Source organism: Odocoileus virginianus, chromosome 32 (genome assembly GCF_023699985.2).
Source record: "Odocoileus virginianus isolate 20LAN1187 ecotype Illinois chromosome 32, Ovbor_1.2, whole genome shotgun sequence".
Taxonomy (NCBI): domain Eukaryota; kingdom Metazoa; phylum Chordata; class Mammalia; order Artiodactyla; family Cervidae; genus Odocoileus; species Odocoileus virginianus.
The window spans coordinates 40,610,910-40,732,884 of record NC_069705.1 but is presented as its reverse complement, the minus strand read 5'-3'; the positions used below and the strand labels follow the sequence as shown (position 1 = coordinate 40,732,884).

The 121,975-nt window shown below is 49.6% G+C and overlaps 1 protein-coding gene and 1 pseudogene across 4 annotated transcripts; both read left to right on the top strand.

The window, feature by feature from the left end:
* Window positions 1-26,375: 26,375 nt before the first annotated feature.
* LOC110145703 (glutamine synthetase pseudogene) lies at window positions 26,376-27,979 on the top strand (annotated as a pseudogene).
* Window positions 27,980-57,967: 29,988 nt separating this feature from the next.
* On the top strand, window positions 57,968-118,532 carry ARHGEF10 (Rho guanine nucleotide exchange factor 10). Of its 4 annotated transcripts, XR_011485196.1 has the most exons (30): window positions 57,968-58,057; window positions 69,184-69,333; window positions 72,997-73,248; window positions 73,814-74,080; window positions 75,512-75,575; window positions 77,027-77,103; window positions 78,836-78,892; window positions 81,095-81,258; window positions 83,502-83,618; window positions 86,124-86,238; window positions 87,271-87,377; window positions 89,789-89,866; window positions 90,085-90,264; window positions 90,934-91,050; window positions 91,871-91,963; window positions 92,673-92,843; window positions 94,577-94,722; window positions 94,942-95,120; window positions 99,379-99,494; window positions 99,854-99,981; window positions 100,142-100,242; window positions 100,395-100,516; window positions 101,146-101,232; window positions 101,869-102,071; window positions 102,616-102,773; window positions 105,740-105,882; window positions 111,184-111,358; window positions 114,452-114,574; window positions 114,985-115,270; window positions 116,895-116,977. XR_011485196.1 is itself a non-coding variant. In XM_020906123.2 (29 exons), exons 2-29 carry the CDS (start codon window positions 69,297-69,299, stop codon window positions 117,404-117,406), a joined length of 4,086 nt encoding a protein of 1,361 aa, XP_020761782.2. In that variant the 5' UTR covers window positions 57,968-58,057; window positions 69,184-69,296; the 3' UTR covers window positions 117,407-118,532. The 4 variants fall into 4 exon arrangements, 3 of the variants coding, with proteins under 3 accessions (XP_020761782.2, XP_020761781.2, XP_020761783.2); XM_020906123.2 differs by lacking the exon at window positions 114,985-115,270 and having other exon boundaries at window positions 91,874-91,963; window positions 116,895-118,532; XM_020906122.2 differs by lacking the exon at window positions 114,985-115,270 and having other exon boundaries at window positions 116,895-118,532.
* Window positions 118,533-121,975: the final 3,443 nt, after the last annotated feature.

The window sequence follows — 121,975 nt, the reverse complement described above, 5'->3', positions numbered from 1 at the left end:
AGTACAGCCACTATGGAGAAAAGTGTGGAGACTGCTTAAAAAACAGGAAACAGAAAGAAATAGAACTGCCATACCACCCAGCAATCCCACTGCTGGGCGTACACAATGAGGAAACCACAATTGAAAGAGACATGTGTACCCCTTTATTTATTGAGCCCATCTTTGCATGAAATGTTCCCTTGGTATCTCTGATTTTCTTGAGGAGATCTCTAGTCTTTCCCATTCTATTGTTTTCCTCTATTTCTTGGCATTGATCACTGAGGAAGGCTTTCTTATCTCTCCCTGCTATTCTTTGGAACTCTGCATTCAAATGGGAATATCTTTCCTTTTCTCCTTTGCTTTTTGCTTCTCTTCTTTTCACAGCTCTTTGTAAGGCCTCCTCAGACAGCCGTTTTGCTTTTTTTGCATTTCTTTTTCTTGGGGATGGTCTTGATCCCTGTCTCCTGTACAGTGTCACAAACCTCTGTCCATAGTTCTTCAGGCACTCTATCAGATTTAATCCCTTGAATCTATTTGTCACTTCCACTGTATAATCGTAAGGGATTTGATTTAAATCATACCTGAATGGTCGAGTGGTTTTCCCTACTTTCTTCAATTTAAGTCTGAATTTGGCAATAAGGAGTTCATTATATGAGCCACAGTCAGCTCCTGGTCTTGTTTTTACTACTGTATAGAGCTTCTCCATCTTTGGCTGCAAAGAAAATAATCTGATATCAGTATTGACCATCTGGTGATGTCCACGTGTAGAGTCTTCTCTTGTGTTGTTGGAAGAGGGTGTTTGTTATGACCAGTGTAGTCTCTTGGTAAAACTCTATTAGCCTTTGTCCTGTTTCATTCTGTACTCCAAGGCCAAATTTGTTACCTGGAGTAACAGTACTCCAGGTGTTTCTTGACTTCCTACTTTTGCATTCTAGTCCCCTATAATGAAAAGGGCATCTTGTTGGGGTGTTAGTTCTAGAAGGTCTTGTAGGTCTTCATAGAACCGTTCAACTTCAGCTTCTTCAGCATTGCTGGTCGGGGCATAGACTTGGATTACCATGATACTGAATGGTTTGCCTTGGAAACAAACAGAGATCATTCTGTCATTTTTGAGTGTATCCAAGTACTGCATTTTGGAGTCTTCTGTTGACTATGATGGCTACTCCATTTCTTCCATAAGAAACGCTGGGCTGGATGAAGCACACACTGGAATCAAGAATGCCAAGAAAAATATTAATAATCTCAGATGTGGAGATGACACCACCCTTATGGCAGAAAGCAAAGAAGAACTAAAGAGCCTCTTGAGGAAAGTGAAAGAGGAGAGTGAAAAAGTTGGTTTAAAGCTCAATATTCAGAAAACTAAGACCATGGCATCTGGTCCCATCACTTCATGGCAAATAGATGGGGAAACAGTGACAGACTTTATTTTGGGGGGGCTCCAAAATCACTGCAGATGGTGACTGCAGCCATGAAATTAAAAGACGCTTACCCCTTGGAAGGAAAGTTATGACCAACCTAGACAGTACATTAAAAAGCAGAGACATTACTTTGCCAACAAAGGTCCATCTAGTCAAGGTTATGGCTTTTCCATTAGTCATGTATGGATGTGAGAGATGGACTATAAAGAAAGTTGAGCGCCAAAGAATTGATGCTTTAGAATAGTGGTGTTGGGGAGAAGACTCTTGAGAGTTTTTTTGGACAGCAACGAGATCAAACCAGTAAATCCTAATGGAAATAAGTCCTGAATATCCATTGGAAGGACTGATGCTGAAGCTGAAACTCCAATACTTTGCCCACCTGATGTGAAGAACTGACTAATTTGAAAAGACGCTGGTGCTGGGAAAGATTGAAGGCAGGAGAAGGGGATGATAGAGGATGAGATGGTTGGATGGCATCACTGACTCAATGGACATGAGTTTCAGTAAACTCCAGGAGGTGGTGATGGACAGGGAGGCCTGGTGTTTTATAGTCCATGGGGTTGCAAAGAGTCAGACACGACTGAGCGACTGAACTGAACTGAACTTTGTACCCCAATGTTCATTGCAGCACTGTTTACAATAGCTAGGATGTGGAAGCAACCTAGATGTTCACTGGCAGATGAATGGATAAGAAAGCTGTGGTACATATACAGAATGGAATATTACTCAGCTATAAAAAAGAAAGCATTTGAGTCAGTTCTAATGAGGTGAATGAAACTGGAGCCTATTATACAGAGTGAAGTCAGAAAGAAAAACACCAATACAGTATATTAACATATATATATGGAGTTTAGAAAGATGGTAACAACAACCCTATATGTGAGACAGCAAAAGAGACACAGACATAAAGAACAGACTTTTGGATTCTGTGAGAGAGGGTGAGGGTGGTATGATTTGAGAGAAGAGCATTGAAACATATATCTTACCATATGTGAAATAATGACAAGTATTATGCAAGTTTCATGCATGAAGCAGAGCAATCAAAGCCAGTGCACTGGGACAACCCAGAGGGATGGGATGGGGAAGGAGGTGCGAGGGGGGTTCAGGACAGGAGGGGACACATGTACACCTGTGGCTGATTCATGTCAATGTATGGCAAAAACCACCATAATACTGTAAAGTAATTAGCCTTCAATTAAAATAAATTAATTTTAAAAACTCTGGAGAAATGAACATTACTTCGGTTTGACATTTTTTCAAACTTATTTGAAAATAAATGTTTTTTAAAGTGATAATTTGCCTTTTTACTTGTAGATAAAGGAGTGAGAGAAGTTAATGAAACAGTTACTAAACTCCAGGCTTGTATACCAGAACAGTTACAGATTTAAATCAAATAAGATGATCAGTTCTCTACTATACTCTGTGCAGCCAAATAAATTTCTGATTCATTTAGTCCATGAGCAAATTAATGTTTCAGTTATTTAAAACACCAACCTCGCACAGGTTCCTGTTCCCCTCATAACTGTGGTTTGTTAATGGCATATCAATACTTTACTTAAAAGGAAAACCTCTGCCATTGTCCCACACTGTTTTACGAAAAGGTACCTTGGGCACTTCGTAGGCAGAAGTGGACATCAGAATGTGGTATAACAGAGAGCTTTATAAAGAGGGTTGTGTGCCTCCTCCACACGAGGATGCTATAGTAAACAACGCATCATGACAGCATCAGCTGTGCATTCCAGCAGTTCAGATGTGGGGTACATCCTTCCCTAAGTATCTCCATCATCAGACATCCTCTGTCTTAGATACATTGATTCTCACTTTCTGTTGTGTGTGATACCTTGCTTAATCCATGCAGCAGCAAACTGGAAAGGTGCAGGTTTATTTCCTAATGAAGATGTTTGGTACTCCAAATCACCTGGCCTGTTGTATGTTATAAATTTAGAGAATATTTAAACAATATAGTGTGTCCCCAAATTATAATGTAAGTCAAACTTAAAAACAGAACAGAAAACACTTAGATAAGTTGCATTTTCTGGTGTTTTCTTTATTCAGGTTTTTACACTGGTTTCTTAGATACAAACTCTGTTCCAGGATCAACTGTGGAGAGAGTATGTGAAAAGCTATAAGTTCAGTCACAGTTGCTGGGTTTTGCATTTAATTCTTAGATGAGGCAAAAAGTTCCAACATGATTAAAGGAATTCATGCATTGTATACCATGAAGTATGAGACCTACCTTAAATTTTTTTTTCTGGACTATTCTATGTAAATGTTATTTACAAATCAAACACAGAAATCAGTGCTCTATCCAGGCAATATTTTCTTCGATTGAAGGAAACACAGTGGTGTGTGCTGTTTGCTAATTTCTTCAAGGTCAGTGACAAGTCTGCAAGCTTTTTAAATTTATTTTTAATTGAAGGATAATTGCTTTACAATATTGCATTGGTTTCTACCAAACATCAGTATGAGTCAGCTGTAGCGCTGCAGACTCTACCTCAGTAGTGTACCCTATCCTCTCTGAAGGGAAGCGCGGAAGAAACGGGCCTCTTTGTATAGGCACACAGTCTAGCACCTCCACTGTGGTGGTTACATTACACTGCAAACCACCAGCAACAGGTCAGAGGACAAGGACCCAAAAGGATCCCCCATGTCCCCAGTGGTCGCAGCTGAATATGGTCGAGCTGCCCCGCCAACCTGCTGCTTCTCCTGCTGACCAGCCCGGCTGGCCCACCTGACCTGCCAACGAGAGGACCTCGGCATTCACAGCTTCCACTGGGTGTGTCCCTTCTGACTAGGGAAAGAGATATGGATACTGTTTAAAAGGCTATTTATTTTAGAAAAGGAAGACAGGGCATCTCGGGCTTGCTGATGAAAAGTAGGCCTTGGTGATGCTGCTGACGACGGGCCTGCTCAGTGTCCTGAGCAATCAGCAGCTGTGTCAGAGGCCTGTGTCAAGTCTCCGCTTCAAACTTGAGTTTTAAAATTATTACTTTTAGGAAGCTGGGTCCATCAAAGCCCTATCAAGTGCTGACACTGTTCTCTTGTCGGGAGACGTCTTACTGGGTCAGCCTGTCTGGGAGTCAGGCAGACGTCCAGTGGAGCTGAAAAGAAAAGAGAACCAGGGACCCCGTGCTCCGTCCTCCTCATAGTGTGGCCATAAGTGCGTTTGCTGAAACACACTCTTTATACCTGGGAAGTCCAAAAGTGCCTTCTGACCAGCCCCACTCACGGTGGATCTCGTCCAACTAAACATTTTACACATATCATGAGACAGAGCAGAGAGAAATTTAGTGGATTCACTGTTGTGAATTTACATCAGTAAATTCCCCATAAAATGTTACAGCAATATTGTAAAAATAGCAGAATTTTATACTTATTAGCAGAAATGTGAAAAGTTTGGGTTTTTTGGTATCCAGTGAAGAGAATAGCTCAATAATCTTTGTAAGAATTCCTGGCCCAGATGAATTGTAATATTTTAAGAAGACAATTTGCCTTTTGTTTTTGGACATCATTTAGTCTAGCTTTCTTATCAATTCTGGACTATTTCTTATCAAAGTGGTTAGATCAAGATCAAGCTCTTCTTATCAAGAAGAGCTAGATGAGAGATTGTCTTTACTTACAAAAGAAAGATCTTGGGAAATAAAGCATCTTTGTTTCCATAAGCTGGGTCTGTATAGTCAGAGCGGTGCTGTGAAATGCAGGCTTTCTGAGGGCAGAAGAGCCCTGGCAGATGTCAGTTCCTCTGAGCCTCCTAAGTCTTCCCACAGCAAGTGGACTCGGATGGTCAGTGACACAGCAGTAGGGATTTCCGGGTCAGCCTGACTGATGAGACCTTACCTAGTGTCCACAGTCCCAGTTCACTGCACACGCTGGCCCTGGTCGATCTGGTAACACAGGTGTGCTGGCGTCCAGCCCAGTGACAGATGACTGTCTGCACATCACAGTAAGCTGCCTGCTCCCGGCCTGGCTCACCTGACCCTTACGAACCTGCTGTAAGGAGACACGGAGACAGGTCTTTGTCATCACCATCGTCACTGTCATGCCGTCTTAATGAGCAATGCTATGCCTTCTGTGTATTTAAACATCTAAGTGTAATTGTTCTGTGGGTGCTACCATTTGTGTGTTTTTCCCCCCACAGTTCCTTCAGATGTGTTTTTCATCCATTCGGTGAGGAAGGGATATTATGAATATTTAGGGAAAAGACAACCTGCTACCCTGTTGACTGGTTCAACGCAACTAGCAGCAAAGAGACTGTGACCCTCACTGAAGCCTCCCAGGGGGAGCTGAAGTTGACAGTAGGTACCCAAGGGTGTCCTTCACCAGACCCCCTGCTAGTCTTCTGGCTGAGGGGGCAACAACACGGGCCAAGGGCTGGCTGATGTCCCCAGGGCTTTGCACCTGCTGCCTCTCACTAGGTCATCTCAGTGACCGAGGCAGGATGGTTCTATCTCCTCACTTTAAAGGTTACAAAACCAGTAGAGAAAAACAAATTAATTTGCTGCAGATTACATACAGATTTCACTACAGATGGTGATTGCAGCCATGAAATTAAAAGATGCTTACCCCTTGGAAGGAAAGTTATGACCAACCTAGACAGCATATTGAAAAGCAGAGACATTACTTTGTCAACAAAGGTCTGTCTAGTCAAGGCTATGGTTTCTCCAGTAGTCATGTATGGATGTGAAAGTTGGACTATAAAGAAAGCGGAGTGCAGAAGAATTGATGCTTTTGAACTGTGGTGTTGGAGAAGACTCCTGAGGGTCCCTTGGAGTGCAAGGAGATCCAACCAGTCCATCCTAAAGGAGATCAGTCCTGGGTGTTCATTGGAAGGACTGATGTTGAAGCTGAAACTCCAATACTTTGGCCACCTGATGCGAAGACCTGACTCACTGGAAAAGACCCTGATGCTGGGAAAGATTGAGGGTAGGAGGGGAAGGGTACAACAGAGGATAAGACGGTTGGATGGCATCACCAACTTGATGGACATGGGTTTGGGTGGACTCCAGGAGTTGGTGATGGACAGGGAGGCCTGGCGTGCTGCGGTCATGGGGTTGCAAAGAGTCAGACACGACTGAACAACTGAACTGAACTGACACACAGATTGTGTTACATCAGATATGTAAGCCTTATGTCCAGATGCTCACATCTCCAAAATTCAGTTTTGATATTCTCTTGCTGTCATTCTTTAAAACATGTTTGCTCCTGGAGAGCTTTTATTCATGTGTCTCAGTTTTAAAAAAGCATTTTTTTTTAAAAGCGCCTTTTCTCCCAGCATTCATCAGAGAGGCCTTGTGAGGACCTAAGGGGAAGACATCCCTCAGTGAGACCTCGGCCACACTGGCACCCTGACCTTGGACTTCTAGGCTCCAGAACTGTAATCTTGTTCAGTTTGTCCATGAGATGACTGAAGGGAAAACTATTTGATCCATAGAGGAAATACATTTGATCTCTGGAAAGAACCGACAGGTTAGCCACACACGTAGTGTGATCACAGGAAGAGTGATCTGTGAACACCGCAGAGCTGAAGCCCTGAAGCACTGACTCCGAGACCCTAGACAACCAGAGAACTCACTCTCAGGGAGCATCAAATATGAGAACTCACACAGAGGAAACCACTCAAATACAAGGCCCGGCATCACCCAACCACCAGCAGCACCCTGTGCAGGATTCCTCATCTAAACAACAAGCAAAACAAAAATACAATCCCAATCATCAGCAGACAGGATTACCACCTCACTCAGCCTTGCCCATCAGAGGAAAAACAAACAAATAAAAAAAACTCAGGACAAATCTCACTCTATACGAAGCTTACACAAACCACTGGACCAAACTTAGGAGGGCAGAAACCAAAAGGAAGAAAGAATTCAATTGTGAAGCCTGGGAAAAGGAGATCTCAAACACAATAAGTTTAGGGAAAAAATAATTAAAAAGAAGAGAAATACTACACAAATGAAGGAACAAACTAGAAACACAGAAGTCCAAACAAATGAAGAGGAAATAGGCAAACGACCTGAAAAAAGAATTCAGAATAATGATAGTAAAGGTGATCAAAAACCTTGAAAACAGAATGGAGAAAAAGCAAAAATCAATTAACAAAGACCTAGAAGAATTAAAGAATAAACATACAGAGACAAACAGCACAATTACTGAAATTAAAAATACTCTTAAGGAATTAACAGCAGATTATCTGAAGCAGAACAAATCAGTGAGCTGGAAGATAAAATGGTGGAAATAACTTCTGAAGAGCAGAACAAGTAAAAAGAATGAAAAGAACTGAGGATCGTCTCAGACACCTCTGAGACAATATCAAATGCACCAACATTTGAATTACAGGGATCCCAGAAGAAGAAGAGAAAAAGAAGGTGTATGAGGAAGAGATTATGGTTGAAAATTTCCCCAACATGGAAAAGGAAATAGTCAATCAAGCCCATGAGGTGCAAAGAGTCCCACACAGGATAAACTCCAGGAGAAACACATCAAGACACATACTAATCAAACTAACAAAATTAAACACAAAGAAAGAATATTAAAAACAACAAGGGAAAAGCAACAAGTAACATACAAGGGAAACCCCATACGTTTAGCAGCTAACCTTTCAGCAGAAACTCCGCAGGTCAGAAGAGAATGGCAGGATATATTTAAAGTACTGAAAGGGAAAAATCTACAACCAAGATTTCTGTACCTGGCAAGAATCTCATTCAAAACTGATGGAGATATCAAATGCTTTTCAGACAAGGAAAAGTTAAGAGAATTCAGTACCACCAAACCAGCTTTACAACAAATGTTAAAGAGACTTACATAGTCAAGAAATACAAGAGAAGGAAAAGATCTACAAAATCAAACCCCAAACAATTAAGAAAATGGCAACAGGAACATATGTATCAATAGTTACCTTAAATGTAAATGGATTAAATGCTCCACCCAAAAGACATAGAGTGGCTGAACAGTTATAAAAACAAGACCCATTTATATGCTGTCTAAAAGAAATCCACTTCAGACCTAAAGACACATATAGAAAGACACATATGAAAGTGAGAGGATGGACAAATATATTCCATGCAAATGGGAAGCAAAAGAAAGCTGGAACAGCAACCCTCATATCAGACAAAACAGACCTTAAAATAAAGATTACAAGAGATAAGGAAGGACACTACATAATGATCAAGGGATCATCCAAGAGGAAGACAAAACAATTGTAAATATCTATGCACCCAACATAGGAGCACCTCAGTACATAAGACAACACTAACAGACATAAAAGGAAAAATTGACAGTAACACAATAATAGTAGGAGACTTTAACACCCTATTCACACCAATGGACAGATCATCAAAACAGAAAATTAATAAGGAAACACAAGTATTACATGATACATTAGATGAGATGAATCTCATTGATATCTTCAGGACATTCCATCCAAATGCCCCCGAAGAACACACCTTCTTCTCAAGTGCACATGGAATATTCTTCAAGATAGACCACATTGTGGGTTACAAATCAAACCTCAATAAATTTAAGAAAATTGAACCATATCAAGCTTCTTTTCTGACCACAATGCTATGAGATTAGATATCAATTACAAAAAAAAAAAAAAAACCTGTAAAAAAACACAAACACATGGAGATTAAACAATACATTTCTAAATAACCAACAGGTTACTGAAGAAATCAAAAGGTAAATAAAAAAAATTCTAGAAACAAATGACAATGAAAACACGACAATTCAAAACCTATGGAATGCAGCAAAAGCATTTCTAAGAGGGAAGTTTATAGCAATACAATCCTTCCCCAAGAAACAAGAAAAATATCGAATAGACAACCTAATTCACACCTACAACAACTGGAAAAAGAAGAACAGAAAACCCCCAAAATTAGCAGAAGGAAAGAGATCATAAAGGTCAGAGCAGAAATAAATGAAAAAGAAATGAAAGGAACAATAGTAAAGATTAATAAAACTAAAACTTCATTCTTTGAGAATATAAACAAAATTGACAAACCTTTAGCCAGACTCATCAAGAAAAAAAGAGAGAAGACTCAAATCAACAAAATTAGAAATGATAAAGTAGAGGTTACAACAGATGATGCAGAAATACAAAGGATTACAAGAGACTATTAAGAACAACTATATGGCAATAAGATAGATAACCTGGAAGAAATGGACAGATTCTTAGAACAGTTCAATCTTCCAAGACTGAGCCAGGAAGAAACAAAAATTATGAACAAAATAATTACATGAACTGAAATTGAAGCTGTGATCAAAAATCTCTCAAAAAACAAAAGCCCAAGACCTGATGGCTTTACAGGAGAATTCTATCAAACATTTAGAGAAGAGCTAATGCCTATCCTTCTAAAACTCTTTCAAAATATTGACTAGGAAGGAACACTTCCAAGCTCATTCTATGAGGCCCCCATCACCCTGATACCAAAACCAGGTTTCTCCTGAATAGTATCAGCTACTTTCTACTTTACTTACAGAACGCTCCTAACGTATTAATTGTACACAGAGGAGTACCACTATGTACAATCTGACACCAAGCATCCTTTCAGAGGAACAGGAGTGTAGTATTTGGTGATGGTTGTCACTGATGTACTCATTTCATAAATCCTTTATCAATATCCTGAGGGATTCCGAAGGAAATATATGCCAACCTGTAATAATCACACTTGAAAAACAAAAAACTTGACCAAAAGGGATAATTAATCATAAAATACTCTAAACCCACCTTTCCAAATTAAGAACTTTTACACAGAAGAGCTTTAAATTACAATGTCAGCCATGGCTGAGATGGAGCTTGCAATGGGGTCACATTATTTTGAGATAATGAAAATTGGCTGGCACTAACGATAGTAAAGTTTTCTCTTACTCTGAGCCAAACCTTGTGGTTATCTGCTCTCCTTTCTCAGAGGCACAGGCTCTAGTAATTCTGTCTAAGGACACCCCAGCGAGCCCTGCACTATACTCTGTGGATGTCGGAGTTTACTGATCCAGTGAGCCTGACTGGAACCATCACTTTGCTGTTGAGAATTTTCTTTGCACTGACCCATTTCTTTTTAGTCTAACAAAAGAACAGCTTGCTTTAACAACTAATTTTTCTTCTCATGTGATGATGAGCTTATTGTCAGGAAAAACAATTTGCCTCACAAAATAATTTGAATCACAAGCAAGTCTCCCATTTAACTAATGAGAAAAGTCTATGTGTAAGTAATGTTTCAACAACCATTCATTTCAAAGTTATGGCTACACTGTTTTTATGGATAAAAATAAACAACCTCTTAACTGTCTCCAGTCAGTAGATAAACTGAAAAAAAAAAGGTGATTATCTTTTCAGTTCAGTTCAGTTGCTCAGTCGTGTCTGACTCTTTGCAACCCCATGAATTGCAGTACAAGGCCTCCCTGTCCATCACCAACTCCCGGAGCTTACTCAGACTCATGTCCATTGAGTCAGTGATGCCATCCAACCATCTCATCCTCTGTTGTCCCCTTCCCCTCCCACCTTCAATCTTTCCCAGCATCAGGGTCTTTTCAAATGAGTCAGCTCTTCACATCAGGTGGCCAAATTATTCGAGTTTCAGCTTCAACATCAGTTCTTTCAATGAACACCCAGGACTGATCTCCTTTAGGATGGACTGGTTGGATCTCCTTGCAGTCCAAGGGACTCTCAAGAGTCTTCTCCAACACCGCAGTTCAAAAGCATCAATTCTTTGGCACTCAGCTTTCTTTATAGTCCAACTCTCACATCCATACATGACTACTGGAGAAACCATAGCCTTGACTAGACAGACCTTTGTTGACAAAGTAATATCTCTGCTTTTCAATATGCTGTCTAGGTTGGTCATAACTTTCCTTCCAAGGGGTAAGCGTCTTTTAACTTCATGGCTGCAGTCACCATCTGCAGTGATTTTGGAGCCCAGAAAAATAAAGTCAGCCACTGTTTCCACTGTTTCCCCATTTATCTGCCATGAAGTGATGGGACCAGATGCCATGATCTTAGTTTTTTCTGAATGTTGAGATTTAAGCCAACTTTTTCACTCTCCTCTTTCACTTTCATCAAGAGGCTCTTCAGTTCTTCTTCACTTTCTGCCACAAGGGAGGTGTCATCTGCATATTTGAGGTTATTGATATTTCTCCCGGCAATCTTGATTCCAGCCTGTGCTTCTTCCAGCCCACCGTTTCTCATGATGTATTCTGCATATAACTTAAATAAGCAGGGTGACAATGTACAGCCTTGATGCACTCCTTTCCCTATTTGGAACCAGTCTGTTGTTCCATGTCCAGTTCTAACTGTTGCTTCCTGACCTGCATACAGGTTTCTCAAGAGGCAGGTCAGGTGGTCTGGTATTCCCATCTCTTTCAGAATTTTCCACAGTTTATTGTGATCCACACAGCCAAAGGCTTTGGCATTATCAATAAAGCAGAAATATATATTTTTCTGGAACTCTCTTGCTTTTCAATGATCCAGCAGATGTTGGCAATTTGATCTCTGGTTCCTCTGCCTTTTCTAAAACAAGCTTGAACATCTGGAAGTTCACAGTTCACGTACTGCTGAAGCCTGGCTTGGAGAATTTTGAGCATTACTTTACTAGCACGTGAGATGAATGCAACTGTGCGGTAATTTGAGCGTTCTTTGGCATTGTCTTTCTTTGGAACTGGAATGAAAACTGACCTTTTCCAGTCCTGTGGCCACTGCTGAGTTTTCCAAATTTGCTGGTATATTGAGTGCAGCACTTTTTTTTTTGAGTGCAGCACTTTAATAGCATCATCTTTTAGGATTTGAAATAGCTCAATTGGAATTCCATCACCTCCACTAGCTTTGTTCACAGTGATGCTTCCTAAGGCCCACTTGACTTCATATTCCAGGATGTCTGGTTCTAGGTGAGTGATCACTGCATCATGGTTACCTGGGTCATGAAGATCTTTTTTGTATAGTTCTTCTGTGTATTCTTGCCACCTCTTCTTAATATCTTCTGCTTCTGTTAGATCCATACCAGTTCTGTCCTTTACTGAGCCCATCTTTGCATGAAATGTTCCTTTGGTATCTCTAATTTTCTTGAAGAGATCTCTATTCTTTCCCATTCTACTGTTTTCCTCTATTTCTTTGCATTGATTGCAGAGGAAGGCTTTCTTATCTCTCCTTGCAAATATTTGGAACTCTGCATTCAAATGGGTGTATCTTTCCTTTTCTCCTTTGCTTTTTGATTATCTTTAAATGAATACAAACCAAGTTAGTTTGAAAGGTAACTCAATGCAACACTTGCTTAAGAAACAAAAATAAATTGGTTTTTCCATTAAAATCAAAGCTCCCTGGACTTCCCTGGTGGTCCAATGGCTAAGACTCTGTGCTCCAATGAGGGCCCAGGTTTCATCCCTGGTCAGGGAACTAGAGCCCACATGACACACTAAGACCCAGCACAGCCAAACAAATATATAAAAATAAACAAACACTAAGAAAATTGAAGCTGCAACCCCAGCTCCCTGCCCCGCCCACAATCAGAATGGGAGAAAGTGCAAGCCATGTGTCTACTCAGGGATTGTATCCAGAATACGTAAACCCTCATGGCTAAACAGTACACGTTTAGCAGAGAAATAACCTAACTAAAATACTAGCAATTAATTTGAATACACATTTTCTCCAAAGACATAAAAATGACCAACAAGCAAACGAAAAGATGCTCAACATCATTAATCATGAGGGAAACAAATCAAAACCACTTCACATCCACTAGGGTGGCTCAGACCATTATGACAGGAAACAAGTGGAGGCAGAGATATGCAGGAACTGGGATGCTTGCACTGTGTTGATGGGAAGTACCAATGGTAAGGCTGCTGCAGAAAGCAGCCTGGCAGTCATTCATCGGGTAGTTGAAACATGGGGCTACCACAAGGTTCAGCAGTTCCACTCCAACACATATAGGCAAAAGGACTAAAAAACTATGTTCACACATAAATCTGTATGTGAATGTTTATATCAGTGCAGCGTTACTCCCAATTATCCAAATGTCCATTAACTAGTAGGAGAAGGCAATGGCAACCCGCTCCAGTACGCTTGCTTGGAAAATCCCATGGATGGAGGAGCCTGGTGGGCTGCCGTCTATGGGGTCTCACAGAGTTGGACACGGCTGAAGTGACTTAGCAGCAGCAGCAGCCATCAACTAGTGAAAAGATCAACAAAGTGTCATGCGCCCATACAATGGAATATTATCTTGCAAACATTATGCTAAATACAAGAAGTCATTCACATTCACACATATTGAATGACTGTATTTACAGACAATATCCAGAGCAGCCAAATCTATACAGACAGAGAGTAGAGCAGTGGTTGCCTAAAGCTGGAGCCTGGTGTAAGGAGGAGGAGGAGGGACTGTTGAGGGGCCCTGTTCAATTTTAGGGGCAACAGCAGTGTTCTCACATAGGCTGTGGCGATCACTGCAGCATCAAACCCCCATTTTTAATAGAAAAAAGAAAAACCCCTGAAGTATATGTATGCATTAAAAAGGTGAATTCTATAGTATGTGCATTTCTTTCAGTAGTGCTCCAGCCTATAACGTGAAAAGACACTCACCTTCTTCATTCTTAAGAAGCACAACTGAGAAAATAGCTGCACACTGCGTCTAATGTCCTAGGGCAGCAGCAGTGGTAATAATGGGGGGCAGCGAGAGGCAAGGACAGAGGTGGGGGGCGTGGGCAGGGGGAGATGGGACACAGTGTGCAGGTCTCTCCTGAGATGGGTTGGGAGGAAATCGGGACGCCACTTTGGAGAGAGACTAGGTAAGACTGAGCAACGCTACAAGGTACACGTTCTGTTAGGCAGTGCTTCCACTTCTTAGAATCTATCCTGTGTATTCAGCCTCCTGCTGATGCATCTCTGTAGAAAGAGGATTTCATGGTGGCATCACAGAGAACTACTAGAAATGGCCCAAATGTTTTTCAACAGCAGATTGGCTAAATAAATTCTGGTTTAGCCAATTAATAGAATACTGCACACCTGATAACAATTAGATTCACAAGTGCAGATGGAAGAAATTCACAAATATATGGTTAAGTTTAAAAAGGCAAATATAAATAATGTAAATAGTATCCCTGTATTTTAGGAAAGTAAGAACAGAAACAGTCACGTATATTAATAATACACTGCGGACTTTCCCGGTGGCCCAGCAGCTAAGACACCGCACACCCAATGCTGGGGGCCCTGGTTCCATTCCTCATCAGGGAACTAGATCCCGCATGCCACAACTAAGACCCGGTGCAGCCAAATAAATACACACACACACACACACACACACACACACTATAATAGTACCTTATGTGAAGGATGCACAAACAAAAGCAAAACCGAGACCTTGTTAATCATAAAGAGGAACACTAGTGCAAAGGGCAAGGCGTGACTCTTTATGTCCATCATCTTCATATTTATTTCTGTATCTGCTTATGCCTTTTAAGTTAGTATCATGTGCATGTATTACCCCTCAAATTATTAAAACATGGGCAAATAGCTGAAATTAATTAGGAGCTCCAGACAGCATAATAATTTCAGTCAAGTCAGGAGTTTAATTAACAAAGACCTTTCATGTTGCCCTGTGTCATGATGTGAGGTCTCCTGTGGCGGGTCCATTATCCAGGATTTTAAATATGGCCAAAAATACATAGTGTTGCTCGCAGATAACAGAAAGTAGCTTTGGTTAATTTAAGCAGACTAGAAACTTATCAGAATAAGCAAAGAGATGGACAGAATTATAAACACCTGGAGAATGAGACACAGTAACTTAATGGAAGCCAACGGATGTCAAACCACTACAAAGACAGCACCGTTTTTTCATTTCTCAAATATATACTGAGCAACTGTTGTATTCCAGGTTCTACTGTAGGAACTGGGGGTTTAAGAGGAAAGATGGCCAGACAACTACTCGGGCATCATGCAACCAATTTTCTAGTAAATGTGGGTCCTGGGGAAACTGTGCGGCTAAGGTTCTAAGCAGCTGACATGTCCTGACATTTCATTCTCACAACAAATCTCTGAAGCTGGGCCCTTGGAGCAGCACTGGCTTCTCCCTGCTGGACAGGGTGGCTGGGGTCACTGCTGCACCCGGCCTCCAGACTGGACAGGCCTGCCCCGCTGCGGCTGGAACCACCACCACCCCAGGAAGCTCCTGATGCCGAGCCCAGGGCTCCGGCTGCACCGCAGCCCCGGGGCCCCGCGTCACTCATGCTGACCCCGCGCCCAGCGAGGGAGCACTCTGTTGGCTCTGCTCACAAGCCCATCACCTGGGCGCTGAGATTCAGGAGAACAAGTATCTGGCATCCCCCGTGCATGGCAGCTGGTGAATGCACCAGAAAATGAAAAATTAAATCTGAATCATACATGCTGATACAGGAGGATCGCAAAAAGGTATGGTTGATTTACAAGGTGCCAACATCCAGGATAAAATACGTTTACATAAGAACTGGAGGTGGTAGGGAGTAGCATAATCCTGCATCTACTGAAGGTGTGTGTGTGTGTTCAGTCGCTCAGTCAAGTCCAACTCTTTGCACCCCCGTGGACTGTAACCCACCAGGCTCCTCTGTCCATGGGATTCTCCAGGCAAGAATACTGCAGTGGGTTGCCATGCCCTCCTCCAGGAGATCTTTCTGACCCAGGAGTTGAAATTGCATCTCCTGCACTGGCTGGTGGACTCTTTACTACTGAGCCACCTGGAACATCCTGGAGAACAGGATGGAGGGTCCTTAAAAAACTAAAAATAGAGCTACCATATGATCCTGCACTCCCACTCCTGGGCATATATCCACAGAAAACTATAATTTGAAAAAATACATGAATCCCCCCAAGGTTCACTGCAGCACAAATTACAACAGCCAAATCACAGAAGCAACCTAAGTGTCCACTGACAGTTGAATGAGGAGGATGTAATACATATGTATGTATACACACACACATGAGTATTACCCAGTCACTAAAAATAATGCTGCTGCTGCTGCCAAGTCACATCAGTCGTGTCCGACTCTGTGCGACTCCATAGACGGCAGCCCACCAGGCTCCCCCGTCTCTGGGACTCTTCAGGCAAGAACACTGGAGTGGGTTGACATTTCCTTCTCCAATGCATGAAAGGAAAAGTGAAAATGAAGTCGCTCAGTCGTGTCCGACTCTTAGCAACCCCATGGACTGCAGCCCACCAGGCTCCTCCATCCATGGGATTTTCCAGGCAAGAGTACTGGAGTGGGGTGCCATTGCTTTCTCCAGAAAAATAATGAAATAAAGCCATTTGCAAAAACATGGATAAACCCAGAGATTATCATACTAAGTGAAGTGAGACAGAGAAAGATATAAATATATATCTTTATATAAAGATATAAATATCTTATAATATTGCTTATATGTGGAATCAACAAAATGATAGAAATGGAATTTTTACAAAACAGAAATAGCAGCACAGACATAGAAAACAAACTTATGGTTAGGAAGGTGGGGAGAAAGGGGATAAATTAGGAATTTGAGATTAAATATATATACAACTATCTATAAACAGATAATAAACAAGAACATACTGTATAGCATAGGGAACTATACTCAATATCTTGTAATGAGGGATAATGAAAAAGAATCTAAAAGCGAATATATATATGGCGAAGTGATTCAGTTATACATTCATATACATATACACGTGCTGCTGCTAAGTCACTTAAGTCGTATCCGACCGTGTGTGACCCCACAGATGGCAGCCCACGAGGCTCCGCTGTCCCTGGGATTCTCCAGGCAAGAACACTGGAGTGGGTTGCCGTTTCCTTCTCCCAACATATATACATGTTGTTTACTAATTTTTAAATGTCATACAAGTGCTTGAGAGGTCTTGACTACCAAGGCAAAGCAGCATTGCACACATAACATAAAAGCATATATACTGTGTAGTCTACAGACCAAGCCATGTTTTGGGGCATTCTGTTATGTGAAAACTCAACTCTCCAGACAAACCTGATGAGCTAGACAGTTTTCTCCAATCTTCAGATGAGTAAACGTACAGGCAGAAATATTAGAGTCCTGCCTGCTGTCATAACTAGAGAAGCTGAACTAAGATTTCAACCTTGACCTCCAGTTTTGTGTGTATTCTCTTAACCATCCATGAAAGTCAAAGTGAAAGTGGCTCAGTCGTGTCTGACTCTTTGAGACTCCATGGACTTAACAGTCCATAGAATTCTCTAGACCAGAATACTGGAATGGGTAGCCTTTCCCTTCTCTAGGGGATCTTCCCAACCCATGGATCGAACCCAGGTCTCCAGCATTGCAGGAGGATTCTTTCCCAGATGAGCCACAAGGGAAGCCCAAGAATATTGGAGTGGGTAGCCTATCCCTTCTCAGCAGATCTTCCCAACCTAGGAACTGAACTTGGGTCTCCTGTATTGCAGGTGAATTCTTTACCAACTGCTCTATCATCAACCATCCATATTATCTCTCTATTCACATGTTTTACATCTTATTGTGCTATTTGGGCCAAATAAAATATCTATTTTCTTGAATTAATGTATTTCTCCAGTACAGAAAATTTCACATAGCATTAAATACATCTGCCCCAGATTTATCCCTTGATCTGGCTTTGAGAAAAGGGAATGGTATGTTTCTATCTTTGAATAACCTTAATTAGCATATCTCCTTGCACATGATATTATTTGTCTGTCTATTATCTATTATTTAGCCAGCTGTCTTGGCTGAGTGAAACAGAACATGTTTCTAGGAGTCAATTACCTAAACACAGGTTAAAAGAGCTTTTGAAAAGGAATGAATTATTTTTGATCCAAAGTGAAAGCTTTTTTGAGTAACTGAAATAACAGAATTATCAGAAATAATTAGCAATCATTGATTTTTTTGTGACACTCATCTTTCTAAGTACTTTATAGTCATATTCTGAAGTAACAGTAAAAATTAGTCCAAATAATGCTCAACAAGACACATTCTACCAAGTCTTAATGGTCAATTAGGTTTGTTTTCAATTAATCAATAACCTTCATACATTGTCCCACAGAGAGCTAAAAAAGTCATTCAAAGGATGAAATGCAACAATATTTAATCTCGTTCTCACTCAGTTTCAAATTCCCCTTTGGTAACTGAGCAAGATCTGAGGATAGTGGTTTCAGACTGTTTGAATACAGATAGAGGATGTCAGTTATAATTTTGCTCATCTTCCAAAGGATCAACCTCAAGGTTAGTGGAATCACACTGAAAAATGAAATAAAACTCCTAGACACATTTTATTTTTTTAAAAAAGACTTCTTAAAATTCAATTATATATGTTCTCAATGAAGAAATTTAACTCAATTATGATGACTCATCAAAAGAGTGTAAAATGAATCATCCCAAGACTCTAAATTCATTATGGAATTATTCTGAAATCTGCTAACTTTTAAAATAATGTTGGAAAACCCATCACTGTTAAGTTAGCATTAATTTTTTAGAAAATTAGTAAGCCAATACTTTTGCAAAGTAACTGTCTCATTTTAAATTTTAATAATCCATTAATAAAAATGCAGAAATATTATGATTTCCTTTCCCTTCTAATTGTGGAGTAGACAGGTAGTCATATTCATGGCTAGGGGCATGCAATCATATCTTGCACACTGAATTTTCCTAATTTTTCTCCATGTTCCACAACAGTATTATTTTCCTACCTGTAGTAACCCATTCCTTTACCTAATGATTATTCTTGTTACCAACTTACTGTGTGCTTTACTTACATATATAAATATCTGCTACAAAGGTTAAACTATCTCTGAGTCACTGTGTTCTACTGATGACTTTTCTCGCCTTCTGACCTGCACATGTATTTTGATTCTGATTGGAAATATTTTTCCCACCTCTTGACAAAGCTGAAGCCCTAACCACTATTCAGGATTTAATTAAGAGAATATTTTTCTCAAAAGAAAGCATATCTGAGACTTAACATGGCTTTATATGTGATTCTTTATATGTGACTCTTTATCCTTTAACAGATTCACTTCCATTCAGTTCAGTCGCCCAGTCATGTCTGACTCTTTGCGACCCCATAGACTGCAGCACACCAGGCCTCCCTGTCCATCACCAACACCCAGAGCTTACTCAAACTCATGTCCATTGAGTCAGTGATGCCATCCAACCATCTCATCCTCTGTCGTCCCCTTCTCCTCCTGCCCTCAATCTTTCCCAGCATCAGGGAAATAAGTCCAAATAAGTCAGTTCTTCGCATCAGGTGGCCAAAGTATTGGATCTTCAATTTAAGCATCAGTCCTTCCGATGAATATTCAGGGTTAATTTACTTTAGGATGGACTGGTTTGATCTCCCTGCAGTCCAAGGGACTCTCAAGAGTCTTCTCCAACAATACAGTTTAAAAGCATCAATTCTTCGGCACTCAGCCTTCTTTATAGTCCAACTCTTATATCCATACATGACTATTGGAAAAACCATAGCTTTGACTAGACAGACCTTTGTTGGCAAAGTAATGTCTCTGCTTTTTAATATGATATCTAGATTGGTCATAACTTTTCTTCCAAGGAGCAAGCGTCTTTTAATTTCATGGCTGCAGTCATCATCTGCAGTAATTTTGGAGCCCCTCAAAATAACGTCTCTCACTGTTTCAATTGTTTCCCCATCTATTTGCCACAAAGTGATGGGACCAGATGCCATGATCTTAGCTTTCTGAATGTTGAGATTTAAGCCAACTTTTTCACTCTCCTGTTTCACTTTCATCAAGAGGCTCTTTAGTTCTTCTTCACTTTCTGCCATAAGGGTGGTGGCATCTGCACATCTGAGGTTATTGATATTTCTTCTGGCAATCTTGATTCCAGCTTGTGCTTCCTCCAACCCAGAGTCTCTCATGACATACTCTGCATGTCAGTTAAATAAGCAGGGTGATAATATACAGCCTTGATTTGGAACCAGTCTGTTGTTCCATGTCCAGTTCTAACTGTTGCTTCTTGACCTGCATACAGATTTCTCAGGAGGCAGGTCAGGTGGTCTGGTATTCTCATCTCTTGAAGTTTTTCTGGACCTCTGTTTGTTTGATGATTCAATGGATGTTTGCAATTTGATCTCTTGTCCCTCTACCTTTCTAAATTCAGCTTGAACATCTAGAAGTTCACAGTTCACGTACTGTTGAATCCTGACTTGGAGAATTTTGAGCATTACTTTGCTAGCATGTGAGGGTAGTTTGAGCATTCTTTGGCATTGCTTTTCTTTGGAACTGGAATGAAAACTGACCTTTTCCAGTCCTGTGGCCACTGCTGAGTTTTCCAAATTTGCTGGCATATTGAGTGCAGCACTTTCACAGCATCATCTTTAAGGGTTTGAAATAGCTCAAATGGAATTCCATCATCTCCACTAGCTTTGTTCACAGTGATGCTTCCTAAGGCCCACTTGACTTCACATTCCAGGATGTCTGGTTCTAGGTGAGTGATCACAGCATCATGCTTATCTGGGTCATGAAGATCTTTTTTGTATAGTTCTTCTGTGTATTCTTGCCACCTCTTCTTAATATCTTCTGCTTCTGTTAGGTCTCTATCATTTCTATCCTTTATTGTGTCCATCTTTGCATGACATGTTCCCTTGGTATCTCTAATTTTCTTGAAGATATCTCTAGTCTTTCCCATTCTATTGTTTTCCTCTATTTCTTTGCATTGATCACTGAGGAAGGCTTTCTTATCTCTCCTTGAAAATATTTGGAACTCTCCATTCAAGTGGGTATATCCTGCCTTTTCAATTCTTGCCTTTTACTACTCTTCTTTTCACAGCTATTTGTAAGGCCTCCTCAGACAGTCATTTTACCTTTTGCATTTCTTTTTCTTGGGATTATCTTGAGCACTGCCTCCTGTATAGTGTCATGAACTTCCATCCATTGTTCTTTAGGCACTCTGTCTATCAGATCTAATCCCTTGAACCTATTTGTCACTTCCACTGTATGATCATAAGGAATTTGATTTAGGTCATACCTGAATCGTCTAGTGGTTTCTTATCAATCAGACTGCAACGTTTTTATACACAGAATCTGATTATTTCTGTATTTTGAATTCCCTGTGCCCTCATCTCCCTCTAAGTTAAAAGGTGACTGAGCAGATGGCCTAACTACCAGCAGTTCACAGGTCCCCGGCACAGAGTAGGGCTTTAATAATATCTAATAAATAAATATTGTATTTGTGACACTTCTACATTACTTCTTTCATCACTTAAGGCCCCTCTGTGACCTGAACCTCCTGCTCTGTTTAAAACAAGTAACCTCAGTTAATCTGTAGGTTGAATTCTTTCATTTTGCTCCAATTTAAAATAAAAGGTCAGAGTCTTTGAAAACATTCAGTAGTAGAGAGTACCTAATATTTCTAACATTAAAAGAGTGACAACAATGATCTACTTTTTAAAAATTTATTGAAGTATAGCTGACTTACAATGTGTTGATTTGTATTGAATTGCACTGATTTCTTCTGAACAGCAGTGACTCAGTTACATAAATATATATTCTTTTTCATATTCTTTTCCATTATGATTTATTACAGGACACTGAATATTGTTCCCTGTGCCATACAGTAGGACCTTACTATTTATCCACCCTGTATATAATAACTTGCATCTGCTAATCCCAAACTCCCAATCCTTCCCTCCCCCACCCCATAAACAATGATATACCTTTGACAGAGAATTGTTATAATGGGGAAAAGTTGTTCTCCCTTAAGATTTTTAGAACTTACAGTTCATACCAATTATATTTCCATTTTCTTTCTAAATGTCTTAATGGAATAAACACAGAAATGATCAATAACTATGAAACAATAAGCCTGTATACATAACTTGGGGAATTTATTATAGGTGAATTATAAAAATAAAAATGTTTTGGTATTATTGCATTTGAAGCTCTCGTAGGGACTATTGGGCAAAATGCTTGTTTCTTTAAACTTTTTATTTAGAAGAGAGTTTTTTCATCACTCATTATCAGAGAAATGCAAATCAAAACCTCAGTGAGGTACCATTACACACCAGTCAGAATGGCTGCTATCCAAAAGTCTACAAGCAATAAATGCTGGAGATGGTGTGGAGAAAAGGGAACCCTCTTACACTGTTGGTGGGAATGCAAACTAGTATAGCTACTATGGAGAACAGTGTGGAGATAGAACTACCATATGACCCAGCAATCCCACTCCTAGGCATACACACCGAGGAAACCAGAACTGAAAGAGACACGTGTACCCCAGTGTTCATCACAGCACTGTTTATAATAGCCAGGATATGAAAGCAACCTAGATGCCCATCAGCAGATGAATGGATAAGAAAGCTATGGTACATGTACACTATGGAATATTACTCAGCCATTAAAAAGAATACATTTGAATCAATTCTAATGAGATGGATGAAACTGGAGCCCATTATACAGAGTGAAGTAAGCCAGAAAGAAAAACACCAATACAGTATACTAACACATATATATGGAATTTAGAAAGATGGTAATGATAACCCTATATGCAAGACAGAAAAAGAGACACAGATGTATAGAACAGACTTTTGGACTCTATGGGAGAAGGTGAAGGTGGGATGATCTGAGAGAATAGCATTGAAACGTGTATATTATCAAGGGTGAAACAGATCGCCAGTCCAGGTTGGATGCATGAGACAAGTGCTCAGGGCTGGTACAATGTGATGACCCAGAAGGATGGGATGGGGAGGGAGGTGGGAGGGGGGTTCAGGATGGGGAACACATGTACACCCATGGCTGATTCATGTCAATGTATGCAAAAACCACTTCAATATTGTAATTAGCCTCCAACTAATAAAAATAAATGGAAGAGAAAAAAAAAGCTTTCCCTGCACCTACTGAGACAATAATTTGACTTTGTTAAACTGTGGTGTATCACAATGATAGATAGATATTGAGATACATCTCCCTTGATCATGATGTGTGGTCCTTTTAATGAATTTCTGGATTTCGTTGCTTATTCATTGAGGGTTCTACATCTGTGTTTATTCATGTTACTGGCCTGCTACTTTCTTGTTTCTGTGGTTTATTTGTCTGGTTTTGGCCATAGAGTCAGAGAAGGCAATGGCACCCCACTCCAGTACTCTTGCCTGGAAAATCCCATGGACAGAGGAGCCTGGTGGGCCGCCGTCTATGGGGTTGCACAGAGTCGGACACGACTGAAGCGACTTAGCAGCAGCAGCAGGCCATAGGGTGATGCTGGCCTCAGAATAAATTCGGAAGCATTCCTTCCTCTGTAGATTTTGTGGAATGGTTTTGGATGGGTTGCTATTAACTCTTTTCCAAATGTCCAGAAGAATTTACCTGTGAAGCCATCTGGACCTGGATTTCTGTTTGTTGAGAGTTTTAAATTACTGGTTAAATTTCAGTACTGGTAATTGGTCTGTTGGTGTTTTCTATTTCTTCCTGGTTTAGTCTTGGGAGATTGTACATTTCAGAGAATTTGTCCATTTCTAATAGCTTGTCTATTTTATTGATGTATAGTTACTTTAGTTACTTTTAGTAACTATAAGTTTTCATGTAACTTAGTAACTTACTTAGTACATGTAACTTACTTTAATTCAGTAACTATAAGTCTCTCATGATCCTTTGTATTCATGTGGTGCCAGTTATAGCTTCTTTTTCATTTCTTTTTTTTAAATTATTGATTAGGGTCCTCTCCCTTTCTTTCATGATTGAGTCTTTTTAAAGGTTTATCAGTTTTGTTTCCCTCTTCCCAAAACCAGCTGTTTTGTTTCCTTGATCTTATCTGTTATTCAATTTTTTCTTCACTTATGTCCTCTGATATTGAAGATTTCTTTTCTTCTCAATTTGGGTTTCCTTTGTTCTTTTCCTATTCCTTTGGGCATAAGGTTAGATTGTTACAGGTTTTTCTTGTTTCTCGAGGCAGACTTGTATCACTAAAACTTCCCTCTTAGAACTTTGCTTCCTCCCATAGATTTTTGGATCATTTCATTTTCATTTGTCTCCAGGTATTTTTATTAATTTTGTTACTTCTTTAATTTCTTCTGTGACCCATTGGCTGCTTAGTAGCATGTTGTTTATCTTCCAAGGTTTTGTGCTTTTTGCAGTTTTCCTGGTGACTTCTAGTCTCAACAGTGTTGTGGTCAGAAGAGATCATTGATATTATTCCCATTTTCTTACTTATCAAGGCATGTATTTGGGCCTTGCATGTCATGTGTCCTAGAGAATGTTCCATGTATGCTTGAAAAGAGTGGGTATTCTGCTTTTGGATGGAATTATATATATATATATATAGAGAGAGAGAGAGAGAGAGAGAGAGAGGGAGAGATGTTTAGTCATATCCAACTCTTTGCAACTCCAAGGACTGCAGCATGCAGGGCTTGCCTGTTCGTCACCTTCTCCTGCAGTTCGCTCACACTCATGTCCACTGAGTCTGTGATGTCATCCAGCCATCTCATCCTCTATCGTCTCCTTCTCCTCCTTCAATCTTTCCCAGCATCAGAGTCTTTTCCAATGAGTCGGCTTTTTGCATCAGGTGGCCAAAGCTTCAGTTTCAGCATCAGTCCTTCCAATGAATATTCAGGGATGATTTCCTTTAGGATTGACTGGTTTGATCTCCTTGTTGTCCAAGGGACTCTCAAAAGTCTTCTCCAGCACCACAGTTTTGGGTTTTAGCATTCTGAAAACACCAGGGAGATCAAGACACTATTTCAACATTTGGCTCCATAGCTTACATTTTTCACATGATGATTTCAAATATTTAGAGATCAATTTCTAAGTTTAGAGATGACACGAATGGCTTTTTTGTTGGGTTGGGTTGAGGTGGGTTTTTATATCCACTTCTTTGCTTGATTTAAGTGTTTAACTACATATAGAAAGTTATCTCTTTGCCTTAAGAGATTCTACCACCACATAACTAGTAAATTAGGCAGAATTCAACCGAATTTTTAAAGATTTTCTATTTTGCAATTTTCACATTCAGTTGGAAACCAAAATTGATTCCAACTTATGAAGTAGCACACAGAAGGTATGATTTTCACTGTAGGGTATTTCTCTGTGATTCCATAGCCCTGTGGTCCATGGAAGGGCTGTTTTTCCTAGCTTCTCTGAAGAACAATTGAGGAGGAGATGGCAGATGGGGAGCTGTGGGCAGTGGACCAGATGGTCAGCTTAGGACTGTGAGAGGACAGTTTATGTTTGATTTGACCCTCATAACAGAAGACTGTGGGCACATTTACAGGAGTGATTGCGCCCTCCTGGCTGTTGGGTCACAGCCTGGCTTCCATCATCCATGGGGGTCTCTGTGGGACTCGGTGGCCCCCAGTAGCTGTCCGACTCCCCATCCTGTTGGGGGGAACAGAACGACAGGAACTGCTTACAGGCAGAAACCTGCTTGAGGAAACGACCTGCTGTTTAAAGTGTTTCAGACTGCCTTCTAGCCCTGACAAGTGTTGTCCCAAACCAGTCAGGAGTGAAACCCCTGTTGCCATCCTTAAGAGTAAAACCCAGTGCATCTGAAGGTCCTCAGTTGCTATACAAAACAAGGTAAGCTTTCTAGTTCTGAACTTTCATAATTACCTTGTTTAAATGCAGTTTCGGCTTATTGCTATTTTGTTACATCCATGAATCTTACCTTTAGGATAAAATCACGTTTGAAAGGCCATGGTACAGATACAAACAGTGACTGTGTTTATTTCCTGACCTTGCAGAAGGGGGTGATCAGAGTGGAGATAGCTCAGGTCACAGCACAAGCACCCATTTCCAGATGTGTTTCCTTCTTGTCTTTCCACCATCACAGGTTCACCCTCCTGGACTCCATCACTGGTTTTCAAGCTCTACAATAAACTGTGGCTCAAATGATAAAGAATCTACCTGCAATGCAGAAGACTCAAGTTTCAACCCCTGAGTCGGGAAGATCCCTTGGAGGAGGGCATGGCAACTCACTCCAGTATTCTTTGGAGAATTCTAGAGATGAGGAGCCTGGTGGGCTACAGCCCATGGAACTGCAAAGAGTTAGACATGACTGAGAGACTTAACACACACACACACACGCACTCCTAGCAAGTGTTAAGCCTGCCACTTTAATTTTTGTAGTGACAATATGTATTAAGGTTGAAAATGCAGAGTGACACCAGGCTTGAGGAGGGTCAGTGGTGAGCCCGTGGCTGGTCTTTTCACTTCACCTGTCTCCTGTACTGAAGCCCTCGCAGGGGAGGGGTGTAGCAACACAGGTACCTAGGACGCTGAGATGACCAGAGCTGCTATAAACCGCCAAAGACACACAGCTGTTAAAATCACAACTGGAGAGAGCCGAGAATGGGAGAAGAGCCGGCTGTCTAAGCAGCGCCTCCCCGTCCTCCTTGCCTCTCTTCTCCTCACCTCGCTCTCGCCGCCTGCTCGCCCTGCCGCTTTGCTCGGCGCCCAGAACACCTTCCACCATGGCCACCTCGGCGAGCTCCCACTTGAACAAAGGCATCAAGCAGGTGTACATGGCCCTACCTCAGGGGGAGAAAGTCCAAGCTATGTACATCTGGATCGACGGTACTGGAGAAGGACTGCGCTGCAAGACCCGAACCTTGGATTCTGAACCCAAGTGTGTAGAAGAGTTGCCCAAGTGGAATTTTGATGGCTCTAGCACTTTTCAGTCTGAAGGGTCCAACAGTGACATGTATCTTGTCCCTGCTGCCATGTTTCGGGACCCTTTCCGCAAGGACCCCAACAAGCTGGTGTTCTGTGAAGTCTTCAAGTACAACCGAAAGCCTGCAGGCACACCTGTAAACGGATAATGGACATGGTGAGCAACCAGCGCCCCTGGTTTGGAATGGAGCAGGAATATACCCTCATGGGCACTGATGGGCACCCCTTTGGTTGGCCTTCCAACAGCTTTCCTGGGCCCCAAGGTCCCTACTACTGTGGTGTGGGAGCAAACAAGGCCTACGGCAGGGATATTGTGGAGGCTCACTACCAGGCCTGCTTGTACGCCAGCATCAAGATCAGGGGCATGAATGCCGTCATGCCTGCACAGTGGGAGTTCCAGATAGGACCCTGTGAAGGAATTGACATGGGTGATCATCTCTGGGTGGCCCATGATCATCTTGCATCGTGTGTGTGAAGGCTTTGGTGTGACTGCCACCTTTGATCCTAAGCCCATTCCTGGGAACTGGAATGGTGCCAGCTGCCACACCAACTTTAGCACCAAGGCCATGCGAGAGGACAATGGTCTGAAGTACATTGAGGAGGCCACTGAGAAACTAAGCAAGTGGCACCAGTACCACATCCGAGCCTACGATCCCAAGGGAGGCCTGGACAATGCCCAGCGCCTAACTGGATTCCACGAAACCTCCATCATCGACGACTTCTCTGCTGGCGTGGCCAGCCGTGGTGCTAGCATCTGCATCCCCCGGACTGTTGGCCAGGAGAAGAAGGGCTACTTTGAAGATCGTCACCCATCTGCCAACTGTGACCCCTTCGCTGTGACAGAAGCCCTCATCCGCACGTCTTCTGAATGAAACCAGCGATGAGCCCTTCCAGTACAAGAACTAAGTGGACTAGACTTGCAGCCCTCAAAACCCCTCTTAATTCTACATCTAACTCACTCTCACCCCTCTCAATGTCATAATAGCTATAACTCAAAGGGTGGAATATCAAGGTTCTTGTTTTTTTTTTTTTAATTCTCCACACCCAGTTAATATCTCTTGCTTTCTTTGGTCAGGATTGAAGGGGTCAAGTTCTTAATCACTGCACAACCACCTACCTACCCCTGCCCTTTTCTTTTTCCTATCACTGAAGCTTCCTAGTGCATTAGTTGGGAGCAGGGGTGGGGAAACATAACCACTGCTTCCATTTAATCAGGTGTGTTTGTCCAATAGGCATAGCTCTCTGGACAGAGAGCCCAGTCATTGTGAAGAGATGGGGAGGACTTTTTCTGAGTGGTTACTGAGTGGGGGACAGGGGTGCTGGATTCTGTGGTTAGGTTACGATTTCCCTTCTTGGTGGGAAGTTCTATTACTTTCAAGGTTGTAACCAACTTTCTATCAAAAGTGAGAATTAGGGGGAAAGGAAAGGTGGGAAGTCAGGTAGGAAAAACAACCTAGATCTGGTGTGGTGCTTCCCTTGCCTAGGGCTCAACGCCCTGACAGGCTCCACATAAACAAATGGATAGCCCTACCTTAAAAAAAAAAAAAAAAGTTGTCATTGTGTGGTCCTCCATTTATGACACAAAGCAGAGTAGTATTTTTCTATTTAAGTGTAAAAACAAAAAAATTATATATATGTATGTGTGCAGATAAATGTGTGTTTTCTCTTTAGGGACAAAAAGCCATTCTGGTTATGGGGAACCCAAATTTGAGACAAGTAGTCTGGTTAGATATAAGGATCTCCTTTTTGCGTGGGCATGGGGATGGGGGAGGCTACGTTGGAAAAGTTGGCCGTTTGGGGCTGTTATTCCCTCGCTCCCACTTCAGGGCTTCTCTCTGCCCTGCTCGCACTTCTGGGGAGGCTGATGTTGGTTGGCTAACAGGTGGAAGCCCATGCTAGCAGTAGCCATCACCTGAGCCCCAGGTTTAAAAGACACATATGTACTTGTACACACAGGGGTTTGGAAATATGAGCTGGCTGGTCAACTTGAGCATGTTACTGACAAGGGGGTATTGGGGTTATTTTCCGGTGGGACTAGCATGTCACTAAAGCAGGCCTTTTGATAATATTAAAAAAAATTTTTTTTAAAGCAAAACAGAATTTTAGATTTTAATCATATCTGTATGGTTTCTAAGTCTTTGTTTTACAGAATTGCTTGTTTGCTTCAGCTGTCTCCTCCCCATCTCTGCTCTGGAGGAGATGGGACAAATCTGGAGTCCAAACAACTGTAATTTTGTATCTTGGTGTCTGTTCTCTTGAGTGTGAAATTATTCCCTTCCTTTGTTAAGATTCTGAGGAGTTACTATTTTTTTCTTTTATAATAAAAAAAAAACCCCACTTTTGTCCTTACATTTTCCTTACTGTTTCTGGCTGTTTTGTGTTGGTTGCTGAAAGTGGGCTGTGGTTTTTTCCTTACCATGACAATTTCTAATTGCCATGTATAGTATGTTCAAAGTTAGATAACTCTTCATTGTAAACAAACTGTGTTAACTGCCCAGAGCAGCTCTTATAAATGTTAGGTTGATTTAAAAATAAAATAAAATAAAATAAAATTACAACTGGATTTCAACTCAGAAATATTTGAACACTCAGGACCAAAGGTGATACTGGCAAATAGAGGTGGGCCCTCAAAGTACCAATTTTCTAATAATTTCAACGACAGATTTCCTTTTCCCTAACACTAGTGATATAAAATAAAGTACATATATTTTGTAATACACAGCTTGACTACAGAACTGAGTGGATACATTCAGCCTAAAATGCAGTGACCAAGACTCAACAGTACAGCTTTGTGGGTCTCTTGATTGGTTTGCTACAGGTATGTCAGGAATAACTGGAAATAACTATTAAAAGAATTTAAAAATGGCCTCAGCTGGGTGGGGAGAGTGGATGTCAGAAGGTTGGCATACCTTACATATGCATGTGTGTCATGAGGAAATTTATTTTTAAAGGAAACAGAAAGCAATAATTTATTCACTTAGTGTGAATTTTTAATGTGCATTTTTAATTTAATATTCAGAGTGAAATGTCAGTAGGAAAACACATTTAAGTAAAAGTTTTATTTAAAAAACTCGTTTTTTCCCCTATTTATTTTTATTAGTTGGAGGCTAATTACTTTACAATATGGTAGTGGTTTTTGCCATACATTGACATGAATCAGCCACGGATTTACATGTGTTCCCCATCCTGATCCCCCCTCCCGCCTCCCTCTCCATCCCATCCCTCTGGGTCTTCCCAGTGCACCAGCCCTGAGCACTTGTCTCACGCATACAACCTGGGCTGGTGACCTGTTTCACCCTTAATAGTATACTTGTTTCAATGCTATTCTCTCAGAACACCCCACCCTCGCCTTCTCCCATAGAGTCCAAAAGTCTGTTCTGTACATCTGTGTCTTTTTCTGTCTTGCATATAGGGTTATTGTTATCATCTTTCTAAATTCCATATATATGCATTAGTATACTGTATTGGTCTTTATCTTTCTGGCTTACTTCACTCTGTATAATGGGCTCCAGTTTCATCCATCTCATTAGAATTGATTCAAATGAATTCTTTTTAGTGGTGAGTAATATTCCATAGTGTATATGTACCGTAGATCCTTATCCATTTGTCTGCTGATAGGCATCTAGGTTGCTTCCATGTCCTGGCTATTATAAACAGTGCTGTGATAACATTCGGGTACACGTGTCTTTCAGTTCTGGCTTCCTTGGTGTGTATGCCCAGGAGTGGGATTGCTGGGTCATATGGCAGTTCTATTTCCAGTTTTTTAAGGAATCTCCACACTGTTCTCCATAGTAGCTATACTAGTTTGCATTCCCACCAACAGTGTAAGAGGGTTCCCTTTTCTCCACACCATCTCCAGCATTTATTGCTTGTAGACTTTTGGATAGCAGCCATCCTGACTGGCGTGTAATGGTACCTCACTGAGGTTTTGATTTGCATTTCTCTGATAATGAGTGATGTTGAGCATCTTTTCATGTGTTTCTTAGCCATCGGTATGTCTTCTTTGGAGAAATGTCTGTTTAGATCTTTGGCCCATTTTTTGATTGGGTCATTTATTTTTCTGGAATTGAGCTGCAGGAGTTGCTTATTTTTGAGATCAATCCTTTGTCTGTTGCTTCATTTGCTATTATTTTCTCCCATTCTGAAGGCTGTCTTTTCACCTTGCTTATAGTTTCCTTTGTTGTGCAAAAGCTTTTAAGTTTAATTAGGTCCCATTTGTTTACTTTTGCTTTTATTTCCAATATTCTGGGATGTGGGTCATAGAGGATCCTGCTGTGGTTTATGTCGGGGAGTGTTTTGCCGATGTTCTCCTCTAGTAGGAGTTTTATAGTTTCTGGGCTTACGTTTAGATCTTTAATCCGTTTTGAGTTTATTTCTGTGTATGGTGTTAGAAAGTGTTGTAGTTTCATTCTCTTACAAGTGGTTGACCAGTTTTCCCAGCACCACTTGTTAAAGAGGTTGTCTTCTTTCCATTGTATATCCTTGACTCCTTTGTCAAAGATAAGGTGTCCATAGGTTCGTGGATTTATCTCTGGGCTTTCTATTTTGCTCCATTGATCTATATTTCTTTGTGCCAGTACTATACTGTCTTGATGACTGTGGCTTTGTAGTAGAGCCTGAAGTCAGGCAGGTTGATTCCTCCAGTTCCATTTCTCAAGATTGCTTTGGCTATTCGAGGTTTTTTGTACTTCCATACAAATTGTGAAATTATTTGTTCTAGTTCTGTGAAAAATACCGTTGGTAGCTTGATAGGAATTGCACTGAATCTATAGATGGCTTTGGGTAGTATACTCATTTTCACAATACTGATTGTTCCAATCCATGAACACGGTATATTTCTCCATCTATTTGTGTCCTCTGATTTCTTTCATCAGTGTTTTATAGTTTTCTATATATAGGTCTTTTGTTTCTTTAGGTAGACATACTCCTAAGTATTTTATTCTTTTTGTTGCAATGGTGAACGGTATTGTTTCCTTAATTTCTCTGTTTTCTCATTGTTAGTGTATAGAATGCAAGGGATTTCTGTGTGTTAATTTTATATCCTGCAACTTTACTGTATTCATTGATTAGCTCTAGTAATTTTCTGGTAGAGTCTTTAGGGTTTTCTATATAGAGGGTCATGTTATCTGCAAACAGTGAGTTTCACTTCTTCTTTTCCTATCTGGATTCCTTTTGTTTCTCTTTCTGCTCTGACTGCTGTGGCCAAAACTTCCACAGTTATGTTGAATAGTAGGGGTGAGAATGGGCACCATTGTCTTATTCCTGATTTTAGGGGAAATGCTTTCAATTTTTCACCATTGAGGATAATGTTTGCTGTGGGTTTGTCATATATAGCTTTTATTATGTTGAGGTATGTTCCTTCTATTCCTGCTTTCTGGAGAGTTTTTATCATAAATGGATGTTGAATTTTGTCAAAGGCTTTTTCTGCATCTACTGAGATAATCAGATGGTTTTTATCTTTCAATCTGTTAATGTGGCATATTACATTGATTGATTTGTGGATATTAAAGAATCCTTGCATTCCTGGGATAAAGCCCAGGTCATGATGTATGATCTTTTTAATATGTTGTTGGATTTTGTTTGCTAGGATTTTGTTAAGGATTTTTGCATCTATGTTCATCAGTGATATTAGCCTGTAGTTTTCTTTTTTTGTGGCATCTCTGTCTGGATTGGAATTAGGGTGATGCTGGCCTCATAGAATGAGTTTGGAAGTTTACCTTCTTCTGCAATTTTCTGGAAGAGTTTGAGTAAGATGGGTGTTAGCTCTTCTCTAAATTTTTCATAGAATTCAGTTGTGAAGCCATCTGGTCCTGGGCTTTTGTTTGCTGGAAGATTTCTTATTACAGTTTCGATTTCTGTGCTTGTGATGGGTCTGTAAAGATCTTCTATTTATTCCTGGTTCAGTTTTGGAAAGTTATACTTTTCTAAGAATTTGTCCATTTCTTCCAAGTTGTCCATTTTATTGGCATAGAGCTGCTGATAGTAGTCTCTTATGATCCTTCGTATTTCAGTGTTGTCTGTTGTGATCTCTCCATTTTCATTTCTAATTTTGTTGATTTGGTTCTTCTCCCTTTTTGTCTTGATGAGTCTGACTAACGGTTTGTCAATTTTATTTATCTTTTCAAAAGACCAGCTTTTAGCTTTGTTGACTTTTGCTATGGTCTTGTTTCTTTTGCATTTATTTCTGCCCTAATTTTTAAGATTGTTTTCCTTCTATTAACCCTTGGGTTCTTCATTTCTTCCTTCTCTAGTTGCTTTAGGTGTAGAGTTAGGTTATTTATTTGACTTTTTTCTTGTTTCTTGAGGTAAGCCTGTATTGCTATGAACATTCCCTTTAGCACTGCTTTTACAGTGTCTCATAGGTTTTGAGTTGCTGTGTTTTCATTTTCATTCATTTCTATGCATATTTTGATTTCTTTTTTGATTTCTTCTATGATTTCTTGGTTATTCAGAAGTGTGTTATTTAGCCGCCATATGTTGGAATTTTAAATAGTTTTTTCCCTGTAATTGAGATCTAATCTTACTGCATTGTGGGCAGAAAAGATGACTGGAATGATTTCAATTGTTTTGAATTTACCAAGGCTAGATTTATGGCCCAGGATGTGATCTATTCTGGAGAAGGTTCCATGTGCACTTGAGAAAAAGGTGAAACTGATTGTTTTGGGGTGAAATGTCCTATAGATATTAGGTCTAGCTGGTCCATTGTGTCATTTAAAGTTTGTGTTTCCTTGTTAATTTTGTTTAGCTGATCTATCCATAGGTGTGAGTGGGGTATTAAAGTTTCCCACTATTATTGTGTTATTGTGAATTTCCCCTTTCATACTTGTTAGCATTTGCCTTACATATTGCGGTGCTCCTATGTTGGGTGCATACATATTTATAATTGTTATATCTTCTTGGATTGATCCTTTGATCATTATGTAGTGTCTTTTTTTTTTTTTAAGTGATCATTATTTTTATTAGAAACATAAAATGCAATCAAGAAGTCTTTACCTTGAAAGAAAGTTTTCTAAGGAAGCATAAAGAGTTGGATTAGAGGATTTTTTAAAAACTTTCAGTATTTTATATAGTATAGTGTGATAAAGGAAACCCCTTTAAGGTTTTAGAAAACCCAACAATTTGGTGATTAACTGCTTGATGTATTTTTATCTAATATGAAATTAAAAATTATAAAATTTTTCAGTAGGTTTTTAGCTGAAATGTAGTGTCTTTCTTTGTCTCTTTTCACAGCCTTTATTTTAAAGTCTATTTTATCTGATATGAGTATTGTGACTCCTGCTTTCTTTTGGTCTCCATTTGCATGAAATAGTTTTTCCCAGCCCTTTACTTTCACTCTGTATGTGTCCCTTGTTTTGAGGTGGATCTCTTGTAGACAGCATATAGAGGGGTCTTGCTTTTGTATCCATTCAGCCAATCTTTGTCTTTTGGTTGGGGCATTCAACCCATTTACATTTAAGGTAATTATTGATAAGTATGGTCCCACTGCCATTTACTTTGTTGTTTTGGGTTTGCGTTTATACAACCTTTCTGTGTTTCCTGTCTAGAGAAGATCCTTTAGCATTTGTTGAAGAGCTGGTTTGGTGGTGCTGAATTCTCTCAGCTTTTGCTTGTCTGTAAAGCTTTTGAATTCTCCTTCATATATGAATGAGATCCTTGCTGGGTACAGTAATCTGGGTTGTAGGTTATTCTCTTTCATTACTTTAAGTATGTCCTGCCGTTCCCTTCTGGCCTGAAGAGTTTCTATTGATAGATCAGCTGTTATCCTTATGGGAATCCCCTTGTGTGTTATTTGTTGTTTCTCCCTTGCTGCTTTTAATATTTGTTCTTTGTGTTTGATCTTTGTTAATTTGATTAATATATGTCTTGGGGTGTTTCGCCTTGGGTTTATCCTGTTTGAGACTCTCTGGGTTTCTTGGACTTGTGTGACTATTTCCTTCCCCATTTGGGGGAAGTTTTCAGCTATTATCTCCTCAAGTATTTTCTCATGGCCTTTCTTTTTGTCTTCTTCTTCTGGGACTCCTATGATTCGAATGTTGGGGCATTTCACGTTGTCCCAGAGGTCCCTGAGGTTGTCCTCATTTCTTTTGATTCTTTTTTCTTTTTTCCTCTCTGCTTCATTTATTTCTACCATTTTATCTTCTACCTCACTTATCCTATCTTCTGCCTCAGTTATTCTACTGTTGGTTTCCTCCAGAGTGTTGTTAATCTCATTTATTGCATTATACATTTTTAATTGACTCTTTTTTATTTCTTCTAGGTCCTTTTTAAACATTTCTTGCATTTTCTCAATCCTTGTCTCCAGGCTATTTATCTGTAACTCCATTTTGTTTTCAAGATTTTGGATCATTTTTATTGTCATTATTCTAAATTCTTTTTCAGGCAGATTCTGTATCTCCTCCTCTTTTGTTTGGCTTGGTGGGCATTGTTCATGTTCCTTTACCTGTTGGGTATTTCTCTGCCTTTTCATCTCATTTAGATTGCTGTGCTTGGGGTGGCCTTTCTTTATTCTGGTAGTCTGTGGTTCCTTTTTACTGTGGAGGTTTCTCCCAGTGGGTGGGGTTGGATGATTGGCTTGTCAAGGTTTCCTGGTTAGGGAAGCTTGCGTTGGTGTTCTGGTGGGTGTTGCTGGATTTCTTCTCTCTGGAGTGCAGAGGAATGTCCAGTAATGAGTTTTGAGATGGGTCTATGGGTTTGGTGTGACTTTGGGCAGCCTGTATGTTGATGCTCAGGGCTATGTTCCTGCGTTGCTGGAGAATTTACGTGATATGTCTTGCTCTGGAACTTATTGGCTCTTGGGTGGTGGTTGGTTTCAGTGTAGGTATGGAGGCTTTTGGATGGTCTCTCATTACTTAATGTTCCCTGTAGTCAGGAGTTCTCTGGTGTTCTCAGGTTTTGGGCTTAAGCCTCCTGCCTCTGGATTTCAGTCTTATTCTTCCAGTAGCTTCAAGACTTCTCCATCCATACAGCACTGATAATAAAACATCTAGTTTAGTGGTGAAAAGATTCTCCATGGTGAAGGACTCCCAGAGAGGGTCACAGAGTTACATGAAGAGGAGAGGGAGGAAGGAGATAGAGGTGAGCAGGAGGAGAAAAAGGGGGACTCAAGAGGAGAGAGACAGATCTAGGCAGTACTCTGTTCCCTAAGTGTTCTCCGCAGCCCAGAACAACCACAGAGATTCACAGAATTGGGCTGAGAAGAGAAGGGGGAGGGAGGAAATAGAGGTGATCTGGGGGAGAAAAAGGAGAGTCAAAAAGCGGGAGAGAGTAATCAAACCAGTAATCACACTCCTGAGTAAAAATGGGTACTGAGGACTGGATTCTTAAATGCCCAAAACTGATATCAAATACTGAAAAACAAAGATTAAAAATCTATAATAGAGATTAGACTCTTAAAAATACAATATTAAAAAAAAACAAAAACACAAAACATTTAAGAAATATATATGAAGTTTGCTTTAAAAATAGGGGCTTTTTTTTTTGCAAGGTTATAGTGGGTTATAAAAATGAAAATTAAGGAGTAATAGAGCACTTTAAAAAAAGAAAAAAATTTTTTAATTTAAAAAAATAATAGTAAAAATATATCTAGGAATTTCTCTGGAGCTGTTGTGGGCGGTGTGGGTTCAGTTCAGTTTCAGATAGTTCCTTTCCCAGCTTATACTTCTCAATATCTATAGGCCTCTTCCAATGTAATCAGTGTTAACTACAGGGATTTTAATCTGTTGCACCTGTCACTTCCAAAGCGGTTCCCTCTATTTATTTGGCTTCTGTTTGCAGGTCTCTACAGTGTCTATTTTCCGCCCTGACGCAAGTGGGTAGAGGTGGTCTGTTGTTTAGGTTCTCTTTTTCAGTCGTGCTGTGGGGAGGGAGGGGCGCTGCAAACAAATGTCACTGGCCTGTGTGCGGAGTGCTCACAGTGTTCCGGCCACTCTGGGTTTGTCCCCGCTCACGGTGTGTGTGCTTTCCCCGTCTACACTGTTCAGGCTCCAGGTTGCTCTACAGGGAGTGGGCCCTGAGTTGTGTGCACTTCCCAGGCCTAACCTGCTCAGGTTCAGGTTCTCGGGTACTCCACAAAGGCGCAGACTCGGTTGGGCCTGCGTTTTGTGCCTTCCCCAGTCCGAGCAGCTCAGGCAACCAGGAGCTTGACGAGCGCACTCTCTTCAGGTGCAATGTGACTTCTCCCCTCCCCAATCCCAGTCTCAGTTTCCAGGCGCGCTGGTTGGGTGCGCCTTGTGTCTCTTCTGGGGAGCTGATCTCTGGCTGTGACCCTCCCAGTGGATGTCAGCCATCCAGAATCTCAGGAAGTCTTTGGCTAGAAACTGGAAGCCTGTTTGCAGTTTGGTAGGGGATGCCATCTCTGGGGCCGAGTTTGCCCCTTTCTGTCCTGGCACCCACCTCCCCCCTGCCTCTGGCGGGGGGATGGGCCGGTCTGCAGCTGGCTAGCTCTTCTCTGGTATTGCTCAGTTCTTTGTTCTGTGAACAAGCTGGCTGTGCCTTAGGTTAGGGCTTTTCACAGGTTAATTTTCTCTCCCTCTCTCTTGCTATCCCACAGTTTAAGTTGCTATCTCACGTTAGCTCCCTCTGATTGCCCTCAGGGCATTCAGGCCCGGTCCTTACCCTAAGCAGTGCCGCGCACTCCTCTCCGTTCAGCCCATTTGCTGGTGGCAGATGCAAGCGTCTGGGGTACTCTTCTGCTGGGAGTTGCTTTTAGACTTGTAATCTGTGCATTTTATTTACTTTTCCTCCCAGTTAGGTTGCCCTCCGAGATTCAAAAACTTCCCCCAGACCCACTGGTGTGTTTCCTGGTGTTTGGAAACTTCCTCTATTAAGACTCCCTTCCCGGGACAGATTTCTATCTCTAACTCTTTTGTCTCTCTTTTTATCTTTTATATTTTGTCCTACCTCCTTTCGAAGACAATGGGCTGCTTTTCTGGGTGCCTGATGTCCTCTGCTAGCGATCAGAAGTTGTTTTGTGGAGTCTGCTCAGCGTTCAAATGTTCTTTCGATGAGTTTGTGGGGGAGAAAGTGGTCTCCCCGTCCTATTCCTCCGCCATCTTGGCTCCTCCCTCAGAGAAAGCTTTTGACAAAGGTCAACAGCCATTTATGATAAAATCTGAAAGCAGGTATGGAGGAAACATACCTCAACATGAAAGCCGTGTACCCAAGTGCACAGCTAACATCAGACTCAATAGTGAAAAGATGAAACAATTCTTCTAAGATTAGGAACAAGACAAGGATGTCCACCCTAGCCACTTTTATTCAATATAGTTTTGAAATTCCTAGTGACAGCCATCAAAGAGAAAGCAATAAAAGGCACCTAAATTGGGAATTAAACTGCCACTGTTTCCAGGTGACCCAGTACTACACACAGAAAAACCCAAACGTGCCACTGGACAACTACTAGAGCTCAATGAATTTGGTAAGTTTGCAGGAAGGATATGAAATTAATATACAGAAATCTGTTTTATTTCTGGTAACAAGCTATCAGAGAAATTAAGGAAACAATCCTATTTACAATCACGTAAAAAAAAAAAAAAAAAGAAATAACTAGGAATAAGCCTACCTAAAGTGGCTTAACACCTGTAGTGAGGAAACTATAAAAGACACTGGTGAATGAAATTGATAACAGCACAACTATATGCAAAGACTGACCGTGTTCTTGGATTAGAATAATCATTATTGTTCAGACGACCTTACTACTCAATGTTACCTGAAATCCAATACAATCCCTATGAAATATCAGTGGCAGTTTTCACTGGCTGGAACAAATAATTCTGAGGTCTGTATGGAAATACAAGAGAACTTGAATAGCCAAAACAATCTTAACTATGGAGGTGTCCCATTTCCTGACTTCAGACAGTATTACACAGCTAATCGAAACACACAACACTGGCCAAAAAAGGATACACAGACCAATGGAACAGGACATATTCCAGAAAGTAACCCATGCACTTATGATGAATCAACAAAAGAGGCAAGAATATATACTGGGGAAACACAATCTCGTCAATAAATGGTGCTGGGAAGACTGGACAGACACAGGTAAAAGAATGAAATTAGAACATTCTGTAACACCACCTAGAAAAATAAACTCAAAGTGGATTAAAGACCTAAGGATATGACCAGAAACCAAAAAATTTCTAGATGAAAACATAGGCACACATGTAAATCACAGTAATATCTTTTGTGATTTTCTAACAGAAACAAGCAAAAACAAACAAATGGGACCCAATTAAATACTCTTGCACAGGAAAGGATACCACTGACGAAACGAAAAGACAACCTGCTGAAAGGGAGAAAATATTTGCTGATAACATGACCAGTAAGGTGTTAATATCCAAAGTATATAAAACATACAACTCAGTATCAAATGAACAATCTGATTAAAAAATGGGCAGAGGACCTGAACAGACAGTTCCTCCAAGGAGAAAATACAGATCACCAAAAGGCACATGAAAAGATGCTCAACATTACTGGCTAACCAGGAAAATGCAAGTCAAAACTACAGTGAAGTTTCACTTTGTACTTGTCAGAATGAAAAGTAAAAAGTGTTAGTCACTCAGTGGTGCCTGACTCTTTGTGAACCCATGGACTAAAGCCTGCCAGGTTCCTCTGTCCCTCGAAATTCTCCAGGCCAGAGTACTGGAGTGGGGCAGCTGTTCCCTTCTCCAGGGGACCTTCCCCATCTAGGGACTGGAACCAGGTCTCCTGCACTGCAGGCAGATTCTTTACTGACTACCCTCAGAAAGACAGGAAGCACTGAGGAGGCTGTGGAGTAAAGGGAGAGCTCCTACACTGCTGGTGGGAATGGAAATCGGCGCAGCCACTGTGCAGAAAACAGTAGTGGAAAAAATTAAAAATAGAACCAACAAGAGGTTCAGCAATCCCACTCCTGGGTACACATACAAAGAAAACAACACAGACTGGAAAAGAAACATGCAACGCCCAGTTCACAGCAGCAGTATTTACAAGAGGCAGCTAGGGAGATCTGAGCCCACATGCGAGTGGGGCCGGGACATAAGCCCCCCAGGCCCGCAGTCACAGTAAGAATCCATGCCCTTCCCCACCGGCCTCCTGCTAAATGCTCAGCCACCAACCATGAGGCCCTCCTGCACAGCTGTGAGCACACACTCCTGCTGCTCTGCCCTCTGTGCTGCCCCTCAGGCCCCAGCATCTCCCGAGGCCGCAAGGACTCTACACAGAAGAGAAGGTCCACACCTCACCATCGTTCCATCCCTCCAATTGCCCCAGGGCGCCTGGACCGGCCTCTTCCCACTGGTGCCTGGGTCTGTCCAGGCCTCTCCACAGCCTTCCTCCGCCGTCATGTGACCACTTCTCTACCCATCGACCCTTCTGCTTGATGACGGCTCCCAACACTAAGACCTCCTGGATCTCACTCCTTCAGCGGCCACTTTTCCTCTTCACAGAGAGCCCCGTAAGGGCCTTCTGTACCTGCGAGGCCGTGTCCCCAGCAGCCCCCACCCCATCCCCCCACAGCATGCTGCCCACCCTGGCACAGCGGCACCCGTGTCTGACCCTTCACAGCACTCACTGTCGCTTCCCCTTCGCAAGGCTCCTCTTTGGCGGTCTGGGACACAACCTCATCTTGGTCCCTCCCCCCACCAAGCCTCCCCACCACTGTGCTCTCCAGAGGAGAGCCCACTCTGCCCCGGGGGTCTCATCCAGGCCTGGCCCCTCCAGGCTCCCAGGTTTTACCTCTGCTCCAGCCGCACAGCCAGCTGCCCCCAAGCGTCTCCAGGGTGTCTGAAACGCATCGAGCGCCACTTCACCCCGAACCGGCCTCGTCCTGTCTCTCTTCAACAGCCTCCTCCTCGGGAAGGGCACGGCTTTCCTCCCTGGGGTTTGACAGTCCTCCCGGGATGGCCTGGACTCCACCCAGCCAGCATGTTCCGCGGGCTCCACCTGCAGGACGCGCCAGGATGCACACCTCCGCCTCCGTCCCGGCTCCCCACCAAGACCTGGTCCACCCGGCAGAACCACTCTGTTCCTGAGTCACCACACGGCTGTTCTTGGCTGAAGACTCCCAGGGGCCCTGCTCTCAGGGTTAGAGCCCCAGGGCCCACAGCCCAGCCGGACTGCCCGCGCCACTCCCGAAGTGGCAGGTCCCCACTGGCCCCGGGTCACCATCCCCCCAGTCCTGTTTCCTCACTTATGGAAACATGGCTCCAGGCCCTGGTCTGGTACGACCAACAGATGCAGGAACGGGTGTGAGCTCTCCTCACTACTGGAAATTCAGGATAAACTGGCAAAAATATACAATAATTTACACTTCTCAATAAACGGTTGGTTTTGGAAAGCAGTTCTCTTAAGACAAGAAATGTTTTGTCACCATGAAACGGGTTTACTATACTTTTTAATGGTTACCACAAGTGAGAACCGAGACAAGCATGGCCCCAGTCCAGCAAATCCCGGCCCCACACTCTCCTCTGTGAAGTGACTTCACAAAGGGACACACGCAGCAGCCCCCCATCCTCAGACCCTGTTGCTGTCTACCCCCAACACTTGTCAGGACAGGAGGAGAGTCAGGCAAGAAGGATTCATTCCTGCCACGGACTTTCCTATGGGGGCAAGGGCAGGCTCGCCTCCCGCCCTGGAGGCGGCCCTCAGGAGCAGGTGGGACCACAGCAGGAAGCTGGCGAGACGGAACAGCAGGGGTAGGGCCGTCTGCTGAGCTCGTCGCAGCAGGACACGAGCCGAGGCCTCAGAGCCTGCAGGAGGGACATCCAGGATCAATACGCAGCAGACGCCATGTCTGGTGAGGCCTCTCCACAGCTCACACGGTGCCTTCTCCCCGTGTCCTCAAGTGGCCCAAGGGCTGGGGGCACTCTGACCGCATTCGTGGGGGCTCCACCCTCCTGATCTCATCACCCCCCCAAAGGCCACACCACCACCCCGGGCATTTGGATTCAACCTGAGTTTTGGGGGGATACACACTCAGACCATAGCAGGATGACCCCACTAAACGACTTACACGATTTGTGCCGACCGCAGGCAGGGGCTCAGACCTCGCTATCGGGATGAGCAGTCTGGTCACACGCTGAGCCTGGGGAGCTCCAGCTAATCTGACTCAATAGGAAACTTGCTAAAATGAGACAATGAAGAGACAGACCTCGAAGCCTGAGGAGTCAGGACCTCACTGGGAACCACTCCGGGGAGCCCGCCTAGAGTCTGCTCCGGAAGAGACTGTGGCCCTCCTGCTCCAGCCCACCTGTCAGTCACACCGGCCCAGACCGTCCCTTCTCCACAGTGCAGAGGGGCCCACGGCGCTCCCGTACCCCCAGTCCTGCTCCCAGAACACAGGCTCCCCAAGGCAAGTGACAGGCAGACCTGGGAGAGAACTCGGTTTACATCTATCACCAGGACTCAATCACACAATGTGAGTCATGTGAGCTGGCAGGTGTCCAGTGCATATAAAGCTCGCGAACACTACGCCTCAGCCTGTTATGTGTAGACTTATGTCTGAACAGTGCACACACCATTAATACTTCACTGCTAAAAAATGCTAACCAGCACCTGAGCTTTCCAAGTCGTTCCAGTAAGATCACTGATCACAAAGAGCAGAGGGCACCTGCGTCCACAGGAAATCCCCTGCATGGGCAGCAGCTGCCCGGGAGAGACATTTGCTCACTCATCCAGGGTCCTCTGAGGAGCATCCACCCTCAGTGCAGGACCACCCTTGACCCCCTGGCCCCTCAAATGATGGCATTTCCCACAGTGGTCAGGGGACTTGGCCCTTGTCCTTCAAGTTCAGAGTCTACCGTCTCTAGAGAGCTGGGTCTGGAAAAGCACTACTGACGCCTGGATCCTGGTCACACAGAAGTCCTATTGCCCTGGACCTCGCTGACCTTCTTCCCCCACTCAGAAAGCGCTCCAGCCAGGAGGGAAGACGGCCCTGCCTCTGAGTTCTGAACAACTGGAAGACTAACCACTTCTGATGACAAGTTTCATGGTCTTCAGGACCGAGTGGGAAGGCCCGGCATCTGAGGATGCTGAGCCCAACGGCACTGGGTTGCTGTCAGGGGCTTTCTGGGGATGGAGCATGCAGGAGCCCTCCTAGACAAAATGTCACTAGTACTGTCACTGTTAGTGACCAGGTTCACTCTGCCGGGTGCTCAGCCAGCCAAGATGCTGAGATGCCAAGGTCGCTAGCAAAGAGGGTTTTTCGTGAGGCAGCCAAGTGTGGAGGCTGGAGAACAAATCTCAGGTCTGCCTCCCAGGAGGTGTGAGACTGGGGTATTGGTAGGAGAGTGAACAGGGCCATGTGGGCACTGTGATAAAAGAGGTGCCTAACTGTCCTTGTGCACAGGCGTGACTAGGCTCCAGGCCTCTGCACGTCCAGAGGTCACCAGTACACAGGCAGATCCAGGGGAGGGGTCGGTGGTCCTATCCCATTTCAACCAGCTCAGTCCAAACTCAACAGAGTTGCCTCCAAGCTCCTAGAAGACACCTCAGATCAACGCTTATCGATTAGGCTCTGCACTGCTGGGAGGACATGTAAGCCTTCACAACCTTGACTAGGGACGGCAGAGAAAACAGGTTTAGCCCACAGGTTCTGGGTTCAGTACCCCCCCCCCCCGCCATCTTGTGATCGTGCCTCAATCTGGGGAAGAGGGGAAGAGGATGGCTTTGGCTACTTTCTGCTTATAAGTGGCACAGACCCAACCAGGGCTTGAAGAGTCAAACTGCTCAGCACTTGTCTGAGTGCATTTTCTTATCCCCGGTTTCACTATAACACTGACCCCAACAAACAAATACCTCCTGTGCACCAGTTGTCAAGGCAGACACAGGCCCAAGGCTGGTAACTAAAACTGCAAAGACGTACCCTCAAGGGGCACACAGAAAGCCAGCCATAAGTAATGTTCAGGATTTTTAGGGGTTTTATCCAGGGAAAGGTGGGGACAGGTGATCAGCCCAATTGATAGGTTACATCTGAAGTCAGTGAAGTTAGCTGTGGTCAGAAAGTTGACCACCACAACTAAGGGGTCAGCACGATCTGGTTTTGGAAGGTTTTGGAAGAAACCAGGTTCTGGAAGACAGAGCCATCACCAGAGAGATTACCCTCTTCTACCAAAGTAGCAGAAATCCTCATCATAACCTATTTCTATCAAAGCAGAAGTCCTTCTAAGCCCGGGAGGTTAGAGACAAAGGACTCACAAAAGAACACATCCTGCTCATAACCTAGAAGTAGCCTTCTAAAGGGTGTGACTTGGACAAAGCCACCACTGCAGCAAACCCATTCACCCTGGTTTCTTTCTTGTAGCTTTTTTTTTTCTTGCAGCTTCTGAAAAGCAACCTGAAATCTGTCAGGGCTGCCCTGCCTCTGGGAGAAACCACTGTCGGGGCTGGGGCTGGAACCAGCAAGGTTTGGACGACCCTGGTCAAACCCTTCTGCTGCGTGTTTTCCATTTCCCATCGCAGTTCTCCTGAGGGCCGATCCTGCAGAGATGGAGGCAGCCTTCTGGATGTTCATCTTTCAAGATTCTAGCCTAAAGGTCCCATCTCCTCCTTTAAAAGCATCTCCAGGAGGGCTCTGCTGTGAGTCCAGAGCTGGGGGTCCAGGTGTGGCAGAGCCCAGTCACTCCCAGGATCCCCAGTGTCTTCGGGTGGCAACTGTGATCCTGCTTAGAGCTTCCCCGCCCCCATTAGCAGGCAGCTCTCTGTTCTTTAGTTCAAAACCTCAAATATTTAAGAGCGCTGAGAATCGGCCTTCTTCCTGGACACGTACAGTCTCATTTGGCCAAGAAGTCTGAAGTCAAACCCATACCTGGTCTCAGATGTCCTCTGTCTCACTGGTGCCCAAGCATCATCTGCATCCTGGAGCAGGTTTAAGGGTTCAAGGTCCCCGGAGTCTGGCCAGGACTACTCCAGTGAAGAACTCGTAATGACCTGAGGAAGTGCTGTCCAGCAGTACTGTGGTCTAACTCCTTTACCTCCATCTTTCGACTCGAAAGCAGACTTGGGATTCAAAACTCAAAGGTGTGCAGGAAAGGCCTCCTTCAAGTCCAAAATGTTCACCCAACAAGAGACCCTGAACAAAGTCACGAGCAGAGTATGAGTAAGGAACAGCAATGCATTCCTACAACCTATTAAGTGCTCTTCAATCAAGTACAAACACTCAAATGTGGACCAGCCAATCACAAAGTGACTACCAAGAGCATACTGGGTCATACTGGAGGAAGGTCGTTAGGAGTCCACCCCAGGCTTTGCTTCCTCCTATTCATGGATGCTGCATGACGGGTGGGATGCCTGCCCCCTGCAGAGCCTGATCTGTACAGCTGTGGCCATCTCCCCTCTTCCCAGCACCCACATCTGCCTATCCCCCAGACTCACGCTCTGGGCTTTCTCTCCCAGAACCGCCGTGGTGGTTTAACATCCACCCGGTATCCAGGTGTGGAGGCTACCCCGGCGCTTAGTTCAGTCAATTTCATCCCAGAGGGGGAGCGAGGCCGTCAGGCAGGGGCAGAAAGCCAACAGGGGCTCTTCCCCTGCTGGAGAAGAACTTTCCTCTAGGGTCCTCTGACACTCCTTGCTAGTAACAGTCTCAAAAAAAAGTTTAGAAAGCTAGGCAGTTAGAACCAGGTTCCCAGATTCCCACACAGTGATTGCCCTCTGTCAAGTCACCCAGGGCTCCATGTGGGAGGCAGTGCTGACTCAGCAGCATCACCCTTGGTCACTGTCACGGTCAGTTACCTGGGGCACTGGGCATGCCACTTGCTTACCTTCTTTAGGGTGTCCCTGGGGCTCAGCTCGTAAAGAATCCGCCTGCAATGCGGGACACCTGGGTTCGATCCCTGGGTTGGGAAGATCCCCTGGAGAAGGAAAAGGCTACCCACGCCAGTATTCTGGCCTGGATAATTCCATGGACTATACAGTCCATGGGGTCACAAAGAGTCAGACACGACTGAGCCACTTTCACTACCTTCTTTAAGAGTCTAAGCGTGGGACACTATCCCAGGGTCCCCTCTGCCTGCGGGCGGCACATTAGTGCCTCCTACCTTTTTCCCTCACTGGGGCCTCAATTTGGTCCACTCTTCCCTGAGTTCAGGCAGCCGCCAGCACAATGGCCCGTTTTGTTTTCCATTGTTTCCTTTTCTCTTGAAACTAGTCCCTGCAATTACAAACTTAAGGCATTTCAACAAGTTGAGATGTCAGCATCTCTAAAGCCCTTCCCATCTCTTGCAGCTTCTGTGTGTCAGTCGCTCTGACGAATGAGAATCAGAGGGCCCATTTTAAATTCTCTAGGTCCTTATGATCGGTATCTGTACTGCCAGTAGGCTTTACAGACCCTGTCTAGAAATTCTGAAGACTTCTCATTCGGTTTCTGTTTTACCTTCTGTACTTCATTAAAGCTTCTTTGTTTTGCCCCCCTCTTCACACACCTGCAAGAATGCAATCTCTATAAAGTTCACATTTCAGACTTTCCCCAGCATTCACAACCCAACTGAGATCTGCTTTTCACACAGTTATGCTTCCTGCAGCCCGAGCTGGATCACCAAGGGTTTCTGTACGAAGCCCATCTGCCTCCTTCTGAGCTTTACCCTGCACTATTCTATGTTCTTCTGAAGTGAGAAGGGTGTTTAATACACTTTTGAACACTTGTCCAAGTCAGGTTGGACCCCCCACCTTGGGGTCATCTCTGTAAGTTGGCATACTGTTCTTCCAAGTAAGTTCAAAGTTGTAGAAGAAGAGTGGGCCCAGATCCATCCCACCCACCTCGCATTCACACTCCCAAGGGAAACGTGCTTTAACAGATGTTGCCCCACCTGAGTTTGGGTAGCTTTCTGGCCAAATTGGCTACCCAAGTGGGTTTGATTGACAGCAAGTTGTCCACCTTTTCATTAGGACCAAGCAAAACAGGTTTCTTTCCATCCTTGCAGGACTTTACATCTTCTTGGCACAGGTTTATTCTGATATAACATAAAAGACTATAAAAAAGCATTTCACCTTCCCATTTACAAAACAAATCTGGTTGAAAAGTTATATTGTAACTTAATAATCCATTTCCAGGCTGTTTCCTGTGGAGTCTAAAGGATGCTGTGGCCATGCAGACAGAGAGAGTGAGTGTGAGTGTGTGTGTGTTGGGGGGGTGGGGCGCGGTTGGGTGTGGGGAGGTAGATGAGAAGAGGCAGGAAGAAAACTACCTCCTCCTTGTGCATGGATTCATAAGTCAAGGTCACCCAACTTTGGTGAACACAGCCTAAAGGGAATCACAAGAGGGAACCTTGGGATAAGCACCTCCCATTCTGAAGCGGCTTTGCTTCCGGAGTCAGTAACGAAATGTAAGGGTCCTCACTGTGGTCACCAAGAAGCTTAGTTCTCAATAGCCAATTCTTGTTTTTCTTACAGAAGCTTTATTTATTATAACAGAAAACAGGAAATGACCCAAATGTCATTCATTAGGTAAATAAACTGTATTCAGCCAAACAATGATACAGTACTTGGCAATGAAAAAGAAAAGACCACTGAAGTACTTAATCTGTGTGAATCTCCAAAGAATTACTCTGAGTGAAAAAAACCAAAGGTTACATACTGTAAGACTGCAATTAAACAACATCTGTGAAAAGGGGAAATTACAGAAATGGAGATAAGGATGGATGAGGTAGCAAAGAAAAAAAAAGAAAAAAGAAAGGAAAGCAGGTGTAACTGTTAAAAGGCAGGCAAGGAAAAAGGCCTTTGTGGGCGCTTAAACGTTCTGTATGGGACTGGATAGTGGCGCCTGTAGTAAAGAACCTGCCTGCCAATACAGGACACATAAGAAACACAGGTTCGATCCCTGTGTCGGGAAGATCCCCTGGAGGAGGGCACGGCAATCCACTCCAGTACTCTTGCCTGGAGAATCCCATGGACAGAAGAGCCTAGTGGGCTACAATCCATGGGGTCTCAAAGAGTCAGACACGACAGAAGCAACTTAGCTTGTGACTGTATCAGGGTCAGTATGCTAGTTGCTATGTTTAACTACAGTTTTTCTGGGTGTTATTATGAGGGGAATTGGGTAATGAGAATACAGGATCTCTATATTATTTCAACTGTCCATTTTCAACAGTTATCCACAAAGCTTAATAAAAGAAGCTCTCCATATCAGCCCTTTCATCCACATACTTCTGTACTCTAGACAATCTTACGCAGATTAAAGTGTATTTTCTTAGTTTGTATAATTACAGTTGAGTGGTATATTCAGTTTATTACCATTTTGGATAACTGTTTCTTGCACAGAACCGCCAATACTCTACAGTTAAGACATAGAGAGATGTGAACATAGACCGAACACCAGCGCCCAGGCCTCCAGCGCCGGCGCCTCTGCCGCCGTGTGCACGCTCAGTTGTGGCCGGCTATTTACGGCCCCATGTACTGTACCCGCCCGGCTCCTCTGTCCATGGTATTTCTCAGGCAAGAATACTGGCGAGGGTTCCATTTCCTCCTCCAGGGGACTTTCCCAACCCAGGGGTGGAACCTGCGTCTCTTGCCTCTCTGCATTGGCAGACGGGTTCTTTACCACTGAGCCACCCGGGAAGCCCCTGGCTGCCGGACTTTGCCTAACTGTCTCCAAACCCTCCAGCCTCGCCCTAGTCAGGACCTGCTGCAGACCCGGCACAGGCGCGTCTCTTTAACTAGAGTACACACCAGAAGACGTCTTCCTACCCGAACCCCAAAACCACTTTTCTGCCACAAAATGAAACCGAGCACTGGGGGTCAGGGTGCCTGGTGGGGACGCGAGGGGCAGCCCTGGAGCACAGGGGCCCGAAGCTCACACTGGGCCTCTCGGTCCCTGTGAGGCACCAAGTCGACGGGCCGAGGTCCTCGGTACCCTCTCCTTCCCGGCCCGCCTGCAAATTCATCACCAAATTTGTCACCAAGTTGGTTTTGTTCGACACAAAACAAAGTGAGGCGAAGCACGGAGAGTGGTTACTCACAGCGAGACGACGAGACGGAACGCCAAAGTTTCAAAACGCCTCAGTGAAGCCCAAGGGCCCATGAGAGAGACGTGGAGGACGGCTGACCTGGGGACGCAAGGCGTGAGGGACAAGGATGTGTGGACGCAGGGCGTGGGGGACGTGGACGTGGGGACGCCAAGTGTGGGGACATGGACGTGGGGACGCAGGGCGTGTGGGATGTGGATGTGGGGACGCAAGGCATGGAGGGCGTGGACATGGGGAATCTGGGGTCGTACGCAGAGCAGGGGAGGGCCGGAATCCTGACTGTAAAAATGTGCCTGGCGGCCCTTGTGTGCACGTGCAACTAGGCTCCAGGCCTCTGAACATCACAGGGTCTCCAGTCTTGTGCAGACCCAGCTGAGGGGTCAGTGGTGCTATCCAGGTTCAACGTCCAAGCCAGGCAGCTGAGACCCCAAGTGCCTGGAAAATCTGGGGCAAACAGCTTGTTGTTGAGACTCCAGTTCGCATGGAGGACATGAAGTCTTATAACAGCCTTGATCGGTGGGGGCAGGTGCAGTGGGTTTTCAGCTTGAGCATCCAATGAGTGATAGGGCTGTGATCCTTAACTTACAAGGAGGTGTTAGAAATGGCTCAAGGGACTAGAGTCACCAGGGGACGTTGGATTGTGAGGTTGAGACCTGGCCTTACTACTAACAGGCCCTGTGTGGGAACAGACTGTCTCCTGCCTGCCTTCCTTGCTGGCAACCCGGAGCAACGCCTCTGAGGGGTACTGAATAACTTAATATAAGAAAGCAAGCACCTTGACTTAATCTCGTCTTAAAATGACAGCCAGCACTTCCAAGGATTAGCATCTCAGGAACAAAAGTGGCCTTAAAAATCATACAAGCAAAGTTTAAAATGTGTTTTACAGTATCACAGAAGTAAACAGCCTCTTAGGAGTTCAGAGGAAGAAGAAACCACCAGGTTGTAGGGGCTACAAAGCAGATAAGACTTAAGTCTTGAGTTAGATGGGAGCACCAGGGGCACAGGTCTGGCCTGTGGGGACTTGTGGCAGCTAAAATCCAAGAGCTCCACTCGCCAAGCCCTGTGCTTCCACTTTGTGGACTGCAAGGAGAAGGACAGTAATAAACCTTGTATAGAGGAGAGACTCCATTAGTGTGGGTTTAGGGGGAAGGGTTGAATCGTGTTCTAGAAACTGAGGTTTCATGGAGGGAGAAGATAGCTAATGGGGGAAGTGGACTGGAGGCCAATTTCAGTGGAGACGAAATAGGCAGCAGTGCCTGGAAAAACAGAATCCCTTAGCACCCCCTGGGTGCAGGTAATAGTGCTGCAAGCAATAAATAGTGATACAAGTAATAAATAGTAGTACAAGTAAAGGAAAGAAATGCTTCAGAGACTTTAGAAAATGGTAATGTTTCTCCCTTCAAATTAGTGTGTTCATCTTATTCAACTGCAACACAGTGGTCTTGTCTAAGTTTCATGTGGGAAGGAAACAAGAAAATGACAATAGAGTGAGCACTCACTGAGTCATAGCTTTTCCACAAATGCTTTCAAATCTTGGCTGGATCTGACCCATTAGAGGCCAGGAGCTAGAACGGGCGGGGCTTTTTATTTTTGAGAACAGCTTGTTTGTAGTCTGTTTGTTGAATAATTCAGTCATATTAAATTTGGGAACAATTAAGTGAAAAAAGTAAAAAGTGATAAAAGCTAACTAAAAGATGTGATTTTGTATGGACAAGGAAAACTGAATTGTTGGTATTGAGGGCTTGCCGTAGGAATGGCACCTTATGGGGGAGGATCTGATGGACTGAGTGTCTAACCTGAAGGTAACTCGTGACACAGAACTTTACATCCTGAGCCTTAGTTGAAGTAAATATCTGTGACAGTATTGCTCTGATTGTTGCTTTATACCCAGGCAAGCTCATAAAACCTAACAAAGCTACCATACCATGCATTTGGAACTATAATATGAAATATGCTGTTTCTACACACACAAGTAAGCCAAAGTGAAAATAATTGAAGATACTAGAACTGAACATAAATTACTTAAATTTTATATTAAACAGTGCTGCCACCCAAAAGTAAGTTTAATTATAGAGGATGGAGGGAGAGTCTTGAAACTCTGAAAGATCCCGCAGGGATGATGGACTTGAACACTCACAGTGTTTCTTGATCATGTTAAAATTCACTTCAGATTCTGCCTCTTCTTGACCTTGATATCCTACTTACTTAAAAAAAAAAAAGAACTCCCTTGAAGGACTATCAAATGAACGGGCCCATTTAAAACATACAGTGAGATGAGTTTAGAAAAACACATACGCTGGTGGTACCGGCAGCCCGGCCGGCATCTCCATCAGCTGGATGACCCCAGGGCTCCTCCCAGACCCTGGGTCTTATCCGAGGCTTCACTGAATACTGTTTTTGCCTATTGAAGAACTTCACTTACTTGGGAATACACAGTCGAGGTGTCTCATTTCTTTCAGATTTGTCAACATTGTTTTTTGTTTTTTGTTTTTAATACCGAGTAGCCTTCAGCAACAGCAGCAGCATTCAGTTGAGCGCTTCCCTGATAACTCAGTTGGTAAAGAATCCGCCTGCGATGCAGGAGACCCCAGTTTGATTCCTGGGTTGGGAAGACCCGCTGGAGAAAGGATAGGCTACCCACTCCAGTATTCCTGGGTTTCCCTTGTGGCTCAACTGGTAAAGAATCCGCTTGCAATGTGGGAGATCTGGGTTCAGTCTCTAGGTTGGGAAGATCCCCTGGAGAAGAGAAAGGCTACCCACTCCAGTATTCTGGCCTGGAGAATTCCACGGACTGTATAGTCTATGGGGGTCTCAAAGAGTCGGAGACGACTGAGCGACTTTCACTTTCACTTTCAGCGCTCCATTACATGGATGTAACAGTATTTGTTTATCTGATCACCTACTGATGGGTTGTCTCTCCAAAGGCACTGTTTTGCATAAAGCTGCCAAGAACACTCCTTGTACAAATCTTGCAATGCAGATTTTTGTATCTGGGATAAATACCTAGTGGAATTGCTGGATCAGATGGTACTTACATGCTTAGTTTATGAGACTGCAGATGGTCTTCCTGATAAAATGTTCTATCTGCACCCCCATAATCAACACGAGAATTCCAGTCACCCCCTTCCCAGCCTTGACAGCACTTGGTGTTGTCAGAATTCTCCACTGTATCATTCTCATGATACAGTGTCTCATGATACAAACGTCTCCTTTTCAATAAAGACCAGGGTCATTTTTGGAGGATTACAAGCAGGATGAAGAGAGGGACACTGCAGCTAAGGGCTGGGTCCCACAGATGTCCAGCTCACACACCAGGCCTCGCCCACTTCTGACTGACCTGGGCTCCCTTCCCTGGGTTCAGTAATTTGCTCAGGGAACTCAGGGAACACTACTTATGTTTATCGGTGTGTTACATACATACAGGAAAGGATGAGGTTGAAAGATATGGACAGACAGATGATGAGGCACAGAGGGCAAGGTCTGGGAGTGTCTGGGGGACAGGAGCCTCCGCCCCTGGAGCTGGGGCTGTGCCCACGCTCCCGGAAGCTCTCTGAACCCGGTAGTTTGTGGGTTTTGATGGAGGCTTCATCACATAGGCACAGTCACGATGCGTCATGAACTCAGTCTCCAGCCTTTCTCCTCCCAGGAGAGGCGGGTGGGGTCCAAGCTTCTAATCAGTGTCCTGAAGCCACCACGTTAGAACAAACGTGCTCCCAGGACCCAGAAACCCCACAGGATTGAGAGGTTCTGTCCCCCGGGTCACAGCTCCATGACCACAGCCAGGCGGGAGAGGGTGGCTGGCAGGAGGCTGGGAAGTGGAAGCCCAGCATCTCAGCGGGCTTCTGCAGAGTTTGCGGGAAGGGTCCCAGGCAGAGAGGGGGTTGGCCTGCAGGCACGTGAGAGGGTTTGGAAGTTGGAAAGGGGGGGGCCGGCAGGCTGTGGCAGCATAGCCTGCAAAGTAGCCGAGGTAGCCTCGGGCAGGAGCAGGGACTCCTGGTCCCCAGAGAGGCGCTCACGTCCTTCCAGCGTGGGTGGGAGTGGAGCCGGGAGGTCACCCGCCTCCGGGCTCTCGGTGCAGCGGGAGTCAGCGTCCTGCTGAGAGGGGGAGGTGGGGAGGGCAGCCCAGGGGATCCGTCAGGGCTGGGACCTCCCCGAGGGGGTGGGGATGCCCTTGAGCAAAGGAAGCATTGTGGGGGTGATGGTGGGCGTGGGGGCAGGTCCAGGACCAGAGGGGGAGCTGCAGCGGGGAGCGAGGGCGGGGTCTGCGCCCCTCTGTCCCCTGCAGGCCCTCATTCCTGGGCTGTCAGACCACCCGGCTCGGAATTCCCAGGGCCCAGACCCAGTCCCCCCACCTGATCTGGTGGGTCCCGGATAACTAGGTGCAGATGCTACCCACTTCTGAGTGGCGCTGGCCTCTCTCAGGGTGGGGTGGGGGCTGCGATGCCCTGCTTCTCACCCGCAGAGACCCTCAGGCCGTGGGGACAGAAAAAGGAGTGGGGTGCTGGCCATGTCTCGGGGCTCCTGGAGCCACGGCACCTTCCTGACTGTCTATCTTCTTGGCACCTATGACCCCCGCGCCCACCCTGCTGAGAATCAGAGCTTGTTCTGGGCAGGACCAGGGCTCTGAAAGCAAGAAGAAATTTTCTAGAACACCTATCCTCTTTCTCTGTCCTTCTTTGACATTCCTTCCCAGTCCCAGCTCCCCGAATTTTGAACTGCTCTGCCAGAGGAGGGGAGGGGGGCAGGGAGGGAAGAGCACAGCTCTCGGGGCCTCACACCTCGGGTGTCACCTTGTGGCCCCCAGGAGCCTGCGTGTGAGCCTGAAGCACTGAGGTGGAGGCCCCTGTCCACCACCCCAAGTCTGCAATGCTGGGGGGCCAGCCTTCCCTGCTCCGAGCCTGCCCTTCACCTCCCCCGCTGGAGACACAGCAAAGCCAGAAAACAGCTTAGTCCTTGTTGCAAGCGCTCTGGGAACAAAAGAGTCCTGTCTCCTGCCTGGAACAATGATTCCTTCTCCCCCTCCAGATTCCAGTGACCACCAGAAACAGCAGCCGCGTGACCCCGCCTCACTTATCTCCCCGGGTGCCTCTGCCTCCTCTCTGCTTCCTGGGCTTTGCTTCCCACCCCCCCTTGTCCCCTTGGCCTGCCAGCCATCGCAGGGGATATGGGTGGGGGCAGGGTGGGAAGCAGAGATGCTTCAGGCAAGCCCAGGAGGGGAGTGTGGCTCAGCGAGGGAGGAGGCCCTGGGCACAGGTTCTGGGACCCTCACACCAAAGCCGCTCTGGTCCAGGCCCTGGGGCTTGGGCTGAGGGAGTGCACCCCCAGACACTCTGGTGGTCATTTATGCAGAAAGGGACACACAGTTTTGGGCAGAGAGTTTGCTCCAGGTCTGTTTTGTTTTTTGTTTTTTTCATACAGTGCAATGGTTTTGAGGTTCATCTCAGTTACTGAGTGCAGTTTATTCCTTCTTGTTACTGTTATTTTTTGTTACACACAGTATTATACTGTGTGACCAAGTATACCACACTTGGTCGATACACTCACCCCTTGATGGAATCTGAGTTGTTCCCAGTTTTGAACTATGCACTGTTTGGAACAGTTTGAAATGTTATGAATCAAAAACTCTTGTAATGGTCTTTTTATGGACTTACGTTTTCAGGTTCCTTGAGGACATATCTAAGAGCAGGGTTGCTGAGCCTGTCCTACAAGAAACTGCAGAACAAATGTTCTGAGTGGCTGTACCATTCTACATTCACATCAGCAATGTGCAGTTGTGACAGTTCACTTTATGGGGCAACTGACGGCCATGGGTTACCCAGATTGAACATTACTTCCAGGTGCTTCCAGAGGAGATTGTCTTTTGAGTCGGTGGACTCAATAAGCCACCCCCACTCATGTGGGTGGGGATGGTCCAGTCAACTGAGGGTTGACTGTAACAAGACGAAAGAAGGAGGAGCCCCTCCTTTGGTGGGGTCATCTCACATCATCTTCTCCTGTCCTCAGACTGGGATTCATGTCATCAGCTCCTGCAGTTCCCTGGCTCTCCGGAGTCAGATGACAGCATCGTGGTGCTTCTCAGCCTTCACGCCTGTGTGAGCTAGTTCCTCATAATCCGTCTCTCCCGGCTTCTCTCTCCAAATATGCATATAATAGCCCACTGGTCAAAGGCAGAATTGCAATGGAAATTCTCATCTTTCATCCTCTTCCACAAAAGGGCTTACAGAAAATGGTGATGTATCTGAAGAACACTAGCATACACCAGACAGGACTGGAGGCCTGAGTTAGAGCTCTTTCTGCCCCAGCACCCCACCCCGCCCCCTGCGGCATGCTCTTCCCAGTGACCCTGAGCTTAGGGGTTAATAGGGCTGTTGTGGGGATGGGGCGCTTCATTCCGTGCTTCTAGTTACAGTGCTGCTACTGTATTGTCCCCATTGGTCCGAAATAACATGATTTCTGAGTGAAAAATGATGACAATGGCAGCCTCTTGAGCTTCCTTAAGTTTTTAAAAATGAACTTGTGATCCATCTATTACAAACAGTGGTTCAGTATGTTTTCTTGCTCCTGAAAATTATGACCTAGTGAGCATTTACTCTTCCTGGACATCACAGTGTTCTCTGTGTAGTTCTCCCTTTCAAGTTTCTTGTCTATGATGTGGACACTATTAATCACATTTTCTAGAGGATGAGAGGGAAGTTCAGAGACTTGTGTAATTCACACAGGATTTTACTAGTGTTACAGACCAAAAGAGGATCCCCAAATCCTTTGTTTCATCCATGCACAGTATAACTTCCTTCTTATTTCTGCCCCACTAGATCAGAAAACACTATCAGGATCTTCTTGTTGGGTAGTGAACTAGCGCTAATTCATTTGGGCTTTCTATCTCTTTCCTCATGGTTACTAGGAAAATTGGGTAAGAGATCTTTGAATAAGCTATTCAAAGAGTCCTAGGAAAAGAGACCCAAAATAATTTTTCCAATAACATTAAAGTCACTGAGAGGAAGTATCTTTTTTTTTTCTTTCTTTTTTTTTTAGTTGGAGGCTAATTACTTTACAATATTGTAGTGGTTTTTGCCATACATTGACATGAATCAGCCATGGATTTGCATGTGTTCCCCATCCTGATCCCCCCTCCCACCTCTCTCCCCATCCCATCCCTCTGGGTCTTCCCAGTGCACCAGCCTTGAGCACTCGTCTCATGCATCGCAGCACTGTTTATAACTGCCAGGACATGGAAGCAACCTCGATGCCCATCAGCAGACGAATGGATAAGGAAGCTATGGTACATATACACTATGGAATATTACTCAGCTATTAAAAAGGAAGTATCTTTTTCAATTGATTCAGGCTCCAGTATCTTTCCAGAGTGCTCTAAAACAGCTCAATCTTTTCCCATAAAATTAGTAATCTCTAATAATACAGATTGCTAAAATATTACCTTGTGCACATGTGTGTGTGCTAAGTTGCTTCAGTCATGTCTGACTCTTTGAGACCCTGTGGACTGAAGCCCACCAGGCTCCTCTGTCCATGGTCTTCTCCAGGCAAGAATACTGAAGTGGGTGGCCATGCCCTCCTCTAGGGATCTTCGAGACCCAAGGATTGAAACCACATCTCTTATATCTCCTGCTTTGGCAGGTGGATTCTTTACCACTAGCACCACCTGGGAGACCCCAAAATAATACCTTACCTACTACTATTTTTCCCCAATCATTGTATTCTTTATATGGTAGCTGTGAGTTACATGAGCTACAATTTGCAGGGAAAGAACTTTTACAGAGCATGGTGGCTTTAGAGTCATTTGATGTTTAAATTAGCTTTGTGACATTTAATTATATTATTGTCTCCCTTCTACAAACCTAGTGGATGGCACCCTAGATCTTTATGATGCCTGGAAGTTCTAAAATTCTGAATTAAATTACTTCTATGATTGAGAGGTTTGGACAGAGCCTAGGGTGTGACTCACTATTTACTGTGTTGACCAGGTAACAGGCAACATTCTATAACTGTCATTTTGGTTTGTATTCTTCTCTGGCATTTTGTCCTATAGCAGAAATTACAGCAATAATATGCTTCCTTTTTAAAATTATAAAACGAAGAAATGCCCCTTGCAAATAATTCCAACACATTAGGGAATTCTTTTTCATCTTAAGGCGCTTTTGTGAGGAACCAAGCATACATGCAGATTTCCACCTTAAATGAGCTCATAGTAGGATGCTTTTTAGGCTCAGACCCTAAAGATTCTGCCTGCAAAGCAAGAGATCTGGGTTCGGTCCATGGGTCGGGAAGATCCCCCTAGAGAAGGGAATGGCCACCCACTCCAGTATTCTTGCCTGGGAAATCTCACGGACAGAGGAGCCTTGGGGGCTACAGCCCATGGGGTCGCAAAGAGCTTGACACAACTGAGTGGCTAACAGTTTCCCTTAGGCCCGGTTAGCATTGTCCATTCAAAGGGTGACACCGCAGAGTTAACCTCTGCCTCTTAAGTCATTACTTTTTGGCTCTTACAGGATAGTGAATTCTAACCCATGTTCACCGGTAAAGTGAAGGTGAATATGAGAACTTTTTAGTAAAAGGCAAGCTTTAAAAACTGCCTGGGAAATGTGGGAAATCTTTGCTTTTCCAACCCTCCAAGACTTGGCGGGTCTGAGGCAGCTGACCTCCCGAGGAGCCAGGAACGCCCCTGCAGGCAGGGCCAGCCAGCAAAGGGAAGGGGTGGAAGCTCTGGGGAAAGGGAAGGGGTGGGGGAGTTGGGGGAGAGATAGGCCGGAGGACCCTGCCCACGCGTGCCTTGCCCGAGGGCTCTGCGGGGAGAGACGAGGGTCCGAGGGTCCGAAGGTCCGGGGGTCCGGGAAGCCTGCGCGCCCGGCGCTCGGAGACCACGCGTGCGCAGCCGAGCCGGGCGTTGGGCAGAAGGAGGGGGCGCGCGGCCACGTGGCTCCGCAGGAATGCGCGGGCGCGGGGGCGGGGCACGACCGAAGAACGGGCAGGCTCAGCAGCCAATGGGCTCCCGGCGCTGCGAAATTAGGCCAATCACGGCGCTCGGGCGGGCCGACTTCCCTGTGGGCGGGGCCAGGGCGCATCCCGGGGCGGCGGACTCGGGGCTGGGAGAGGGGTCGTCGGAGGGACGGCAGGCTGGGGTCCAGTGCCGGCTGCAGGGTGAGTGCGGGTCGGGGAGGACTGGGTCCCGTGGCTTGAGTGCGGGCGGGGGCGGGGGCGGCTGGGGTCCTGCGGGATGAGAGCGGGCGGGGGTGGGGTGGGGGGTCCTTGAAGGGCGCCGCCCGCAAGCCCACCTATCTCGGAGCTTCGGAGTTTTCCTTTTTAACTTGGGAAGCTTCCCTTCTGCCCAGCTCCCTCGAACTGGCGGATCCCACCGCACCTTGCAGTCCGAGCTGCCCGCCCACCCCAGATTTTGGGGGACTGTGCGAGGGCCGCTCGGGGCGCACGCCGCCCCGGGCGTGGACAGTGCAGGTGGCGGAGCTGAGGCCTGGAAACGCCCCACTTATCGCGAGTCCCGGAATAACGGCAACGGATCGAGACCCACCGGCCGTCAGGAGGTGCAGGAGGCACCCCGGGCCCTGCCTGGGGTCTGGATGAACCGGGCCCCAGTGAAGTCCCTTGAGGAGTGGCCAGTTGGGGTGTTTAGGTCAGGAACAGTCGTTTGTATTCTATAAAGGCAAAAGTCCTTGGCCCACTTTGCTGCTGCTGCTAAGTCGCTTCAGTCGTGTCCGATTTTGTGCGACCCCATAGACGGCAGCCCACCAGGCTCCTCAGTCCCTGGGATTCTCCAGGCAAGAATACTGGAGTGGGTTGCCATTTCCTTCTCCTTGGACCACGTTAGGGTGAAGGTAATTGTTACTTTAGAAACCCCGCCTCCCGTCTCGCATGGCTGGGAGACAAACAGGTGCGCTGCCAGCCGGGACAGGTGACTCCTCATCCGTACCTGACAACACTTCCCCTCTGGAAGACCCTCAGTTTGAGGGTAGAAATCTGAGTAAATGTTTCAGCTTTTAACAGGATGTGAACATTCTGAGAAAGCAGCAGACATACTTGGTGCAATGTAATATTTACATTTCAATTACTGGAGGTGAAAATTCTCATGAACTCAAACTGCAGTGGATTTTTAGCTTTTCTTTGGTTGAGCCACAAAGTCAAAATAAAGTAGCTGCCAATGTCCTGGATATTATGCAAGAGTTACTTAATATCCCTCCAGGTAGAACATTGCAAGGAATAACATTTTTACTGTTTGTCGCTTAAAATATATATTTTGAACATGTTTTCAAGGAAATAACTTTTTTAATAAGGGAAAAATGAGATATGCTCTGTGTAATATTAATATGTTGATATAATGTATCCCTTAAGCTCTCACCATGTTTACTTGATTGGCCCTGGGGTATGGTTTGGTTAAGTGACTCCATCTGCAGCCCAATATTTCAGTTACTGAAATATCAATAATCTCAGCTATGCAGATGGCACCACCCTTATGGCGGAAAGCAAGAGGAACTAAAGAGCCTCTTGATGAGAGTTGAAAGAAGAGAGTGAAAAAGCTGACTTAAAACTCAGCAATCAGAAAAGTAAGATCATGGCATCTGGTCCCATCACTTCATGGCAAATAGATGGGGAAACAATGGAAACAGTGACAGACTTTATTTTGGGGGGCTCCAAAATCACTGCAGATGGCAGCTGCAGCCATTAAATTAAAAGACACTCACTCCTTGGTATAAAAGCTATGACCAATCTAGACAGCATATTAAAAAGCAGAGACATTACTTTGCTGACAAATCTCTGTATAGTCAAAGCTGTGGTTTTCCAGTAGTCATGTATGGATGTGACAGTCAGACCATAAAGAAGGCTGAGTGCCAAAGAATTGATGCTTTTGAACTGTGGTGTTGGAGAAGACTCTTGAGAGTCCCTTGGACTGCAAGGAGATCCAACCAGTCCATCCTAAAGATCAGTCCTGGGTATTCATTGAAAGGACTAGTGCTGAAGCTGAAGGTCCAATCCTTTGGCTACTTGATGTGAAGAGCTGACTCATTGGAAAAGAACCTGATGCTGGGAAAGATTGAAGGCAGGAGGAGAAGGGGATGACAGGGGATGAGATGGTTGGATGGCATCACCAACTTAATGGACATGAATTTGAGCCAACTCCAGGAGATGGTGAAGGACAGGGAAGCCTGGCGTGCTGCAATCCATGGGGTTGCAAAGAGTTGGACATGACTTAGTCACTGTTGTTACAACAACAACAGCTTCTGCAGTTAGGTGGCTGTGTGGCTGTTCATAGTCAGGTGTAGACTCCCATGGTTTCCTGAAATAATTGATTAGTATCCCTCTCCCTCTCTCGGGCCAGATATTATCAAAGCAGTTATAGACATTTAGGGATGAGGTGAAATCCAGAGTTATTAAAAATAACTTTTTTAATCTATTACGGTCAAGCTTGACTTTGTTTTACTGAATTTGTCTTCTTGATATTTTGATGTGCTGTGTGTTCTCTGATGTTTTTCTGGTGAGGTTAGAAGGTTAGAAACTTCTCTTTGGAGATTCTTGGAGATTGAGGTCGTCTGGTGGCATTCGGACCCTGAGCTGAGTTCTGGAACTGCTCACCCGGCCCTGGAAGAGTCACGTCCCCTGTAGAACCTCAGTTTACTCACTTAGGAAATTGCTGGAGTGCAAGTTGTGGAAATGTATTATAAACCAAGAATGTTCTGCATGAGAGCAAAATGAAAATGCAGTGAGTGTGGCTGTGTCACTATAAATTAAAGACCCATATCGGATAGTACAGTATTCTTATTGCACGAGGCGTGATAGAAAGGCTGCAATGAAAATCCAGATCTTGAGGTACTCAGGCCATGTTGGTGTTTGTTTCACACGTTACTCATAGTTTGCCCGGGTAGAGAGAGAGTGGAGTGAAACGAGACAGGAGGGGATCACAGGCATTAAACATTTATGGGGCAGGACTACGGCTCCCTCAGTTACGCCTGCTGGAAATGTAGTTTGGGAAGTTGTGGGGCTTAGCAGTACAGAGGGGCATCGGATCTGGGGATGTGGGGCGGGGCCAGCAGTGGGGGCTCGGGCCCTTCTCTGACCATGATGGCTGTGAGAGTGAGGCCCAGGAGAGCTGGCACGGGACCCCTGACCCGCCACCAGCCCCCCACCAGGACACACCCTCACTGGGGCTCCTTCCCAACTCAGACTTCAGAGAGCCAGGCCTTGAAGTTGGTTTTTGCTTCTTTACATCTTTGTGTCTTTGTGTGCCTTTTCAAAACTTTAATTATAAAAATGACCAGTCACAGGCCCTGCTGTTATTCTTTCATTTCCTGTTCTTCTTTATGTCGGGAAAGTAATGTGTACCTGCTAGTAGAGAGTGCTTTCTGTGGGTTGTTGATGTTTTATTGTTCCATTAAGCAATGTTCAAAAGATTTTTTAAAAGATTTTTTGGAGTTTTTGTTTTAGGTTTAGTGTTTCTCTTCCAGGAGCCACTTTCTGATATTAGAAATTGCTTTTTAAAGTAAGCGTGGCGTCAGAGGTTGCTGCAACCTCCTGGTGCCCCTGTGAAAGGGAGTGGGGACGAGGCCTGCGGGGGCGAGGGGAGACCTCAGTGCTCTTAGGAGGACGGCTGAGCCAGCCTTCCCCAGGGGGCCACTGGCCGATGGCCCAGGTGAGGCTCCAAGACCTTGACTCGGTGAGTCGCTTGGGACTCCTGAACTGGGCATTTTATGAAGAAAACAAAAGGAATCAGTGAGGGTGCCCAGACAGTCTGCACACAGGTACAGAAGCCAAGGCCTTCTCCACGCGTGAGGAGGTCGGGGTCCTGGGGGCGGGGGCTTTGCTTCCTGGACTGAGGCTTCGCTCTTGAAGTTGGAGACTGGCAGTTTGCAGGGAACCAGTGCCTGACAAGTGGACATCATTTTTTTTTCTTTTAAAGAAAGCACTGTGGACGTTCAGGCTTCAAAGTCAAACAGATGTGAACTTTGAACTTGAGTCATTTCTCATCTGTGTGGAGACCAGGATCTGACCGTATAGGACAGGTTGAGGAGTTTTAATAAAAGTGTGCCGTGCACACGCAGTATTTTATTCTGTTATTCACGTTCTTTCTCTGAAGGGGTCTTCAGAGAAGGTCACCCTTCTCTGAACAGTGGTGGCTGACTTGGAGGAGCTTGAGCGTGTTGAGCTGAAAGGGTCAGAGCAGAGGTCTGTGCCTGTCTCCGCTGGGGCTGGAAGGCCTTGGTGGGTGTTACTGTTCAGTTGCAAGGTTGTATCCGACTGTTTGCGACCCCATGGGTTGTAGCCCACCAGACTCCTCTGTCCATGGGATTCTCTAGGCCGGAATACTGGGGTGGGTTCCCATTCCCTCCTCCAGGGGATCTTCCTGATCCAGGAATTGAACCTGGGTCTCCTGCACCGCAGGTGAGCCACGGGGGAAGCCCAGGAAGCCTTGGACCCAGGAGGGTGTCGAGGTCTCCAGCGCAGGGAGTCAGGCAGGTGCTCTGCCCCTCGGGCCGGCTCTTCCTTGCTTCAGCAGTGGCATGCAAGGGCTTAGAAGTGCAGGCATTTGCCTGGCGGTGGGGATGGGACACCTGTGTGGGCCAGTGTAGAAACAGCCAGGATTTCCAGAGTTAGACGTGATCCCAAGTCAGGAGCCAGAGTCTGCTTCTGGGTGAGGAGTGCTGAGCTCTGATGGAAGGAATTCGGCGTGTCTCTTCAGTCCCTGTGTGTGCAGGTCTGAGCCTGGCCGAGATGCTGGGAGGCCAAGCGTGGGGCTGGAGCTCGGGTTGGTGCGGCCGTCAGCTCCCTCTGGGGGACGTGGCCTTGGCCTCTGGCCCCGGCGGCCTGCTCGCTGTGAAACTGATAAGACATCAATGCACGCTTTGTTCTCAAGCCCTGGACTGGGCAGTGGCCAGTGGGCAGCCCTGGTTCTGTCCATCAGAGAAGCTGAGTTGGATGTTGCTTGCGTGGCCGCGGACTCAGCCTGTGGGCCCTTCTCCCAGACGGTGCCAGGGCCAAGCCTTGTGTCAGAGTTCTTGTCCCGGGGGGCATGGATTTGGTCACTTTTCTTTTGGAGCTAAAATCAGACCCAGGCCAGGGTCTGCGGAGGATAGAGTCCCGCCTTGGGTCCAGAACTGATCGGGGCCTGGTGGAAACCCGCTGGGCCTGCTGCTGGCCTCTGTTCTGGAAAAGCGTTTAGACACACGCTGCTCCTGGTGATTTAATAGGAAGGAATGAAAGGTGCAGCGTTTGCCAGACGGCAGGAGTGTTTAGGGCGTGAATCACAGGTAGTTGAGGGGGAGAGATTGTTTCCAGGGTGTGCGTCCCTGCAGCCTGTCTGGGCCGACAGGAGGGCAGGGGACCCTGGCGCCCATCTCCCCTGTGTGTGGGCGGGGGTGGGGACCCCGGGGAGGCCAGGCGGCTGAGGGTGTCCTGGGCTTCATAGCAAGGTGCTCCCCTGGCGCCCCCGCGGTCTGCAGGGTGGTCCGAGTCGGTGTCGGGTGGGTGGGCGTCCATAGGGAGGGACCAGGTGGGGCCAGGCCTCCCTGCACCGGGTCGGGCCGCGGCCTGGACACGTGATGAAAGGCTCCAGTCTTGGGGGACAGCGGCTTCGCCCGCATCTGCCTGATGTATGCACAGATGCACGCAGCGCCCTTCCTGCTCTGCGGGAGGAGTTACTTGCATTTCCCATTAAATAAGGGGGCACTCATGCTGCAGCGTGACCCCTCAGGCAGGGCCCACAGGCAGGCAGCAGGTGCCCGTGTAAGGAAGGCGGGGGCTTGGGTGTCAGCCCAGGGTTTCCCCAAATTCCTTCCATCCCAAGGCGGGATGCCCTGTCTGTCAGGGTGACTTTTGAGAGCTGGAATTTACTTTATGCAAGAAACTGCTGGGCGTGTGGGTCCCGAGAGGAGGGGCGGGTGGGGGTGCGTCTCCGGCCTCTTCCCCGTCTCCCTGCTCCCCTCCTCCCAGACGTGGCCAAGTAAAGCCAGAATTAACTTTGTCCTTGGTGAGTTCTGAAAGGAAGGGGTCGTGTGTCTAGATGGTTCAGAGAGGAGGCTCTCCAGCTGGACTGCGTGGCCTTAGACACCTGTGTTTGTGCCTGGAGGCAGGTGGGCTTCAGGAGCTCATAGAGGGGACGTTTGGGCTGCAAGTCTGGGCTCTGTGTGAGGCAGGGCCCGCTGGGTCTGGGGCACCCAGTGTTCAGTCCCGTGCAGGCCGCTGGTTTAGGGGGTTGAGGGGAGGTGAGCTGGACCAGGATGGGTGGGGAGCATCGCCCAGGGCTGCCCCGCCCTTGGTGTGTCTGAAAGCGGTCCCGCCTCATCTAAGGCTCTGGGCTCTGACCCTCATTTGGAGGCCCTGCTGAATAGTCAGTGCATTTCCACGCCTGCAAACCTGCAGATGCCGGCCTGGGCGGAGCCGGAGCCCCACGGGTTGGTTCCTCTGGTCCCGCGTGTCACGGCCTGGGGCCTGTAGGGACCGTGTCTGGGGAGGCTCCGGTGACTCCCCGGGGAAGGGGCACACCGTGGGGTAGAGCTGTCACCCCCCCCATGTCAACAGGAGCGGCAGAGCTCTGTCCTGGAGCCTGTGCCCTGAGGGGCCGGGTAGACATGGGGATGGGGTCAGCGCTGCTGTGGAGGCCGGGGCGGCCAGCGGGGCTCCATTTCCTGACTTTCGGCCAAGCTTGTGTCCCTCCCACTTCCCCCCCGCTGTCTGTCCCCTGTTCCTCAGCGGTGTCCCCAGCCCGGCAGTGTCCATCTCTCCTGTCCCTGCCTCCCTGTAGCCCCGCCCAGGACGGGCTTCCCAAGGAAGGGGTATGTCCCTTCCTGCTGGTGGAGCAGAGAGCAGGCGGGGAGGGGGAGGGGGAGACACAGAGACGGGGCCAGAGACACAGAGACAGAGACAGGGCCAGAGACACGGAGACAGAGACAGGGCCAGATACACAGAGACAGAGACGGGGCCAGAGACACGGAGACAGAGACGGGGCCAGAGACACGGAGACAGAGACAGGGCCAGAGACACAGAGACAGAGACGGGGCCAGAGAGACAGAGACGGGGCCAGAGACACCGAGATACAAGGACAGAGGGGGGAGACGTGGAGAGATACAGAGACACACAGCAGGGAGGGAGGACAGAGCTCAGTCTGCAGGGTGAGTGGATTTGGACCTGGGAGTGTGCAGAGGAGGTTGGTTTGTAAGGATTTGAGGCCAGGCAGCAGAGCCGGGAGGCGCGGGTGTGGCCTGCAGGGTGTGGGCTGCAGGGTGTTCCCAGTGAGGGCCCCTCCCACAAGTTCTCGGGTCAATCCCCAGGGCGAAGAACCCTTTGGAAAAGACTGAACATTTGCCGATTGGCTGCTGTCTTAACAGTCTTTGCCACGTGGAATACATTGCTTCTATTCACTCTTTATTCTTTTTTGGTGGGGGGAGCGGACTCAGGCCCCATGGATGGCCTCAATCTGATGTGAGCAGAGAAACAGGCGACCCAGGACACACCGCAGCAGGGCCCTGTGGGTGCTCAGCACCCCGTGCCCTCCGAGGTCAGATTCAATGTTCACCAAGTAGATGTACCCTGGCAGCTGCTTTCCCAGCCTGGCTTATGGGAAGAGCTGCTTTTCCTTCTTTCCCCTTCCTCTCTCCACTCTCCTTCCTTCCTTCATTCTTGTTTCTGTGAGCATCACGTTTACTTAAAAATCTACGAAACCATTCAGTGAAAAGGCTTTGTGTTTGGTTTGCCGTGGAGTTTGACTTAACTTAGAGTTAAGTTCATGGAGCCTTCCCAACAAGACATGTGAGCTTTTCACCCTTCCCTCCTGGATCTCCCATGTGGAGGTAGATAGAGCCTTTCTCCCGTGAGCTCACTCGGAAGTTTGTGGTTTTAGACAGAGAAGGGCCCGGCGGCCGTGAGCCATCTGGGTTCCGTGTCCCAGCGTCCCCAGGCGCTGTCCCCGGGCTTGAGGTGCATTGGCTCCCACTCATGGCTGATGTCCAGCGCTTGTGAGGAACCCTGGGTCCCCCGACAGTCTGCAGCACAGTCTGTGGTGGGTGGACTCTGGGGGTCCGAACTGGGTGGGTCGGGCACAGGCTCGGCCTATAATCTGTGCCCCACCTCGGGTGACTGGGCGGCACCGATGCCGGGGGTGAGTGCCGTCTGCCTCCAGCCCCGCAGCTGCTGACGGGGCGTCCCTTCATCTCGGTTCACAGCAGGGACGCCGGGGCCCCGGGCCAGAGGGGAGCCCCGAGCAGGGTCTCCCCAGACAGGCTTCCGCGTCCTGGCTCTGGCCCCAGGTACTTGTGCTGTTTCTCTGCAGGGATGACCTTGGTGGCGACTGCATCCCCTTCCTCACTCTCTGGACCCTGAGTCCCCGGGGGAAATACCCGCGGGAGAGGCAGCAGTTCCCAGACCCTCGGGGCATCCACGGTACTCTCCCTGCAGATCTGCAGAGACGGCCCAGCTGCTGGAAACCTCGCTGGAGCAAAGACTCAGGCTATTTCCATGAAATGTGACGAAAAAAATCTAGTGATGGGGCACTTCCATAGCTGCCCAGGCTCTGGGGCAGAGTCCTGGCCACACCACGGGCCCACCCCATGCCCTGCCCGTCTCTCCAGGTGGCCACTTACGCCGCACGTGCCGTCTTTTGTTGGAAACCACAGCCCTAAACTGGAGAAGGACAATGATAATCCCCAGGGCCTGGCAGCCCAGACTGGTATTACCTCCTGCTGTTCGTCTGCTGGGGCTTGGGGGACTTATGAGAAAGTCAAGCTTGTCCTCCATTCCTGGGTCGGTTGTGGGCCACGCGGGCTCCACACTGTCCCTGAAAACACTGTCTACAAACCCAGCGGGCAGCCAGGAGGCAGTAGGCACTGGCCGGAGGCGGCGGGCCGGCCAGAGAAGGTGGGAGGAGACCCGGCTCTCGCCCGCCCAACGTCGGGGAGCGAGCTTCCCGGGGCGGTGCCTGCGCGGAGCAGAGCAGGGAACACGGGCACCCAGGCCCCCAAACCCAGAAGCAGGTCCTATGTGCGGGCACTTCCTGAACAGTCTCCTTCTCAGGAAGGTGCTTGCCCGCCGATGCTGGTTTTGGTAGTAAACAGCCCCTGAGTATCATGATCTTCTGAAATCCATACACGTCACACACACAGACCAGGGCACCGGGGCTGGTCCCAGTGCCAGCTCTGCCCCGGGCATCCTCTCGTCTGCAGTAGGAAGACTAGGATGGCTACGTGGTGCATCTCTGTGTCCTGGGAGCTCAGCAGGTGAGCGGTGGTTGTTCAATAGGATCAGGCTCCAGAGTAAGAGAAACACTGGCGTGTTCTTTTGTTTTGTCCTGTGTTAGGAATGGAAAAAGAGAAGTAACTTTGGCTCTCTCTTAGGCATTGTAAGTAGGACAAATAGCATTAATGAGGTTTGTACAGTGTGGTTTAAGATGAGTAAGTGATGAGATAGAGAAACCTGAAGAATCTGAAACACTTGGAAAACCCCGAGGTCTGGTGCGCCTGTGCGTCTGGCTTCTCTGGGTGAGCCTGACCATGGGCCAGTGGTGTCTGCTTGATGGCGATGGGGCTAGGGTCCCACAGAGGGGTGTGTGGGGGCTGCTCTGCCCTGATGCCAGCCCCAGGGCCCTGGGTGGGTCCTCAGACTGCCCTGGACTCAGCTGCTTTGCACTGGGAGAGTGAGGCAGTGTCTCCACCCCAACCTGTGGTGAAGGTGTGAAGTGATACGGCAGCCCCTATCGCCCCGGGAGCCCTGAGAACATCAGGTTCTTCTTTCCTCGATTCCTTCCAGGCATTTTTTAATTTCTTCTTGGGTGATGATACATCAGCAGACATCACCCCCTTCTGTGTTCTCCTGACTGCGAGTCCTCCTGGCCTTCCTCCTGTTCCCTCCTTGCAGCTTCCTGGGCCTCTGTGTGCATGTGTGTGTGTGCATGTACACACTTCTGTGTGCACGTGTGGATGCACACGAGTATGTAATGTGTACACACACCTCTTTGGGCATATGTGTGATCACACATATACGTATGTTCACACACCGCTGTGCATGTGTGAGCACGTGTATATGCATGTGCATGCACACCTCTGCACATGTGCGAGCACACATGTATGCGATGCATGCACACAGCTCTGTGCATGCATGTGAGCACGTGTGTATATGTGTGTGCACATCTCTGCACATGTGCGAGCACACATGTATGTGATGTGTGCACACATGTGTGAGCACACATGTATGTACGTGCACACAGCTCTGCACGTGTGTGAGCACATGTCTATGTATGTGGGCACACACCTTTGTGTGAATGTGTGCAAATACACCTGTGTGTGTGTGCACACACCTCTGCACATGTGTGCGATCACACATACATGTGTGTGCACACACCTCTGTGCACGTGTGAGCACGTGTATGTATGTGCGCACACACCTCTGCACGTGTGCTGCCCTGCTGTGACTGTGCAGACCAGTATGTGGCAGGTGTGGGCTGAGGGTCTGTTGACTTTATGTGGAAACAGTGGTTTTATATTCACTGTCGGAAGCCAGTGTCTGCTCGTGGGTTGAGGGTGAAAGGCTCAGGTCGTCCACTAACTGTCCCAGCTCTTCCAGGCCTCGAGTCCCCTGACCCCTGTGGTCTGCGTGTGTGAGTCTTGGCTTGGAGACCGAACTTGGTCCGTCGTCCAGAGGGTGTCTCTGAGTGTCGTGTGGCGTCTGTGGGGGCTCTTCCTGGGCCTCGTCCGGGACCTCGAGAACCAGGAAGGTGCGTCTGTCAAGTTTATCTTACCGTAATGGTTCTGGTGGAGCCCAGGCAGGTGTCTGGGGTGTCAACACCGTAAACAGTGTCCTTGGCTCACAGGATGCTCCTTGGGAGCGTGGGACCAGACCTCCCGTGCCTGCCTGGCGTGGCTCACGTCTCAGACCACACGTGAGGAAACAGGAAGGCAGGAAATAGAAAGAGGATGAAGCAGGACCTGGGATCCCGCCCAGGCCTGCGAGCTCACCAACGCGCTCGCTCCAAAGCTAGCCTCCTCAGTCCTCAGAAATTAACCCCTCACCCCAAACTGGTAAAGATTTAGTTGAAGGAAGAAGAAAAATGCTTGGGCTTTCGTGTCCATTTCCCCCCTCAGCACACCTGTGAGGTTCAGCAGGGACTTGGCATCCGGGCAGGGAGGGGTCCGGCCAGTGCCTTCTGCGTGTGGTTCCAGGTGCCGTCAAGACGCCGGGGGGTCTCTTCTCCGCCTTGCTTTGCCCTGAGTGTTTCTCCCGGGAGGTTACGGTCCTCGCTGCAGCCGCCAATGGCCTCCCGCCTTTTCCTCCCCTTAGGCTGTCCGCGGGCACCCAGTGGCACCAGGAGCACCGCCCCCTGGCCCTGAGCGCCGAGCCTCCTCCCGCAGCCCCGTACGCCCAGAAGCCCAGAGTGCGGCGGCTGCGGCAGCATGGATCAGCCGAGCCCGCCGGCTCATGCCCGCGAAGGTAACAGGCTGTGCGTGGGCGGCGGGGCAGGTGGTGGGTGGGCACGTGCGGGCTGTCTTCCAGGCGTGGTCCACCTGGGGGGCTTCCCTGGGGAGCCTGGAAGGTGGTGCGGACGTAGGGCGCCGGGCGTGCAGGCTGCTGACCCGCGGGCAGGTGGCTGCTTCCTGGCTGGCTGCCGTGGTTGAGACCACCGTTGAAACATGTTGGTGCCACATCTTAACATGATGGTACTCTAATCCTTACATGACTTTCTGGGTAATTAACATCCGTAACAGTTAGCAATGGGGCTAATAGACTGGCTGTGCCGTGTGGCGTGAGGGGTCTAGTTCCCTGACCAGGGATCACACCTCCACCTCCTGCATGGGCAGCATGGAATCTGAGCCACTGGGCCACCAGGGAAGTCCCCTTCTTGATGATTCAGCGATACTTCAGGTATGATTTGCCCCATTATGTAAGTGACATTGTTCTCCTAAAAATTTCCTTGAATGTGAAGAGGGAGCTAGAAATCATCGAGGTCATGCTTCCCTCACCACTATGACACTTGTATTTTGATCAGGTTTCTGTCTTTTCATTCATATTTCTTTTCTACATGATAGCAACTGTTGAATATCCATTGTTAAAACTGTTGACTCTACATTTTTACATCATGCTTAAGACTTTATTATTTTCCATGTCAGTCCGAGGCTCTCCCACTGTCATTTCCAGTGGCAGCATAGCGTTCTGTCTGTAGTGTCATTATGTATTCAGGTGGGAAAACTCCATCCATGTCCAGCTGTTACCTGCCATCAGGGACCAGCTGTTACCTGCCATCAGGGACCTGGGCCTTTTCTAGAAGCTTCCTAGGCGCCAAGTCAAATTGCCCAGATGAAGCAGGATTTGGGAGGAAGTCATGTGGCAGAGAAGTGTGTGGCTTTGAGGGTTTCCCAAACAGCTGCTCGGGTTTGAACATCGTCCTCAGGACACACGAGCTGATGACTGAGAACATGTGTTCATCTCTCCTGGCATCAGTTTCCCTCCTCCTTGGGATGACAGAACTGGAGTAGCCCTGACCTCAGGAGGTAACATTCCTAAAACTCGTAGAGGTGGGGCCCCTGGAGGCACTCAGAGAGTCAAATTAGAAGATGCAAGTCTCAGATGCAAACACTATTGCAAGGTGGTCCAGGGTGTCTCAGGATGCAGATCTCAACATTTATTGATTGTAAATGCTTTTGAACTGTGGTGCTACGGAAGACTTTGAGAGTCCCTTGGACAGCAAGATAAAACCAGTCCATCCTAAAGGAAATCAACCCTGAATACTCATTGGAAGGACTGATGCTGAACCTGAAGCTCCAATACTCTGGCCAGCCGATTTGAAGAGCTGACTTAAAAAGACCCTGATGCTGGGAAAGATAGAAGCCAGGAGAAGGGGCTGACAGAGGATGAGATGGTTGGATGGCATCATTGACACAGGGGACATGAATTTGAGCAAACTCTGGGAGATAGTGAAGGATAGGGAAGCCTGGTGTACTGCAGTCCATGGGGTCGCAAAGAGTTGGACACAACTTAGGGACTGAACAGCAGCAATAAGCCACCAGAAACTAAAACCTTTCTGTAATTAGTAACAAAAAAGAGTCCTGGCAGGGAAAGGAAGTCATGAGTGTCGCCATATCGATGCTGATTCAGGACAGTCCTTGTCCACTGCCTGATGATGTGCAGTGAGCTCACCAGAGGCAAGGACAGCAGGCAGTGTCCAGCAGGGGAGGGGCCTGGCCTTTGGGGGGGTGTGGCTTTGTTCTGGGGACCCTGCTGCCCCCAGGGACCTGCTCCCAGCTGTGACACGCAGAGCCTGGAGGCGGCAGGGCACCCCCTGTGAATAGCTCCTTGTTGGTGGGTCTGTTTGCAGCCTGGTCCTTCTTAAAGATCTTTTTCTTTATAACAATAAAAAGAATTAAAAACAAATAACTTTCATCTGAAACAGGAGAAACATCATATGTTGGATTAAGCTTGCAGATTTAATCAGCTGTGGTCTGAGAATCCAGGAACAATATACATAGCTTTGATCTCTGGCCTTAAAAGTGACTATTCTTTTAGTCTTTTCCCTTAATGTGTTAATTCGTGACAAGTCTTTAAAAACCATTGATGGGTCAGCAGTGCTGGGGTTATCTGCTCAGAGGAGGGACCGCCTACCCGCCCGCTGGGAGCACTGCGGGGTCGGGGACCACAGCCAGCGTGGCCTGACTCCCAGGGCTCCCCGTCATTGTGTGGACTGACTGCTGCATTCATCCTGCCCTCTGCCCGGAGCTGCGGGCCGCCGGATGGGCTGCGCCTGATGGATTTCTCCTCCCCGTCTCTCCCTGCAGCTGCCTGCCTGCCTCCTCGCCTTTTTTTTTTTTTGCTAAATCATTAAGTACTCAGTTTATTCACTGAAATAAACTGGTGAACACGTCTTAGAGCAAGAAATCTCTTCAACAGAAAAATAAAATTTTCCAGAACATTTTCCAAGTACAGTTGTCATCATTTCCTTAAATTCACAATTGCCAAATAATCGTGACAGGGACATTGTACCAGTTAAATACCCTGACAAAAGTGATGGTTCGACTTAGCAATGTCATGGATCATGCCGGGCAGTGTGGAGGTTCAGGACAGCGCGAGTCAAAACCACATGCTGGCATTTTGTCTGCCTTCTCGTTTGGGATGACACCTTACAGCTGCTGGACTTCGAGAATTAGATTAAGCACACCTAAAATCAAATTGATGAAAACTGTTACAAAGAGAAGAGTTTTATAATTTATTGAACTACATAGGCTCTAAGATAACCTGGGAGGGGTCAGAATAAAACATGAACTATGGAACCTGAGACTGACGGTCTCCCGTGACCACCTTCACTCATTTCTTTTTAGAACAAAGTATTTGGAAGTGCAGTTTATTTAGTATTTTTATACTTAATGTATAGAAAACTCTGGTAGACACAGATGATTTTAATGCCATTTCACATTTTAATTCCACCATATACTTTTTTTTTTTTTCCTTAAAAAAATTTTAAAGACCTTCTAGTGATCTGAGATTACAGCAGATACAGTGTTCTGGTCCATTAGATTCAGCTGACTTTTTATTTTCTTGAGGGATCTCATTGTAAGAGTCATGTAAAAACTCTTGTATCAGCAAATCCTTGCATCTCCTCTCTTTGCCTTCAAAAGAGCATAACCCAGCTGACACAGGTAACTTACAGCTTTACCCTGAAGATGGTGCGCACAACTGGCAGATGCACGGAACAGGCGAAGTTATCGCACTGGTCTCATAGGAACCGCTGAAGTGAAGGCTGCTCCTTGCCTGGTGGCTTACTTAGTGTTACTCCAAGTTGATTTTTACTCATGCAGTTCTAAGACCAGACTGTAAAACATAGCAAGGGCCTTTCCTCTTCCTTTGTGTCTCTCCTGCTTTTTCTTCCCAGCCTGTGAGTTGAGGGTCCTTCCGAGAGGAAACCCAGATGTATGCCCCAAGCCTGATGGCACCGACTTTCCCAGTAGAAAGGTGGGGCCCGGGGGGTGGGGAGCATTGTCACACCTCCAGGGCCCACCTGGGTGCCCACTGCTGGCTGCCTGCCAGCCGTGTGTTCAGGGGAGAGGACGTCGTTCTCCTAGTGTTAAATACTAACAGTGTGATTTACGTGACCTTAACCTTCAGAGAATGAAGTCAAGTATGACAGTAATAACAACGAGGAGGAGGAGGGGGAGCAGCTTGATCTGGACAGTGGAGATGAAGCGCCAGAGGCCGACAGGCGGGCTCCGGGCTCCACCGAGGCAGGGGACGCGGGGGCAGACGCTCCTGCCAGCGACCCCGCCGCCACCGCCGCCGCTGCCGGGGGACCTTGTGCATCCTCCAGCCACCACCCGGGGACCAGCCAGCCCACCTGTGGGTTGAACTGTCTGGGGGAAGGTAGGGTGCAGGAGCCCAAAATCTATCATGTGTCTGATGTGCTGTGAACAGAAATGACTTGATTCAAGTTTGACCGAGATTCTCTTCTTTGTTCTATTTTCTGTGGTTTTCAATCTTGTCCATCTTCTTTTCTGTTTATGTTCTGGAGGAAACAGGTATTTTTTTTCCTAATAAAAATGGCCTCATCATAGTTTGTCACTAGGTACATGTATTATTTCAAAATAATGCTATTTGATATGAAACATACAAGTTTGATTTGAGCTTTAAAGTTTGGAGGTGGAGTGGTCACTTTGACTCACTGACCGATGGTCTGGTTGGTACCTTCACCACCTCTCCATGTGGTTAACGATTCCCCACTTCTGGCTGCGTCTAAGCCACTCGCCTCAGTGGAGGAGCTGCGCTTGGCTCAGCTGGGCTGTGCGCTCCTGGTCCCCAGGGTCGCTCTCACCCCTCGGGTGCCCCAAAGCATGGTGCCCCCAGGCCTGGGGCCTCCCGCGCCAGCAGGGCGCGTCGGCCGAGTCCTGCATGGCCGGGCATGTCTACCACGGTCTCCTTTCATCCCCAGGATGTGAAAAAGGACCGGGAGCGGAACCACCGAAACCCGGGGTCCCGTCGAGAGTCAACCCCTACTCCGTCATCGACATCACGCCCCTGCAGGAAGACCAGCCGCCACCCCCAGACCCGGACGCCGAGGGGGAGGGCGGGGGTCCGAACGTGCCCAGCGGGTACTGCGTGCCGGTGCCGTGCGGCTACGCCGTGCCCTGCAGCCTGCCGCTGCTGCTGCCGGCCTACAGCAGCCCCGTGCTGCCCGCCCCGCCCGCCGAGCCCGCAGGTAGGGGGACCCCAGGCTGCGCCCCGGCCTCTTCTCAGAGGCCCACGTCGTGTGTGTCTGTGCCCCCGTGCCATCCCTTCACGGGCGGCTGGCTCTCTGCTGTCAGACTGTCCAGCGGGAGCCCCGGTTCATGGAACCAGGGAGTGCAGGTTGGCATCCGGGAGAACCAGGAGGCTCCTTGAGGAGCAGCCGCATGGCAGGCGGGTGCAGGGAGACTGAGCCTGCAACTGTGACGGGGCTGTCGGGGGCCCGGGTCCTCACGGGTCCCAGGTCTGCGAGGCTGTCCTGAGGCACAGCGGCACCTCTGCTTAGCGGGAAGGAGCTGGCAGGTAGCTTTGAGGATGGGGCTCCCAAAGCTGGTGTCTGTCATCTCTGTAGACGCCCCTTGGCTGTGTTGCTTCAGCCTCAGCTGGTTGTGCAGGGCTTGGGTTTTCAGGTTTAGAAGGAGACTCTGTGTCTCCCCCAGAGTCACATGTTGAGACCTGGCCCCCGAGGTGACAGTGTCAGGAGGTGACAAAGTTCTGAGGGTGCAGCCCCGCACGTAGGTTTAGTGCCCGATGACACACCCCGCCGAGTCCCCAGCTCTCCCCTCACGGGAGGGCACGGCAGGAAGACTCTTTGCTAGCCAGAAGGGGCCCGAGCAGACGCCGGCGCCTTGACCTTGAACGTCCAGGCTTCAGGCTGTCATCTGTGAGCCCTCAGGCCGCGGGGTTCTGTGGGGGCAGCGCCCCGCTGTCCCCGCCGAGGCCCTCGGGCAGCGGCTGCGTCTCTCCTGACGCCCCCCCAAGTCACGCGTCCGGCTTGGAGCGCGGCGGGTTCTGTCCAGGACTGGCCAGTGCCGGCCTCTCTGCTGAGCTGTCCCGCTCTCACTGGGTCTGTTTCCCTGTTCCGTGCTAGGACACGCGCGAGAACCACTCCGGGCTGCATGTCCTGACAGCAGGAGCAGCCCCGGGGGATGGTGGCCTCTCAGACGCGCCGTCAGGACAGATGTGTGTGAAGCCTGAGGAAAGTGGTTTTTTCTCCCCAGTTAAGACAGCTGAGGGGAACACGCAGTTTGGTTATCAAATGTCACCAATTTTGGGATTCCTCCCCTGAGAATCTTTTGAGCTTGTCCTGTGGACACATTTTCAAGTAAATCATAACTGCAGCTTCCCGTGGTGTTACTTTTCGATTCTGGCTTGATTCGTTTGGGCACCACTTTGTTTCAGGCTGGTTCATGAGGCCTTTGGGTGTCACTCTTCATCGTCATCCTGTTTGGAGTACGTTTTACCTAAAGGCTGAAGAGCTTAAATCTGTCAGTTGATCAACTTTACAATAAGAGAAACCTCTCACTGATGAGGAAGGAAAGTACGAAACCATTTAGAGAGTAAAAAGCAAGTTCCTAGATGTGTCTTTAAGGTGTGAACAGTGTGAACTTTCCTTTCCTGGCAGAGACACAGGGAGCGGCAGAAGACAGCCAGCTAAATTCCTTGAGTTCTGAGGATCCAGCAAACAGGTATCTCGCTTGTGTTCCACAGATGTTCTGAGTCCTGGACCTTCCCTGATAGGCCGAGAGCTGTGAATCCAAGCTCACTGCTGAGGCCCCTCCCCATGCCCCTCCCCACCCTTCCTTCTGTGCCCTCTGCCCTCTTGCCCGGGGACCCCCAGATCAGGTCTTCCTGAACCCCGGGACTCTTTCAGATGTTAATATTACACTTTGTGGATAAAGAGAAACTGGGTTCACGACAGATAGAGCTGGACAATGTGCTTGACCTTCTTAAGTTTCTCAAGAGTCCCAAGGGGGAGAAAGGATTTTTAATTTTGTCTGACCCAGCTTTCATCTGAAATCCTCGAAACTGATTTGATTACGGGCCTTTCTTTCATGCTGCTTGCCTTCACAAATGCTGCTTCATCTGCTTGAAATTCCCAGGAAAATCCCTGCCTCCAGGCAAACTCCTATTCACCCTCCAAAACCTAGCTTAAATGTCTCCTTTCATGAAACCGTCCTCTGTGCTTCCAGAGCTGTGTGCACACACCTGCATTGTAATTGATTGCTTTGTGCTCTCACTGTTATCTCCTGTGTCCCTTTCTGCTACCAGACTGAATTCTTCAAACACAAAGACCAGGTTTCATCACGTTCTAGGGCACCTACCACCCAGCATGGCAGCGTGCTCGGGGCATGGTAGGTGTGTTTGCTTTTAAGTGACTCGATTGAGTTATAATTCATATACCATACTACATTTCACCTATTTAAAGTGGACCATCCTATAGTTTTCAGTATATTGCATCATTTGTTGTAAAAGTACAATAAGAATATATACCATAAAGTTTGCCATTTTTAACCATTTTAAAGTGTAAAATCCAGTGGCATTAAAGTCATTCACAGAGTCGTACAACCATCACCGCTCTCTGTCTCTGCATCATTTTCATCATCCTGCTCAGAAGCCCTGCCCTTCATGCCATACCCCACAGTGCCCCCTCTCCGCAAGACCTCTGTTCTACATTCTGTCTCTCTGAATGTGCCTGTCCTAGGTACTCATGTGATCTGAACTGTACAGCGCTTGTCCTGTGTCTGGCTCACTGGCTTGGCATCATGTGTCAAGGGTGATCCATATTGTAGTGTGTGTTGGAATGTCCTTCCTGTTTAAGGCCCGATACCGTTCCATTGTGCGCACACACCACATTTTGTTTATCTCTTCGTCTCCTGGCGGACACTGGTCCCTCCTACCTTCCGGCTGCCGTGCTAACGCTGCTGTGGACGTTGCGTACAGGTGTCTGCCAGGTCCCAGCCCTCAGGTCCTCTGGCTGCACATCTAGGACTGGAGGTGCCGGGCCACGTGGTAACCCTGTGTCTAACTTTCTGAGGAAGAGCCAAGCTGTTCTTCACCACAGTGGCACCATTCTCATCCCACCAGACACGTGTGAGGGGTTCTCAACATCCTGATGTTCTTGTGTGTGTTCTTTAAGTGAGGATCCAGACCAGAAGGAGGACAGCGCCCTGGCCCGCTGGGTCGCGGATCCGGCCAATACAGCCTGGATGGAGAGTGAGTACCGCCGCGGGGCCGGTGCGTGTCCATCAGGCTCTGCTGCTGCTCTCCTGTCCTCTGTCCATTCTCCTGGAGCACTGACCGCCGCTGACTGTGCAGATGCTTCCCCAGGCCCCGAAAAGCCATGGCTTTGTCTCCTGTCAGATCATCTCTGCTCTCTGTGTCTCAGCAATCCCCTCGTCCTGGCTGATGGATTTGTTCCAGTGCTGGTCTTGTCTTTTGTCATAACAGTCAGAGATTTGGGGATGGTGGCACTAACAAGGCATTCTTTCTTGTGATCCCCAGTGAGATGCTTTCTCATGGTACCATTTTGAAGTGGGGTGGTGGGTGGTTAAGCCAGCCCACAGACCAGATGGCATGACATGGCAGACCTTCTATGCTACATGTGGTGCAGAAAGCAGAACTAATTTTAGCTAGGCTTGTCTTTTTTTTTTTTGTCTTTTAGTTTTTTTTTATAGTAATCTTGCTTTTCTAATTAGCCCTTTTACTGCCCACTGGCTCACTAATTTCTGTGTAATTGTCTTATTGACTCACAAGGTAGAACCTTCTTAGCATTCTCCTAATTATTAAATTCTCCCCTAGAATGTTTCATTTCTGTTTTAATTACGATATTGTTGAAACAAAGAACTCAGCGAACATAGATGCTTCTGTGAGCGGGCTATTAAATCTAGATCATTACAGGATTAAATTATCATCTCACTGTCCTCGAGCAACTTTATTTACAAAGTAAAATCTGTCTGACTTTTTCTCCCATGAGTTGTTTTCATTAGTGAAATAACTATTCGAACATGAGGTCTGTACACCAGCAGCCACTCACGTGCTCTAATAGGAGTGGAAATACTGTGGTTGCAGTTGAAACATTTTATTTCGGGACTGTAAGCGTCTCTGACTTGGGGTTTGACAGCAACACAAGAATACGCCGGGTTTTGGCCATGTGTTCACCCCGGGAATGTGGGAAGGGACAGTGGCTGCATGTCAGAGGAGAGGGAGGCTGTATTTACCTGGTTTTGTCTCCCGTTGCTTAGTAACCGTCACCTTTGTGGGTTCCAGGATGGAGCGTACTGTAGTTTGATTGGTCTCCCTGCAGAGCATGGAGCTCTTACAAATACGCACATAAACTTCAAACTCTGCTCTCCTGTGGGACCCTTGAGTCAGGCACATGGAACGTCAGCCATGGAGGATCCCTACTTTTTTAAAAAAAGAAAACACCTTAAACAATTTCCTAGGATACTAATGTTCCATGTAGTACAGCTTTAGAGCTTTTTGTCCTAAACGTTATACATCTTTATATGTGCACGTGGCTGCCTTTCATCTGCAGTCATGGGAAATGAGATGATGACGCTGTTGGCTGATTCCTGTTCAGAGTAGCAGTGAAGCTATCCCTTTGTTTCTGAGACTGCACACCATCTTTGTGTGTTTTGCATGTCAGAAAACATTAATTGCAATAACTTAAAAATGTTTATAAAGATGTGTAATTGAACACAAAACAAAAAAGAATACGTTGGCCTGGAGGCCATAAACCTCTTCCTGGAGATATTTCACAGCCCCTCCGTAGAGCTGTCTTCCCTCTGCAGGAAGTGTTCTGGCCTAAAAACAATGCCTGCACTCTGGTGGGGCCCCGCCAGTTGCCCTCCTGGCTGAAGCCTCGCCGGAGGCCATGGGCCCGTGAGTGCAGACTGCTCTCCCTGCGTCTGGGTCAGTTTTAAAGTCTCCTTTCCTTTCCTTCCAGATCCGGAGGAAGCCATTTACGATGACGTGCCAAGAGAAAATTCAGACTCTGAGCCAGGTTTGGTTTTGTCTGAAATTGAGTTTAATGGGCTGTAGCTTACCGGCTTCCTGTTGGATGGAAGTGGGCAGGTGGAGCCCCTAGGCACACAGCCCCTGCGTGTCTGTGGTGTGTTTTGTAAGGTTTCAATGTCTTGCTGATGCTGTGAGGTAGAACTCTGTGTGTGCACACCTGTGCGCGTGTTTACACCCAACCCTGGGGGTTGGATTACCTGAAAGAAGCAGGAGGAGTTAAAGATGTGAAAATAGAATGGAAAGATAAGGCGTGGAGGCCGGGAGGTAGCAGGTGACGCACAGGAGGTCATGGAAGAAGGGATTACTAAGAATTTTCCGGGATTACAGACATAAGCTCCCAGATTATGCAAATACAGATCCAAAGCAGGGTCACGTGTGAATGCACGCACAGGCCCATACAGCTGAGCCGGCCAAGCACAGCCCACTGTGACCATCGTAACAGCAGCGGGGGAGGAGCCGCAGTTCGGGAAGAACAGCATACTTCCTGACAGGCAGATAATGGTCCCAGACTGCTAAAGAAAATGCAGTGTTCTGACCCAGATTTCCGCATCTGGCCAAAGTATTGTCCTTTAAGAGAGACACAGGCAGCATCAGACACAGACTGGGGAGCTTGACCACCGGTAGAGCCTGGAGGAACAGTCCATGTTGCATTTCATGGGAAAGGGGTGCTGAATCCACAGAAGGCAGCAGAGAGCAGCGACAGGTTAGTGGACCCCTTCTGACCCTCGGAGGGTGTTAGCTCAGACTTAGAGCCCCTGCACCCGGAAAGCTTGGTGCCGAACGACCCAGATGAAGGGTCAGGCCTTCACGCCCAGCAAGTAAGCCAAAGCCCATCCTAGCCCTGGAGGTGTGTCTCCAGAGTTCAGGTGTCTTCCAGCATTGGCTGGTTCAGTATTTCCCAGGGGACCACGTGAATGACAGAAATCATATGCTTAGAAGGCAGTTGGTGCCATGCAGTGGCCGCCTGGTGTTAAAAACTCCTGACAGAACCTTCCCAGCCTCATAGAGGACACATTCTTAAAATCAACAGCAGACTTCCTATTTAAAAGCTTGGACTCATTTATTCATCCCCAAAGTGCTCTAGAGGTGATCAGGTCCCCAGAGCTGCTACAGCCTCAGCTAACAGAGGCTGCCTCCCGAGACCCAGCAGGACGGGAGACCTTCCAGCCTCTTTATAAACAACCCACTGGGTCTTTAGAGTAAGTGTGCTCCTGGGCAGTTATTAAGTACCTGCTGCAAGCAACATGGGGACCAAGGCTGGTTTCTGTAAAGCCAGGTATGAAATGCATTTTCGGGGAACTGGTCCTCCCTGGTAGGCCTCCCCCAGCACAGACAGGATGATCTGGGTCCTCAGAAACCAAACGCCAGTGGCAGGTGGCCCAGCAGCGCCCCTGCTGAGGTGACGGCCGTTCTGTTCGGCCAGGCGCCCCCTGTGCGGGCAGCACCTTTTTCACTATCTGGAGGTGTGAACAGACGTGCTTGTCACTAATTTTGAAATGACAGATGTGATAAAGACATTTAAATGCAGAAACAGTTTATGGGCTTCCCCAGTTGTTCAGCAGTAAAGAATCTGCCTGCAAAGCAGGAGACCCAGATTTGATCCCTAGTTCAGGAAGATTCCTTGGAGGAGGGCATGGCTACCAACTCCATTATTCTTGCCTGGAGGATCCCGTGGTTAGAGGATCCTGGTGGGCTGCAGTCCATGGGGTTGCAGAGTCAGACACAACAAAGTGACTGAGCACGCATGCATGCAACAGGTTGTAGGTTCTATGGGCTAATTTTAGCATAAAAGCAGAATTTACAGTTGTTTGCAATATGCTTCACTTTCGTTCATATTTGATTATCTGTGAACTGTCAATCTGTCTAATCTGTTATATTCCATATATCTATCTAAAGAATTTTTTCCTTCATCAAAAGTTCTCTGTAGGCAAAAAATCATTTGGTGTAATCGTGGTGGGTTCTCATAGACCAGTGGTCCTCTGGATGTGGATGGGGCTGGGGTTTGTCAAAGCTTTGTTGCCCCCGCCCACCACTGCCAGGGGTCTCCCCCCGAGGCGCCAGCACTTCTCCTCCAAGCTCTCCCCAGGCGTCTCCACCCCAGCCCTCAGCGACGCTCTCACATGACAGACACGCACAGAGCGGCCAGGAGTTTGCGTTTTGAGTCTTCCTTTGGCGTTTCTGCACTCAGACGAGATGATCTACGACGACGTGGAGAACGGAGACGAGGGCGGCCACAGTTCCCTGGAGTGCGGGTGGAGCTCCAGCGAGTTCGAGAGCTACGAGGAGCAGAGCGACTCGGAGAGCAGGAGCGGGCTCCCCCGCTCCTTCCTGCGCGGCGACCACAGGCGGCAGGCAGGTGTCCCGCTGCGTGCCGGGGGCCGCGCGCTCACACGCGTGTGGCCGGGGCCGGATGGGGTCGCCTCGTTCACGCAGTCTCTACATGATTGTTTTCTAAGATGTTGATGTGTAGTTTGAGGAAAGCACTTGGCGTTAGCAAAAGAGAAGAGGCCCCTTATTTCATACAGTACAGTCCTGGCAGGATGGGAAAATGAAATTTACATAAATGGAACCCCTCGACAGGCCCCGAGCGAGCTCCCTGTCCTGAGTATTCAGGAAGTAAGGAGGCATTCCCTGGCCATCTGTGCTGTGTACACACAGCACTGCCAGTGCCCGGCTGGCTGCGTGGAGAGCTGGGCTGGTGGGCATGGCACAGCCTGCTGTCCTTTACGGGATGTTGTGATCCTCGGCCTTCGGAGCACAAACAGGAAGAAGTAAAAATAGATGGTGTTACAGGGGATGTTATAGGACAAAGGCCCCACCCCGCTGGGCACTCTCCTCCCTCAGCGGGACAGTTCTGAGACCAGGGTCCGTTGAAGGAGTGGATTCCGGGCTGATGCCAGGGCCGGCGGGTGTAGGTGGGGACCGGAGCACTGTTCATGGAGGGGCCTGGTGGCCGGTGGTGACTGGCCGCCCCCACTATTCGTGTCATTGGCTGTCTGGGCTGTTGGTGAAAGATGAATTTGTACAGCTGTCCATGGTCACGTCCAAGGGTGCTCCGTGTTCTGTGTGAGGTTGACGTGCAGGCCACACGTGAACAGAGGCTGCGGCTAGTGCCTCATGATGCAATCGATAAATCACCATGAGTCACAGCAGCCTGAGCCCCTGTGACCAAGCTGGTGGGCTCCTGGCATGGCCTCCGTGTATGTGTGGCTTACAGGTCACTTCGGGCACTTGGGGTTCTGTAATCTCATCCTGAAACTTAAGAAGGCTCTGTCAACTGCTGGTGGTCAACCCAACTACCTGATCCTTATTTACGTATGTATTTTTTGGCCACATGGCTTGTAGGATCTTAGTTCCCCGACCAGGGATCAGGCCCACGCTCCCTGCATTGGAAGCGTGCTGTCTTAACCACTGGAGCACCAGGGACATCCCCTAACTACTCAGTATTACTAACAAGCTTTTCCAGGAACCTGGCTCTCATCTGTCACCAGAGTTATTACATCAGAGACTTAACCAGGGAGTGAAGTTACAACTGTAGTTTTAATTGCATCTGGTGACTAAGGTGACACTTGGCTTGTTCTAGCCGAGCCCAACATTCCAAATTTAAATGGAGATTTTCAGTATGGTGCTGGGGCCTGATTTCAGCAGGATGGAACACCCAGTGGGGGCCTTGGAGAGCGGTTAAGACACTCCTAAATTTCATCTTCAGTGTGCTGGGGGGGTTAGTGCAAACTGGCTTGGTCCATCGATGGCCTGTGAGCTGTGGGCACGATTTCTGGGCAGAGACTCTGCCCTCCTGGCTGTTCAGGTGGACCCGTGCTCCCAGATGCACCACAGTAACATGCCGGAGGGGGCTGGGCGGCCGCGAGTGCAGAGCTCTCACAAGGGCCAGCGGGCAGGGTCCTGGGACAGGACAGGTGATGCTGTAACAAGTCCCTAGTTCCCTAGTTTAAAGAGTCATGTTTCAAAAATCGCCAAAGAAGACTGATCTCCCAGTCTTAGACTGGATCAGAAATTGCCCAGATGTCCTTGTCTGGGGAACATGGGACATGCTCACTAAGGCACAGGCCTTGGGTTGCACATTGGAGACATCTGTGATGATGCGAGCACAGTTTCAAGACCTCACCCCATCCCCGGGGGCTGCAGAGGAAGTCACGTCAGTGTGGAGACTTAGACGTTTATGTGGCTGTCTCCAAACCATGCCCTCTGAGTCAGTGCTGGACTCAAGTTTCTTCTGCTTTGGTGCTGACATAAAGGAGTAATTTTACATGTATTTCTACATTTTGGGTCATTTTAATTTCACTAAATGTAAACGCATGCTGCTGCCCAGATTTTTCTGTGCGTTTACTTGCTCTAGTTCAGCACAGAGGAGTCTCCAGCCTGGCTCACCTGGAGTCTGCCTTCTGCTGACATGTTTGACTCACCCGTGTGTTTATTTCCCGAGAGCCCGAGGGCTAGGACGGGGGGCCCGGGGCAGGAGGACGTTGGTGTGTGAAGGTCACCCACCAGACGCGGCTGAAGCCCTCTCAACGTAAGACAGCCTGGAAGCGCGGGGAGAGCGTGTTGTGAAAAGCTTGTGTCTCTTTGTGCTGTAGCTCTCCCGTGACCTAACCCGCTTAAAGGAGCACTATGAGAGAAAGATGAGAGAGTTGATGGCAAACACAGTGGGCGCGGTAGAGATTCAGCAGCTAAAGCACAAACATGAACTGAAGGTGTGTGGTTCCCGCTGGAGATGCTTCTGCAGAAGCAGACTGTTGTTCAGTGAGCAAGCTCAGACCTGAGCTGCGGCGGTTCTCACGGTGCGGTCCAGGGAACCTCAGGGCCACCCAGGCAGTGGACGGCTCCTGTCATTTCTGGGACGTCCTTTGCCTCTGTCCTTCCTGGCTTGTGACCCACACCCGCTGGGACGCGGGATCCTCTGACTCCACGCCAGACTCAAGGCAGGTTCCCCTGTGTGCAAACCAGTGCACGTTTTTGTTGTTTCGGAAAACATAGTAATTTATCACAAAATGTTCCTAGCTAAGGTAAAGTTAAATAGTTTTGTTGTTTATAAAATTAATATTTTAAAAAATTCAACATTTTTTCTCAATTTCAACTCCTTAGACAATACAGACAAACGCACCAGGTAAGCCGAAGCCCTTGGGGCTGCTCGGTGACTTTGTGAGCGTGAAGGGCTCCTGAGACCGCAGCGCTGAGAACTGCTGGCTTGAATGTCGTGGCGTCTGCTGTCTGAGATGGTTTTTAAAAGAGCACTGTCAAGTAACTTCACTTCAACCAGATTTGCCTTCCTTCTGATGTTTGTCATTTGTTCAGGTGTTGGAGGACACGTGCCCGAGGCAGGTGTTCATTCAGAAACATCCCTGTAAATGCCACTGCTGTGCTCCATGATTTCCAACTCGGGAGTGAAGCCCCCGGAATCATAGCATCTCCTTCGGCTGGGCATCAGGCTGGTCCCTGGGCAGGAAACAGGTGGCGGCCCCGGGGATAGTCGGAGGCCGGTGGGGGTTCCTGGGCAGCACAGGGCGGTGTGTGAGGGAGACTGGCTCAGCAAAGAGATGGACACCCTCAGGAAAGGACGGTGGGAAGTGCCGTGAGCGGCAGAGTGGGACGAGTTGTCCAGGGCGGCCACATGCCCCTCCTGTGCAGGCGAGTGGGGCCCGGTGTGTGGCTGGTAGCCTTGGGGCCCCGGTCAGCAGTTCCCTCTCCATGGACCTCAGCACCTGTGTGGCTTCACTCAGAGGGAGCGTGGATGGAGCCGGGCTGCAGGCCATGTCTGGCAGAAGGAGGGAGGATCTGGGGAGACTGTGGGGAAGGAGCTAAGGGGAGGCGCCCAGCAGCTGAGCAGTCAGGTGCACCGGCAGGATGCGGGCACCATGGAGAAGGGGGTGGCCGGCTGCTGTCCATGGTGTTCTCCGGACACGGCCAGGTTTGGTTGAAGGGGTGCAGGAGCGGAGGCAGAAGTGGCTTGGCCGTGTTTGACCTGGCGAAGGTGGGTGGTGGTGGGTACAGGACATGGGGGTGGGGTTGGCCAGACAGTGTGACCTGGGCTTGGTTTCCATCTAGTTGGGTGGGAGGCCAGGCACACATCCGAGGCACAGGGACAGAGGGGCATTGCAGGGTCACTTTGGGCTGTAGTTACGCACATCCGGCACCAGACTGGCGGCCCTGCGAGTGGGTAACCCGTAGGGGCATGGCTCTTGCATCTGGGATGCACACTCAGGCAGATGCTGGGTCAGCCGATCCTCAACCCCCAAGAGTCCCTCGGCCAGCGGCACTTTGCACAAATGCACAACCAGGCAGTGGCCCTGGAGGCCTGGTGCTGGGAGGCCACAGCTGCAGGGGTGAGCTGGCAGGTGTTGAAGGATCACAGGACTGTAGAGGCACCATGGATGGACTGAAGGGGTGTTGGTGTGTGTCGCAAGAGGCCATCCGGATTTTCTCTAAATGATCAGTCACTTGGTGCCGGATGGCCAATACTGCCAAGGTTAGCTTCTAAAGGACAAGAAAAGTGGATAAAACGCGAGGCACATGCTGGGGGCTTCGGGCACTGGTGGCGAGTCCCAGGACCTGCTCCCGGGAACCAGGGTGAGCACGCTCCCCTGTGGTGGGCGGTGGTCTTCCTGACTCTGCAGTCTCCACAGAGGAGTGGCTCTGCCGGTCCTTCCTGTGGGCTGGCCATCTCCCTGTTCACATCCTGGCAGGTATTCCTGCAGGCGCAGTGGGTCCTGGGAGTGGTCAGTATGAAGAGCGTGTGAGCCGTCAGGCCAGCCTCCAGCGTCAGCGCCCGGGCCGGGTGGGGGTCTCCAGCTGGGGGCTCCCCCGTCTCCTGCGAGCCGCCCTTTAATCTCGGGCAAACCCCCTGACGTCCATGCCCTCGATTTCTCCACACCCAGGCTTCTCCAGAGCTCTTGGCAAGTGTTTGTAAGAAAAACGAAGGTCAACTTTTAAACACAGAAGGACACACTTTAAAACCTATGCTAAGAAAGGGCTCTTTTTTTAAGTCTCTTATTCATTTTTTTAAAAACCGGTGAAACCAAAACAGCCCCAAACCACCTCCCCATCCTCCACACACAACAGCCAGCTCTCCCAGATCAAAAAGCCAATTTCAGATGATGTTTCAAGACCAGACTACTTGACAGTATTCTTTTAAAATGGATTAAGAGCAGCAAGGAGTTTTCACCGAGCCACCTCCCTTACCCGGCCCCCCTTCCCTGCAGATGCAGAAACTGGTGAGGGCCGCAAGAGAGGGCACCAAAGACGGGCTGGAGAAGACAAAGGCCGCCGTGAAGCGGGGCCGCTCCTTCATCAGGACCAAATCCTTCGTCTCTGCTGGTGCGTTTCCTCGCTGGGTCCCCTCCAGGCGGGCACGGGGTGGGGGGACTCTCTCCCCGCGGCAGGAAGTGGGGGCACTTCTCTCAGGTGGTAGATTTCACCACCACCCCCAACCGGCTCCTCCCGGCAGTTGGGTGATGGGGGTCCCTCGCTGTTGCTCCCGGAGCCCCTGGGTTCTCAGCATGGTTGTCATCATAGAATATGATCGCAAGGATGCGTTCACCGTGCTGGGGCCCCTGGGCATGTTTCCTGCCCCTTCTGGACTGTGGCGGAGCAGAGAGGATCAGGATCCTGTGTGCTGGCTTTTTAAAGCTCCTCTGACAGTTTTCTGCACAACTGGGCTTATGTACCTTTGAATTAGATAATCTCAATATTACCTAAAAATTCCTGTGCCTTTCTGGTTTCTAGCCATTCTGTGGATTCTTTAGATTACTTAGCTGCATCTAAGTTCTTAGGAATGAATTTAGTTTTGGTCTAAAAAAATTTTTTTATAAAGTTTTATTAAAGTATAAAGGAGATAGAGAAAACTTCTGACATAGACATCAGAAGGGGGCAGAAAGAATACCCTGGTCTTAAATTTTGGATCTGGGGGGAGTTGTGCTTTTTCAGAGTTCTAATGAGAAAGGCAGAAAGGAGGTTACTGAGTCTCCCTTCGTTTTTATCTGACTGTGGAGTGTTGGTTCTGAGTGACTCAGAACTGCCTTTATTTGCTTCTGATTTTGGTATGTTATAGATTCAGAAACTGAAATATGTGTTTCTACGCTGCCATCTAGACATTCAAATGACACCTCTGCCTTTTGAAGTTAGATTTCAAGTATCAAAAACTTCAAATATCGACAAACCCTGCTCCCGTTGTGGGAGGGGCTATTTTCTGGGTTTATTAAAGCTTCACTTGACTCATCTTTGGGTGGGAAGGAAGCCTGGGGCTGAGGTGTCTGCCCAGGGCGCCGCTCTGACGGCAGCTTTACTGCCCTGCAGTGTTATGAGCGCCCCATTTCAACATCAGACTAGCACACCCTGTCTTCCTTTAAGACCACAGATCCTGTCTTGAAGAGGAACAGAACGTGTTCATCGACGTGGACTGCAAGCACCCTGAAGCCATCCTCACCCCCATGCCGGAAGGCTTGTCTCAGCAGCAGGTAGGGCGTGGGGCGGGGCTGGCACGGCAGGGCTACGCTGACCTCTCCGTCTGCCTGGCCTCGGGCCTCGCTGTCCTTAAACATGTTAGGTGTCCGTCCCCCCCGCCCCCCCCCCCCCGTGTGATTGTGAGCACGCGTGGAAGATCTGCTTCTTTGTGAGAGTCACTTATGCTCGTTCACACTGACGGCCAAGAAACCAGATATGAGTGTGTGAAGCGTCTGTGCAATGTTGAGGTTAGAATACAGATTTCCAGTAACTCATGAAGTCAGCCAAATGTAAACGAATTTCTTAATCTCTGAACATAGGTAGCAGAGGGGAAGAAATTCAGTGGTTTCCATTTGACTATGTTTGGATGAAAGGAGAGGAGGGCATGAGGGGCCAAGGCATACCCCAGAGCGGGGGGCCTTCGGGGGAAAGGCTGCTGGTGCTGCGGGGATGTGATTTGAGCCTTCCCACGTGGGCAGCATGATGCAGTTCATGGACGCTGAGAGCGACGACCGACGACATAGGTAGATGACAAAGCTGGATAGACTTAGGTGGGCAGGTAGGTGATTGTCGATATAGATGCACGCGTCGTACACATGACACGCACGCGTGTGGTGTGCAGACCATGAAAACCCTCCGTGTCCGTTCCAAGTCCGACAGGAAAGATGGTGAGCTGCTCCGAAGAGACCGTCAGCGACCCGTCAGGGTGGGGCCGGGGCAGAGGCGAGCGGGCTTGTGCTGAGGAGGGCGTGCGCAGGGCGGGGAGGGCGTGCGTGCGTGCGTGCGTGCGTGCGTGCGTGAGGAGGGCGTGCGCGAGGAGGCCCTGCGTGAGGCAGGTGTAAGCGCCGGCCCGGGACACCCCCTGCCTCAGCCGTGCATGAGTCTTGGGAAGCCTGAAGTCTGGGGACCGACCCCGGGAGTGCTGTCCATATGCCAGGGTTGACTGAGGGGTATCTTAACCTGAGGGGGCCCTGCGATTCGGGCAGATTTGGGGTTTTATCTTTATTTTCCAGTTGTTTTGATACCAATTCCAGGCCCTTTGACCTGATACATCAGAGTCTTCTCAGGACTTAAGCAGAGTATTTAATACGTGAGTTAAGTAAAGTCGCTCAGTCGTGTCCGACTCTTTGCGACCCCATGGACTGTATGTAGCCTACCAGGCTTCTTCCGTGGGATTTTCCAGGCAAGAGTACTGGAGTGGGTTGCTATTTCCTTCGCCAGAGAATCTTCCCCACCCAGGGATCGAACCCGGGTCTCCCACATTGTAGGCAGACACTTTACCATCTGAGCCACCAGGGAAGTCCATACCTGAGTTAGATTCCCCCCAAATTCCCAGATAGTCTGGCTCCAGACTTGAGACAGTGTCTGGGACTGTGAATCTGACCCTCTGTAGTTTGGGAGGGGTCCAGAGCGAGGGGTCTGTGGGCTCATAGACACATCTGTATGTGCTTGGAAGCATCCGCCCTTTAAACACGTCCCTTTGCTCCTCAGATGTCGCTCAAGGTTGATTTTTGCCGCCATCTCTGAAGGAGCAGCCCCTCCTGTGAGGAGAGGAGTGGTGCTGACGCAGCCAGGGGCGGCTCCTGCCACCAGGTGGCGCCGCAGTTCCTGGGACGAGTGGCCCCCTGCGCAGCTGGGGGCTGGGAGGAGCGGCCTTGCGGTGCTTTTTAGGCTCTACGTCCCGTTTACTGCAAAACCAACTTTCCAAACTGTGTGTCAGCTGGACAGGAGTGCCGAGTGTCGTCCGTCTCCAGCAGGCACCTTGGGGCCAGAAGCTTACGCTTTCGTGCCCTCGGGTCGTGGGAACAAACCCCAAAGTGATGTCACTACTTCACGTGCAGGCGTCTCAGATCTGAGGGGTGGGGGTTGCTCCTGAAACGGCCTTGGTGATTCACTCGCTGTGCTTCTAACTTTGGAGGCTTTGAATGCCTGAGAACAAAACAGAACTATACTTCCACCTTCCAAGGGCTTTAAAAAAAAACTTTGGAATAATGATTTTAGATAGGTGTTGCTAATACCATTTTTGGGGGGAAGATGGGAAAGTTTATTTTTTCTGAACTTAATACGTATTCAAAGTATACATCAAGCCCATGTAGCTCCATGCTGGGCATGCAGAACACAGTCAGATCATTCTTGTATGAGTGAACCAAGTTGTTATTAATGCCATAATCTTGCTGTGTTGTTCGAGTTGTGGTTTATAATTTATTGCTTTTAAAAAACAACAGAATTGTAGTGATGGGGAAGTATGTTTTATGCCCATCATGGTAGATCATTAACATAATATATTTTAAGGCCTTGGGAGATTTCACTTACATACTGTTTTGAACACGGAGAAACTTTATCGATAAGCCTCAACAGAAGTGAAATCTATTTGCTGTGTTTTCCGAGGAAGTTTTTAACTGTTGTGTTTTCAAAATCCCAACAGGTCGTAAGAAGGTACATTCTGGGCTCGATTGTCGACAGCGAGAAGAACTACGTGGATGCTCTTAAGAGGATATTGGAGGTACTCAAATATCACGCTGTTTTGTCTTTTAGGAACCTATAAATTATGAAATACTCAAATTTGCAAAGTTCTTAAAAGACTGAGAATTGTGTCTATGCATTGACATCAAGAGTCATGCGGTTTATTTGGACACACATGTAATTATAAGGGTGAGCTTCTCTGTGTTCATTGTTGAACCTGAGAAAAGCCTGGGCCGTGCTTGTTGGTCTCTGCCTCAGCAATATGAGAAGCCGCTGTGGGAGATGGAGCCCAAGGTGCTGAGCGAGAGGAAGCTGAGGACAGTCTTCTTCCGGGTCAAGGAGGTGCTGCAGTGCCACTGCCTGCTCCAGATTGCGCTGGCCGGCCGCGTGGCTGAGTGGGACTCGGTGGAAATGATCGGAGACGTCTTCGTGGCCTCGGTAATGGGGCTCGTGCTCGCGGAGGGTCTGCAGGGTTCCCTTGGGCTCCAGGACCCCCTCCCTTCTTTTTGGATGCCTCAGGGTGGGTCTCTTGTTGGCCCAAGCCCAGCTGACCCTGGCTGACCCTGGACAGACACCGCAGACCTCCCATGGAGGCCGGTCTGTGGTCAGGAGGCTCTGTGCACGTGTGTGCACCTGGAGAAGCATGTGGAAACATCCAGAGGCTCAGGTGCCCCGATGCGTCTCAGACCACACAGTGTCATCTCCGGGAGATGGTCAGGTCAGGATACCAGGACATCTGCATACCGAGGCGCCCGACCTTCTGTCCACAAAGTGCCGGTCAGCAGCAGTTTAAAGGAGAATGTCTGTACTTGTCATCTTTATACTACTGTAGTCAGGAACTTTCTTAGCTGACAGCCAAACAGCCACAGCTTTGAGCTAGGAAGCACCGAAGTGCCCTGGGGTCAGCAGAGTAAGAGCCACAGGCTCCTAACAAGTCTGCTTAAAGAAAAAAAATCACACTTAGTCCTAATGAAGTTTATTCCATGAAAAGAGCACAGTGACTGAGAGGTTGTTGTTAGTGCAGGTTTCAGTCTTTCATCCTAAGCTTAGCAAGGAGGCAGTGAACCCTACATTATTTTCATTTCTCGATTTTCTCTTGTATTACAGTTTTCTAAATCCATGGTGCTGGATGCTTATAGTGAATATGTGAATAATTTCAGCACAGCTGTGGCAATCCTTAAGAAAACGTGTGCTACAAAACCTGCTTTCCTTGAATTTTTAAAGGTAAACACTAAAATTTTTTGGTGTTTTTTAACATCCTTTTGGCCACCTGATGCGAAGAGCTGACTCATTTGAAAAGACCCTGATGCTGGGAAAGATTGAGGGCAGGAGGAGAAGGGGACGACAGAGGATGAGATGGTTGGATGGCATCACTGACTCAATGGACATGGGTTTGGGTGGATTCCAGGAGTTGGTGATGGATAGGGAGGCCTGGCGTGCTGCGGTTCATGGGGTCGCAAAGAGTCGGACGTGACTGAACTGAACTGAACTGATAACAGGTTCGATGCCAAGTGCTTTGTAGTGAAATTTTACCAAATTTTCTAAGTGTATAATGTTATTTATTGTAATGATTTTAGCACCAATGGGACCCTCGGTATTGGATCAGTACCAGAAATAAAGATGAATTTTTCGTGGTAAAATAGCTTCTTGAAAACCACCTTTGTTTGCACATCCTTAGAAGGATGTAGCCAGATGGGTCAAGGCAGAAAGGGGAGACCAGACCCCAGACCCGGGGGCCGGCTGCCTGCTGCTGGTCAGCTCAGGGTCAGCCTCTGGAGTCTGGTTGGAGGGCTCCTGGCCTCCAGGGCGGGTAGGGAACAGACCCTTGGAGGATGAGCCCCACGGTGCTGGAGGGGCTCTGGGGTCTGCCCCTCCTTTGACCCCAGGGTGTGCCCCACCCTACCAGGAGTGGCTGCTGGAAGCCGTGGAGGTCCCTGATGGGCGCTGCAGGTGGTGTGTGCTCCTGCCAGGGCTGCGTCCAGGCGGGCGGGTTGGCAGGTGGGCAGCGTGGTCTGAGCTGGGGTGACAGGCCTTGTCCCCACAGCAGTGTCAGGAGTCCAGCCCTGACCGCGTCACACTGCACAGCCTGATGACGAAGCCCATCCAGAGGTTCCCGCAGTTCATCCTGCTGCTCCAGGTGAGGCTCCCACCATGCCTCCCAGTCCTCATGTGGATAGTAGGCTTTCAGCCCTGCTCCCACCCTCCCGGGTCACTTACGTCAGGATTGGCCTGGCGGTGGCGGGATGGGGGAGGGAGGGCAGACTGTGAGGTCACCAAGGTGACAGCGCCCGGCTCGTAGATGGCCCTCTCAGAACCTGACTCAGAGTCTGGAGTTGGGTGCCCGGGTGCAGGAGGTGACCACACTGTGCCCCTGCAGGGCTTTCCCTGCACCCCCCAGGCGGACGGCACTCAAAGCCCAGCACTAGGACACACAACTGGGAAGGAGATCCTGAGCGTCTGTGGGTGCCCTCTCCAAGCTCTCGCAGCCTGACCGTTACCAGAGCAGAAGTTTCTGAGGTCCCGGCAAGCCAGCCACGGGGTCCTTCCTTGGAAACTCAATCTTGTTTTCCTTCCCACCCCCGTTTAATAAGTCAGTTTTGTGTTTGCAAAAGGAGCTTCGAATGTTCAGCCAAAGCGTGATTCACTGAGTTGGTTGTCCTTTCCCAGGGCTTATTTTATTCCCCAGAAGCAGCGATGCAATGCCAGAACTCTCCTCCCCTCCTCCCCACCGCCCCCACCCCCGCCCATGCTGGAACCACGCGATGGCGGGGCGGGTGTGCCTGGTGACCGTCTGCCCCCCACCCGGCCTCACGTGTCTGCCTCCTCCTGCCTTGTGTCTCCTGAAGGACATGCTGAAGAACACGCCCCGGGGACACCCCGACCGTCTCCCCCTCCAGATGGCGCTGACGGAGCTCGAGACGCTAGCAGAGAAGCTGAACGAGAGGAAGAGAGACGCTGATCAGCGCTGTGAAATCAAACAGATAGCAAAAGCCATCAACGAGCGGTACCTGAACAAGGTGGACGCTTTCCCGCTCTGTAGGCTGTTTCTGCTTGTGCTAAGGAGCTGTTGCTCTCTGAGCCACTTATTACTAATCCCCCGGGACCTTGGCGGTGAGTCCCTGGGCCCAGAGCTGCTGACCAAGGTCCATGGAGAGCCTCTGGGTCGCAGACCCTGGAAAGTGCACACAAAGCCTGCCTGGTTGAGCACTTTTCCTGGAAAGCGGCTCCTAGGCTGACCAGGTCCTCAGATGGACCCAGGGCCCTGGGAGGGCTAAGAGTCACTCTTCTAGTTGAATTTTACTTTCAAAATGCAGCGTTGCTTCTTAGTCTTGCTGGAAGCATGGACGTTCACAGAAGCATAGGCAGTCACACGCGGTCTTACCCGCCCTGTCCGTGTGGGACCACATATGTCATGAAGAAGGGATGCAGAATGCAGTGTAAAGGTGGCTCCTCTGCAGAGCTGTGTCTCAGCTTCAGGTTTACAAAGCTGTGTTCCTGCCACGATAATCAAGTTTCACGTAGGCTGAGCCATTTTCATTTGAAGCTCTCCTTCACAGGAAGCAGTTACTGGATACGAGCCATTTTGAAGAATTAGGTATAATAGTCTCTGTTCCTAAAGTCACATTTGTTTCTGTCAGCAGGGGTCCTTTCCTACCGGATACTGACACCTAATAATTTAACTGCAAGCGCTTTATGGTCACACATTTTAAGCTCAGATTTTCCCTGACTCTCCAGAGGGTTTGTATAGGAATTTTTATAAGCAGAAAGTAGTGTTCACAGATGTTCTCAGCAGGGCTTGTGTTGTTTAAAGTCCTGCTTCCCCATGGTACCCGAACGTGTGGGGACCCAGGGCAGCCGGCGTGCTCTGAGGGCCGTATCACTTAATGGGGGAGTCAGTGACGTTCAGCCTCGTCCCGGTGAGGTCGGCCAGCTGGGGTGGGTGTCTGGCCCAGGGGTTCCTGGTTTCCTACCAGGCTGAACCACTAAAATAAGTCTGCCTCCTGCATGAGTTAAGTCATTTTACCAATGAATATGAAGTACCTTTCCTTTGGAAACTAAGAGTGTCTTGCTTAGCTCAGACAAGTAAAAACATGGCCAGCCACGAGCAGTCGGGGTGTTACTTCACTACGATATCCTTCGGGAGAAGTAAAAGCACAGAATAAAGACTCCCACAGACTTTCCAGGTCAAGATGGTGTCCTGAGTAAAGGAAAGGTGGGGATGACCGTCCCTGAAGACTGGAGTGTGTATTCTGAGGAGTCATTGAGAGAGAAGGGTTGCACTGAGTGACACGGGAAAACAGCTGGGCCCTGCGTGGCTGAGTCAGCATATCTTAGCTGGAGAGACTGTGCTCCAGGAAGGAAGTTAGGTTCCTGCCACTGTTTAGACTCATTTAAAAAAAATGCAAGACTTCTCTGGTGGTCCAGTGGTTGAGATTCCTCCTTCCAGTGTGGGTGGTGTGGGTTCAATCCCTGGTCAGGGAGAGAAAATCCCACATGCCGCAGGGTGCAGCCAAACATTAAATAAATCAGTTAAGTTAGAGAATAGTATGGTTTTAAGGCAAAACAAAAATTTTTTTAAAAAAGCCACTTTCTGAGCTCTCTGCTGTACATGCACGAAGTGTGGTTGGGAACACAGGGTTTCTCTGTAAAGAAAAGAGAATCTATAAAACTTGGACGCTATCTGCTTGTGTCTCTCATGAGGCTTCTTTCTCATCTTTTTTCTTTTCCTTGATGGACTTTGAACGCCTAGCTTCTAAGCAGCGGCAATCGCTACCTCATCCGCTCTGACGACGTGATAGAGACTGTCTACAATGACCGGGGGGAGATCATGAAAACCAAGGAGCGCCGGCTCTTCATGCTCAACGATGTGCTCATGTGCGCCACAGTCAGCGCCCGGTGAGTGGGCGCCGGTGTCGGCCTGCGGGAGCTCTGTGGTCGCGGGTGGAGCGGGTGGTGGCGTGTCCGATTCCTGCGGACACCGTGTACAGAGCTCAGCTGGTGAGCACGTCGAGGGGCGGGCAGGGTGGGGGGTGGGTCTCTGCAGCGTCTCCTGGGAGGAGAGGCCCGGAGACAGGTCCCCGTGGTTGCTGAAACCAGGGCTCCCACCTCTCGCAGCGCCTCCCACGACGGTGGCACGGTGATGTCCGGCCAGAGGTACCTGCTGAAGTGGAGCGTCCCGCTCGGGCAGGCGGAGGTGGTCGAGTATGGCAGCGGCGAGGGCGCGGTGGAGGGCAGCCGCTGTCCCGTGGGCCCTGCGCCCGAGAGCCTACTGGCGGCGGCCGGCGCCAAGCCCTGTGAGTTGACGCTTCCAGGGCTGAGGCGGGAGGCGTGGGTGGCGCTGTCCTTACAGGGGACACGTGGGGAGCGTGGACACACCCCAGCGGGCGGATGATCTCCTAGCAGTCCTCTTTCGGGGTCGGGAGGGGGTCTGCCCTTGGGATGCCGTCAGTCTTTCTGATCCCCACCCTGAACTGCAGAAGGCATGTGGTGTGGCTGCAGAGAGAGCCCCAGCGAGCGTGGGCTGGACTGTGGGCTCGGCTCTCCACCGTGTCTTTCCGTCTCGGTGGGGGCACGCCTGCCTGTGCCCCTCACAGAGGACTTGGGGAAGGGCCCAGCAGTGGGCGGCACTCGGCAGTCCTGCACACAGAGACTGCTAGGAAAGGGACTGCGGACCCTAGGATTTGAACTTGGCGTCATAGGCATAGTCACTACTTTCATCTTCTGCTTTTTTTTTTTTAGTCCAAGTTAAAACCCAGCTAAATTGTACTCACTCATTGGCCTCAGCCCCTGAATTGTGGAGTACTTAAAGTACAGTGAAGGTGACCTTCCCATAAATTGTTTTATATGTAAAATGAGCCTTATATTTAATGTTATGTATAAGTGTATTTGGTAAGCTTTTAGATTGTTTTTCTTTTGACATGTTCAAAAGGAAGCAGCATTTGAAAGGTGTAGCTTTTCCGAGTGAGCACGCACATTCACTTGGGTCTAAGGGGACAGGAAACAGTGACTGCTGGGTCCCCGCTGATGTGGGGTCTGTTCACCGCTTGCTCTTCTTCTTGGCCTGATGCTAACAGTCATGCATCTGGTGACCTCCTTGAGGAGCCAGCTCTGTGAGCATGTGCTCTTAGACTCCTGAATTGCTGATGAAAACCAATGCTGCTGTTTAAACAGTGTGCATACCGTCTCAAGTAATAACCAAAATACCAGACTTTATCACAAGTTTTCCTAAGGAAGGACCAGCTGAGGAGTAGGGGGAGGGAGAAATAGTCTCCAAATTGACTCGATTACTAATGTTTTTACTTAATAAGAGCAACATGAAGATCTGAAAGTTCTTAAAAATTTAGCTAAATGTCTTGGAAGGATAGCAGATCTTATTACGTTTTGGTTTTGTGAATAAAAATGATGTTTCTGTGCCTATTACCATGGAAGCAAGCCCAAGATGTGTTTGTGATCATGATCACCTCATTGTGTTCAGATCTCCAGGGATGCCTTCGATCCATGAAATAGATGCTGTTTTCATGGGAACATTGCGTTCTCTTGTTCATCTTTTAGTTTATGGTTCATGTTGAGCCAGCTTAGAATAGGAGTCAAGTCAGCAGGGTTAAAAAGCAAAAGGCAGGATGACTTGATTTTTAAAGTATTACATGCAAGAAAAAACCCAGACTAAGTTCACTGCTGCACTTGAGCCCTCGGTGATCCCAGGAACTTCCCACCTGCCCCAGCAAGCCAGGCACACAGTCCTCACTGTCCATCAGAAGACGCTGTGTCGCTTTGCAGAGAACACCTTTTCTTTCATTCTGAATTTAGGGTTGTCCAGCTGCTCAGCTCTGGCCTTACAACCGGCAGCACTGCCAAGTCTTTAAATAGGACCAAGACCACTGAGTGGCCCCCAAATAGACCCCGGGACCTGAGAAGTTGCCATGGAGATGGGCCCCTCGATCCATCCCTATCCAATGGGCCTCTTTCTCTATCGGTTTCAATTACACACATAGTCGCACGCTGGAGAAGAAAGCCTAAGGTCAGAGAAGGAAAACACGATCATTGCTGATAAGGTAGTAAAATATCTCCTCTTGGAACAGAGGAGAGCAGAGTGACCTTGACTGTTGATGCTGAGGGAATGCTGGCCTCTCAGGGAGAAAGAGTTAACCTGTGTGTCCTCAGCGGGTCCGTGTCATGCATGGTGGTGATGGCGGGCCTCTGACTGCAGGTTTCCAGGTGGGGAGACTCCAGGTTGGGGGGCGGGCATGGTCTCGGCCCAGGTGTCCCAGGAACGGGCGCTTTGCAGAGCTGCCTCCCATTTAATAGTCTTGGTTCTGTGTCAGATGTGCTACTTTTTTTAAGCGTTTATTAATTTTTAAAATTATGGTACTCTCACACAGCACAGTTCACCCATTTTAATTGCACGGTGAACAGATGGTGGGGGGCCAGGGTGTGCCGGGTGCTGAGCCTGGAGTCGGGGCTGTGCTGACCTGGGGTCCTCTGCACACAGACGCGGTCAGCACTGTAGGCCTGGATATTCACCTGGTTTAGTGTGGGAACCTCTGTGGTTTCCCCAACTGTGGAGTGGGTCTAATTTTTAGCTCTGAGCTGTGAAAGGTGAGTGGGGGAGTAAATGGTCTTTAAAAGGCCTTCTCGGTTAGAACTAAAGTCTGCTAATTCTGTAAGTGTGGGCAGACAGAACTCAGGTCAGGGTCCTCTGGGACTTTTCCCAGCTCCGGGACAGAGTGTGATGCTGTCTGGCGCTTACAGAGACGCTGAAAATGGTCCAGGTATTCATCCCACGGCAGCAGTGATGAGGGGTTCATCCAGGTTCACCCTGAAGAGAGGGCCAGTCCTGTGGGACGGACAGTGAGCTGCCCACATGCACAGGTTCTGCCCTTTGACCCCAGCACCAGGCTGAGCGCTGGGGTTCCTCCGGTGGGTCTGGGCAGCTCGGAGCCTCCCGTCCGTGAGCTGCTTGCTGGCTGGCTGCCTCGGTCGTGCCGGAGTTTTCACAGAACAGCTGCAGCGCCCTTGCCGCTGTCTCTCCTGACGCTCCCACGCTTCTCATCCCAAATTATTTTGAGAAGCTGAGTTAGAAACCCTGCTCCCTGATGTTCACGTGACTGTTTTGCTGTTTGAATGACTCTTTTCTGAAGTTCAGCACTGCAGGCTGTGCTGCTGTTGAGTGGTGGGGACAGCGTGGGCCTCCCTGCCTGGCAACCACAGCTGTGGGCGGAGGGCCCTGCAGGGCTGGGCTGGACGGCGCCTCCTCCCCACACCCTGCCTGTTCTTGGGGGGTGCCACGTGAGGCCTTGAGCTTTCCACCAGGTGTGGAGCCTTGCAAGCTGAAGGCCCTCGGTTAGTTTAAGTTCAGGAACTTATTTTGCAAAATTCTGTGCCCACTGCATCTTAGTTTAACTCTGCTCCATGCTATCTCAGGAGGCAGGTTTATGAGGAAATAAATTTCCCTTATGGCAAAAATAAGGTGACACTGGATTCTTCATGTAGGATTCTCATAATCTCAGTTCAGTTTCCACAAGTGGCCCCTAGGCCACCCTCAGTTTGCAAGAATTTGTGCCAGGTGGGCACCGTGGCAGGTGTTGAGGGGCTGTGTCCACAGCGTGGATGCTTGGGGGGCCTTTGGGGCAGGGGGTGAGCTGTCAGACCCTCAGAGACGTGTACACAAGATGGGGAAGGCATCGCCACCAGGCAGCCGGCCTGTCCCAAGGACAAGTTCCTGAAACCTTTCAGCAGGCGGGAGCAGTCGTGTGCAAATTCTGATGCATGTCATTGTGGGAAAATCACTCCCACTGATTTCTACGTAGTTACTTAATGCTCACGATTGGCAGCTCACAGGCATGGCTGGGCCTCTATTCCAAGGGGAGACGCATGCTTGGGGCTGGGCGCGGCCGAGACTCTGGGCAGAGGGGCTGTGTGGCGGCACCGGCAGCCACTTGCAGCACCTCCCTGTCCGGGAGCAGGCACAGACCAGGGAGACCTGTGGTGGATCGGGGTGATGTGCCCGTCAGGAGCCGGGGACGCCCTCGCTGTCCCTGCTGGTGTCTGTCTGCGGCCTCCTTGTTGCCTGGTTCCCCCCGCCTGGAGATCCCTGGTCCTGGATGCCCTCGGCACCCGCTATGTGGTGGGTGCCTGGGGTGATGTGGGGCCCTCAGGCACAGAGCTGCCGCCGGCCACGTCCGCCGGGCCCCGGTCTGTGCCCCTGGGGGTCTCTGGACACAGTCACTCTGTCCTTGGCCACATGGACTCCACTTGGCTTTCCAACCCTGAGATTTCAAGCCTGTTGCAGAATTTACAAAATTCTGGGTGAGCTAGACTCTGTTCTCGAGTCTCCTTCCTCAAGCCCTGGCGGGAGCACACTGAGATTTGTGTGCTTTAATTTTTTAGTATTATTTGGCTGCACCAAGTCTTAGCTATCACACTTGGGATCTTCCGTTGCAGCATGTGGGATCTAGTTCCCTGACCAGGGATGGAACCAGGGCCCCCTGCCTTCAGAGCTACTGGAGCACCAGGGCAGTCCTCAGCGTGCGCCTTTTGTCACCTGTGTTGCAGACCGAGGCTACATGGGGCCAGGGCAGCTGTATCAAGACCTGCAAAACTTGCTGCATGACCTCAGCGTCATCGGTCATATCACTCAGCTCGTTGGAAACCTCAAAGGAAACTATCAGGTGACAGCCGAATCTTGGGTTTAAATCCTCTTTTAGTTTCTAAACCACCGTCAGTATGTCTCCCACCACCCGGAAGGGAGGACTGGAGTTTCTTCAAGCCTTGATCTGACTGTGTCTCCTATTTCCGAGAAGCTGAAGCCTTCCAGTGTCACTGTCTTCGCCTTGAGGCTGACTCGAGCCTCGGTTCCCTTAGAAATGTCCTGGCACCGTGTGGCCCTCCTCCCGCAGGAGCCTTTTTCCTGACGTGGTCAGTGTCTCTGGTGTCCCTGGGTCTTTGATGTCACGGCACCGCTGTCTTCCTCTCCCTTGGTCCAGTGCTGGCCTACTCATACCTCTCCGTGTGCTTGTGCGTCTCCTAGAACCTGAACTCGTCGGTGGCCCAGGACTGGATGTCCGGCTTGCAGAGGCTGATTCTGAAGAAGGAAGAAGAGATCCGGGCGGCTGACTGCTGCCGGGTGCAGTTGCAGCTCCCGGGGAAGCAGGACAAGTCAGTGGGCCTCAGCGGGGGGGGGGCAGCGAGTTCGGTCCTCTGTCCCAACCTGCCCGTCTTCGCGGTTCGGGGACCGATTCCAAAGGCAGGCCCCGGGACTGGATTTCATGCGTTGGAGCCCACCTGTGGAGTGAACGGCGTTCCCTTCTCCCTGCAGGTCTGGCCGTCCGACTTTCTTCACCGCCGTGTTCAACACCTTCACTCCCGCCATCAAGGAGTCCTGGATCAACAGCCTGCAGATGGCCAAGCTCGCCCTGGGTAAGCCGGGTTGAGGTCAGCTGATGAAAGCAGGGGCGGCACACGTTCCTCTGCTAGGATGGGCACACCCCCGGGGGGTCAGACTGCGGCTGGGAAGGAAGCTTGAGGAGGGGTTCGTCCTCACCTCTTTTGGCTCTCCCCGGCGGCCGCAGAGGAGGAGAACCACCTGGGCTGGTTTTGCGTGGAGGACGACGGGAACCAGATCAGGAAGGAGAGACACCCGCTGCTCCTGGGACACATGCCCGTGACAGTGGCCAAGCAGCAGGAGTTCAAGGTGGGCCAGACAGCCTAGGCGTGGCCTCCGGGCTGGCGTGCATAGAGATCCTGTAGGACTGGGGTGCTTCAGGCCAGATCCTGCTTGTCTCGGCCACTGCCCCGCCCTCCTCACAGGCCCCTCGCCCGGCGGCTGGGCTCCCTTGTGGGTCGTAGTTGGGGGCCCTCTGCCGGCCTGGGGAGTCGGGCCCACCCCGTTTCCAGGTGGCCTCATACTCACGTGCTGTGCTGTGCGCTCAGGCACTGTGCCCAGTGACTGCTGTGACTGCTGAGACACATGGTGTATCTTTCTTTAAGAGACATGTTACTGTTTCCCATGTGGTCTCTGGCCGACACTCAGATCTGGAGCTCCCCCGGTTTACGGGGACCCCTCCAGTGGCAGAACCCGCTCCCTAGGAGAGGCAAGGGCCTGTTGATGTGGCCTCCCCTGTGGGGATGCAGCCCTCAGGCACACTGAGGTGTTTGCATCTAAAAACCAAATTTCTGCAACTCGTACATCCATCTTTTCCTCTCTTAGTCTTTGTCATTTCCGTGGCTTCTGTCAGACACTGTTATCTGTTAAAAGACTTGCCTTCCAGCCTCCTCTGAGTCCCATTTTAAATTTGGGTCTTTGATTTTATTCCCCTTTAGATTGAATGTGCTGTTTATAATCCTGAGCCATACCTGAATAATGAAAATCAGTCAGACTCGTTTTCCGTGGCTCATGGTTTCCTATGGGTAAGATGCCTTTGTTTGTCTTTAATGCAGGTTCGTGAAGAATCCATATCCATAAATGACAGACAGGGCTGTCCCATAGATTGCTGTTAGGCGTCAGTGTGCTATAAACATGAAAGTCCCAGATGGGAAAAGGACAATCCTAGAGTGAAATGCTTTTCTCTCTTTTCTTTTGCAAATAAAACTTCTGCAGATTAATTTCAATCCAAAGACAACTAATTTAAATAATAGAAGTATTTAATTTTTTTTTTCAACTGGGGCACTTCTCACCCCTTTTTTCCTCTTTTTGTATCCTTGTTTTCTTAGGTAAGGCCTGGTTTAAGATTGATTCTAGTCTGTATTTCCAGACTTTGAATTACATATTGATGGGCCTCTGCCATTGTGTGGTGCTAGGTGTTCAGGTTTTAAAGGATATAAATGTGACTTTTACAAGAGCAAAACTGTTCTGTCCTTATTTAAGTAAAGGAAAACGCTACCTGATTGAACACAGAGGGTCGCAGAGGGAGCATATGTGGGAGGTCATTCAACGCTGTCTGGAGGCTGGTTCCCACTCCAGAGCTGGGTCTCACTGCGGCCGTGGGGGGTCAGCTGTGCAGGCCTCGTGGGAGCCCCCTGCTCACTTCTCCCACTGACCCCTAGATTGGGAGCTGTACCAGTCAGATGGGCCAGATCGCCATCGTCTCCTTCCACAACTCCAGCCCCAAGGTCATCGAGTGCTTCAACGTGGAGTCCCGTGTGCTGTGCATGGCGTACGTGCCCGCTGAGGACAGGTCCCGCGAGCCTGAGGGCGGGGGCCGGGCGCTGGGCGTGCCCGCTGTCTGCCTGGGAACAGAGGAGGGCAGGTGAGCGCGCCCCTGGCCCTGGGTGTTGCCACAACCCTCCGTGGCAGCTCTGCTGGGGTCTGTGCAGTGAGGGTGGGGCAGGCTGGGACTTACTCTGAAGGAGCCCACGCGTGGGACATTCCTGGGGAACCCCAGGGGGCGGCAGCACCTTACAGGGAGAGTTCTAGTTCCTGCTGCCCTTTACCGCAGATGCACTTCCTGCTGATTCATGCTTCTAAGTGCACATCACTCTTAGACTTCAGAATGAGACAGAGATGTGCTCTGTGTTAACCTCACACTGAGCATCATTCAGAGTTCAAAGGGAAGTTGCGTTGACTTTCCTAGTGTGAAGTCCCTAGATCTGTAGGAAGAACTAGGCTTAAAAACCCAGAACTTCTCTTTTAGAAGAGAAGAGAGATCAGAGGGTCAGCAGCCTTTTCAGTGCAGCCAGGTGTTTGCAGAAGGAGCAGGAGGTGGGGAAGGGCGGGCTGGGGTGGACATGGTTCTGCTCGGTGCTCGCGCCCTTCCGTGTGAGTGCGCGCCCACCGGGTGATGTGTCTCTCAGCATCTCCATCTACAAAAGCAGCCAAGGCTGCAAGAAGGTGCGGCTACAGCACTTCTTCACCCCGGACAAGTCCACGGTCATGAGCCTGGCCTGCACATCCCAGAGCCTATACGCTGGCCTGGTTAATGGCGCCGTGGCCGTCTACGCCAGAGCAGATGGTGAGTGTCCCGGGGCGCGCTTGTGAGCGGAGGTGTCACTGCCGCGTCTGGAGGTGGGGGGTTCACTCTGGGCCGAGCGGCAGTCCCATCAGTACCTGCCACCCCGCATCCTGAGGCTCTCGTGACTCGGTCCTGAAGGGAGGACATGGGTAGGGGCCAGCAAAGCGCCAGCTGTTGAGTTAGGGTGAGGGTGAGGGTTAGGCCGCCCAGCACAGCACCAGCTGTTGGGTTAGGGTTAGGCCGCCCAGCACAGCGCCAGCTGTTGGGTTAGGGTTAGGCCGCCCAGCACAGCGCCAGCTGTTGGGTTAGGGTCAGGGTGAGGGTGAGGGTTAGGCCGCCCAGCACAGCACCAGCTGTTGGGTTAGGGTTAGGCCGCCCAGCACAGCACCGGCTGTTGGGTTAGGGTTAGGCCGCCCAGCACAGCGCCAGCTGTTGGGTTAGGGTTAGGCCGCCCAGCACAGCGCCAGCTGTTGGGTTAGGGTCAGGGTGAGGGTGAGGGTTAGGCCGCCCAGCACAGCGCCAGCTGTTGGGTTAGGGTGAGGGTGAGGGTTAGGCCGCCCAGCACAGCGCCAGCTGTTGGGTGAGGGTTAGGCCACCCAGCACAGCGCCAGCTGTTGGGTTAGGGTGAGGGTGAGGGTTAGGCCGCCCAGCACAGCGCCAGCTGTTGGGTTAGGGTGAGGGTGAGGGTTAGGCCGCCCAGCACAGCACCAGCTGTTGGGTGAGGGTTAGGCTGCCCAGCACAGCGCCAGCTGTTGGGTTAGGGTGAGGGTGAGGGTTAGGCCGCCCAGCACAGCGCCAGCTGTTGAGTTAGGGTTAGGGTTAGGGTTAGGCCGCCCAGCACAGCACCAGCTGTTGGGTTAGGGTTAGGGTTAGGGTTAGGCCGCCCAGCACAGCACCAGCTGTTGGGTTAGGGTGAGGGTTAGGCCGCCCGGCACAGTGCCAGCTGTTGGGTGAGGGTGAGGGTTAGGCCGCCCGGCACAGCGCCAGCTGTTGGGTTAGGGTTAGGGTTAGGGTTAGGCCGCCCAGCACAGCACCAGCTGTTGGGTTAGGGTTAGGGTTAGGCCTCCCGGCACAGCACCAGCTGTTGAGTTAGGGTTAGGGTTAGGGTTAGGCCGCCCAGCACAGCACCAGCTGTTGGGTTAGGGTGAGGGTTAGGGTTAGGCCGCCCAGCACAGCGCCAGCTGTTGAGTTAGGGTTAGGGTTAGGGTTAGGCCGCCCAGCACAGCACCAGCTGTTGGGTTAGGGTTAGGGTTAGGCCGCCCAGCACAGCACCAGCTGTTGGGTTAGGGTTAGGGTTAGGCCGCCCGGCACAGCGCCAGCTGTTGGGTGAGGGTTAGGGTTAGGCCGCCCGGCACAGCACCAGCTGTTGGGTTAGGGTTAGGGTTAGGCCGCCCGGCACAGCACCAGCTGTTGGGTTAGGGTGAGGGTTAGGCCGCCCGGCACAGCACCAGCTGTTGGGTTAGGGTGAGGCCGCCCGGCACAGCACCACCTGTTGCACATGCTTCACTGCATCCCAGATCAGAAGCCCGCGGTCCCGGGCTAGAGCCGGTTAAGGCCTGTGCTGAACTCCTGCAGAGAATGAGGGGCTCGGCAGGATCCAGGGCCCCTCAGGGAGGGTTCATTCTTCAGAGGACCCATTGTTTCGCTCCTGCTCCGTGTGATTTGTGTGTAAATACGTGTTTATTTAGAATCACATGAGTGTTTATCATGGGATTCTCTCTGCTTCTCTTCTCTGTGACCTTTGTTCAGCATCACTCACTCAAGTTTTTTTCTGCTGTTCCAGTAGAGTTTAAATTTCATGGGAACTATCAACTATTTGAAACTTTGAAATGACTATGATTCGTCTGGTCTAACAAGCCTTCCAGTTTGATTTGGGGTGTCTATGTCCGTTTCTTCCAGTGTTATGAATTTTTTCAGGCCTTATTTTTGTTTACTGGGTGAATTTAAACCACCCCACCTCCCCGCAAAGTTTACTGAGATATGACTAACATATAACATTATGTAAGTTTGAGGTACACCATGTCTTGACTTGATACACATACATGTTACAAAGTGGTCACCACCACCTGCTAGCTCTCACCCCCATCACATCAGGTACTAGCGATGGCTTTTTTTGTTCTGAGAACATTTAAGGTAGGTTCTCTTAACAAGTTTCAAGTATGTTGTTAACTGTAACCATAATGCTGTGCATTAGATCCTCAGAACTTTTCATCTTATAACTGAAGTCTGTGCCCTTTGGCCATCATCTCCCTATCTCCCCCACCCCCAGCCCCTGGCAACCACCCCTCTTCTCTGTTTCTACGAGTTTGGCTTTTTTAGATTCCACATATACAGTGAAATCTGTATATGTGTTTCCTTTTCCATACAGTGTTTCCTTTTCTCTGACACATTTCACTTAGCATCGAGTCCTCCTGGTCCATCCACGCTCTCACAAATGGCAAGATTTCATTCTTTCTTGTGGCTGAGTAATATTCCATTGTGCCTGTACATATCACATTTTCTGTATCTGTTCATCCATCGGCAACTTAGGTTGCTTCTGTGTCTTGGCTGTTGTAAATAATGCTGCAGTGAACATTGAAGGGTGTGTATCATTTCAAAGTAGTGTTTCTGTTCTGTGTGGACTGATACATGCCCAGCAGTGGCGTTGCTGGAGCGTATGGTAGTTCTTTTCAGTTTTCTGAGGAACCTCCATACTGTTCTCCACTGTGGCTGCACCAGCGTACAGTCCCAGCAGCAGTGCACAAGGGTTGTCTTTTCTCTGCATCCTCACCAGTACTTGTTATTTCTTGTCTTTTTGGTGATGGCCATTCTGACCGGTGTGACTGTGGGTTTGGCTTATATTTCCCTGATGATGAGTGATGCTGAGCATCTTTTTATGTACCCATTGGCCATCTATGTGTCTTTGAAGAAATGTCAGTTTGAGAAACTGAATTTGAATGAAATTGAAAGAAATATTTTCTTCTAAGATGGAGCCTGGAATTCCGAGCCTCAGACGGTGATTAAGTTAGGCGTCCTCCCAGTTCGAAGTCTGCTCTTGATGGAAGACACGCTGTGGGCGGCATCTGGCGGCCAAGTCTCCATCGTCAGTGTGGAGACTCTCGCTGTGGAGGTGAGTTGTTTTAAGTGGCCACGCCGTGTGGGAAAGACGCCGAGCACCAGTGCACTGACTTCCCAGGTGTGGCTGAGGAGCACCCCTCGCCTGCAGAAAGCTCAGGCAGCGTCTTGCCTGCGGCCCCTGCGCTAAAGGGAAAGCCTTCCTCCTTTGGCGTGGGAAGAAGGATTAACTCGAGGATCCCACAGCCCTTTTTCCAGCCACACCCATGGGATAATTATGCATCATGTACCTGCTAATTAGTATTAATGTTACTTTAAAGAATGTGTTCAGTGGGAACATAGTGGAAAGTCTTCAAGGACACCTGAAGGCTTAGTGCTTGATTGAAGAGGTGTTTCATGTCAGTGAGGCAAACACATTTATTCAGCAGAGATGACAGCTGTTGGAGAAGTCAGAGCTGGGTCTCAGACCTCGACTCTTTACCCTGAAGACATTGTGGACGGAGGGACGTCAGAGCCCAAACAAAGCCACAGACTTACAAGGTGCAGACAGTGGGGTGTGCTGGCCTTTGGACCACAAGTTGCTCCTCCGAATATTTCTGACATGACCTCCCCTGGGCCTGCAGGACAGAGCCTCCTCAAGTGGCAAAGGGTCAGCGCTCTGCAGGAGAGGGAATGGGGCCAACAGCAAGAGCAGAGGCAGGAGACAAACCTGGCTTTGCCCGGTATTTCCTGTTTTTTACTTGGCTGTGCCGCACGGCTTGCAGGATTGTGGTTCCGCTACCAGGGATTGAAGCCAGGGCTGCAGCAGTGAAGGCGCTGGGCCCCAACCACTGGACCTCCAGGGGAGTGCTTGCCCAGCGTCTGTGTAGTAACTTGTTTCTGCTTCTGCGCGTCTGCTCCTTCTTACTTCTTGTACCTCAGGGTAGTAAGACACCCTCAGTGGAGCGTGAAGAAGTCAGTCATTGACCACAGCGCCTGCGCAGGGGACTCATCAGCGAGCGCGGTGACCGCTTGCTGGAACCACGTTTCCCCGCCGTGCACCACAGCAGCATCACCTCAGTGAGCGCGTGAGAGTCAGAGTTCACATCCCAGCTAAGCCCCACACTGCACGGTGGTCGTATTTCGCTTTCTCTTCACGCAGAAGAAGTAGTGAGATAACAACCTTTCATTGGAAGAGGGGTCCCGGCCTCCAGGGTCTAGTGCCTGCTGGCCTGAGGTGGAGCTGGTGTGATAATAGGAGTAATGCACGCAGTAAATGTAATGCACATGTATCATTCCAAATTATTCCCCCCTCCACCCATGGAAAAATTGTCTTCCATGAAATCACTCCCGGTGCCAACAATGCTGGGGACCACTGCTTTAGGACATTTCTCCAAAACCAGTGCATTAGTTTTGTCATAAGTTCATACCAAAGCCAGAATGATGGTTTCTATAGCCACCACCAGGGCAATTCCATGCTAACACAACAGTACGACCTTATAATCATCAGAGTATATTCCATCCACAAATTCCAGACAGTGTGTATGCTGTAAACCTTGGATACTCAGAAATAGTATGTTTGGATTTAAGTAAGAGCCTCCTTTCTGTGCAATTTTAGTACCAAGATGAGTAGATGTATTTATATAGACAAAAACCAAATCCACTCTATTATTAAAATATGTAATTTGTCCCGTGGTTCCGTCGTGCCAGGAGACCACAGTGGGCTGTTGGTGTAGCTCTAGAGATCTGAATCACGGTGGTCTCCACCCTCTTTGGTGGGGGGCGGTGGTGTAGGGTCGATGAGGGCTGCTGCTGGGAGTGGTGCCGTGGCAGTAGACCCTTGAGGGTCACGAGGCTACACTGTTTCTGGGTTGGGTCAAGCAGGTGGTGAGGTAGGGCCTACATTCGGAAGGAAAGGGTGTCTGAGGTTCTGCGGCAGGTGAGTGTCCCTGCAGTGACCTCCACTCAGCAGTGGTTGGGCCGGTTCCGGGTGGGGTGGTGGGGCTGCAGGGCCAGCTCAGTGTCATGGTGCTGCCCTGGGCGGGCCACGTGCCCAGCGCCGCGGGAACAGATTCCCCGCCTGCCCGCCATCGGGTCAGGGAGAGCAGATGGGGAACCATGACGCCCAGTGTGCGAAATGGAGCTGCGTCACCTGGATTTGGGGGTCAGGCTTCTTCCTCCTTCCCAACTATGAGCCTCCTTTCTGGGACTCATTTCATGCCTTTTAGGAAAACGTTGCGCTTTGGGAACATGGCCACAGCTCGGAAGGTAGCCTGCCGTTTGGGAGCAGGCGGAACATTCCGGGCTCTGCGGGTGCTTTCCACGTAGCTTTGTGTCTCGGGGCCACAGTTTAATTCAGACTCAGTTTCTTGCTGGAGCTGTTTACCTTAAGGCCTGCCTGTTCTTCCTTCCTCTTGATTTTCTGCACTGTGCAGTGCTCCTGACTGCAGACAGAAAGGAAGGAGAAAAAGCTTTCCTTCTACCCCTGATGTTGAAGAGGAAAATAGGAAGACCGAAACAGATAAGTTATTAAGGTAGCGGAGTGTTTCCTGAGTTGATGCCTCTTTTCTGAGTTAAATTCCTGTCATTCTGTAGAAAGATGGAACGCAGGGCATACTGGGGACAGGCCTGAGCCCATGGGTGGGCCGGTTCTGAGACACCCAGTAAGAGTCAGGACCCTGCCCCTCCAGAGGCATTTGGAGTCTGGAGCCTCACGATTTCATGGTGGACAGGGACTCAGGTGCCCTGCTGCCCAAAGTTCCCGTTTTCAAACAGAAGACCAAGCCTCTGAGACAGCAGGAGGCAGGCCAAGCGTCCTGAGTCAAGCTCTCACTCGCATCGTCCGTCCCGCAGCAGAGCAGGGTCCTGCGCTCCCCACATGCAGGTGCCATGCAGAGCGGGCACACGGGGAGAACTCACGGGCCGACACTGGCCACCAGCCCTGGGGGCATGTCCGGGTGAGGACGGCTGTGGCTCTGCCGGGCCCCACGTCCTGCCTCCGAGATGCCAGCTGTCAGGCATTTCTCGAGGCAGGGGTCCTCTGAGCCGGGACCTGGCCCCGTGGGTCACAGACCTTCAAAGCAGCCCTGTCTGGGAGCAGGGGGCGGACTTCCCCAGAAGGAAGGACGGACAGCATCCCAGGGCAGGGCTGACGCGTGCCAGGATGTGAGTAGACGGTTCTGGGCCCTTTTGGCCCAGAAACGGGCTGAGTGCGGGTGTGGGGATGCGAGGGGCACAGGCTGGGCTGGGGCGTGGAGGCCTCACTGGAGTTCCTGGGCTGTCAGCCTCTGGCCTGTCAAGGGCTTGGGGGCCATGACCCCCGCCCCGGCCCGCCTGGGCGGGGCTGGTGAGGCGGAGGCCGCAGCCACGAGGCTGTGCACTCGGCTCTGTTTCCGAAATGGGCTGCCGCGTGACCCTGAGCCCCATGCTGTGCTCCGGAGGCGGCAGGTGGGCGGGGATTTAAACACGGACCAGATGTGAGGAAATCTGTCTTCTCGGAGGATTTTCTGAGAGGCGTTGAGGGGAGGAGGGTGAAGTTGGTTGCAGGAGACGCACTGAGAACGTTACCGCAGACTGCGGCCCTAGGACCCCGCAGACCGGCCTCCGGGCTCCCTGCAGAAGCCTCAGCGAAGACGATGACGCTGGGACAGTCGGCCACCAGAGGGCAGCGGGCATGGAGCTCCCTCGGGCTCCAGGAGCATGGAGACGGCCCCGCGGCACCCTGTTCCTCTCCAGGGCGGCCCCGCTCTCCTGCCCGGGGTCTCCCTTGGAGGTGACCGGACACAGGAGGTCAGTCTCCACATGCGGGCCGGTGGGGTGTGACCCGGGGCGCCTGCTTTCTCCAGCCCCTTCTGGGCTTCCCGAGGAGTCTGCGCTGGTACACAGAAGAGAGGATGGAAACCACCCCCTCTGAGGCCTGTCAGGAGGGAAAGGCTGTGTCTGTCACGTGACACCGTGGATGGGGCAGCCCAGCCGCTCCACAGGCTGCCTACAGAGTGGGAAGCCGACCCTCGGGAGGCAGCACGTACTGACAGACCAGTCACGGACCTGCCGAGGACGCACAGCAAACGGCTTACATAACCGACAGCTCAGGCGGAGGAGGACCAGCCCCGTCCAGGAGTGGACCGAGGCTCTGCACGGACTGTTCCGCAGGGAAGATACCCAGATGGCCCGCGCACGCGGGGAAGGGCACACAACATCGTTCGTCCTCAGGGAAACGCAGACCAAAGCGACCGCGAGACACCATCACCCCCACGGAGACGGCAGTGGCAGCAAAGGGGCGCTGATGAGCACCACAGACGGCGTGGGGAGCCGAGCCCCGTGCTGCTGCCGGAGCCCAGGCTGTGCTTCCCCAGAGAGGGGACCGTGCGGTTCTGGCCTGCACTCAGGAGAGCCTTGAGGACTCGGGGCGCCTTCCTGACCGCGATGCCGGCCCAGCCCGCTGACACATTTAAGGTGCACGTGCGATTCTTGGGGAGGCTGGGAGGCGCACGTGCACGTGCCTGCCTTCGGAGGGAACGCGTGGCTCTGGCACGTAGCGGCAACAGACTGCGTGCTCCAGTCAGCGCTGCGGCTCTGGAATCCCCCGAGCCGCTCGAGGCCACCTTCACTTAAGACGGGGCGTGATGCCTTGGGACGGGAATCCCCACCCGACTGAAAGCACACTCGCGGGCCCGCCTCCAGTCCAGCTGGCGGTGTGGGTGCGGCGGGAAGGTTTGCCAGCACACCCCTCCTGTGTGTGTGAGGACGGTGACCGCGTTGCGGGTGGTGAGCGCTCCCTGCTCTCAGCGCTTGCGGAGCAGCCCCAGGATGGCCTGAGCCTGCCGTCTACCCTTACGGGGTCTTCAGGGACCTCTCTACAGGGCGGGGAGTGGGGCGGGATTGTGATCCACTCTGGACTAAGAGGACTTCTGTGGGCATGCTGTTCCTTCTCCCCGAGTCTCCAGGCTTCACCCCGCCTGCCCCCCAGTCCCTGGCAGTGATCGCAGCTGCCCAGCCCCAGCCGTCCACCATGGGGACAGGGTGCAGGGGTCCCCCCGGGGTTCCCTGCAGAGAAGGGCCGTCAGAATGGAGGTGGGGGCACGCTCAGCCTAGAGGCTTGGGGGGGCCCTGTCAGACGGAGCAGGGACCAGAGGGGAGGACACAGAAGGGCCTCACCACGGGCAGCGCGGCCCCTCCCTCTCTTCAGGTTGGGGCTGATGGGTCCACACACGTGCGCCCGTGGGCCTGGGGTGATGGTGCCCACGTGGCAGGTGGCTGATGGAAGGTGAGGTCTGGGGCGCCAGCTGGACACCACGCACGGATGGGGGGACGATGGCCCCCCGAGACTCAGCACAGCGCCTGACGCCCCACCGTGTCTGTTCCCTTGTCTCCGCAGGGCCAGCTGGAGGCCCACCAGGAGGAGGGCATGGTGGTCTCTCACATGGCCATCGCCGGTGTGGGCATCTGGGTCGCCTTCACCTCGGGGTCCACGCTCCGCCTGTTTCACACGGAGACGCTCAAGCACCTGCAGGACGTCAACATCGCCACCCCTGTCCACCACATGCTGCCAGGTGGGGCCTTCCACAGGGCTGGGGTGCGGGCGCGGCAGGGTGCCCTCAGAGCCAGGGTCGCGGGCCGTTCCTCGCGGTCAGCAGGTCCTGGGGTGGGGGGCAAGACCTGTGGTGGAAGAGGGGAGGACAGGGGGAGACCAGCTGGAGGGTGTGGGGGACCTGGGGGGGGTCACAGGGCGGCCGTGGGGTGGGGGGCAGGACCTGAGGTGGAAGAGTGGAGGACGGGGAGACCGGCTGGAGGGTGTGGGGGGTCACAGGGTGGCCCCCCTGGGCTCCACCAGCCCCAGGAGGGTGGGTGTTCCCACAGCAGGACTTGGAGCAGCCAGCATGCAGAGTGGGGGCGTGGGGGCCGCGCGTGTGTGCGTGTGTGTAGGCATGTGGCTGTTACACACGTATGCTTGTCATGCATCAGCACGTGGCCTGTGTGTATAAGTGTGTACATGCATGTAGCTAGTATGTATGTATGTTACCTGACACGTGTGTGTGTCTCTGCGGGCCTTCTGGAAGTACGTTCACAGTTCGGGCATGTCGTGTACTTCCCCACTTGGGCCGCCTCTCCTGGCTGCTGGTGGAGCAGAGGCCACCCTACGCGGTGTGAATGGATCTGTGTAGGCCCCCAGGCGCCCCAGCCCCCAGTCCCCATGGGGGAGTGGCCCGTGTGCGCTGGGCTGCGGGCGGGCCCTATCTCGCTCTCTCCCCCTCCCGGCCCCTGGCTAACGCCCTGCATCTCGCCCACCTGCGTGGCTCCTGCCGTTGGGCTCGGGACCCACAAGGCCCTGCCCGCTGTCACAGGCCAGTGCCTGCTCCCCCGCCCGCCGCACCCACACCAGGCCTGGGTCTTTTCCTCCTGAGCTGTGGCCCATCAAGGTAGAGCCTCTGGTTGGCGCAGGCTCCGTGTCAGCGTGTCATGTGAGACATCCTTACAAGCTGGGAGATACCCAGGGGTTCATGCTCTGTCTGCATCTCGTATTTTACTCCCGGGTTTGGAGCTGCCAGGCCTGGCGGGCTGTGAGGAAGGTGGAAGTTAGAGCAGAACTCGGGTGTGCTGGCATGAGGCTGCGGCCACGCCAACGGCGGTGCCAGGATGCTCAGACAGCTCTCTGCTGCGGGCCTGGTTCTTGGTGCACCGGTGATCCTGGAGCAGGGACCTCTTCTCGTGTCACATATTGAATCGTTTTACTCTCGGGCCAGTGGTACACAGTGAGTGCCTGACACTCAGACCTTCAGTCAGCATATCTGCGCCCCGTGGGCCTGTGGCATTGCAGGTCGCCGGGCTCCCATCACCCTGGACACGCATGAGTGAGCCTCATTCTACAGCTGTATTCCTGAGGCTGCCCCAGTAGGTTTTGCTTTTTGTTCAGAAATGGCAGTAACACGTAAACTGTCCTTTCATGCTCTCTGTTCTCAGAATGTGCAATTCCAGTAGGTTCTAGAGATGAAGACTTTCCAGGCCAGAGGAATAAGAGTTGGAAAAAAAAAATACTGTAACTCAGGCCTTTTTTTGGGCACAGCGTTGATGACCTGTTTAGTTCATAGGGGCTTGGCCGGCTCCCCTGTGGGCCGGGTCTGCGTGTTGAGCTGCCTCTTTCTGTCCTCTCTGGAGCTCACTCTGAGCACCGTTAGTGCCACATCTTTGCCATAAAACGCGTTGGATTCAGCAGATGGAAGATGGTGGCACCTTGGGTCAGCACACATGTTTGCAAGGGCAGCCGGTCAGTCTTCCCAGCTCTGCTCTGTGGGTGGGGAGTTCTGGCCAAGGTTCAGAGGGTGGCGCATCCTCTGGGTCACAAGGGACAGGAGGATGCAGCTGTTTCCTGCTGTCTTCAGGGCAGGCATGCAGGTGGAGTGTGCTGAGAACTTGCATCAGATCGGCCTTTGAACTGCCCAAGCAGCGAACACAGCGCCTTCCAGGGGTGACACCACCAAATGAAACGGCCACGTTTCTATCTAATCTAAAAGTTACTGTAACTTTTCTAAGTACCATCAACCACATCACAAGGGAATTAAGCAACTTAAACCAGACTCAAGAGTGACTATTTGTAAGCTAGGGAACAGACTGAGGTGTAGGCGGACATGCAGGTCCTAGGTATTGCTAGAGCCCCAGCCACCCCCACAGGCACACGTTCAGGATTTCTGGGAACTTCATACACTGGCTTTTTATCAGTCACATGCCTGTGTTTAGAAGTAAAACCAGATCTTTGGCTTCCGTAGCTGTTCTTTTAGTTCGGTGGTAGTTGTTGCTGCAAAAGTAATCAAAAAGTGACTTGTGTAGACATGCTGACCTGCCTTTGGCTTTTGTGTTTAGACCATTCATTTTCACACTTTATCTAAGGGGAACTTCAGGTCAAATGCAGAGAAGCTGGAAATGACTCGTTTCTGGGGAACAGAAGGGTCCAGCTGTTCTGAAGTGTCCTGGCTTCCCAGGAGCAGCCTGGATGGCTGGTCTCGCGCTCGAGTTCAACACTGAAAGGAGCTGCCAGACAGCCGCCTGGCTGAGCTCCTGTTGGAGGCGCTGCTGCTGGGGGCAGGGTCGCGGAGGGGTGGCCCTCCCTGGGACTTCCGAGTCTCGTCTCAGCGTTTCCCAGAGCTGCTCAGACTGCAGGGGTCTCCTGTCCGCAGGGCCTCTGTGCAGCGCTCAGTCGTGTCCCTTCCCTGGGAGCCCGTCCCGCACTGAGGTCTCTGCTCACCTGTGCAGTGGGCTCTGGCGCACAAGGCCGCTGTCTGGTGTGCGTGTGCGTGTGTGTGTGTGCGTGTTCATGTGTGTGGCTCTGCCTGGAAGTGGGTGGTTTCCCTGGACAGCTCTGGGGGATGCGCTCATCTCTGGAAGCGCCGGCCCAGCAGTGCCAAGAGCTCGGATTGTCCCTCGGCCGCCGCCGCGTAGTCCTGAGTGCAGCCGGGACGCACCCGCCCCTCGGGGTCTTCCTCATCTGGCTGCCCCATCGCCCTGTGAGCTTAGGGCTCTGGCGACGCCCGCCCGCCCGGGAGGTGTGGCTCGGGGAGCACTCGGGGGTCTGCAGTGCTTCTGGGCAGTTCCCGGGACCCCTGCCCCAGAGCGTGGGCTGTGGGCACCAGCTCTCCTGTCTCTCTGACCAGGGCACCAGCGGCTGTCTGTGACCAGCCTGCTCGTCTGCCATGGCCTGCTGATGGTGGGCACCAGCCTGGGCGTCGTGGTGGCCCTGCCTGTCCCGCGCCTGCAGGGAATCCCCAAGGTGACCGGTGAGTGCACGGCGCGTCTGCGCCTCTGGGGCCTCTTCCCGTCCCGGGCGCTCCCTGAGCCCGCCGTCTGTCCGGCTCTTCCCGTCCCGGGCGCTCCCTGAGCCCGCCGTCTGTCCGGCTCTTCCCGTCCCGGGCGCTCCCGGAGCCCGCCGTCTGTCCGGCTCTTCCCGTCCCGGGCGCTCCCTGAGCCCGCCGTCTGTCCGGCTGTGTCTTCGCTCAGTGTGAATTCTTTCAGTGGTCTCTCTCTCTTTTCCTCCCACCCTTCTCTCCTTCATTTCTTCCTGTAAAGACTGTGTTTATCAACTTGAATCATCAGGTCATGCTTTTATTTTCCTGTTTCTGTCATCAGTGGTCCAGGGAGACCCTCATCCCCAAAACGTTTTCCTGTTACCTCTTTCTCCACCTCTTAGTCTCCGCCTTGCTGCACACCTTTACTCAGTGAAGACGGATGCTGGTATGTTCTGCAGCAGAAGAGCCCAGCACCTGAGCAGGCTCGGTTGTGCTTTTGTGCGGTGTCAGGAGGAACTCCAATGGGCATGGCCTTTTGCAAAGCACCTGGGTGTCAAGGACCTGAAGACGCTCTAGCGTCAGGAGTCAGGTTTCCCCTTCAGGAGCCTGTCTCAGGAAGCAGCCAGATCTAGGAGCAAGGCCTGATGCAGAAAGAACAGGAAAGAACCTGCAGGTCCAAACTCAGGGGTAGGGAGACTTGTCTCACCTCATTTGTGTATGGAAGGGAGCAACAGCCACAACAAAAAGTGTTCCGAAGAGAATACACTTCTAAACAGAAATTGGAAGGACACCCCATTCTTTTCAGTTCAGTTCAGTAGCTCAGTTGTATCTGACTCTTTGTGACCCCATGGACTGCAGCACGCCAGGCCTCCCTCTCCACCAATTTGATGAAATTGACCAAGTCCCAGAGTTTACTCAAACTCGTGTCCATTGAGTCAGTGATGCCATCCAACCATCTCATCCTCTCTCATCCCCTTCTCCTCCTGCCCTTAATCTTTCCCAGCATCAGGGTCTTTTCAAATGAGTCAGTTCTTTGCATCAGGTGGCCAAAGTATTGGAATTTCAGCTTCAGCATCAGTCCTTCCAAAGAACATTCAGGTCTGATCACCTTTGGAATTTACTGGTTTAATCTTGCAGTCCAAAAAACTCTCAGGAGTCTCCTCCCTAACACCACAGTTCTAATGCATCAATTCGTTGGCGCTCAGCCTCTTCATAGTCCAGTCTCACATCCATACATGACCACTGCAAAACCCAAAGCTTTGACCAGACGGACCTTTGTAGGCAAAGTAATGTTTCTGCTTTTTAGTGTGCTAAAAAGTTGGGCATAACTTTTCTTCCAAGGAGTAAGTGTCTTTGAATTTCATGGCTGCAGTCACCATCTGCAGTGATTTTGGAGCCCAGAAACATAGCCTGTCACTGTTTCCATTGTTTCCCCATCTATTTGCCATGATGTGATGGGACCAGGTGCCATGATCTTAGTTTTCTGAATGTTGAGCTTTAAGCCAACTTTTTCACTTTCCTCTTTCACTTTCATTAAGAGATTCTTTCGTTCTTCTTCACTTTCTGCTCTAAGGGTGGTGTCATTTGCATATCTGAGATTATAGATATTTTTCCTGGCAATCTTGATTCCAACTTGTGCTTCACCCAGCCTTATTGTTTTACCCAAATGAAACTTTACCTTCTCCGTTTGTTATGTGACATGTCTCTCTACTACGGGATGGTGGACAGGTAGTGGGAAAGGATGGAGTAAAATGAAGTGAGTGACCATATTAGGTGCCAATTTGCAAGTAAGAGGTGGAAGTCATATTAGAAGTGGGCTTCCCAGGTGGCGCTAGTGGTAAGGAACCCACGTGCCAACACAGGAGATGCAAGAGACTCAGCTTCAATCCCTGGGTTGGGAAGATCCCTCAAAGGAGGGCATGGCAACCCATTCCAATATTCTTGCCTGGAGAATCCTATGGACGGAGGAGCCTGGTGGGCTCCATGGGGTCGCACAGATTCAGACATGACTGAATTGATTTAGCACCTAGAGCAGGTGAGAAGGCTCGGATGCAGAGAGTGAAACACCTCTTTTATCACTTTAACCATTCTAATCAAGTGCCAGACTGAGATAGCATTGATGAAGGCCATGGCTGTACTTTTTTAGACCGTGGTTTCGAGGGCATTCTCGGAGTAACTGGAAGTGCAAGGGATCGTGGCCTGGGCGCGGTTTTCCTGCTGAGCTGTTGCGCGCAGGGTGTCCCAAGTGGCCGGGGTGGCAGGGGGCGCGGGGCCCTGCCGGGAGGGCCAAGCTCAACCTGTGCCCTTGCAGGACGAGGCCTGGTCTCCTACCATGCACACCACGGGCCTGTCAAGTTCCTGGTCGTGGCCGCGGCCGCCTTCAGGGCCGACAAGGACAGGCCCAGGGACAGCCCGCCGCCCAGCGCTGACCCCCAGGACGACGAGCAGCAGGACGCGCCTCCCGGCGAGGCACCAGGGCTCTGCGCGGGCCGGGGCGGCCCTGATGTCATCTGGCTGGGTGCTTCGCCGGGCACCATCACCCAGGGCAGCGACGTTTCCTCCTCGTCTGGGTCCCCGACCCCGTCCCAGGGCTCCGGCTCCCTGGAGCCCCGGCCAGAGGAGAGCCTCGCCCAGGACCTCCTGCGCTTGCCCTGCACATCCCCAAGCCGAGGCCGGCGGGCCCGGAGGCCCAGGGCCAGCTCCGTGCTGGTGGCCTGTGGGGGCCAGGGCCACTGGCGCGTGAGCAGGAAGGCCAGGCCGCAGCGGCCAGAGGAGCTGGCATCGTCCCTCATGGTCTGGCAGATCCCCTTGCTGCACGTGTGAGCCAGGGCGCCATCGCGCAGCCACCCTGCTTGAGGATGGATCCCCGACCGTCTCTGGGGCCTAAATGTGCAATACCGTCCTGGGCGCGTCTCCGGGCAGCCCCTCGCTGCTCCTCGCATAGCAGAGCCCGTGGTGAACGCTCATGGAACTGGGGGTGTGGACGCCGTGTCCACGCAGTGGGAGACCCCGGAGGGTGCTCTGCGTCTGCCCGATTACCTGCAGAGCTCGCAGACGTGGAGCTCACGGGAAGTCGTGCGTGTGTGGTAGTGGAGGGGTTTATTAACATTCTCAGAGCAATTTTACTTGATTCAAATTCACTACTTTTATTTATGTTGTATATCCTTTAACGCCAAAATAGACTTTGTAACAATGAAGAAAGCTGGCTAAAATATACCGGTCCAGGTGGTGTTATTTGCTTTCTGAGTTGAGTTTTCCAAAGTGCTATAATGCATGTATTATATATTTTTAACAAAGTAGTATTTTTATATCACAATTTTCTATTAAAAAAATTAACAAAGTTTTAGTCAATATATTATGTGTAACATTTCACAAATAATGTTTGCTTTGAACCAAAATGCTCAATTCCTATCAATAGAGTTAAGTGTCGACACCCAAATACCCACGTCAGAGACGCGTGTGTCTTTGTGTCACTGGAGATGGGCAGACGGCGTTTCGGTCCATCCTTCCCTGCTGTGTTTGCACCTGTCGACCAGGAGCACCTTCTGGCTTTGAACGCATCCTGAAGGATGTGTGGTGCTGGTCAGGGGGGTGGCCTTGCTGGCAGTGGACACAGGACACAGGAGGGGTGGCCCTCGGTCAGCACAGCCCGGGCACACGGGCCGCCTGCCCCGGTCACCATGAGCGAGTGACCTGGGTTCACTGTGCTCCCCGTGTATCTGTCCACCGATGTTCTACTCGCTGGGTGGTTAAAAACAGTGCAGGCATTCACCCGAGACAGATGTCTCAGCACTTTACAGGTGACTAAAAATGCTAATTTTGTGACTTAGCCAAATGTTTTCCAAGGTGCATACGTGCCCCCATGTGAAGTAATATCTCCCCATGTTTCCTTAAACTGCTAGCTGCTATCTTATTTCATAAATAAAGTCTTTTTATTTAAAAAATACAACATCCACCATCGTGAGTTGCCTTTTGTTCCCATAAAACACAGTGAAAGTGAAGTTGCTCAGTCGTGTCCGACTCTTTGGGATCCTATGGACTGCAGCCTCCCAGGCTCCTCGGTCCGTGGGATTTTCCAGGCAAGAGTACTGGTGCGGGTTGCCACTTCCTTCTCCAGGGGAATTTCCCGACTCAGGGATTGAACCCGGGTCTCCTGCATTGCAGGCGGACACTTTACCCTCTAAGCCACCAGGGAAGCCCCCCATAAAACACAGAGGTGACTGTTATGTTCGCAGGATGGTCCGCTGGTCCCTTCCAGCTCGGCCTCCCCCGTGTCGATTCCAGAGGCGGTGCAAGGTCCCTGTGGAAGGATCCTTTCAATCTCCAGTCGCTGCTGAGAGACTCCAGGGACGAAGTCTAGAACTTCTCAGTCTTTATTTTTAGTGATGTCGTGTGGACACGTGCTCCCAAGCGCCTGCGTGGCAGGAAGTCGGGCCGGGGCTGCAGGGCAAGGGGAGGCGGGCGGGTGGGCGCCCCGGGGCTGCAGGCAACACTGCGGGAAGTCAGGCTGGGGCCAGCCTTCCTGTGCTCCCCAGGTCTGGGACGACAGGGCTGGACTCACAGGAGGAGCTAGGGGAGGGCCGGGGCCACTGCTGGGACTGGGGCTCGGCCAGCACTGCCAGCGGAGCCTCTGCCGGGAGCGGTCTCCTGGAGCCCGGCCAGGGTGCGGAGCAGAGACAGGGCCGGGGCACGGACCACGGAGCTGATCCCAGAGCCCTGCCCTCTGTGTTCGCTGGCCTTGCCGGCAGTAACTGAGCACTGGTTAGCCTGACCGGCTGGGCGGGAACTCCGTCCCCCAGAGCGTCCACTTGGATCCAGAGGGCCTCGGTACCTCAGGCTCACATGGACCGCCTTGTCTGCTGTGCGCAGCCCAGCGTGTAGGCTGCTGTTTGAGATGTGACCTTCCCGAGCGGCTGGGGTGTGCTTGCTGCCGGACAGCACGGCCAAGCCCGGTGGGAGCATGGCGGGGAGGGCAGGGGGTGCGCAGAGCGGAGGCCTGCCCACCGTGGTGTGTGCACAGCCAGGGCACCCCGGGAGGGGACGCAGTGGCCACCTAGAAGAGGCAGGAAGGCTTCCTTCCCAGTGCCCGCAGGTGAGGTGTCAGGGCGACACCTGCTTCAGGTGAGCAGGCGACAGTATGCGATGCTCTCATCGGTACGTAACGGGGCTTATTTCTTCTGCTCATCCAAAATAATTGTTGGTTTCCTTCCTTGCTGCTAACCTAGGGGATTCCTGTTCTGGCTTCAGTGGTTCTCAGTCAGAGCAAGTGCCCCCTCCACCTGGGGGCGGGGGGGTGCAGTCTGCTCACCATCTTCGGGGGCAAGGGTGCCGCTGGCGTCCAGAGTGTGGGGCCAGGGATGCTGACAGACCCCGCGGGGCACAGGGCGCCCCCAGTGTGGGCACAGATGCTGACAGGCCCTGTGGGGCACAGGGCGCCCCCGTGTGGGGCAGGGATGCTGACAGACCCCGCAGGGCACAGGGCGCCCCCAGTGTGGGCACAGATGCTGACAGACCCTGCGGGGCACAGGGCGCCCCCTTGTGGGGCAGGGATGCTGACAGACCCCGCAGGGCACAGGGCGCCCCCAGTGTGGGCACGGATGCTGACAGACCCCTCAGGGCACAGGGCCCCCGAGTTACCCTGGTCGAGGCAGGTCTCGGCGGCTCCTGCTCCTCTTCTTGTGGCCCCAGCAAATGTTGCAGTGTGATGTCTTTTCTGGTACGAACATATGGGATTCCTGTTCTGTTCTCAGATATCCTCAACTTCTCACTGGTCTGTTTGGTTTTAGCACTGCTTTTCCAACTGGAGTGTAAAACACCCTGTGTAGGTCCTGAAATGGAACTTCTCATGCAGACTACCGGGTGTGAACAGAGGTAAAGGCCCACATTCAAACGGCCTCACTTACGTTGGTCTTTAAGTAAGACGCACGATAGTGATAAATCTATAGCCTAAAGAAAATTGGGATCCACACTCAGCCAAGAAAGAGAAAGAGGAACCTGCCCTGGCGGGAGACCCCTAATGTTTCATATTTTAAGCAAGTTCGACATACATGCATCCAGATTTACAAGCACGTCAGGCGTGGACTCTGGCTTCCGCATAAACTCAGAGCCTGGCATTCCTCGGGCACAGACCGTGGGGAGACGAGGGCACTCCATCCAGATTCTGTGGCTCCGTAGGGTCCACGGCTGACATCAGGCTGACAGCTGTGCCCTGGGCTCTGCTCCCAACCCTAGCCCCAGGAGAAACCCCATCCCCCATCCAGACTCATCGGCAGATAACTCTGGAAAGCCGCTTTGCTGGTATGTGAAGTCTGTGCCAGCATCTGAATCCCATTGCAGTGAGTTTTCCAGAAACACAAACCAGGGGTGAGAGCACCTGCCGTGCTCACCAGACGTCCAGCTGGGGCTCATTACTTCTAGAGCCTCCGTTTCCTCGTCTGTATACAGGAGGAGCTTCTGCATGAGGTTTCCAGGAGATTCAGATGAATAACGGGTGGAGGGTTTCACTGAGTTGGTGTCTAATAGGTAAGGCTCCTTATTTACTTTACGCTTTGGAGGTTCACTCGTTAGGCCTTCACTATGAAGAGATGATTTGAAAAATTAAGCACTGTTCTGCAGTCACAGTATGACCAGCGGGGAGGCCAGCAACATAGAGGGTACCTTTCGATTTGGATTTCTGTCCTGTTTAACCCTGCAGGTCATCAAAGCCCTTGTTCATACTGCTCCCTCGGGGACGACAGGGCTTCTCCCAGTCCGGGGACCCCCTTGCAGGCAGGATGCGCTGGGTTCCTCCGGCCGCGCGGCACCAGCACCGGGTTTGTGGGCTGGCCTGGCCCTCCGGCCCCAACATCCTCGTCCCGCGCTGTCTCCTTCTATAGTCACGGGCAAGCCTCCTGACACTCCTGTGTGGAATCATGCATCATAAACCAGGAGTCACGAGCTGGATGACAACTTGGGAAAGATCCGTCTCAAGACTCACAACCAGCCCCCTCTCCCCAAGGGCATGTACACCCCAAAGTTGGTCTCTGCTCACAGCACGAAGCGTCTCTGGGGTGGACAGAGTCAGTGCAGTGAAGGGAGGCGGCACTGAATTCATTTCTCACAAACGATTCCTGTTCTTGTAAGCCTTCCTGACACCACTCTCATGGCAGAAAGTGAAGAACTAAAGAGCCTTTTGATGAAAGTGAAAGAGGAGAGTGAAAAAGTTGGCTTAAAGCTCAACATTCAGAAAACTAAGATCATAGCACCTGGTCCCATCACTTCATGGCAAATAGATGGGGAAACGATGGAAACAGTGGCTGTCTTTATTTTTGGGGGCTCCAAAATCACTGCAGATTGTGACTGCAGCCATGAAATTAAAAGATGCTTACTCCTTGGAAGAAAAGTTATGCCCAA

What these genes read in the sequence shown, in the direction of transcription:
- ARHGEF10 (XM_020906122.2), top strand. Translation starts at nt 69,297, where the DNA reads ATGGATCAGCCGAGCCCGCCGGCTCATGCCCGCGAAG. An exon ending in GAGACGTCTTCGTGGCCTCG is followed by an intron (nt 90,265 to 90,933) that starts GTAATGGGGCTC and finishes CTTGTATTACAG; the next exon opens with TTTTCTAAATCCATGGTGCT. An exon ending in TGGAGACTCTCGCTGTGGAG is followed by an intron (nt 105,883 to 111,183) that starts GTGAGTTGTTTT and finishes TTGTCTCCGCAG; the next exon opens with GGCCAGCTGGAGGCCCACCA.